Consider the following 144,179-nt stretch of genomic DNA (forward strand, 5'->3'; position numbering starts at 1 on the left):
TAAAGCAGACAGTTATCTATGGGACTGATAATAGGATGTAGATGGACTCAACATTCCCTTTAAATTTTTTTAGCCTTTTTTGTTACCATTTCAAAAACCCTGAAAATTGTTCATAAAAGCCAATTAAAAGCTAGCCTGTTAGCTCAGCAGGAGGGACTCATACATCCCCACAGCACACGTCTCACTGAGGTATGTTTACATGGGAAAAAAAGGAGAAACAGTGTGTTACTTGACTTGAAAGAGACAAAGAATCTGGTCACTCCTCACAGCAACTAAAGGGGGGAAAAATCAATTATAATGTCTCTACATCTTAAAATATGGTTCATATATCTACATGGTGCATGATCATCACAGCTGAGCTGACTGAGAGAGCATGGGGGAAATGGGAGACTAAAAAAGTGATCACCGAAGGATTCATTAAATATTCTGCAAACTGAAAGCAATTTCAGTTAGAAATGAAGAAAGAAAAATGTTTTGATGTTAATTCATTCATGCTTCATCATCTGCCTTGCAGTCAGGGCCTCCCGCTTAGTAAATTACTTATCAGAAATGAGGTAGAATTCTTTGGGCTTGATTCTGATCTCATTTAACACTGAAGAAAATCAAGACTAACCTTCATGTAAAACTGATGTGAGATCAGAATCAGGCTCCTTATCTTTCAATTGTGTTTCTGTGACTTAGATTCACAGGACTGATGGATCTTGTGCTAAATCAAGGATCGGCATTCTTTGGCACATGGCTCATCAGGGAAATCCGCTGGCAGGCTGTAACAGTTTGTTTACCTGCAGCGTCCGCAGGTTCGGCCAATCGCAGCTCCCACTGACCACGGTTCACTGTTCCAGGCCAATGGGGGCTGCGGAAAGTGGTGTGGGCCAAGGGATGTGCTGGTCGCCACTTCCCGCAGCCCCCATTGGCCTGGAACAGTGAACTGTGGACAGTGGGAACTGCGATTGACCAAACCTGTGGACGCTGCAGGTAAACAAACTGTCACAGCCCACTAGTGGATTTCCCTGATGAGCTGCGTTCCAAAGATTGCCGTTCCCTGTGCTAAATTCTCCAGAAAATGTGGAGGTGCCACACTTCCTGTACACTCTTCATGCTGCTCTGGGATTTCCTATGACATACTGTACTTCCTAATGGGGCAAAAACAAACAAGTGCAGGGTAGAGAAGTTGAAGGCTGCTGCTACATAAAGTGGGAGAAATTTTGTTACATTATTCTGTACATATTTCCTGTTCATAATATAAAGTTTATCTTGAGACCAGTCTGCTCATCAGCAAGATACTACAGATATTTCACTCAGATACCCATCATTTAATTGACTAGAAAACAGCTAAGAATCAGACAGAAATGATGTGGTCTCCTGGCTAATTCCAAGTATACCCTCATTCTTAATTTAAATGGCAAAAGAAGCTAGGAGATGCAAAAGGAGTGTGGAACTATAACCCAGTGAATCTACTTTTCATTGATGAAGGTCAATCCACAATATGGAGAATAAAGAGGAAGGCCATGATCCTGCAAACATTTACGTGCAGGAATAATATTTACATATTTAGGCCTCAGTTCAGCAAAGCACTTAGCCACATGCTTAACCTGAAGCAGTTGAGTAGTCCTATTGACTTCAATTGAATTACTCACCTTAACGTTCAGCAAATGTTTAAATGCTTTGTTGAATCAGTGCCTTATATTCTAATCCATAAGTACAGGGACTCATAAAAATAAGCATTCAAATTACGCAAACTCTTTTTAACTTTCATAAAACAGTTTGGTTTGAGTCTGAAAGTTTGGCTTTGTTCTTGTTATATTCAAACCAGTTCACCCTTATGTAATAGGGTAGAAAGGATAAAGTCTGCCTTGACAAATCCTTCTTACTCCCCCTCTAGGCCTACAACAAATCTTAACTGTATTGGAACCATTGCAATTGCACTATTGCACAGGTAATCTGCCCCAAAATAGCTTGGCTACCCTAACTTTACAGCTTCTAATATTGTTTAGCCCTTGGTCTAAAGAAAACAGTAATACTTAATATGGAGAAAAAAGGAACACTAGCAACACCTGTTGGCCAGTTTAGGCAGTCTGAAACTAACAGGAGTTATTTTAGAATCTGCCTGACATCATGCTAATTTAAAAATGCACTTCATTTCAAGCATGCTGTTAAATTAGTAGAAGTCAGGTACCAAAGCTCAGCACATAATGTCTGGCTGCCAGAACTTATCAGTTTGAATGTGATAATATTCATTTAAAGAAATCAATACAAATATGCTCCTTTTCTATGTTGCTTACCTCCACCCAGAAAAATAAATAAATAAAAGGGCTTTTATGAACTCTAGGGGAAAAAATCTGGAAAAAAAATTGGAAGAAAGACTTTTAAGCCATAGTGATTAAGAAAGATAAAATTTGGACAACAAAGCCGTACTTCTGGAGAACCACCATGCTTCTTGATTTAAGAAACTTGCGGCTCAAACCTTCTGCAATTGGATGTTTTTCCACTGACTTCAATGGAATTACATCCATTTACGTGGTCTAAACTTGGTTCTTTCTGTTCAGTCTCTGGGTAAAGGGACTTGATTAGTCAAAATGATCCATACAGGCTCCTCAGTAAAAACCTCTTGTTTGTAGGAACTAGCAATGGACTTAGGCCACAACATCCAGACAAAAATATAGGGAAAGATTCAGCTCTCCTTGGCAGGCAGATAGAGTTGTGAGCAAGAGGGGCTTGGGCTGTAACACATGCCACTATAGCTATTCTGGTTTGTGCTGTTGGCCACACACAGCACCAATGATACTGCCGTACTGTTTTGGACCTCACAGCTACCTTTGCTACCCCCATGTGGAATAAAGCTACCTTTGCTACCCCCCATGAAGATTACAAAATGTGAGCCATAGAACAGAACTTTTCCTAAATTAAGATGTGTTTGTGTAACCCTCTTTGTTCTTTGTTTTTCTTATTTGTTCATGTTCAGCCAAAAACTTTAATGCTGTAATTACAGCTACTGTTTCTACTTTCTCTGAGTTGATTTGGAAATATTCACAGACAAGGTGGCAGTATAGAGGCTTGAGTGACTGAAAATGAGCAGGTGGCTATTTCAGTCACTAAATCAGTGGTCCCCAAACTTTTTATGTTGTACTCTGCTTTCCTGTAATATGATCTATATGAGGCCTACCTCGCCCCCGAGAGCAGGGCTGGGGCTGAGGCCAAGTCCGGAGCTGAGGCTGTGGGGCTACAGCCAAGCCAGGAGCCAAGCCATGACTTGGAGTCAGTGGGACTGGAAGCCAGGAGGTGGAGCCACAGCTGCAACCAGGGTAATAACTGGGCTGCAGTAAGGGGCTTAGACTGGGGCCAGGCTGTGCACGAGGCAGGGAGCCAAAGCTGGGGCCTGGTCTGGGGGCAGGGCTGGAGCTGGAGCAGAGCTGGGGACAGAACAGGTCTGGGTGGTGCTCACTCCCCCTTCCCCTGTGGGGGTTGGCCCAGGCTAGGGAGTACGACCCACAGTTTGGGGACCACTGAACAAGAAGGAGTTCAAGAAGTTGTTTACCGTGAAGCTGATGTGGAAGGCTTCATTAAGGATAGACATTCTTGCATGCACACTCATACATCCTTAGTTGGAAGCTGGAAGCTCCTGACCAGTCAGTGATAAGTTCTCTCAGGGTTATAAAATGGTTAGCCTTTTTGAGCGCCAGTCCGATCCAGCCCTGCAGGGAGAAGATAGAGCTCCCAGGGGTAACCCTCACTATTTCTACGGGTTGGATCTCGGTACAGTTTCCTGTAATTTTACAGAAGTCAGTGGATTGATACTGGGAAAATGCCATAAAGGAGGAATCATAGACCAGAGGCCAAATGTCTTTGCAAGTTGTATTCATTGAACCAAAGACACCATCTGAGCTTAACAGCTACAGTAAATATCAGTTTTTCTTATTTGAGATTGTGTGTGCACTCAAACTGTGGCTATTGAAACAATTGGTTATGTGGTACAATTAAATTTTTATCTAGCTATCAATATAATACCCAGGGTGAGCCTACATGAAAGCAGAAGATCTCCAACTGTCAGAAGTCCCAATTCCTGTACTTATTTTGAGAGATTTAAATATATAGATTTTAAGGTTTAGGCCCAGTGCTATATTCATTTTAAAGGAAAATAACAAATCTCTATTTAATGATGTTAGTCTAGCTGGGGTGCACTGTAACTGCTGTGCTGCAATGGTTTATCTTTAGAGTGTTATTCAGTAAAAAGAAACTTGAAACTGCTAATTGTGTGTGTGACTGTGACTGTCTTATGGGGAAAAAAAGGATACTGGATTCCTAAGAAGAAAAGAAAGTGAATCCTATTATAATTTTCACTTTTAATATTTAGAAGGTTCCTATAGAAAATCAACTGTAGTCTTTTGCAGGGATATGAATTCATGGTCTGCTCAAATACTTTGTGTGATAGAGAAATTCTGTAGCATGGAATTGGTAAGTAAATGGATCTACCTCCCCGTTATGTAGGTTACATTTGGATTTGGGATTTTAGGGTTATGAAGTTTAGATCTGATTGATCTTCAACAAGTTCAACGGTGTTCAGATACAGGGATTTGGGATGAGTCATCTGAATAAAATAAGATCCAATCTGGGCCTTTTACAAAAATCCCAGACTTAAAATAAAATAAAAAAACAAACAAAAAAATGGAAAGGACTTCGTTTGCTGTCTCCAGTCAGGGCAGGAAGGGTAAGTACTGGATTTCACTCCAGAAATTTTGATATCTTGAGACTTCCAATAATATTTCCAGATCAAATGGGTTTGGATAAGCTTCAGGCAAGGAATCTAGATAAACAAACTGCTACAAGTGAAATGTGGATGGCCCCTAATTTTGTCCAAATTTTTATGGTCCGAATGAGTTCATTTAACTTTGAAAAATATCTCCACTGTTGTGAGCTTCAGCACTTCTTCATTACCACTGATACAAAATGCAAACAATCATGAAAAAGGCCATTTTTGTGATACTTACAACCCAATGGAAAGTGCTAGAAACTGAATAAGACTCTGTTTTTGCAACATTTCTAGTTTTGAAGACCCAAGAGAGACAAGATCTTCATCTGGTGTAAATCAATGTAGTTTGAAACTATACTGAGATACACAGGCAGACAGGGACGCTGGAACAATTTCTATAGTGGGGGTACTGAGAGTCATTGAACCAAACTGTAAACCCTGTACATGATGGAAACCACTTCAAACCAAGGGGGTGCAGCCACATGCCCAACACCTATTATTCCAGCACCTATACCAGCAGAGTATTCAACCCAAGAAGTCCGGATAAAGATCCCCAAATTTAGGATGCTTATTTGAACCTTACTTCTGAAACATTTGAAATTTGCCTATCACAACTTATTAGCGTGTGCTCCAGTCCAAACATTGTTTGGCTAGTTTGTGGTATTGGAATAAGCTGCAACAAATGTTTTAAAGTGCTAGCTAGCACATGCTAATATGTGAGAAAAGGGGACTCTGAGGGAAGCAGGGTAAAGTGAAGAACTGAAAGATTAATCCATGCACAGAGTGGGTAGCTCTTAAGAGTGACAGTCTTGATGAGTCATTCCCCTGTTGCTTGTGAGTTAAAAAAGGGATGCCATATTGTGTATAATATTAAAATTAATTGCTGAAGAACAGATTGTTTTTGCCTTTTATTTAGCAAGCCAGATGTGTTAAGTAAACATTGGTTAGGAACGTACTTGAAACCATTTCACTATTATAGGATATTGAATACTCAGAAAATTCATTTTTAACACATTTATGCTTCTTTTCGCTTACAGTTCAGGGCATTTTGTTGTCTATACAGACTGTGATGGGATATGCAAATTGGAGTTTAAGACAGCCATAGAAAGCAAAAACCAAAGTTATATTTGTAATCATACCGGCATTTTAACTTACCATTTAATTAATAGATTTTCTTTGGATTTTTGTCTTGTCAATACAAATTTGCCTCTCTGCATAGGGTCAGTATAAAATCTATATAGCACTCAAAATAGGACTTAAGTCAGACTTAACTTGTGCAACAACCGTGTATTAGCTTTCTGCGCTGGAGTGAATTTTACCCCAGTGCACATGTCTAAAAGTAAGTAGTAAAGAGCATACTCAAACTGAAATTTTGGGCCGATCAAATACAACCATAGCCATTTAAAACTATTGGCCAAGCCTTTACATCCATAAACGCAGTGTCCTTCTAAGGTCACTTAACTTAAAACCCCAAAGCATCACTGCAGGTAAAGCAGAGATATTAAGGCCCCTTTGCTGCTGTCAAGGTGACTTAACAGTAACTTGTTTAATGTGTCCGCTTAGCATTTCTCTGTTAGACCCTGGGACTGAAAATTTGGGAGCATTGTTTCTAGGAAGTATTATTTTCCATTTTTGGAATGTTCTTTCGGCTCCTGGCTCTCCCCCTCTGTGGATTATGGGAAGATCAGTATCCTGGCTTTGAGAAAGAAGAGCAATCTATTTAAATAATAAGCACTGGAAAATTAATTTATGATTCAAAATAAAACCTGTAATCTGAGCTGGGAAGCCAAAAGCTGAATAGATGTGTCCTTAGGAGGAAATGTCACTATGGAAACTGGAGGAGTCTTTGCTGGTTGTTATGAGTGGAGAGAGAGAACTTATAATAATAACTTTTTTTTAAAAAAGCATCACTAACAAATTAAAATAAAAACCTTTACATCTCAATAGAAGCAATATTTATAATCCCTTGAGATTATGCCTTTGTTTTAAATTTCATCCTTCATGATGTATTCACCTCTATAAACTTCCCTGACTTGTAGAAGCATTCCAACTTCAATTCATTACTTCATCATAACACAACTTATTTCAAGGTACATTAGGCTTCTCCAGACAGGATAAACAGGACTGTAATATGCTATGTTTGTTTAAAAAATAATAATAATAAAAACCCCTTTTTTTCATTCAGCAGCCAGTGAGCCGAATTCTTAAAACTGCTAGTCAGTTTCAGAATTATTAACTGGGCTTTATGCTGGAGTCTGCCTTGAGCGGACTGAGGGGGCAGAACCCAAATGGTTCATGTTGAGTAATAGTAAACAATTAGATAAGAGGAGAAGTGGAGCAATTCTGCTTGGCAGATTTTAGTCACTGCTGGTAACTGGCAGCAATGCATGGCAGGGCTTTCAAAAGGTAAAAATTATAACAAAGGAGAAGATCATCTTCCCTTCTGTCTTTTCTCCAGATTGAATTGTACATATATGTAAATATGAATTTGCTTTCCTCCTCATTCCTCTCTCAATCAACTCTTCCAGTAATACCTTTGCATAAGGCATGGTTACCATGGGGACCAAGACATCTAATTATCAAAGACCAGATTCCATCCCCTTTACACTCTGCATCCTGTGACACAAGAGTACCCCTTCCCACAATTAGATCCACTGAAACTCTGGCCTCAAGTGTTTAAGTGTGGGGAAGATATCCCGTAAGTTGAACCCTAGAATCATGTGAAGAAATATGGCCTCTTTTTAGGGATACTAGCTATTAAATATTATGGGATAAATTCTGCCAGTGGGGAGGCAGGGCAAAGCTGCAGGCACTCTGAGCCAAATATTCAAATGTAGATACCTGTGTTGCACCTGAAAGATGCACATACATATTTATTGAACATGCAAGTACTACATCTTCTGTTCATTACAATGCTTCACTGTATTACTTTCTAGATACAGTAAATCAAAAAAGATTTCTTAGGAGAAAATCACATTCATAGTCAAATGACCTTGATAGTGTGAATGTGAAACATTTTTTTTTATTTGACTGTCCCTTTTAGATCTTTGTTAGCCAATCAGGATGCTCTTTCTGACTACTTATCCAAATAAACAAGTAGAAAAGACATATTTAGATTTGTAAAGGAACTCTCATGAGTTTCACTTTAAGTGTTAATTAAATATTTATGAAAAACAAAACTTCTTTTAAAAATAGGTTTAATTAGTTTTGCACCCCTCTGTGAATTATCATTTGATAAAACATCAAGATCTCACTGTACCAAAAATATTTTTTGTGATGCTCTCAAAGCTCCATTAACTGAAATGCTAAATAAAAGATGTAGTTTTACCCTTCAGGGGAAAAGCAACATCAGATAGCTGCATTCTGGTAGCTCACAGAAATAGGAGGTAAAATGTTCAGTAATTTTCTTTTGAAACAGTTTGCTACCAAGTTGTCATGTGAATGATGCAGAATGCATATATGAATCTCTATATGCAGTGCCTTCTGTACCTGCAAAACACACATCCAATCTTCTTTGATTTAAAAACAAAGCACACGTATACAAATCCTCTGGATGCTCATACCTTTTAAAAATGTAATTGAACACTTATGTGTATTGCTCTCAGCTTTCTGCACTGAAAAAGAAATTCCTTTCAACTCTTTAAGCTATGCACTCTATTTCCAAAGACATGGAGTCTTCACTGGGATTTATCTTCAAAAACTATCACAATTTATTTTTTCTCCCTCTTTCTTCTCTAGCCCTATGCAAGGTACTGAAGATCCTTCTTTCAGCTTCCTCAACAGACAGAAAGAGGTTTCTCACTCTCTCTGGCTCAGTCTTTTCCTCCCTCCACTGAGATAAACTCCAGCAGCAGCCAGCTGGGGGGATTAAAATGGGAAGAAAATAACTTTAGGTCAGTTATTTAGCTGGTATCTTTTCTCTTAGATTATCAGCAAGAGATGTGAATACATGTTTTTGGGTAAGACACTGTTCAGCTAACTGTCTGCTTTTCGTTATAAAGTGACTGTAAACATTTTAATAACTTCTAACATCTGGCAACCACGTTTCAAAAAATTGCTGGAAATAGGATTAAAAATATTGTCTTTTTTTTGTTTAGTTTCAAGTTATGTTAAATAACAAATGGATTGTTCATATCTTTTCTCCTGTATACTGCAGCATGATTATACAATAAATTCCTGTGCAATTAGGTCCTGATCCTGCATCATGGAAGCCAATAGGAATTTTGCCATTAATGTTAGTAGGAGAAGGCCCTTAAATCTGTTTGGACTACATGATTTACTTTGATATTGCCATAATCTAACTGGCAGAGGCATAGGCCTGGAATCCAGGAGTAGCTCTCACCCTGACTCCCTCTATGATATTGAGCAAATTACTTATAATACCCTCTTCTGGGTGAAAGTTTTGTCACTGACTTCAGTGGAGCCAGGATTTCACCCTCTGTGTCTGTTTACCAATCTGAAAATGGATATAATGATACTTCCTTGCCTGCAGTACCTCACAGGAGCATCGCGAAGATTCAGGCACTTATTCTGCAAAGATTTATGCATGTGTTTATGCACAATGGGTGAAACCCTGGCCTCACTGGACAAAATGAGGATTTTGTCATTGACTTCAGATTTAACACTGTGAGTTTTCCCACTGAAATCAATAGTATTACTTACATCATATAAAACAAATTACATGGCTAAAATTCTCAAGGATTATAACCTAATTAGTTAATAGTGCTTTGCAGATTGATTTTGGGGCAGGTAGTTTTAGTTGCTAAGGACTAGAGCTTTATCAAATCATGTTGCAAATTTTCCGGGCTATTTTACCACACTGTGACGTAAGATGTACTAGCAAATTTCTGGTTTCAGACTAGCAGCCGTGTTAGTCTGTATCCGCAAAAAGAACAGGAGTACTTGTGGCACCTTAGAGACTAACAAATTTATTTCAGCATGAGTTTTCGTGAGCTACAGCTCACTTCTTCGGATGCATAGAATAGAACACACAGACAGGAGATATTTATACATACAGAGAACATGAAAAGGTGGAAGTATGCATACCAACAGGAAGAGTCTAATCAATTGAGATGAGCTATCATCAGCAGGAGAAAAAAAACTTTTGAAGTGATAATTAAGATGACCCATAGAAGGTGTGAGGAGAACTTAACATAGGGAAATAAATTCAATTACTGTAATGACCCAACCATTCCCAGTCTCTGTTTAGGCCTGAGTTAATTGTGTCTAATTTGCATATTAATTCAAGTTCAGCAGTCTCTCTTTGGAGTCTGTTTTTGAAGTTTTTTTGTTGCAAAATTGCCACCTTCAAGTCTGTCACTGAGGGCTTGTCTACATCAGAAAGTTGCAGCGCTGGTGAGGGAGTTACAGCGCTGCAACTTAGGAGGTGTACACATCTGCAGGGCACCACCAGCGCTGCAACTCCCTGTTTGCAGCGCTGGCTGTACTCTCGTTTTGTCTCGGGTGTAGAGGATCCAGCGCTGGTGATCCAGCGCTGGTAATCAAGTATAGACACTTACCAGCGCTTTTCTTGACCTCCGTGGAATAAGCAGGTATCCCAGCATACCTGAGGAAGCCTCTGGTAATCAAACTGGTCTCCTTCCCCAGCTTGCTCTCGTGTTCCCCGAACCCCGAGCAAGCAGGTCTCCTTCCCTGAGGTTTGCTGGGTGGTTCGGGGAACGCAAGAGCAAACCGCGGCGAAGCTGGTCTCCTTTCTCAGTTTGCTCTCTCGTTCCCCGAAGCCCCAAGCAAGCAGGTCTCCTTCCCTGCGGTTTGCAGGGTGGTTCAGGGAACGCGAGAGCAAACCGGGAAAGGAGACCAGCTTTGCCGCGGTTTGCTCTCGCGTTCCCCGAACCACCCTGCAAACCGCAGGGAAGGAGACCTGCTTGCTCGGGGGTTCGGGGAACGAGAGAGCAAACCGGGAAAGGAGACCAGCTTCGCCGCGGTTTGCTCTCGCGTTCCCCGAACAAGCAGGTCTCCTTCCCTGCGGTTTGCAGGGTGGTTCGGGGAACGCGAGAGCAAACCGCGGCGAAGCTGGTCTCCTTCCCCGGTTTGCTCTCGCGTTCCCCGAACCCCCCTTGAAGCCGCCCAACAGCGCTGCAGTGTGGCCACATCTAACACCACTTGCAGCGCTGGTTGCTGTAAGTGTGGCCACTCTGCAGCGCTGGCCCTATACAGCTGTACTAATACAGCTGTAACAACCAGCGCTGCAAAATTTTAGATGTAGACATGGCCTGAGTGGTTAGAGAGGTTGAAGTGTTCTCCCACTGGTTTTTGAATGTTATGATTCCTGATGTCAGATTTGTGTCCATTTATTCTTTTGCGAAGAGACTGTCCAGTTTGGCCAATGTACATGGCAGAGGGGCATTGCTGGCACATGATGGCATATATCACCTTGGTAGATGTGCAGGTGAAGGAACCCCTGATGGTGTGGCTGATGTGATTAGGTCCTATGATGGTGTCACTTGAATAAATATGTGGACAGAGCTGGCATTGGGCTTTGTTGCAAGGATAGGTTCCTGGGTTAGTGTTTATGTTGTATGGTGTGCGGCTGCTGGTGAGTATTTGCTTCAGGCTGGGAGGCTTTCTATAAGCGAGGACTGGCATGTCTCCCAAGATCTGTGAGAGTGAGGGATCATCTTTCAGGATAGGTTGTAGATCTTTGATGATGCACTGGAGAGGTTTTAGTTGGGGGCTGTAGGTGACGGCTAGTGGCGTTCTGTTATTTTCTTTGTTGGGCCTGTCCTGTAGTAGGTGACTTCTGGGTACTCTTCTGGCTCTGTCAATCTGTTTTTTCACTTCAGCAGGTGGGTATTGTAGTTTTAAGAATGCTTGATAGAGATCTTGTAGGTGTTTAACTCTGTCTGAGGGATTGGAGCAAATACGGTTGTATCTTAGAGCTTGGCTGTAGACAATGGATCATGTGGTGTGTCCTGGATGGAAGCTGGAGGCATGTAAGTAAGTATAGGATCATTCACCTGTACATCTACCAACGTGATATATGCCATCATGTGCCAGCAATGCCCCTCTACCATGTACATTGGCCAAACCGGACAGTCTCTTCACAAAAGAATAAATGGACACAAATCTGACATCAGGAATCATAATATTCAAAAACCAGTGGGAGAACACTTCAACCTCTCTAACCACTCAGTGACAGACTTGAAGGTGGCAATTTTGCAACAAAAAAACTTCAAAAACAGACTCCAAGGAGAGACTGCTGAACTTGAATTAATATGCAAATTAGACACAATTAACTCAGGCCTAAACAGAGACTGGGAATGGTTGGGTCATTACAGTAATTGAATCTATTTCCCTATGTTAAGTTCTCCTCACACCTTCTATGGGTCATCTTAATTATCACTTCAAAAGTTTTTTTTCTCCTGCTGATGATAGCTCATCTCAATTGATTAGACTCTTCCTGTTGGTATGCATACTTCCACCTTTTCATGTTCTCTGTATGTATAAATATCTCCTGTCTGTGTGTTCCATTCTATGCATCCGAAGAAGTGAGCTGTAGCTCACGAAAGCTCATGCTGAAATAAATTTGTTAGTCTCTAAAGTGCCCCAAGTACTCCTGTTCTTTTAGCAAATTTCTATCCTCTCTCATTCAGCTGGAATCTGCAAAGGAGTTGCAGTTACACCAAAGCCAAAAATCACTGCCAAGAGAAAGAAGAAAAATTAGACAGAAGTCTAAAAGAGGTAAAACTCAAATTTTGTATTTCAGATTTGAGCTTTGTCTTAAACTAATGTTTATATATAACATGTACTAACACCCATGTTTTTTTTAATGTGAAGTGAGTAACTAGAGCCACTCATAAACTTTCATTATCCATTTCAGTAGTAGAATTAATTAATCTGCTTAATTTGTGGGTGTTTTTAGCTCATTTAGAGATGTGGAATTTCTAGGGCAGATAATAAAGATTTCCTATAAGAAAATATTAATATGAATCTGACCTTGATATTTAGAATGAGTGTCTTGTGTGTTATATTGAGATATGCTGAAGTAACCCTGCCTGGCTGATGTTCTTTGGGGCCTTTATGATGACAAGATGTGAGATTCTGCTTGTTTACATTGGTGTAAGTCTCATACCAAAATCAAATACAATCTAATTGGTGGTGTGCTAATGGCTTGTATTTGGCTTCTATCAATGGCAAGGCCCAGACCCACTTACTTCAGCATAACTACATTGCTCAGGAATGTGCAAAATTCATGCCTCTGAGCAGTGTAGTTATATTAACCTTAATCTCCTCTCCCCCGCACCTCCCAATGTAGACGGCGCTATGATAGCAGAAGAGCTTCTCCCACTGAAATAGTTACTGCTTCTCGAAGAGATTGAGTTATTAAGCCAATAGGAGAGCACCTTCCCGTTGGCTTACAGCGTCTTCACCAGAAGTGCTGCAGCAGCATAGCTGCAAGGGTGCTACTGGACTGATGAAAGTTTGTAGTATAGATCCGCCCTAAGACACATAGAAATGAGCTGAGAGAGACATAAAAATGACCTGCTTTCATGCTGCTTCATTATCAACCACAACATAGACCACAAGGAAGCCTGATGACCAGCTGCAGAGATGATTAGCACAACCTGAACAAGATGACTTTCAGGAGGGAGGTGTAGATGGAAGGCAAGCTGAGGTTTTGTGTGTCATTGTCAGTTTATCTTGTACAGTGTTAGACCACACAGAAAAGTGGATTAAGGAACTCTGCCATCAACAAACACTCCGGATATCCACATCCTGTCAGCAATTTCTCCTCTCAGCTGAGCTTAAAATAAAGGTATTGATGGGAAATCAATAGAACTGAATTGTCATATGCAGTAGCTGGGTAATGGCAGCATTTAAGGGTTAAGCTATTTGTTATAGCCCACAGCTTCTTGCAAAGCACAGAGTAGCTTTCTGAAAATAGATTCTGATTCTCTTTTGAGTCTGGCAATTAGTCTGTTCATTTGCTGCTGATCCTCAAATAAGGAAGGATAAAGGCTACCTATTACAGTTAACGTCATTGTAAGTTTGATCATCCACAGGATCCTCTGCTCATTTCTATGTACATGAAGAAGAGCTCTGTGTAGCCCCAAAGCTTCTCTCTCTTACCAACAGAAGTTGGTCCAAATTACCTCACCCACCTTGTCTCTCTATTTGCCTTAGGCATTTCTAGAGTATTGTCTGTTTAGGAAAATATAAACAGACTCAGTGATCGCATGTATATGTGGGAAAAGAACAGGAGTACTTGTGGCCCCTTAGAGACTAACAAATTTATTTGAGTATAAGTTTTCGTGAGCTATAACCCACTTAATCGGATGCATATAATGAAACCTATAGTAAAAAGATATATATAGATACAGAGAACATGAAAAGGTGGAAGTTACCGTACCAACTCTAAGAGGTTAATTAATTAAGATGAGCTATTATCAGCAGGAGAAAAAAAAATTGTTGTGATAATCAAGAAGGCCTATTCCAGACATTTGACAAGAAGGTGTGAGGATACTTAACATGGAGAAATAGATTCAATTTGTGTAATGACCCAGTCACTCCCAGTCTCTATTCAAGCGCAAGTTAATGGCATCTAGTTTGCAAATTAATTCTAGTTCAGCAGTTTTTTAGTAGAACACTTCAACCTCTCTGGTCACTCAGTAACAGACTTAAAGGTGGCAATTTTGCAACAGAAAAGCTTCAAAACCAGACTCCAATGAGAAACTGCTGAACTCACACCTTCTTGTCAACTGTCTGGAATGGGCCATCTTGATTATCACAACAAAAGTTTTTTTTCTCCTGCTGATAATAGCTCATCGTAATTAATTAGCCTCTTAGAGTTGGTAATTAATAGGGAGAGAGCACTTTTACTGAGTGAACAGTGATGTCCACCCCATATTTTTCTCCCCATATTGGCTCTTTGTTCAGAACAAAGTTTGCTTGTATTTCCTTTCTTATCCTAGTCTAAAATAATGTCACCCACATCCCTGTACTACCCAGGGTGTTTCTCTCTGGATTATTATGTTTCTTGAACCAATTTATCGTGATCTTTCCCAGAGACATAAACTTAAAGGGATCAAAGTTGAATAGTTCCATCTTTTCTGTAGTCTAATATTTATTAACTATAAATTATTGATATGGCTCCCAAATTGTCACACTCCTCTTTGTCATCACGCGGAACCCTTACCAAACAACCATCTTTTTCCTTCTCATTTTTGGCAGCAGTAGGTGAAAGAGAGGATGATATGGTTGCTTATCCAGTTTCAGACTTTAGAACCAGGCTTACGTCTGGACTGTTCACACTTTTAAGCAGGATTGAACTCTATTACATCAGTGCAGTTTGCAATGAAATGGGCTTTCATTCACAGCCTTCATCTTGGTTATAGTCCTTCTCTTCTAGATCACATATTGCACTTTCCTTGGTTCTACACCAGATTCCCAGCTGACATTGCCCAATTAGCCCAGCTCCCCCTCAGAGACAGGTGTCCAGCTTTTGACTGGAAAATCTGGTCAAAAGTTGACCTCTTCAGTGTCCCTTTGGTACCACATTCAGCCTCCGTCAGTGGGACAGCTGCTGCTGGAGGAACTGGTTGCCGTCTCTGGCAGAGATGTATGTACCAGTGCCACCCAAGAGAGGGATCCTGACAGAGTGCAGTATTTGAGGAGTGGGGCCAATGGCCAGGCTCACCACTTGTGACGGCCCTTTCCGCCTTTTCAGCCTCCTGGGGTCCTCGCTCTCTCTGGCTGTTTGCTCTGAGTACCAACACCCTCTCACTGCCCTGCCGTGTCCTAATTGGGCAGGATGGCAGACTCTGCATCAGATCCTCCCAGCCTAGCTCTGCAGGTGACAGATGGGTCCTGGGGTGGGAGGAGCAAGTGATGGGGGGATGGAGGGGGCTGTAGTGTCCGGTTTTGAAAAATTAGGAAGTTAGCAACCCTAGACACAAGTAGGCTCATAGGAGGAAGGCTGCATACAAAATATAGTAACAGAACTTAACGGTTAAAATTACTTTGGTCTTTCCATGAGTTCAGTGCTTAAACCATCTACCTCCTCTTGAAAAGGGATAATGAATGTATTTGGTCTCCATTTTATTTAACTTCTATCTAATTTTAAAGAAGTTGAATGAGCAACAGCAATTACAGGAGTCATGTGGTAAGCAGCTGAACACAATAGAAGCTTTTCATCTTGCAGCTCCTTTGTCCCACTAGAGTCACTTTTTTGAACCAACTCGCTTGCCCTAAAAATTACTCCCTCACCAATTACTGATCTGATGCTGAGTCAAGCAAGTTATCAGCAGTGCTGAGTCATATCTTGTTAGAATCACAATCACAAATAAAGACTTTGATTCAAAAAGCCATTTGCTCATGATTCACAGGGCTCCCCACTTCTTTGGAAAACTGCCACATACCTGCTTGTGAGTCAAGTCTTTTCATATTCACTTTTAAATCCTCTCCTGCTAAAATAAGAGGCAGCTTCACTAAGTATCATTCAACTGTTTTCTGAGCTCAGATCTTCACATGTGCAGTGATTCATTAATACCTTTTACTTTGCTGTTGATTATACTTTGAGTAACAGATCTGCTCAGTAATCTCCTGTGAGTTGATAAAATTCCACCCCCCAACCTCTGCAAAGTACTTCGATTTTCCTTAAATAATTTTACAGGTGTGAATTCTGAACTCCAGAAAAAAAATGTATTTCTTTTATATATATTCACACATGCTACATATCTCTTGGTATTGTACAAACCTGGCTTTTGCAGACACATTCAATAAATCACCTTCTGCTGTAGAAAACTTGGCTAGTTTCTATTCTGGTTTGAATGCAAGTTAAGTCACATTCTAAATTTCTTTTGGCAGTAATGTCCTTAACCAAATTATGTTTAGCAATTTTTAAACTTGTTATTGTTCTTTCTAATACAATAATCATAAAAAGTGAACACTGATTAAAATAGTAACGCCCTAACTCACTGCACACATGAGTAAGTAGGTAGCTTAGGGTGACATGCCATTAAATCCAAGCAGCACCTATGTACCCTGAGTTTGAGTCCTTCTCTTGGCAGCATTCTGAGAATATGTGCTGTGCACGTTTGTTGTACTATGCCTTCAATCTGCATAGGAGCTAAAGACCATCACAAATCTCACCATCCTCCACTCCAAGTGAAGAATACATTTCTCTGACCTTGTGGTCTCTGTTGTAAACACATAGCAACATGATCATTTAAAACAAAACACTACACTGCACATGCACTCCCGTTGGGGGAGGATGAGTGAAAGAAGGCTACATATGCTGGTCATGTTGCTTATTGCACTACTGGAAGGCATGCAGATACTCTAGCAATGAGGGTGGTATAAGAAGAACGCAAATAGAAACAGATGTGTGCACTCACACACAAACACGCTTACTTTTGTAAGGAGGCCTGAGTGATCTAAATGTAACCTGTGCAGCATGATATTGTTTTGCTTTATGTTCTGCTTTAATTTGCACTTTAGCTTTGTTGCATGGAACATATAAGTCAGTAAACATAAAAGTCAGCTTTGTATACGTGACGAGGTTGATTTGTTCTGGTTTTTCTTTTGTTCTGACAACCTAAGCAAAATCTTTCTGTAACTAACACCTTAGTTACTAGCATTTAGGTTATATCTGAAAGTTAAAGTGATGCCATTGTGTTTAGTAGAGTGGGACTTCTAAAGCATGACAGTCTTAAAACTGCTCCTCTTTAAAAAGATTAATACTGTCAGGTACAGTGCTTTGTTGAGTATTATTGTGTAACTCATATATTGCACATCTGTGGCTTTTCTTATTAGACATGGACTACAAATTATTGTATGAACAAGCTGCCCTTAGCTATAGATAAAATAGAGAATAATTTTATTCCTTTCATTTTTATTCTTACATCTTTGTCAGCTTATGCACCTGTTTTGTGTTTTCTTTATCGAATGACCATAGTGCAATACTTGTTGCTTAGCATAATTTTTAAGTATTTTTTCATACAGTAACTCCTAATTGTAACCCCATGGAGGTAACAAAGAACAGTAAACAAAGGCCTTCAGTGTTAAGCTGCACATATACAAAAAGTGCAAGCAAGAATTTTCAATTCACATGAAGGACCAATTGCAGGGCATGTAGGCAATGGAACTGCCTAATCCATCACACAGTAAGGATTTTTCCAGCACACAGAATTGGGTTATAAAAAGGAAGAACAACATATCCTCTATTCTCCCTCATCTTGACATCTGGACATAAGATAGTTTACAAGCCATTGAACTGGGGGAAGGAATGGTTCTAACTGGCAGGCTTTCAAGTTACTGTGAATTGCCTACAGCACCTGGTTGGGAGAGAAAGTTGCTTGCTTCAGATTTTACTTATCTTGGTAAAGTGTAGAAATTAGATAGTGATTTTATCATTTTATTTCTTTTTGTAATCAATTTGACCTTTTATGCCTGCATAACGTATACTCACTTAAAAGTAATTTTTCTATAGTTAATATTAAAACTTGCTTTAATATTGTATATTAAACTGATAAGCTTTGACTGAAGTGTTTGGGGAATCTCTACTTGGCTAACACAGGCTGGTGCATGTCTGTTAGACTTTGATGGAATGCCTTAATGAGCTTACACTCATCAAGGAAGAAAGGAGAGTAGCAAACTACAGACCCTGGACTTCAGAAAAGCAGAATTTCACTCCCTTAGGGAACTGATGGGCAGGATCCCCTGGGACGCTAATATGAGGGGGAAAGGAGTCCAGGAAAGCTGGCTGGATTTTAAAGAAGCCTTATTGAGGGCAGGAACAAACCATCCCAATGTGCAGAAAGAATAACAAATATGGCAGGCGACCAGCTTGGCTTAACAGTGAAATCTTCGATGAGCTTAAACACAAAAAGGAAATTTACAAGAAGTGAAAACTTGGTCAGATGACTAGGGATGAGTATAAAAATATTGCTCCAGTATGCAGGGGTGTAATCAGGAAAGCCAAAAACACAACTGGAGTTGCAGCTAGCAAGGGATGTGAAGGGTAACAAGAAGGGTTTCTACAGGTATGTTAGCAACAAGAAGATGATCAGGGAAAGTGTGGTACTCTTACTGAATGGGGGAGGCAACCTAGTGACAGATGATGTGGAAAAAGCTGAAGTACAAAATGCCTTTTTTCTCTGTCTTCACAGACAAGGTCAGCTCCCACATTGCTGTCCAGGGCAATACAATATGGGGAGGAGGTGAGCAGCCCTCAGTGGTGAAAGAACAAGTTAAGGACTATTTAGAAAACCTGGAAATGCACAAGTCCATGAATCCAGATCTAATGCATCTGAGGATGCTGAGGGAATTGGCTGATGTGATTGCAGAGCCATTGGCCATTATCTTTGAAAACTCGTGGCAATTGGGGAAAGTCCCAGACGATTGGAAAAAGGCAAATAAAGTGCCCATCTTTAAAAAACAGAAGGAGAGCCTGGGGAACTACAGACCAGTCAGCCTCACCTCAGTCCCTGGAAAAATCATGGAGCAGATCCCCAAGGAAACCACTTTGAAGCACTTGGAGGAAAGGAAGGTGATCAGGAACAGTCAACATCGAATCACTAAGGGCAAGTCGTGCCTGACCAACCTGATTGCCTTCTATGATGAGATAACTGGCTCTGTGAATATGGGGAAAGCAGTGGATGTAATATATGTTGACTTTAGCAAAACTTTTGATACCATCTTCCACAGCATTCTTGCCAGCAAGTTAAAAAAGTATGAATTGGATGAATGGATTATAAGGTGGATAGAAAGCTGGCTAGATTGCTGGGCTCAACAAGTAGTGATAAATGGCTCAATGTCTAGTTGGCAGCCGGTATCAAGCGGACGGCCCCAGGGGTTGGTCCTGGGGCCGGTGTTATTAAAGATCTGGATGATGGGATAGATTGCACCCTCAGCAAGTTTGCAGATGACACTAAGCTGTGGGGAGAGGTAGATATGCTAGAGGGTAGGCATATGGTCCAGAGTGACCTAGACAAATTGGAGGATTGGGCTAAAAGAAATCTGTTGAGATTCAACAAGGATAAGTACGGAGTCCTGCACTTAGGATGGAAGAATTTCATGCACTTCTACAGGCTGGGAACCAACTGGTTAAACAGCAGTTCTGCAGAAAAGGATCTGGGGATTACACTGGATGAGAAGCTGGATATGAGTTAACAGTGTGCCCTTGTTGCCAAAAAGGCTAATGGCATATTGGGCTGCATTAGTAGGAGCATTGACTGGAGATCAAGGGAAGTGATTATTCTCCTCTATTCGGCACTCGTGAGGCCTCATCTGGAATATTGCATCCAGTTTTGGACCCCCCATTACAGAAAGGATGTGGACAAATTGGACAGAATCCAGCGGAGAGCAATGAAAATTATCAGGGGGTTGGAACTGCTTCAGGAGAAGAGGCTGAGGGAACTGGGCTTGTTTAGCCTATAGAATAGAAGAGTGAAGGGGGAATTTGATAACAGCCTTCAAATACTTGAAGGGGGTTCCAAAGAGGATGAAGCTAGGCTGTTCTCAGTGGTAGCAGATGACAGAACAAGACACAATTGTCTCAAATTGCAGTGGGGGAGGTCTAGGTTGGATATTAAGAAACATTATTTCAGTAGGACAGTGGTGAAGCACTGGAATGGGTTACCTAGGGAGGTGGTGGAATCTCCATCCTTAGAGGTTTTTAAGGCCTGGCTTGACAAAGCCCTGGCTGGGATGATTTAGTTGGTGTATGTCCTGATTTGAGCGGGGGGTTGGACTAGATTCATAGATTGTAGGGCTGGAAGGGACCTCAAGAGGTCATTGAGTCCAATCCCCTGCCCTCATGGCAGGACCAAATACTATCTAGACCATCCCTGATAGCCATTTATCTAACCTACTCTTAAATATCTCCAGAGATGGAGATTCCGCAACCTCCCTTCACATTTTATTCCAGTATTTAACCACCCTGCCAGTTAGGAACATTTTCCTAATGTCCAACCTAAACCTCCCTTGCTGCAGTTTAAGCCCATTGCTTCTTGTTCTATCACTAGAGGCTAAAGTGAACAAGTTTTCTCCCTCCTCTTTATGACACCCTTTAAATACCTGAAAACTGCTATCATGTCCCCTCTCAGTCTTCTCTTTTCCAAACTAAACAAACCCAATTCTTTCAGCCTTCCTTCACAGGTCATGTTCTCTAGATCTTTAACCATTCATGTTGCTCTTCTCTGGACCCTCTTTAATTTCTCCAAATCTTCCTTGAAATGTGGTGCCCAGAACTGGACATAGTATTCCAGTTGAGGCCTAACCAGAGCAGAGTAGAGCAGAAGAATGATTTCTTGTGTCTTGCTTGTTAATGCGTCCCAGAATCATGTTTGCTTTTTTTGCAACAGCATCACACTGTTGACTCATATTTAGCTTGTGGTCCACTATAACACCTACATCCCTTTCTGCCATACTCCTTCCTAGATAGTCTCTTCCCATTCTGTATGTGTGAAATTGATTCTTCCTTCCTAAGTGGAGCACTTTGCATTTGTCTTTATTAAACTTCATCCTGTTTACCTCAGACAATTTCCCCAATTTATCAAGATAATTTTGAATTATGACCTTATATCCTCCAAAGCAGTTGCAATCCCTCCCAGTTTGATATAATCTGCAAACTTAATAAGCATACTTTCTATGCCAATATTTAAGTCGTTGATGAAGATATTGAACAGAGCCAGTCCCAAAATAGACCCCTGCAGAACAGTACTTGTTATACCTTTCCAGCAAGATTGGGAACTATTAATAACTACTCTGAGTACGGTTATCCAGCCAGTTATGTACCCATTTTATAGTAGTCCCATCTAAATTGTATTTGCCTAGTTTATTGATAAGAATATAATGCAAGACCATATCAAATGCCTTACTAAACTCTAGGTATACCACATCCACCATTTCTCCCTTATCCACAAGACTCATTATACTATCAAAGAAAGCTGTCAGATTGGTTTGACATGATTTGTTCTTTACAAATCCATGCTGGCTATTCCCAGTCATCTTACCACCTTCGAAGTGTTTGCAGATGATTTCCTTAATTACTTGCTCCATTATCTTCCCTGGCACAGAAGTTAAACTAACTGGTTTATTGTTTCCTGGGTTATTTTTATTTGTCTTTTTATAGATGGGCACTATTTTTGCCCTTTTCCAGTCTTCTGGAATCTCTCCTGTCTCCCATGATTTTCCAAAGATAATAGCTAGAGGCTCAGATACCTCCTCTATTAGCTTCTTGAGTATTCAAGGATGCATTTCATCAGGCCCTGGTGACTTGCAGGCATCTAACTTTTCTAAGTGATTTTTAACTTGTTCTTTTTTTTTATTTTATCTTCCAAACCTACCCACATCCCATTAGCATTCACTGTGTTAGGCATTCCTTCAGACTTCTCAGTGAAGACTGAAACAAAGAAGTTATTGAGTAAAGAACAAATCGTGTCAAACTAATCTGATAGCATTCTTTGATAGGATAACGAGCCTTGTGGATAAGGGAGAAGCGGTGGATGTGATATACCTAGACTTTAGTAAGGCATTTGATATGGTCTCGCATGATATTCTTATAGATAAACTAGGAAAGTACAATTTAGATGGGGCTACTATAAGGTGGGTGCATAACTGGCTGGATAACCGTACTCAGAGAGCAGTTATTAATGGCTCCCAATCCTGCTGGAAAGGTATAACAAGTGGGGTTCCGCAGGGGTCTGTTTTGGGACCGGCTCTGTTCAATATCTTCATCAACGATTTAGATGTTGGCATAGAAAGTACGCTTATTAAGTTTGCGGACGATACCAAACTGGGAGAGATTGCAACTGCTTTGGAGGACAGGGTCAAAATTCAAAATGATCTGAACAAATTGGAGAAATGTTCTGAGGTAAACAGGATGAAGTTAAATAAAGATAAATGCAAAGTGCTCCACTCAGGAAGGAACAATCAGTTTCACACATACAGAATGGGAAGAGACTGTCTAGGAAGGAGTATGGCAGAAAGAGATCTAGGGGTCATAGTGAACCACAAGCTTAATATGAGTGAACAGTGTGATACTGTTGCAAAAAAAGCAAACATGATTCTGGGATGCATTAACAGGTGTGTTGTAAACAAGACACGAGAAGTCATTCTTCCGCTTTACTCTGAGCTGGTTAGGCCTCAACTGGAATATTGTGTCCAGTTCTCGGCACCGCATTTCAAGAAAGATGTGGAGAAATTGGAGAGGGTCCAGAGAAGAGCAACAAGAATGATTAAAGGTCTTGAGAACATGACCTATGAAGGAAGGCTGAAGGAATTGGGTTTGTTTAGTTTGGAAAAGAGAAGACTGAGAGGGGACATGATAGCAGTTTTCAGGTATTTAAAGGGTGTCATAAAGAGGAGGGAGAAAACTTGTTCACCTTAGCCTCTAGTGATAGAACAAGAAGCAATGGGCTTAAACTGCAGCAAGGGAGGTTTAGGTTGGACATTAGGAAAATGTTCCTAACTGGCAGGGTGGTTAAATACTGGAATAAAATGTGAAGGGAGGTTGTGGAATCTCCATCTCTGGAGATATTTAAGAGTAGGTTAGATAAATGTCTTATTAGGTATGGTCTAGACAGTATTTGGTCCTGCAATGAGGGCAGGGGACTGGACTCGATGACCTCTCGAGGTCCCTTCCAGTCCTAGAGTCTATGAGTCTATCTCTGCCATTTCCAAGTTTCCTGTTACTGTTTCTCCCTGAGCAATGGGCCTACACTGTCCTTGGTCTTCCTCTTGCTTCTAATGTATTGATAAAAAGGTCTTCTTGTTTCCCTTTATTCCTGTAGCTAGTCTGAGCTCATTTTGTGCTTTTGTCTTTCTAATCTTGCCCCTGTGTTCCTGTGTTGTTTATATTTATCCTTTGTAATTTGTCCTAGTTTCCATTTCTTATATGATTCCTTTTTATTTTTTAGATCATGCAAGATCTCGAAGTTAAGCCAAGCGGGTCTTTTGGCACATTTTCAATCTTTCCTACCTAGCGAAATAGCTTGCTTTTGGGCCCTTAATAGTGTCCCTTTGAAATACTTCCAACTCTCCTCAGTTGTTTTCCCCTCAGTCTTGATTCCCATGGGACCTTACCTATCAGCTCTGAGGTCTCTTCCAACCATAATCTTCTATGATTCTTGAGCAATATAATATGTACTTTTCTAGGGTGCAAAGCTGGGACTGAGGGATATGCAGTTGTTGCCCTCTATTAGTTCATAAGTGGCTGGGAGAGCATTCATGTAACTTTGCTGGGTGTTGCTTCATATGCTAATATCTGTCTGAGCAGGGCCTGGAGAGACTGCTTTTCATTAGCAGATCAGTGTAAGAGACACCCTGGTATGGAGAATTAAGAGGATAGCACTGTTTAAATGTCCAGCTTCTGCCCTGGGTGATGTCACCATCTCTCACCTCTCAGGAGCAGGTGGGGGAAGGGGCTTTAACCACCGAGCAATGAGATATTCTAATGTGGGGCTCCCCCAGTCTCTCCATATATTGAAAGTCAAGTATTGAGTATACACATCTGTATAATTTCATATAAGAAGCATGACAACGTACCACATAAGCTAAAATAAAAAAGAAATGCAAGTTGAAACAACATTGTATTTTTGTCAGAAATGTGCAGAGGGTGGAAGGAAAAGGACATTCTTAACTTAAACTGTAACTAAATAAATTATCTTTAGGCCTAGATATCCCATGGCTAACAGCTCAAAGGATACTCAGTGATCATGCAGTATGCACAGAAATAGGTATGAAACACTAGTTTTACAGCAGTCGGTATGAATCTAATGAAATGTTTTGATTTGTTTTTCACTATGTCAGTAGCCTTTTGGAGTATTTTATACGTTTTAGCAGATTTACAATTTGAACAGTTTTCAACCAGGTTTTGTTTGATTCATTTTGTAATCAAGTACTGATTAAGCTGTAATAATATTTACAGCATGTGAAACATAGCTGTTGAGTGTTATGATGGCCCCTGCTGCTTAGATGTTCCTGAAAGAAAGTTTAATAAGACATATAGCCTATCCTGAGACTCATTCACTGCACTGGCTTTGAATCAATTATATCCCTGTGGAAATAAACACGGCATTGTAATAGAAAGTTTTCTGCTCTGTGCAACAGGTTTGTTCCTTCTAAATTCCTTGCAATCAAAGAACAAAGTCTTATTGGCTATCCTGAGATCCTTTAAAATTAACTAGAAATCAGTATTCACTTTGGAAGAAATCCAGGCATGAGAAGTTATATGAAAATCAGGGGAATAGAAAACCACCACTAAGATATTTTGCAGAAATTTATTATTGAATGTTCATGTAATTACTTCTAAATTCTAGAAGGAGAGAATGGGGAAAATCCCCTGAACAAACTAGGTATTAATAAAAAAGATCCCGTATACCACATTATACTTGAAAATAAAATATTTCTAGTACAGGAATAATTAAAATATATTTCTTTCACTAGGGATTAGAATCTGGAAACAATAGATAATGCAGTATCTTTGTTGTTTTCATTTTATTTTCTGCTCTACATACAGAAAAATGAATAAATGGGAGACAAAATCTGAGACCCAAAGGGTTACAAATAACAGCACTTGAAGCAGAATTATTTGAACTCCATTACAATTTCACAAAAAGTGAAAAGTACTCAAGGGATGTAATTTACATATCAGTCCCAACTAACATTACTTTTATGTAATATAACAAAGTAACATGAAACTTAGAGAAAATGTGAAAATGTACAGAGCTGAGAATAATAAATCATGAAGCCATTAATTTTTATATACACAGATAAATACAAACATATGCACAAACATACCCCATCTCTGTTTGGTTGCTAAACATAGCAAAATGAAATGAAGTGAGCAAAAATAAGTTACTGTCCTAATAGTTAATAATATGTTACAACTTATTGCCCTCATAGCTGATTAGGAGTTGCTGGCCACTGTTGATTGACACAGTGTCACATCACACTTTCAATCTAAAACAATGACTTAAGCATGTTCATAACTTTACACATGGGAACAGTCCACTGAAGTAAATTCGATTGCTTCCATTCTGAAAGTTATGGATGTGCTTAATTCTTGGCAGAATCAATGTGTCTAAACAAGCCTCAGCACAGTGTAAGCAATGCTCCTGAGTGACTAATGCAAAAGACATAGTACTGGAGACATTGGTCAAGATCCTTACTGCAGAATGAGGAATGCTCTGTTCGGTTTTGGAGTGGTAGAGGTTAGAAAAGTGTCTTTTTGTCTATGTTTATGCTCTCCTGATTATGGGACTTTCATGGCACTGCTCAGTCCAAACATAAATATGAGCAACTTGAGAGCTATTCACAGCTTGGCATGGCTGTTCCAGTAGTTTGGGATCAATAGAGATGTAAGAGATCACTAGCCTCTCCTTCTTTCCCCCTAGCTAAACCCTTCTCACTGGTGACATAAGAACTATGATGGCAGCTCTGTGCCACCCCATAATTCCTCTGCTCTGGAGGGATCCTCCACTGGCCATCTAGACTTGCTTTATGGTTGCTATGCACTATGACAGCAGCACAAAGTTACTCCATTGCATGAGAGAACAGAAGTCATTAAAACATGTCCCAGCACAATCCTACACTCCTCATTCAAGTAAAACTCCCAATTTCAGTGACAGATTCATCCAAGCAAGGAATGTTGGATTGGCCCATCTTTATAGCATTTTTTCACCTTTCTGCTGCTTTTTAGACTGCACAGTAGGAGCCCAAAATGTTGAAGGAAAGCCTAAATATTGGGAAAATAAAAGAAATTAAACACTCCTGGGGCACCAAGCAGTGTGGCCAATCTTGCCCTAAATTCTAAAGTTTTTTTTTTTAAAATAACAGTAAAGAATGTGCTTTTTTGAAGAGCTCTCCTTTCTCTTTTGCACCCAAGCAAAACATTAAACTTGGAATTATTTCAGTCATAAAATTGGCCTACATTATTTTTTATGCGTCAGGCCTACTAAATTCTAAAGCCAAACACTGGTAGAAATCTTCCAAACTGTAAAACTAGATATATGAAAAATAGGAAAGAATTATGTGGAGTGGAGAAATAGAAACATTTGGTTGAAATACTAAGTATAGCACTTTAATAGATTGTGGCTGAAAGGAGAAAAATGAGCAAAAGCACTATAAATTTCCACCTGCCCAGTTCATGTGAAAGAGAGTTTAGTTCATTCATCTCACTTGATTGATAGCATCAATAAGCCTTTAAAAAAAATTCTTTGTCATCAGTCATAAACTGATAGAATTTTAATTCAGGAATAAAGAACTGGAATAATAGGGTAATACTGAATGCAACATTAGGAGCTGCATATGGAACTATATTTGCATATGAGTGAAAGTATTTTTGCACAGATTTCATGTCAAGATTCAAAAGAATATTCAGCCCTCTAGTGAGCTCCCACGAATAATTTCTTCAAACTTTGTGGTACAAGTATATATCTAGGGTGCTCACTCCTTACTGTAAGATTGATCCCAGAGGGTAAAACTTGAGCCTCCTTGACATATCCATCACAGACCATTCCTCCCTTCCCACAACTGAAAGCCTTTTTTCCTCTAGGTTTATTTCCTGTATTAACTGATGCCTAAATAATACAATATTCAAATATAACATGCAATTCACAATTTACCTCAAAGAAAGGTATAAATAGATTAATAATGCCCCTTATTCCATACATTGTTTTTAATGATACTGCTTTGTGCTTTTTTAGTCTATATATATGTACACACACACCCCCACCTATTTTTGTTATGTTCATTGTTCTGGATTTTAAAATGTATTTTAACAATGCAACACTCTTGTGAGTGCTTGGTGGGAGAAAGAGAGGTATCTTAATGGACATATACAGCTATCTCAAAAATAAATAGTGAATCTCATATTACATTTCATTGGTTATTGTATTATTTAACTATGGGAAGAGTCTGTATAAATGCTCATGTACAAAATAAGGACTCAGAGGAAGTGGATGGGAGGCATACCATTGGTTTCAGTGGGATCAGGACAGGAACTACAAAGTGTCATTGTATTGTACAAAGCACTTTAATCGCTTTTTAAAATAGGATATGTGGAGAGAGTAGAAAGTGAAAGGTAGTGGTGGTAGTGGGGGAAAACAAGACTATCGTCCTTTTTTTCCTCTTGGAGATTTTTTATTTGTTATTATTTCAAGATCATTTGGAGGGTGCAAATGGAGAATAAGTGGGGTTACAATGGACCAAAGACAAATTATGAGAATAAAAAATAATTGAAAAATGGGCCATTGAAAAAAGAACATTTGCCATAGGCATTCTTAAAAGTAATAGGCAGCAAATGACTGATCCAAACCCCATTGAAGTCAATGGAAAGATTCTAAAACATCAACCAAAGATCAGTTAAAGAGGTAGGGCTGTAGTTGCTGATAGTCTTGCATCTTCTGCTCTGTCAGTATTGCTGGAGAACTGTCCAGTAAAGCTAAGTGCTGAATTCGAGATAGTTTGTAAGTTACAATACCTCCCCCGTGTGTTCACTTTCCTTGCTCCACTACTATAAAATCACTTGCCATTGCTGGTATGCATCATCACTTACCAGCAACTAATGTGTGGAACTTTGTCAACACAGACTCATCAGCTACATCCAACTTTATGTTCCATATTTGCATCAAATAAATATGAGCTGTGACAGGCTCGCTCTAGTATTGGCAAGTCTACAGCAGGTCATATGCCAGTTTATTTATTTAGATTGGGAAACTGAGAATGGAATCCATTAGAGACATATTCCACAGCATAATTAGGAAACAAGATTTTTTCCTTGCAATCCTCCTATCTTCTCCTTAATTTAAAATCCTTTATTGACTTCAGTGCTCTCTAAATGTGTGACCTCTTTAATCCCTAACAAGGGGGGAGATCCAAATATGATATCAAATGAGATATTTAACTGGATACAATAGCAGCTAATAGATGTGGGGCAGACTGAAGGGGTATCATGGTCAACAAATACCGTCTGCTGCTACTATAACTAAGGGCTGTTGATTGTGGTGTTAGAAAATGCATTCAGCTAGGACAGAGCTAAATTCTCAGGCTGCCCTGTAACTCCACTCATTTCTCTTTTCCCTTGAAGTGGTAACTGTACCACCCTTCTCAGCACCAACAGCCAGTCTTCTCACTTGCTCCCTCCCACCCCGTCTCCCCACTAGCTCTGACATCTCATGTAGTTTGTAGCTGCTTTTGGAGCAGCAAGTTCTCTAGCAGCCCATAGGAGGGGGGATTTAAGGTGGTTTTAAGCCATTTTTGTGCCTTCCCAGTCATGGACTGTTTTAAAGGTTGCAAAGGTTTCCAGTGTAACTTAAAAATTGTGAGGTCTATTTAAGTTATTGGGGACTTCCTAGCTGTCCTATAGGCCACAACACTTCCCAGAATATCTGCAGAATGATGGACTGCAGTCCTCGACCCTATCCCTGTGACTCTCCTTCCTTTCCCAAATGTTCCTGACACCAGGACTCATAAATGGGTTCTCCGAGTATATCTATCTGTCTGCCTTAGTGCCTGTGTTGGGGAATCCTTCCCTGGCCAAACATGTAACTATTTGGTCCCTTTCACCCCATTCTGGCCCTTTCATGTGGCATAAATGGGTCAAACCAGAGATGAAGATCTCACACTGTGTGTATATGTAACAGGAGAATTTAAGAAAAACTACTAAATATTTAACTGAAGAGAAGTCTGCAGATGGAGATAGTCTGCCTGTGAAGTTGTATTCGTGTAGCTGTGTTGGTCCCAGAGAGACAAGGTGGGTGAGGTAATATATTTTATTAAACCAATTTCTGTTGGTGAGAGAGACAAGTTTCAAGCTACACAGCATTCCTGTTTCAGCTTTGAGAAAGGTACTCAGCATGTGACAGCTAAATACAAGCTTGAATGGATTGTTTATCATAAATTGTTCACATATTCTAAGAGACCATTCAAGGTGAACTGGCTCATTAATACCTCTGCAGTCTTAGGACAAAAAAGGGAATCTCATGTTCTTTTTAGTGGTTTTTCTGATGGATAAGTTAAGTTCTTTTTGTATTTGTTGTATGATTTCTGAATAAGACCAACCTGGTTGTGGGAAAAAATTACTCTTTCACAATCTGATTATTACTTTAATTTAATATTTGGGGAGATGTGAGGCTGCACGTTTGTTAAAATGGACATGGTATTTTCCTTTATTACTGAAATATTGTAACCTCTGATGCACTGAATCCTAGTTAGCATGTTAGTCTTTATTTACAACACAGCAGAACTATGTATAAAAAGTAGAAATTTGGCATACATTTATGAATCTTTATTGTGAGCAGTGGGATTGCAGACAAGAATCCATACAGCCACGAAGGCTTTCATAATTCCCTATCTATCTAGCTACATACTGTAAGTGTGTTGCAGGAGACACGAATGATATATTTAGATCTAGATCTACAACTAGATATAGATATAGATATATCATTCATGTGTCTCCTGCAACACACCTACAGTAACACAATAATGTTGAAATTCATGTATCCAAGTATCTCCTACAAAACCTGTAAATACATAATAATCAACTCTCTCTCTTTGAACATTATGGGATACATTAGAGGGAAATCTGGGAATTTGACCTCAAATCCCTTGATAAGTCTGTGGATCCGCAAATACATAGTTGCTTCTTCACAATACACAGTAACCATTTCTCATAATATTGTACCTATTGTTCACAGCATACAAACAGAAGTTAGAATATTTTATATTTTTATCTTTCTGGAAGTATGCAGTGCATTACTGCTTGACTTATTAAAATCCCAAACTCTATTAGAAAAAGAACAAAAGCAGATAGAGAAAGTAGCTCTCTAAGGTGGAGATGCACAATTTACTCTTTTGCTTTAGGCTATCTCCTTGCATACTAATTGCTTAATACCCAGATATCCTGCTCTTGAGCCCGTTAGCCTGCAAACATTCTCAGGAAAACCACTCAGATTTTAAAATGATACTTTATAATTTTAACAGTTTTCAATACACAACAGAAATAATATGAAGGACACTGGGGTGTCTACTCACAGTATGCCACACTTTTGCTGATAGTGCCTGATGGTGTGTGGATGCATCAGCCCAGTGCTGATGCACTCTGTTGAACTATGCTGACGGAACTTTTATTGGTGCAACTGTGTGTAGACCAGCCCTAAATGACAGAGATAGTAAAAACTTAATTAAATTATCAGATGTTAAAAGCTCAATCCCACTTGATTGATAGATTTCATTATGGTAAGAAGCAGGATTGAAAACACAAGACTGTTATATAAAAAATTGCCAGGAGAATAACATTCCCTAGCAGTTTTATTTAATTTACATTGCAAGAAAGTTTTCAGTAGGGTAGAATGACCCTATCTGTTCTTTCCCCTGAATAGATTGTGCCTTGAGACATTCTTTATTAAATGTTTAATCATCTTGAATTGAATAGCAAACCAAATATCTTGCTAACTTGGATTTTCTGAACCCAAAAATATGGTAACTAGTCTTTGTTTTCCAGGAGGTTTCAGGACATAAATCAATAAAGACATAGCTTAGACACATATCTAAGATAGCAGTAGTCTAGAGCACCAAAGATATAGTTATCCAAAGTTTGACATGGTGTCAAGTGGTTAGCAGCAGGTATCTGGTGGCCAGCCTTCCTCCTAGCTGCTGCAGAATGGGATGTCAGCATTCTAGCTTGTTGAAAACCTTTCTGTACTTCTCCAAATTGCATACTCTAGCTAATCTCTTTATAGGTTGCTCAAAACAAAGCACATAACTCATAATAACCCCTATTGGGCTAACAATTTCCTTAGCATCATCCATATAACTAATAATTCTACTTATCAGCAAATCAACTCCACCTTCCAAAAAACTCATGATCATAGACACCCAGGTCCAAGATCAACTATCCACACTCCCTCCCATTCTCATAAAACTGTTACTTTATCTATCCCTATTAGCAACACTGCACCTGTGCAACTGTTTTGTTTGCTCAGGCAAAGGCCAAATTATTCCTGATTACATAAGTGTTCTCAATTCCGTTTAATGGTGGCTGAGTACACAAAATGACTGTGGTTATGTCAAGTTCTCTCGCAACAATCTCGTAAATAATGAATGGGAAAAATTGTACATATCCTTCTGATAATATTCATTTGGGCTACTTCACAAAAGATTGTGACTTAATAATAAGATAAAAATGAGTAAGGCTTTTTTTTTATTAACTTTGGGAGAACTATTGCAAAACAGCAGGGAAGTATCAAAGATTAACTCCAGATAAATGATGAAATATGTGCAATGTATCTGATTTAATGAAAAGAAATGAAACATTACAGAAATGGATATTCTAAAGGGAGATTGGAAGATAGTCTAAGCCCCACATTTGGTTTTGTAAAGAAGGATTTAATATTAATATAAATGTTTCAATAAATTTTAAATGTGAATAAAATCAGTCTGTACAGATTTAAAGCTTTCTCTGATATGTTCACAACCCAAGCAATATAGCGCTGTGCTAAAACATGGGTTCTCAAACGAGGGGCCTTGAGCAGCTCCATGTGAGTTGCAACCACATTTCCTTTCCTTATGGCTGGATGTAAAACATTATGGAAAATGGAAACCAGAGTGCAAGGGCATCGCAACCTGAAAACGAAACTGAACAGAAATAAAAGTGAAAATAACTAGTGTAAATTCAGTATCAGGTTGTGTAACCCTTACACTGGCGAGTTCTTACTCAATGGAACTATGAGTGTAAGAGATCATCAACGTGAGTAATGGTTGCACAGTCTAGTGTCAGTGTCCAAGATGAGCCGAGCACAAACAGCAAACAATTAGTCAAATCCTGAGGTCCTTAGTTTTCACAGGGCTCTTTCCCAGACAACTATTAACTTCATTTAGAGAGATGATAGCCTAAACTAGAATCTGACAGTTCCACTGTTTTTTAAGCAAAACTCCTGATTGACTTTAAGGAGGAGTTCTGCTTAAAGGCTAGTGGCATGATACGGCCCTGAACAGAAGCTTTGCATAAAAGCTCAAGCAATAAAAATGGTGAAAAACAGATTATATGTTTAAATTACAGGTAATTTAAATATAGGTGGCATTAGTAATTCAGGCTAAAAATCTCTCTCTCTCTCTCTATATATATATATATGAGAGAGAGAGAGAGAGAGAGAGAGAGAAAGAGAGAGAGCAAATTATGGATGTGCCTGAGCAGCACCAAAGGTATCTGGGGCCATTTGGGGACCAGTTTAGCTTGCAGCACAATTTAGAACAGACTTAGAGCTACTTTCAACTACACTTCACCGCAATAGCCCCCAGAGGCTCTTATGACCGCTGAGAATGTCTGTTGCACTGAAATACTTCAACCACAAGCCACTCCATTAGAAATAAACCTATGCTGGGGACCAGTATAGAGCCATTCTGCCAGTTCCACACTTCCTAGGCAATCCACTTACTTTAGGGGTATTACCTGGGAGCCACATTAGCACATAAAGGAAAGTAACAGACCCATGAATCTAACCCATTAGTTTTACATTGATTTTTTTTCTTTAAATTTTATTTTGTTGAATCAAACTGATTCTTATTTGGGCAAAAAGAGCTGATTTTTACCATGTGGATGGAGATTATTTTTTGCTGACCTGGGGTAATTGGATCGTGGTGCTGGTGAGGAGACTGTACATCCAGAAACTGAAAGAGTTGAATATGACTTGATTGTCTCTCTCTGTGATTTGTTACAATCATAGCAATAATCAGCAGGGAGAAAGATGGGGTGACCTAATAGGTCTTTTCCATCTTTAAGTCCTGTGATTCTCCTATTTCATAATAAAATACATTAAAAATAGATTTGCATGACAGATTGGAAAAGCTCCAAGCAAGCCATTTCAGTCTCTCAGGAACATAATAAATAAGTAATTTAAATGTTGCTTACAAACATATTTACTGATCTCTCTGCATTTATTCTTTCATGGGAGATTACAAAATGTATATTTACCAAAGAACTATCCATAAATGAATGTAAGATCTGATTTTGGCTTACTGAAGACAGAAAGCTCAAAGCTAAGACTGAGACTCTGTCCTTAGAGCAACTTGCTCTTGTCAAGTCAGATCCATTGAGATAACTTTTTGCGAAGTGGCATGTAGAGATTTAGCCTCAGAATTTTGATTAACTTGAATGGGATATCCTATGACTACAGTCCCATGGACTGGTTTAAAATGTACCTTTTATGTGTTTGTATCTTTTACCTATCTAGTCAAGCAAAATTCACCCCCAGTACTACCTAACAAAGCAGGTAGTACTTGGGAATGCTCCTGACTCAGGATGGTTGAATCTCTGTTTTTATCTTAATCTCAGAAAACTCAGAGCCTCTTTTCAGGTAGTCTTGGTTATGTTCATCGAAAAAGTGGCCATCCAACACACATACAAAAAACAAAACAATGGGATAAAAGGACAGTAGAGCTCTACAAAGTCTACCAATAGAAGGACAACAACCTGACATCATTTGCCTGATGAATCTTGAATGATTATTAATTGGTTCACAGTTGGTTTTTGTGTGGTATTCTGATGGGGGTAAAATGTGCACATCTGTGCATTCACTTACCTTTCTTCCAGAGCAGGCTGAATGCTCTCTGTCAAAAAATTCAATGGAATATCCTGTGTTTTTTTGTTGAATAATTTATTTGATTAATTATGATAACCTAATCAACCTGCTTAACTCAGGCTATAGTATTTTGTCCAGTAGTTCCTGCAGTGGAGACAATTGCTCTTCCCTTCTTCACATATGAATGCTATCAAGCCCAATAACTTGTGACTGAACTACAGCATATCTTTTAGAAAGGTACCCTGTCTCTTCAAAGACTCCAAGTCAAGATGAATTAATCACTTCCCATGTAACTCTCTATCACATATTGATTACTCTTTACTATTAAAAAGTTGTGCCTTACTTCCAATTTGAATATTCCAAACTTTATCTTCTATTTGTTAGATTTTCTTATGTCTTTATTTCTGGATCAAGGGGCCTCTTGACCAGAACTACTTTCAATCAATTTGTATGAAAGAGAGAGAGAAAAAGTCTTAGAATAACAGTAAGCTTAATTAGCTCAATCACTGCTAGTAATATGGGAGTAGAAACAGACAAGGTCAGCTCCCAGACTACTGCACTGGGCAACACAGTATGGGGAGGAGGTGAGCAGCCCTCAGTGGTAAAAGAACAAGATAAGGACTATTTAGAAAAGCTGGACATCACAAGTCCATGGGGCCAGATGCAATGCATCTGAGGGTGCTGAGGGAGTTGGCTGATGTGATTGCAGAGCCATTGGCCATTACCTTTGAAAATTCATGGTGATCGGGGAGGCCCCAGACAACTGGAAAAAAGCAAATATATTGCCCATCTTTTAACAAGGGAAGAAGGGGAATCTGGGGAACTACCAGTCAGCCTCACCTCAATCCCTAGAAAAATCATGAAGCAGGTCCTCAAGGAAACCATTTTGAAGCACTTGGAGAGAGGAAGGTGATCAGGAACAGTCAACATTTATTCACCAAGGGCAAATCATGCCTGACCAACCTGATTGCTTTCTATGATGCGATAACTGGCTCTGTGGATATGAGAAAAGCCATGGACATGATATATCTTGACTTTTGATACAGTCTCCCACAGTATTCTTGCCAGCAATTTAAAAAACATATGAATTGGATGAACGGACTATAAGGTGGATAGAAAGCTGTGATGTGTTATCCAGGTGACCGCTTGTGGAGTCCTGTAATAAATTGCATCTATCTTGTATTCTTTGACCACTCCACCGGGACTCTATCTACTAATCCTTCTCCCTGGAAACAACTTCTAACAATCCAAATATCTGAGCTTCAAAGAGCTGCCATTTTGTTCCCCAAACAGCCTGCCATAATAATATTTCCCATCAAATAATAATTCCCCCCCTATAATTTCATTGATTGGAATTCAGAGAACAGCAATATTTAATCCTGAACCAGTGTCAGGATTTAGATCTCATATGTGATTTGTCAGGAATAAGAAGCTTTATACCATGTCAAAGGAAAGATTCCTAATTTAACAGTGGGATGCACAGTACTGAGCACTGGAATGTTCTAATAACAGTTTTAAAAGCTGAAATATTTGTGACGTGGGCTCAGTTGTTTTTCTATAAAATCTGTGGCAAATATAGGATTAATGAAGGTGTGATGTGATATAAAGCTCTTATTAGCATGCACAACCTCATCACTCTTGAACTGAGCTGGTAAAAAAACAGATTGTGATTTTTTGCAATATTCTTTCATGAAAATGTACTCCTTTATTTTCAGTCAAATTCAAAATTTTGATGAAAAAAATTTAAGCAAAATTTCAAAAAAATGGTGACTGGCTTGAGTAATGTATTAATCTTAAACCCTATGCTGGTGAAAGCTTTATACCATACCAAACCCTTATATATTGTCTACCTGTCTGTCTCTCTCTTCATATATAGACACAGGGAGTCTGTCTACCAGTTAGCACCAAAAGAGAAAAACTCTCAGTAAATCCAATGCTTTTTATTAAAAACACCAATTCTCTGTCTTGGACTCTATGTTATTTAGCAAATATACTGGGTAAGTAAAAGAATCTTGGGAATAGTAAAGGAAAAACTACGATGCTCAATTTAACAGCATGAATAAAAAATTACTCTCAACCATTGTTACATTTTCATTTCAAAGATTTTAATGGCAGTGTCTCTTCCTCAGTGTGACCCTGGTTATTGTTGAACAAAGGATGTTCAAAAAAAAACAGAAAAAAAAAAAACAAGTATGAGAGCTTCAGTTAAAGCCATCAAAGAAACAATGTCTTCTCACACAAATTAAAAATGAAAAGAATTCTTCATACAAACCTGTCTCGGAAGACAAAATCAAGATTTTGAAAGAGCTTACAGGCATAATATATAACAGGCCTACTTAATTTGGAGACCTGCTGATGCCCAGAAAAACATTCTATTTAGTGAGATTTCTACAGATATATGCCTGTATTTTCTGTATCCCTCCTCTCTTTGTTTATTGAATTTAATATTCTTCATTCTCATTTTTAGAGATATTTTAATAAAAACATTGAGTTTGTTGTAAGGTATATATCTTTTGCTATTGCTTATTTCTTATACATTCACACAATTATTTCCAAAGCAACCAATTATGAAGTTACAAATACACCATAAAGTGTAGAATTCTGCCTATGGATATGCAAGATACTCTTCCATGAATGTAAATGGGGTTATTCATATGTATTCACAAACAGAGCCTACAGTTCCAAAAGACAGTTAAGCAACAGCAAATGGTGAACTCTTAGATATTCTGCACCAGATTCTATTCTTATTTATAGTACCCTACCAAATTCATGGCCAGGAGAAACACACCATGGATCATGAAATCTGGTCTCCCACTGTGAAATCTGGTCTTTTGTGTCCTTTTACCCTATACTATACAGATTTCATGCGGGAGAGCAGTGTTTCTCAAATTGGGAGTCCTGATTCAAAAGGGAGTTGCAGAGGAGGTCACAAGGTTATTTGGGAGGTCACAGTATTGCCCCCCCTTCCATCTGTGCTTACTTTAGAGCTGAGCAGCTGAAGAGCAATGGTTGTTGGCCAAGCACCCAGCTCTGTAGGCAGCGCAGAAGTAAGGGTGACAATAGCATACTATGCCACTTTTACTTCTGCGCTGCTTCCTTCAGAGCTGGGTGGCCGTAGAGTGGCAGCTACTGACTGAGGGCCCAGCTCTGCAGGCAGCAACACAGAAGTAAAAGTGGCAATACCATACCATGCCATCCTTACTTCTGCACTGCTGCTGACAGCGGTTCTGCTTTCAGATCTGGAATCCCAGCCAGCAGGTGCCGCTCTCCACCTGCTCAGCTCTGAAGGCAGCCCTGATGCGAGCAGCAGCGCAGAAGTAAGGGTAACAGTACTGCAACCCCCCCTCCCCCACATAAACTCGCAACTTTCCCAGAATTCCTTTTTTGGGTCAGGCCCCTACAATTACAACACTAAAATTTCAGATTTAAATAGCTGAAAAAATGAAATTAATGATTTTTTAAATCCTATGACCATGAAATGGACCAAAATGTACTGTGAATTTGGTAGGGCCCTACTCATTTACAACAATGTAAAAATGAAGTTACACCACTAAAGTAAATAGTTACTCTGGATTTGCACTGGATGAGAATTGCATCTGACCCTCTCTTTTCATACATATCCCTAGCAAAAAAATAATGTGGGAGAAAAATATAAAATATTTGATATATAAGCTGAATTGTTTCCAAGGAGAATGTTCTGCATGAAATGTAAGTGGGTTTTTTACAGGATAGTTTGAGATAGCGAAAGAATGGAGACAGAAGGTTGAGAAGACCTCTGGGCACAGAAGGTAATGATGCACAAGGGAGTTCCAGAAGTAAGTAAATCTATACTGCTTAAGAGAAATACATTTTTATATTTTATTTGGAGGCTTTTGATGGTCTCATGAAAGGGCGATGCATGCCTGAGACTTGAGGACTAAGTATTGAGTAGCCCTAGGATTCAACTACGTAGAGGAAAAGCATTTGGATTTTGTTAGAAAAATCACTGAACAGTCAGAACTGCCAATGGCAGGGCATCTTTGCAGCAAGAAGGATAAATGCCTCTGGTTCTAACCAGGCACTGGCTGCTCCTGAGTAAATCTTGTGGCCAAGAAATGATTTCTTTAGCTCACAGAGAGAAAAAAGCATGGGTCTTTCAGAAAATAGTTAATTGTTCTGTCATTCTATGGAATTGTTAGTGGTCCAATCATTATATCAGCTAACATTTCATTTCCATTCCCTGATACTTGAGGATGCTGTCAGTTTTCTCCTGTTTCCTGTGATTTAATTTTCACATTTCATTCTCCTTACCAAATGCAAAATGCCACAGGAATCTACTGTGTAGTCGAGAAAATCTTTGGTTACAAAAGAGTGAGAAAGGGAAAAAGAGAGAGGATCCCCAGATAGCTCAGGCAATAAAAATATAATGTATCTCTTTAAAGATGGGGTTTCATTCTGGATTCTAATAAAGCCAACAAATTCAGCATTTTTTTTCTTTCTTTTTTAGTTTAATAAAGGGTTACAGCAGTGTGGTTTCAAATAATATCAGAGGATCTAATTATTTTTGTTATGAATCCTGAAATACTGCTAAGCTGTACTTTATTACATTCCATTTCAAATCACATTAATTATTATCTCCTAAATAAAAGGAAGGAACGAAGAATTATGAAGCCTGTACAGACTGAGTGTATCTATTTGAATTCATTCCCTAAACCTTGAGCTGCTAATTTGATTATGAATTGAAACATTTGTCGAGACTACTAATTCCACTGCAATCTTCATTTCAAATACCCTGACTGATGGCTCTACTTCTCAGATAACCTTTGCAGAGTGCATTAGATTCCTGTGGGATTTTTTGTTTCTTTTCTTTTAACGAAAGAAAAAAAGTACTTTCTGTCCTCAGGTCTGCAGTTAACAGGACAGTAGATGAGAATGCTGAAATCACAACCATGACTGTTTTTTCTGATAGAGTTTCTGGAACCTTTTTGTTGAATGTAGGGGCTGGGCAACACAATTACGTGCAGAAAGGGAACAAAATTATTAGCTGGATCATTTGTACATGCTTCTGAGTACCTGACCTTAAAATTAATTATTATGCTTGTCTCCCTGTAGGGATTTTCCAGTTTGACTAGACAACTGTGAATTTGAAGGAATGATTCTCCACCATGCCCCCATCTCTTTCTGCCCCCCCCCCCCCCATTTTTTCTCTGTCATGGTTGATCAATATTCTATTCCCCACCTGTAGAGGACTTTTTGTGGGGTTTTGTTTTGTTTTATTTTTTCCTTTAAACTGACTGCCAAGTGGAGGGAAAAAATGATGGGCTGGAAATACTCAAATGTTATACGCTGAGCTATAATATGCACTTATCCTGGTTACACAAAACTTAGGGTATACTTGCAAAGTTTGGGTTAATAACAAGCAGTATAAATGTTGGAAGGTACTGATAATAAAAAGATTAGAGGCCCATTCTCAAATGCAGGAGCCTTACTGGTAGATTATGTAGATGCTCAAATTAACATACATATATCCTCAAACATGGCGGAACATCCTCGCTGTGGGATCTGGACAGACTGTTAGGTACCTACAAAGGTGCTTTGACAAAGGACAGACAAATTGGCAACTGTTGCCCATTCAATGATGCTAGACTTCAGGGCAAGTAAAGGCATTTACAGGCAAATTCTGGACTCTGCCTGTTGTGGAACTGGTACATTTCAGATGTGTAGTTAATTGTTCTATAATCTTACAGTGGTTAGAATCAATTAAGTGGGTGCTGTGCCCCAAAGCCTGGTTTACTAGGGAATCTTTCAGTAGGAATGCAAGATGAGGAATTGGGAGATATTGCTGGATTAATTGTGAGGCAGGTTAATAGATCCTTACTTATGCACAGAGTCATATTTCATATAAAAACAATACTATAATACTGTATAGTATTATAATAATGACCCAAAAGACTGCATTAACACAAGGGCAAACTATAGGACCAATTATTGAGTTTCTTACTTAGCTTTTACATGTCTGTTAATCGGAATTTGTCTGTGTAAGAACCTCATGAGTTGATCTGTAGTATTTGAGTCCATTAGTATGGAATACTGTAGTACTGTATTTTAAAGAAAAACATAAAGGGGGGGATAGTATTTTGGTTAAGGTTTTGGATTTTGGCTCTGGGACAGGGACACTGGAGTTTGATTCTTTGTTCTAAAACAGGCTTCTTATGTCAGGAACATTGAATAAATCATTTAGGGCTTGATTTTTAAAAAAGTGCTCAATAGTAGGGCAGGGCAGGCAACAGTTTTCCAACCATAGAAAAAATTGAGCTATCAAAAAAAATTGTACCCTAAATCAAGATGAAAAGTCAAAATCTCAAAAAATATTTTAAAATCAAAAATCTAAAATATAAACATAAAAGAATTATTTTGAGTCAAATAAAACATTTTTATTGATAATTTCAAAATGATTCCTTTTGATTTTGATTTTTCTTTTTTAACATTTTTAGTCTAAATTTACTAAAACTTCAAAATGAAAACTCATTTTATGACAGCAAATGAAACTTTCTGCCTTAAAAATGTATAAATGGGGTGCTTTGACAACTTTGGAACTTTTTTTTTAACTGAGTTAGGTTTGTGGAAACTAACTTCATAAATATATAGATAGAGAGGGATACCTATATCATAGAACTGGAAGGGACCCTGAAAGGTCATTAAGTCCAACCAAGTACTGATTTTTGCCTCAGATCCCTGGGTGGCCCTTCCAAGGATTAAACTTACAACCCTAGGTTTAGCAGGCCAATGCTCAAACCACTGAGCTCTCCCTTACTTTCTTTCATAAATAGTTTTGGGCTTCAATAATCAGTAATTTTTTGGCAAAAAACCAGTTCATTTAAAAATTCTGAACGAGTTCTACTCAGCACCCCAAGTTGGAATCAGATTTTCAAAAGCACAGCTTCCACTCCAACAGAGTAAGCTTTTTAGAAAATCTAGCAACTTTATTTGGTACCTAAATAGGATAGTAGTGAAGCAGAGTGGCCTCCCTCTGAGCCAGAGGAGGAGGGACCATGCTCCACCCCATGGGGAGTGGAGCCAAGTTGGGCCCACAGAAGTACAGTGCAACAGGAAGTGTAAGAGGCGGGCCCTCAAGCTCAGCCCGGAGCTAGGGAAGGAGTTGGAGGTCTCTGCCTTGCTGGTAGACCAAGCTGTGCCAGCCCTGGAGGAGGACTCCAAGGAGCTGTCAGAACTCCATCTTACAATTAACCCAAAGAGCTGCTGGGACTGCCAGCTGCAGAGTACCCTGAGGAGATAGAGGGCCCTTGGACTGTGGAGCCCTGTCCCTAGACTGTGGTAGGAAGTAGCCCAGGGAAATTAGACTTTAGTCCAATTTTGCTTCCGGAGCATAAGTCAGCATGTTTCAGTGGGTTTTCTGCTGACTCAGTTGTGGACCCATCTGCCACTGTTGGGACCATGGCCTGGGACCTGATGGAGGAGGATGAGCCTAGGTCCCCCTATCTCTTGCTGCCACTGCCATCCCTGGGTTGTGGTCTACCCACCTTAAGCTGAATGGCCTGTTTGTCTGCTATTTGCCCAGGTAGGGAGCTAAGCTAAAGATGGCCTATTACTTTGCCCTGCCCATATCACCAGACTGTATTTGCTGTCAGCTGTAGCCAGCTGGCCCTGAGCTAAAGACTGCTCCTTGCTTTGCCCCTTTGAGGGAGTCAGAGCACCTGACTGTATGTCTAGTCAGTTCTAGCCAAGAGGCTGGGTTAAAGATAGATTGTTGCTAGGCCCCACTTAAAGGGCTAGTGCTGTAGACTGGTGATTTGCTAATTCCTCTACTAATTGATTTTTGACTGCTGTGCCATAGTGAGGTAGCGTTACCCCCTTCCAAGCCCAAGAGGGAGTGATGATTGCCAACTGACTACAAGAAATTTAGCTTTTCTGAAAATCTGTATTTGTGCTCAGTTTCTCAATCTGTAAAATGGAGATATTCAGTGTGCAATAGTGATGTGAGGATAAAATCATTAATGTATGTGAATGCAGAGGTACTAAGGTGAAGGGAACCATAGAAATAGAAATAAGGTGCCTTACAGTTTGAGCATCCCAGTGTGGAATTTTAACATGCTGTTGGGTGTCTTGAGCAAATAGTTATGACCAAACCATTTATAGATTGATATTTGCATCTTCTCTATGAAGCAGGCTCATAGATCATATTATAGTATATCTGAAGTCACAAAAATGTACTCTGATCCTTGTGTGTCTGCAGGTCACATCTGCTTGCTTTTCTTACCACAGAAAAGTTTTCACTTCTGTTTACACTGCAGAGCCAAGGGTCTGAGTGAGCTGGACTCAGTCAACAGTTCAGTTTCATTTGCAAAATCTTTCTTTGAGGCAGAAAGAAAAAAAGCCAGCTGAATTTTCAAATCCCTGGATGAGCTACAAAGACTGAATGTTGAGGGGGAAAGGTGATCTTTTACCTTATAAACTGAGTATATTTGGTACTGGGTCCTATTGCTGCTCCCATTGGAATCAATGACAAAACTTGCTTTCACTTTCATAGCAGAAATATCAGGCCCATGCAAATCAGAAAGAGAAATTAAATATGGAACTATGCAATGGCATTTACAGATTTTTTGTTTGTTTTGTTTGTTGTGGTCAAAAGCCAGGCATAGTAATATTCAATTCTTAAAGTGGTCCAAGCTGGAAATGTATCCATAAATGGAGTTTCCCAAATCCAAAACAAATTTCAGAGTGCAACATTAAGAGCAAAGTTCTTGTCTTGCCTATGAAACTCCCTTGTTGAAAAAGAAAATGCAGAAAGGAAACTGATTTAGACCTTGTCTGACTATGAGAGCAGATGCCCTCCTAATATTTGCCAAATTTGCAGTATAGGGAAGCTTCCAGGCATTATATGCACCTTACAGATCAGAACAGTCAAATCAGTGTTGTGTCAATGAAATGCACTTAAAAAGAGCTAAAAAATCATAATTACCTTTTAATTCAGTTTCTCCTAACCTTCAAAGATGCTTGTTTCTTCAGTAACCATCCAAGTCTTTATTTTGGACTCTCTTACCAACCTTAATATCATGACTCACAGGTCTGAAATTTGGGTCTGCAGCATTTACAAGAGCAGCCCCACTCCAACCCTCTATCTGACAGCTTACTAGCCAACAGTTGCTCACCTGAAACCCATGAAGCCCAGCCCCAGTTTGAGGCTCCATCCCTGCAGTCCTATTGGCAGGGTATCAGAGCAGCTGACTGACCCACTGACCATACTTAAGCCAGCAGCAGGAACAGTAAGTTGTCTGAACAACTGGACTCTACCCTTGTGCTGCCTGCTCCTGTCTCCTGGCATCTGATTTGTGGTTCTGATCTCCTTACTCTGTCCCTGTGGTATCCTGACCTGGCCCGACTTGTGACCTCCTGGTATCCTGACTCAACTGACTCCTGTTTTGTGACGGGGTTCTAGCTTTGAGTACTAGGTCTGGCTGCCCATGACCTGGCCATGACACTCAGCTTCAGGCATAGCTTTATATCAGACATTGTTTCTCTCTTCTGAAACTCTTTAATTGAATTTCTCTTACAGAACAAAACTTGACAATGAGTGGATCAGACTGTTCTTCCTAAAAATACATGAATTCTCTTCAGTCTGTTCAGTCTGGTGGACCTACAGACCCTTTTCAGTTCTTCATAAACAGAATTCTTAGTGTTCTCCCTCACAAACATATACACACAGAGACCAATGTGCTTCCATTCTATTGTTTTTCTTGTTCATTGGCTCTCTGTACTCCAGCAAAGTTGGGTAGTCTTCCTCAGAGAAAGAAGCAAGTACCCTTTAATAATAAGGCATGCTGGGAACCTTCTCTCTGGTGTAAAGGCCATCTCTTGTGGATGCCTACTCTTCTATAGGCTGTGCTAGAGGGATGGATTTTGGGAAATGACTGTCAGGGTAGGTTATTAGACTATGCTTTTGATCTTGGTTTTGTGTTTTAGTTTTGTTTCCATTTTTTTTTATTAATACATGCAAATTGTTTTTAAATTGCACAACATGGTACTGTGTTTTTCAGGTTGGAGATCAAGGGATACATGTCATACCTCCTCTTAGAAACAGTCAAAAAATGTTTTCTGTTGATTAATAAACTAGTGGCACAATCTAGTGGCCATGTGTTATCTAACTTCCTGGGTCACAGTCAGTCCTTACTTACAATGGTGCAATTGGTGCAACATATGGCTCCATGAAATTTATAAAAGGTATCAAATTAAAATACTTTACCTCATGGAACACACACACAAGATTAAGTGACGCTAAAATATTCACAGCTTAAGTATATTTTCCTTACATCTTGCACTATATGAAAAGCCCTTTTTGAGATTTTCTATATATTGTCTCTCTTCCTAGTATTCATTTTGTTTTCACCTTGTTTGGTATTCTGAGCAATGGAAAATATTGGTTTTGTTTACTTACTGTTGGTGCTGATCACAATGGCAAATTTGTTTTGCATGAGTTTAATATGCATGAAGAAGAATACTAGATGTACTGCCATTTCCTCTTGCATTAACTGATTTGATATCTGCCTGTTTTTTTTTTAACAAAACCTGAATTTATTTTTGGATAGAAAATTATTCTGTAGAGACTAGCCAATCAGTAATTCTATGTTTGAATAATAGATGCTAATATAGAAACTCAGATCATTTTCTCGATTTTCTCCTATTTTGCCAACACAAGCTTGTTCACCTAGAATATCTCTCTCAACTGGAAACTGTGTCCTGATATTCAGTAAAACTATTTAAAATAATCTGTTTTCCTACTCACACTCCCACAGCTGTTAGAGATGCAATGGGAGAACAAGTTCTTGGTAACGAAAAGTGAGAGCATAATGAAATAATGCCCCGTGCCCTAAAGAAGTTGTTTGAATCACTGCTAAGTTGTCCCATTTTTACACTGAAGAACTTCATTAAGCTCAGATGAGTTACCCTGGCATAAAACTGGCATGAGACAGAACTGAATCAGGGCCTTTGAATTAAATGATGAGCAGGTTTGACCCTGCTTCCAAGGAGCATAGGCATGAGAAGGTGCTAGTAGAACAGATACTGTATCAGAAAGCCAAAGCTCATACAGGGACTTCAGTTTCTTGAGTGGAATCTTCCGATGATAATATTGATCAAAAATGTTTGGAACATGGGATGACACTCCTTTATTTGATGTATACATCAAACTAATAGGGTAAAATTAGAAATGGGTGCAACCTGAGAATTTCAGGTCTATATGGGAATGACCCCAACTTTCAGATGCAGGATTTTGTTTTCGATCTGTCTCTGTCTCAAAGAAAAATGATATTAAATATCAATTTGGAGACTCAAACACCAGTTCAAGCATAAAGGCACCTTGCTTGCAGCAAGAAGTAACCATTTAGTAGGTGAATGAGGAAAATGAGCATGGTGATTTGACAGTGGTAGTAGTGGATCTCTGGAATAAAACATTTTTTCCCTCTGAAGAGAGAAGGATTTTTCTGCTGCCATTTTGGCACTGGTTGTAGGAGGGAAGAAAATGTCACATCTGTAGGGGCTGGCAGAATTTCCTCTTAACCCAGTTATTCTTTTTTGTTGTGTTGCTACTGCTCCTGCTGTAATTGCATTTGCATCGCATCAGTGCCCTTACTACTGCTTACTTTTGTATCCTCAGCAAGTCACCTCAATTCTATTTCCTTCGGTTAACTCAACTCTAAAAAGGTATACTACCACCTCAACAGTGCATGATGGGGCTTAATTAAGACAGAAATTAGTGAAATAAAGCTTATTGATACTGACAGATACTGTTCTCAGCTAGTTGGCATGTCAGGTACTGAAGTGAAAACACACTTGATCTTAGTCAAAATTAATGTTGGAATGGACTTTTAGATCCTCCAATGAAAAGTCTTATAGGAATGTAAAATATAAGTGAATTCAACAGAGAGGGTAGCAATATCTGTCCCTGCTTTTCTGTCCTGTTTCTTTGTCTTATAAGTAAATTCTCGCAGTAAATGTTTTCGTCTTTCCTGTTTTTCTCTCCTTGTTTTATTTCCCCATCCTCTGTCACCATTATCACCATTACAGTAGTATTTACACTCCCAAACATGTCCTGATTTAAATGTTCTGAATCTTGTCACATTCATCTACCATATTAGGTTCATCAATTTGATTGTGCAAATTGTTTGTAAGGCACTGGGCCACCGACTGAGTGAGACTGACTCCAACAGTTAAGGCATTATTCTAGGATTTGGGAGACCCTAGTTCAAGTCTGTGTTCCAATAACTACAAATTATTTATACACAGTTTCAATGGGGAAGATTGAAACAGCCTTACCCTAGAATACCCCATGTCGTTAGGGTATTCTGCTGAGAGGCTGAAGAATTGAGTTCAAATCCAGAAGAGAGGAAACTTGACTCCAGATCTCCCCGAACCTAGGTGACTGCTCTAACCAGGAGCGTAAATGTTATAAGAGGGGCGCTACCTCTTCCTCAGGCTTTGCTTTTTATGTTTGGTTGGTTTTTTTGCTGGGCCCAGTCTTACAGGCAACTTCTGAGAACACCTTCCCTCTGGTCCCATCCAGCGAGATAGGCAGTGTGAGGATGTTTGACGATCCTGGTGGAGCTTAGGCCGGAGAGAGTTTTTGCACATGAGGCCTTAGCTAGTTGCATGCATACTGAGTGGTTAGGTTTAGGAAACTTAACTGATGGAAACATAGGTGCCTAAGGAACTTAGGCATGGCCAGGTTTGGGTGGCAGCTGAGCAGGGGTTTTGAGGACCTAAATTTTGGACTTACATGTCCAAATCCTTTTGTGGATCTATCCCTATGAAGTGTTGCCACTTTGAACTCCTGGTAGATAGCACACGGGTCACTTGCTGGAGGATTCTCTGCAACTTGAGGTCTTCAAACCACAATTTGAGGACTTCAATAACTCAGACATAGGTTAAGGGTTTGTTACAGGAGTGGGTGGGTGAGATTCTGTGGCCTACATTGTGCACGAGGTCAGACTAGATGATCATAATGGTCCCTCTGACCTTAAAGTCTGAGTGCTTGCATCACCAAGCTGGAGAGTGACAGCCACAAAGCACGTTGGATGGGTGCCAGGAGACTTGAATAAAAGCATTATGCAGCTGCAGCTACCAACAGCATAAGGGGGGCCTCCTGAATTCCTTCCTGTGAAAAATCAGTACTATGATGTATTGCAATGGCTTGTGTCCAGTAATGACAACTTGATTGTGATTTAACTATGCATGTTATTTAGAAAATAAAATTAATAAAATAACTTTGTGTATGGAAGAAAAAAAATGCCACTTACCCCTATCATGATCTGTAAACTCCACTGGAAGTATCTTCATAAAAGCTCTTTATTTACTTCTAAAATCTAAATGAATCCTAATTAGACTTTTTTAATTAGAAAGTTTCTGAATATGTTTGTAACACTGAAGCTTAGGGTTCTCCTAGATTGAGCATTCACACGTTTTGATGTGGTTTTCACAATAACTGTAAAACAAGTACACTCAATTAAATTATCCAGGGAAGAAGGCAATAAAGACTCTTTTTAACAGGAGGCATGCAATGTGTCATTACAGAGGTGGTGATGTACCTTTGAAACTTCCTTAAAAAACTAAATGAAATGCCTCCTTGAAGTCACTCCACAATCAGAGGGAATGCAGAGAATACATTAGCCAGAGTATCTCCATGACAGCGCCTGTATTTAAAATGGATGGACAGCTTCCGAATACCCATTGTTTGCTGTGGCCACAGATAGGATTCGGCTAATGAAACAGCTAATTAGATTTTTGTAATCCTGTCCTCATTGTGTTTGAGAGATGACATTTTGCCTGAATTTCTCCTGTGGCTCCCTTCACTCTAGGACGGAATATTTTCCCCTGGCCAGTTTGGCTCTTGTCACTTTGCTGGAATAGCACTTCCCTCTGTTGGTGAAATGAAATCACTGCCTTGCTCAAATGCAACTATGTCACTCAACATTCAAATAGAAAAGAATAGGAAAATGATGATCCGATTAGTCAAACAGGCCCATGTTCAAAACCCATTTCTGAAATCAAATAGAATTGGATTGAGTTCATAATGGAATAATTATTTAGATATTATAACATACTATATTACATATTCATTGACTTGCTGAATGTGGATGGATTTGCAAGGATCACCCAACTCCCCTTTTTCCATGTACATGAAGTGTAGGACCCAGTTCAAAGGGAAACTAAATAAAGGAGAGATTAGAGCAAGAGCAGGTGGGGGTGAGTGTTACATTTGCAGAGCTAAATTCTTTAACACATAAGCAGGAGCAACTCCCTCTGATGTCTCACTGACTTCTGAAGCCATTGGGAGTAGAGATGTCTTAGATTAGGGTTGGATTTTGTCCATGAGCCTTATGAAAGGCATGTTTTTTGAAAACTTCCTTGCAAAATATTATTGGCTGTGATTGACAACCAATGGGAGGTGGGCACCTAACTCCCTTAGGCCACCTTGCAAATCTGATCCATTAGACATAAGATAGGATTGATCAGTAATGTGCTAATTGTGAATGTTACATATTTTGGCCCTATAAGCGCTATGCATGGGTGAATCCTCTCTGACTTCAGTGAGGCTCTGTGTGACTGCAGGATATCAGTGCTGAATCAGGACCTTACTGTGGAAATTGCCCATTCTTTTTTATAACAAGCATTATGTTACAATAATAAAGGTCAGAAAATCAGGGCTCTGACTGCCAAGATGTAGTGTGTGTATGAACTTTTATCAAGAAGTCTCATGAATTAAGACAGTTACATATCCTGGAAGAACACTCCCTGCCCCAATCAATTGACATATTGTAGTAAAAACTGGAACAAAAAATATTTATATGGAGTCATTTACATGGCTCAGAGGTTAAATATACATTTCTCTAGTGGCCCACAGGACTGACTAGGAGTATACAATTATTTGCTAGAGGATTTTTTTATGCTGGAATATTGTTAACAGAATGGTCCTCTTGAGTTTAGCTACATAAATAAGCTATTCTGTACCAGGCTAGTACTTTTAATCAAAGGATCCCAAAAGTCTTTATGAACACAGATGAATTAAGCATTGCAACATATATCTGACATAGGAACTAGCATCCCCATTGCAAAGATTAATGAACTACAGCCGAGGAAATTACTAAATTAAAATTATTTGTTCAAGGTCACGCAGCAAATCAGTGGTAGAAATAGAACTAGAACCTAGGTCTCCTAACTTCTAGTCCTGTCCTTTATCTATTACAGATTTTTTTCCCCTGTATCTTTTAGTGGACTAGGTCTCTCTGGAGTTAAAACTGTGTTAAAACGTAGGCTGTCACTTCACATTTCAGGTTTTTATTTCCTAGTTCTGCTTGTAAGGTAGGGGTCTCTGTAGAGTAGCCTGCAAGTTGGGCCTAGCTGCAGTCAGTTTGCATGGTGCCAGTATGGGTAAGGTAGGTGAGTTGTGCCTCTCTCTTTTAGGGACCAGCTTGCTGTGTCTCTGTTTTTGGATTCTTATGTGTTATCATTCAGAATTCTAAGTAATAAACTAGTATGCAACCTTCCAGCAAAAGTATTTTATGTTTTTGTTTAACTTAATGACCAGAGTTACCATTCTGACTTTCTGATTCTTTCTATGGTCTCAAGAAGTGGGGTTGTTACCATATGTATCTTTGCCTCTGCAGCTTGGGGGATATAGAACATGCTCCCTTGTGATTTAAGGCTAACCATAAAATGAGTCTCACTTTAAAAGAAGTTCTTTCTTTCCTATTACAGAGGAGACTTGGGAACTGCATCTCTAAGGGTTTAATGCTGATTCTAATTGTTATAAATGAAATTTTGCAATTGGCAGAAAAATGGGAACAGATCCGTGTAAATCTGCATGAAATTTCATTTCTGCTCCTCATTGAAATTTCATTTTCATCATTTTTTTTCTGACCAACACTAGTTATTTTAATCACTTAAAACAACCTGAACCATCCGTTTTGATCTCTCAGTTATTAGCATCTACAGTTTTGATCACTTAGACATTTAATTTCCTGAATGCACCTGCAAGTCAGTGACTGATATGGGATTTAAAGCACAGGTGCGTATAATGGTTGCTAAAACCCTGTGCTCACTCTTTCTCTTAAAATTTGTGATTGCAAAATGAAGACTAGTGTCTGAAAGTTAAAAAGTGCGTTTTCTTTTTAATTTTGTAAATTACCTATGCTATTTTTGAACAAAGGTTTTTATCTATACATTACCTATCATTATTGTTAATTATAGTGCAGTTTAAGGACCCAGTTACTATTAGTGATAAATTTGGAAGCTGTTTTGGAAAGCATTTGGAGACAGTTCTGTTTGTATATTTTGAGACAATTCTCTTCTGTTTTTGTCTGAATTTTGATGTTGTGAAAGGTATTAGATTGAAGGTCTTGGACACTAAAGTTGTTTCTAAGAACAGCAGAAGCAGTGCAAACTTCCACATAATACTTTGCTGATGTGCATCAGCCCTGATTTGAAGAAACCATTTTGAGGGGTTTATGGTTCCAGCTGAGGCTACTAATAAGGATGCCAGTTAGTGCCAATTATATGGTGTTTTTTTAAGGTAGATGTATTTCCAATAGGAAATGGAATGGGAACCACCTACTAATTTCACATAAATCCTTGAAGAGCTTTCATATAATAATGACTTTTGGTCACTATTGACAAAAATGGGCTTGTACTAGTAACCTAAAGATAAAAATCTGTGTAATGTAACAATCTCTGTCATCCAGTTCCTCTATTTATTCATTATTATGGATAATTGCATGAAAACAGGAACTTTGTTCATCTGTTCCTGCTGCTCATTCTCCACCAGAAATCATAATCCTCTATTTGTGGACAGCACAATTAGCTGCTTTAGAAATAATAATTACTTGAGGTAGGGATTAGAATAAACAACAAAAACAGATAAATTCCTAAAGCCATGCAGGTTCTGTTTGTTTGAAAATATAGGATTTATTGGTACAATTGTTTTTAAACAAAGTTTGACAAAGTTTTAATTTTCTATAAATCATAATTGGGTTTGTGAAGGATACTGAGGATGCTCTGTCATACTGTATGTGACATGGTTATTGAGATATTCACTGTATGATTATTGGTTTAGTTTAGTAGTAAGCTGCTGGGGGGGAAAAAACAAGCGGGAGACAAGACAATGACATCCCCCCCAACAAACACTTGTTGGGATGGTACAAGACAATGGGAGGGCAAATGGCTGGAGGAAGTTGGCTCGACCCTCTCCCTGCAGAGCTCACCAAACTGGTTTTGGATTAGCAGGATCAATAAGCCCAGGAAGAGAGAACAAAGTCTCTAGGAGGGACTGGGTCATTGAGGAACTATTTGGGGGCAGCAGCCTGACACCCACCAGGGTGTCTGAAGAAGCTATGCCTTCTTAAACTCTCCTCATAGGGTGGAAGGGCTTAGTAGAGAGACATGCAGTAGACCTTTTGTTGAGTTTAAAATCCTTGTTCTCTTATGTTTATACTTTATTCCTACTGTTAAGACTACAATACTTTTGTTTGAGAAGGCTGTTCAGTCACTTTATCTACTGCTTGTCAGGAGCTCCAGAAGTCCTGAACCCAGTCAGATCTGCTGGGTAAGCCTGGCTAATAGAGTAATGTAGCCTAGGACCTGGGCTAAGAATGGGAGAATCATAGGATTCTAGCTCCCCAAGACAGGTAAAGAATAGGCTCTGAGACCTGAGGTGATGCACACAGAGATGAGAGAAGTGGTCAGAGGTGTTGTGATGGGATCCCTGGGGTGCAGCCTGGGACTGTGGAACTGTTGTGCCCCCTTAACTGTCTCTGGCCTGGGCTCTCTCTCACAATGCCTTGCTAGTGACCAGCAGCAAGCCCCTCCAGGCGCTGTGATCACTCAGCACAACCGCATGTGGAGCCCCACACCCAGCTAGATTGCATGAATGCTCCTAGAGCCACTCATGAATCACACAGAGACAGGCACCAAAGCCAAATCCCCCGTCAGCTCCCAGCACAGTTTCCCCAGGGATATATCATCTTGTACTGCTCAAGATGGCAGTGCAAATTTATTAATTGGCTAACCACTTCAACAATGGAAAGTGGACATACATCAGCCTTTGAAAACCTGAGCAGATTTGCCCCACTTGTCATACAAGCTCACTGGTAAAGATAAACAAATAAACATTTTTGACTATAAAAGGTAGATTTTTAAGTGATATTAAGTGATAGGCAAAAAGTCAGAGTTAGTTACCAAAATAAAATAAAATATAAGCACACAGTCTAAACTCTCAACCCTATTAGACTGGGCAACATCTAGATTAAGCAGCTTTTCTCTCCCCACTGAATATTGCAGTCCTTAATATAGGTTTGTTCCTTAAACCGAGGCCAATCTCTTCTGTTGAAGTCTTGTCTTCGCCTCAGTGTCTTAGTTGCTTGCAGTGAAGGTGGGGGCAGGAGAACAGCCCAGTATATGTCCACTCTTGTCTGGTTTATATCCTCAGTCCATGTGCTTGGGGAGCACAAGTCCAGGTATGTCTGGGAGCATTAGTCTTTCCAAGCAAGGTTGAGCAATTCCCCTGGTGTTGCCTCATGCAAGTAAGTCATTGCATTGTAGTTCCCTTGCTGGACAACGGCTGTTGATGGCTTGTTTGACACCCCCGTTCCCCTATGCGTTGGTTACTTTCCTTGTTGTTGCCTCTGGGGAGCTAATATCTGGCTGATTTCCCCAACTTACAGCATGTTTTAATGACCACCATATAACACAATTATCATAACTTCATATGCATTAATGATACACATACACTTCTACCCCGATATAACACGGCCGGATATAACAGGGGTTCACATACAACACGATAAAGTTCTGACACGCTGCTCTGAGCAGCATGTTCAGGGTGCCAGGCTGAGCCGGGGCTGAGGGGTTAGATAAGGGGCAGAGGGTCTCAGAGATGGTCAGGGGCTCACCCCGCACCCAGATCTAGGAGGCAGGAGCTGGGGGGGGGGCAATTTTGGGGCGCAGCAGTCCCAGAGTGGCCCAGGAGATTAGCGGGAGGCCGGGAGCAGCCAGCTCTGCTTCCTTTGTCCTGGCCCCAGCCGTGCTGCTCAGGACAGGGGGTTTGGGGGAAGGGATCCCCCACACACTCACCGGCAGTGGCAGAAATGGAGCAGCCCAGTCCCACCCCACTCCACTCCGCCAGCTCCCAGCCGTGGTGTTCTGCTTCCCGCTGCAGGTGAGTGCGGGACCTTTCCCCAACCCCCCAGTGACACGGCTGGGGCTGGGGCTGGGCTGGGGCAAGGAAAGCGGAGGGGGCTGGGACCGCATTGCTCTGCTTCCCGCCGCAGTTGAGTGGGGCGGGGCATCCTTTCCCCAACCTCCCAGCTCTCACCGGCAGCAGGAAGCAGAGCAGCCCAGCTGCAGCCCTCTCTACTCTGTCAGCTCCCAGCTGCGGCGCTCCATTTCCTGCCGCTGGTGAGTGCGGGAGGCGTCCTTTCCCCAACCCCCCTGCACTCACCTCCAGCGGCATGAAGCGGAGCAGCCCAGCCCCAGCCCACTCTACTCTGCCAGTTCCCAACCCCCCCCCCCGCAGCCCCCTAGTGACACGGCTGGGGCTGGGGCTGGGGCAAGGAAAGCAGAGTGGGCTGGGGTTCCACTTCACGCCGGAGGTGAGTATGGGAGGCGTCCTTTCCCTGCACTCACCACCGCTGCCGGTGAGTGCCTGTGAGGGAGCGAGGGATGTGGATAGGGGTCGGAGCATTCAGGGGAGGGGAGCAAGGGGGTTGTGTATGGGGTGGGGTCCTGGGGGTGGTTAGGGACAGGGGTCTCTGGAGGGGGCAGTCAGGGAACAAGGGGGCCAAAGCAAGTTGATATAATGCAGTCTCACCTATAACATGGTGAGATTTTTTGTCTCCCAAGGACCGCATTATATCGGAGTAGAGCTGCATGTGGATAGAAAAATGTCTTTCAGCAGATCATAACCTTTCCCCTGATACCTTGCAAGGCGTGCTTTATATGTAAGATCACAATTATATGAAAATGAGGAATATGGGGGTTACAGTATGCTCCCCCAAGGTATAGACTATCACAAGTGTATCTATCCCGATAACCATAACAGGATCTTTAAGATTCATTGGAGTTTGTTTCCTTTGTGAAATTTAGAACCTTAATATTGAGTATAGATTGATACTGGCTTGATAAGTCACAAATTGTCTAAGAGCATTATTAATGCTAACATTAACCCTTTATTTTACTGATAAGCACTATGAATATGGAAATTCTTATGTGGTTTTGTTGATTTGTGCCTCCAGTACATGCCATTTTTATCTCACTATCATGAACTCAAAAACTACTTAAATACTCAAAGGACGGGTATTCTAATATTCACATTTAACCAGTGCTAAAATAACTCTCAACAGATGGAGATATTGGGCCAGATCCTCAGCTAATTTAAACTGATATAGCTCCATTACAGTCAATGTAGCTATGTCAATTCACTGCAGCTAAGGATCTGGCTTCTTGCATGCTAGTGAACAGCAGCTACTGTTGGATGATCTCTTAAATATTAGAGAACTAAAACTATTTCCCTTTTCAAGACTAGTAATGGGCTGTAGTCTTGTAATTTACAATTCATAACCTTTGATGTCAGTGGGACTCATCACTGGTTCAGTCTGCTTGTGCATTTTAAATTGCAGAATTGGAAACATGATCGGAAAAGTTTTGATTAAAAAATAGAACTTTCATAATCAATGTATTTGTTGCCCTGCATATCTTTTGAATCATATCCAATCACTTTGCTGCCATGAAGAATGTTTTATTCCCCACACATTGTTGGAGGAGTGAGCTGGATTCTAGTTTGACTCCTGCATATCATAAAAGTAGTCAGCTATATTACAAGATTCCTTATCAATGGTAGTCATTTAAGGTGCAGGAAAAACAGAGCTTGTTTTGAGTGTCAAATTGAATTTGCTGGTGACATAAAAAAAGAAGGGATCTAACCTGAAAGCTGAGCAGATTTGATCTGGAGTCATTACAAAATAATCAACATTGAGCCTCATAGTGTCCTTTGTACAGTCTTCTTCAAAGACCATAAAGGTGAAAACAATAACAAAACACTTCAATTTAAGGATATCATTCAATTTAATTTAATCTACACTCTATTTAATCTGAATATATATATATCCAGGAGGAAAAATAGGGAGAACAGAAAAGGGAGTAGACTGAGGAAAATAAAATATTATTATTATTACTATTTATTTTATTTATTAGCTATTTGTGTTTCAATAGCCTCAATCAGAATCTGTGTCCATTGTGCTGGTCGCTGTACAATATACAAAAGGTGACATGGTCCCTGCCCTGAGTCGTTTAGAATCTCATTAAAGACAAGATACAAGTGAATATAACCATAAGTAGGAATAGGAGAGTGATGATGAGGGGTACCAGTGATAAAATCACATGGTTACACAGACTTTCATTATGTACTACTTGATGATTCTGAATCATTTATATTTTATTTGTATTAAATATTCCCTCTCAACCAACAATGCCTGTGCTCTCTGAACATTTGCTCCCATACTGCCTCTAGCACTGGCATCAAAATGTATCTGTGCTTGCAGCCTGTCATGTTTATATTTAAAATAGAAAACTGGTCTTAACATTAACTAAAGTGGAGCTCCCACGCCACTATAATTGTTTCATATTTATATAGTTTCATGCATTTGGTTATTGGTTTGCTTTTCCCCCTTTTTACATGGACATTCTTTAACTATTCCTCCACTGATCAGCACTGGATCAGAGAGTGCACTCTGAGTCATGACACTACTGCCGAAGACTGTGAACTTGTTTCCAGGGTATGGCTATACCTAAGCTCCTACTCAGTTACTACTCTTTCCCAGCCCTCCCCCGTCTGTCAGTCTCGCAAACCAAACAATGCAGAACCTCAGTCATTTTAGGTTCACCTGAGATTAAAAAGGCACTACTAGGTTGCTGCTGGGAAGAGCAGAGCTAGAGTGGCCACATGGTTCTGAAAACCCAGAGACAGAGGGCAGTTTGGACTTGGCCTAGTGCTGCTGCTACTGCTACTTCTGTGTGCCTTTTCCCCTGAAGATTCTAGAACCTTCTTAAAGAGAAATTCTGTGGAAGGTTCCACCCCACACTGTTCTCCTGGGAAGAGTCAGGTCATGCTGGAGCATGTGCCCTCAATGCTCTCATTTTACAGAAAGGTAGGGGTAGTAAATCTCAGCTAAGCCCCTCCACTGTCAGTTAAATTTAAGGGTATTTAAATGAATATTAAAATGCTTTCATTGTCTGAAAAGTTAGTGAAAAATTAATCTACATACAGAATGCCTGAAACATGTTTGAAATACTCTATTTTTGCTTTTATCACTAACAACAAAAACAGCGCCCCACAAGCCCGGCACCCCAGGCAGTCACCTGGGTCACCTGTCCCTAAATCCAACCCTGACCAAAACCATCAGAAACCCAACCATCCAGAGTTCCTCAAAATGGTTCGTCTGAGTTCAAAGGGTTTGGAGGAGAATGCCTTGCCTCAGTCACCATTCTCATTGATAGACTGTGATTCAACAGAGTAGGTTTAATACTGTTCTTTTCACATACTCTGCTGGAAATATTGCAGGCGATGAAATGGCCCTGTTTCTCTGTACTGAATTCTGACCAAAATGGAAACCTACCATCTGTAAATAAACAGCATGCCGTTTAAACCTCTATTACTGATGCAATTTAGGGTGAGGAAAGAAAGACCTTTATCTTGTGAAATATTAGCGGAGTTCTACCAGATCTTATTTCAGATAAATCCTGGTTACTTCTTGCAAGGTGCCTTCAGTTATTAAGATACTTTCTGGAAACATTGTCTTTTATCCCATTGACGAATTCATCTGTGAAACAGCTCTGATGATGACAGCATATGTACTAAGCATCTTCAAAGACTGACGGACAGTTGAGTCATTGACTCTCTCTTTTTTGCAATCCACTTTTTGCTACTTCTGGCATGGTTGTTTTCCTTAAATTGTCTATTTTGCTTTGCATCCAAGCAGAAGTTGTTGTAGTTAAGTATGATTCTTGACAAGACAAGCCCTTTGTAAAATGTCTTGTGAAACATTGCCTTGCTAATATTTCAACTGAGCAAAGTAACTTGCTTGAAAATGATCATTTACTGATGCTATGAAATTGGACAGTACACACAAAAGCTTGATTTAGGCTTGGGGCTGCTGGTGAATAGCAGATGTGGCTGCTTGTACAGGAACTAAGAGCCCCCAGTTCAATTCAAATGAAACAGAAGTCAATGGGAGAGCCCATGGAAACAACTGTTTTACCACACAGCAGACAGAACATTTTGTTGCTTCATCTACAATGAAAATGAAGATTGTAAGTGACAGGTGGAAAACAGTATTCAAAATAACATTTGGAGCTGGGGAAAAAGCTTTCCTTCTTCAAAAATGCTATGAAAGGAAACCTCACAGTTTCCCATTAATATATGTTCATAGAATCTTCCTCACAAATGGAAGTGCTTTGAAAATCTCTTATGTCCTCTTAAAGATGTGATAAGAGTCTATAAAGAAAGGGAGGTAGTCAAAGGTCTGCAGTAAGGCAGTGGCATAGTCCTGTCAGAATCTTTCTGAACAATCTTGGACAAATCACAAAATCTTTCTGTCTCTTATCTGTAAAGTAGGTATGAAAATACTGACCAGGGATATTGTAAAGAGTTCTATTGTTTCTAAAGAGCTGGGACAAAAATTGCTATATAAGTGTAATTAGTAATAATTTAATAAAAATAGTTAAGGTGCTCAGACATATGGACAACACTGTATGATGCACAAGTATGAAAATACCAATTACTTACACATAGTCATTGAGGGAACAGTGCCCTCTGCTGACTCAGAACAGAAATATTACTGAAAATCTGGATTTACTAGATACAGAGACAGATTCTCAGCTTCTGCAAACTGGCATATGTTTACAGACATTTATTTGCATCATCTGAATATCTAGCCCTGTCACATTCATAAGTATGGGCATGTCTACACTTACCGGGGATCGAAACTGCGGTGATCAATGCACCAAGGATCAGTTTAGCAGGTCCACTGAAGACCCACTAAATCGATTGTAGCTCACTCTCCCGTCGACTCCAGTACTCCACCAGAACAAGAAGCATAAGGTAAGTCAATGGAAGCATAACGAATTTAGCAGCATTAAACCGATTTAACCCTGCACCTGTCCATACAACGAGGCCCTTTATATCGATATAAAGGGCTCTTTAAACCAGTTTCTGTACTCCTCCCCGACAAGAGGAGTAGCGCTGATATCAGTATTGCCATGTCAGATTAGGGTTAGTGTGGCTGCAAATTGATGGTATTGGCCTCCGGGCGGTATCCCACAGTGCACCATTGTGACCGCTCTGGAAAGCAATCTGAACTCGGATGCACTGACCAGGTAGACAGGAAAAGCCCCGCGAACTTTTGAATTTCATTTCCTGTTTACCCAGCATGGAGCTCTGATCAGCACGGGTGGCGATGCAGTCCCAAATCCAAAAAGAGCTCCAGCATGGACAGTACGGGAGATACTGGATCTGATCACTGTACAGAGAGACAAATCTGTTCTATCAGAGCTCCATTACAGAAGACGAAATGACAAAGCATTTGAAAAAATCTCCAGGCTTTGATAGACAGAGGCCACAGCAGGGACTCAGCACAGTGCTGCATGACAAGCGTAACGGAAAGCCAAAGAATCAAATGGGCGCTCATGGAGGGAGGGGGAACTGAGGACTCCAGCTATCTCACAGTCTCCGAAAAGCATTTTCATTCTTGGCTGAGCTCCCAATGCCTGAAGGGTCAAAAACATTGTCCGGGATGGTTCAGAGTATATCTCATCAATTTACCCCCCCTTCCCTGCCCCCCCGTGAAAGAAAAGGGACAAAAATCATTTCTTGCCATTTTTCAATGTCACCGTATGTCTACTGTAAGCTGCTGGTAGACGCGGTGCTGTGATAATGAACAGCAGCATCCCCTCCCCTTCCTTTCCTGATGGCAGATGGTACAAAATGGTGGAAAACTGTCATCAGCCCGTGAGTGCTCCTGGCTGGCCTCGGTGAGGTCGGCCGGGGGTGCCTGGGTAAAAATGGCAATGACTCCCTGTCATTCCTGGCAGACAGTACAAAATGTTGGGTAACCGTCCTCATCATAGCAGCTGGAGCCTGAGCTCCATCAGCCTCCTACCCCCCTTTTGTGTCTAAAGAAAAGATTCTGTACTCCCTGGACTATCATAGCAGCGGGTGGCTGCGATCCTCTCCCCTGCACCCTTTAATGTCCTGCCTGGACTATCATAGCAGTGGAGGCTGCCTCCCCCTCATTTTATCTCGCTAAAAAGTCAGTGTTTCTTATTCCTGCATTCTTTATTACTTCATCACACAAATGGGGGGACACTGCCATGGTAGCCCAGGAGGGTTGGGGGAGGAGGGAAGCAACGGGTGGGTTTGTTGCAGGGGCACCCCCTAGAATGGCATGCAGCTCATCATTTCTGCGGGATCTCTGGGGCTCTGACCCAGAGCGGCACTCATAGACTCCAGGGTCAGAAGGAACCAATGTGATCATCTAGTCCGACCCCCTGCACAAAGCAGGCCACAGAACCCTACCCATCCACTTCTATAACAAACCCCTAACCTACATCCGAGTTATTGAAGTCTTCAAATTATGGTTTGAAGACCTCAAGCTGCAGAGAATCCACCAGCAAGTGACCCATGCCCCACGCTGCAGAGGAAGGCGATAAACCTCCAGGGCCTCTGCCAATCTGCCCCGGAGGAAAATTCCTTCCCGACTCCAAATATGGCAATCAGCTAAACCCTGAGCATGTGGGCAAGACTCACCAGCTCTGCTCTCTGGCTTTCTAGTAGACTTGCCCCATATTCTAGGCAGGACTGACTCTATTTTTAGACAAAACCTAAAGAAGGCAATGACCCGGGGAGTCATTCCCATTTTTGTCCATGCGCCCCTGGCCGACCTCAGCGAGGCCAGCCAGGAGCACCCATGACAGCAGCAGATGGTACAAAATGATTGATATCCGTCATCTCATTGCCAATTTACAATGGCAGACGGTGCAACAGGGATGGTAAACATCTCTGCTACCTTGCAAAGGCAAATGAATGCTGCTGTGTAGCGCTGCAGTACCGCCTCTGTCAGTGGCATCCAGAACACGTACGGTGACAGTGACAAAAGGCAAAACAGGCTCCATGGTTGCCATGCTATGACGTCTGCCAGGGGAATCCAAGGAAAAAGGGCGCAAAATGATTGTCTGCCATTGCTTTCATGGAGGAAGGATTGAGTGATGACATTTACCCAGAATCACTCGCGACACTGTTTTTGCACCATCATGCATTGAGATCTCAACCCAGAATTCCAATGGGCGGGGGATACTGCAGGAACTATGGGATAGCTACCCACAGTGCAACGCTCCAGAAATCGATGCTAGCCTCGGTACATGAATGCACACCACTGAATTAATGTGCTTAGCGTGGCCACGTGCACTCGACTTTATACAATCTGTTTTACAAAACCGGTTTATGTAAAATGGAAATAATCCCATAGTGTAGACATACCCTCCCATCAACCCTGTGCTGTGTAGACACCACAGTTGACCTAAGCTTCTTTGACTCCAGCTACATTATTCGAGTACCTGGAGTTGCATAACTTAGGCTGACTTACCCTATAGTATAGACTAGTCGTATGTTAAGGAATGGTGGGGTCAGAATAGGAAAGTGAAGCTTTCCAAAGACTCCAGGATAATCAAGTGGATGCAGTGGGACAGAGGAGATAGGTTAGTCTTGAATTTCACCAAAAGGGAACAACATAAATGTATCTCTTAGTATAAGGAAGACCAAAGGAAGTCAACAGGAGATGCGTACACATATCTGTTTCGTCCTAAAAATTGAGTGAAGACACAGTGATGATTCAGGGTTGAGTAGAAGCATTACTAAAAACCTGGATATGAAATGTACAAAAACAGAACCTCAGCTGGTGTCAAATGGAGAATTTCCACTGGTGTGTATTTATGCCAATCAAGGATATTTACCTTGGTAGACCTGTGGCATGACAACTCTCACAGGATCTAGTGGCCTCTGATTTCAATGTCCCTTTTTAGTCTGGCTACTGCACAGAAATGTTTTGATGGTACTGGTTAATGATCTCCTGACAGTGGATGAAAATCAGATAACCATGATGATATTACTAGCTCAGTCAGTGGTCTTAAATAACATTATCTCAGTGTCAAACATAGCAGGGGTGGACGGGGCTGTCCTGGGGTGGTTCTCATCTTACTTTTCTGAGGTGTCTCAGAGGGTGATATTGGGCAATTGCCCCTCTTCCCTGACAGTGACGTCCTGTGGGATTTCACAGGTTACATCTTGCCATCTCTCTTGTATATGCGGCCATTGGGAGGGCTAGTGTGGAGGGATGTGTTGCATTGTCTATAACTTACTTCATAGCTCCATTATCTCTGCCCTTGCTGGAGCTGTACATTACATTATTCAGTGTTTGAGAGAGTTAAGACTCATACTAGCTGGATAAGACTGAGATGATATATGCTGGTTGGGGGAAGGAATCAGAAGAAATGACAAAGGCTATTCCTGCTCTTTTTTCTTCTTCTTTGTTGTTGTTGATTGGGATTGTAATATGGGAATCTGAAACTCGGTTGAAGTCAGTTCAGGGGGCTAGAGGCCAGGAGGTGGGTGCAGGGCTGGAGCAGGTCAGGAACAGGGCTGGAGTAAGATCAGAATAGCACCTGGACAAAGGTGAAATGGGCTGGAACAAGACTTGGGTGAGTCTAGGAGGGACAGGCTTGCAGTCTGTGACACTGAGTGGAGCTGTTGCACAAACTAACTTGTGGTGCTAGTGAGAATGAAATACTTAACATGGGCCCTGCCCAGGGATAGGTGGCTGCAGCATGTCTGACAGATGCATGACTGCAGGCTGTGCTGGAGGGATGAGTCATTGTGCCTTTTGAATTGCCATAGAATCTTAAGCCCCACCTCCCAGCCTAAGGGGAGGAACCAATAAACCCAGGCAGCAAAAGAAGTTGGGATGGGCAACAAATGATAAAACACAGATGGGAGTGAGGTTATAGGGTCAAATGTAGGGAGCCAGAAGGAGACACTGAGCATAGAAACCCAGGCAATGCCCCCTGCACCTCAAAGCTGTCTAGGGAGCCAGTGGATACAGCCCAGAGGAAATCTGCCTGGATGAGTGATCGAAGGGAGGAGAAGAAATAGGCCCCATAGGCACAGAGGCCTCCTTCCCATCCAGCATCCTCCTGGTGTGGTAGATGGCCTCCTTGACCAGTTCCAGGATGAGGCTGATAAGTAGATCTCGCTACATCATGAGGCCATAGAAGTGGTATGCGTAAATCAGGAGGTGCAGGAGAAGTACAGCCAGAACCTGAGAAGAAGGTTCTGGAGGAGCCAGAAAAGGGGCTGCAGCCTGATGCACTCAAGATAGATATGCACCTATGGTCTCCCTCATACCGCTGAAGGTGCAAGTGTCAGGAATGGGAGTGAATTGTGCCAGGTACATGCCCAGGCTCCTGGCTGCATGAAGGGACTGTGGGACTAAAGTGGAATACAGATTGGCCCACTGGGGCTTCTCACCTTCCACAGATGGTAGGAGGTCCCACCACTTGGTGTCAGGGTGGGACACGAGGGTGAGGAAATGTAGGGTATGGAGCACTAGCATCTACAGCTGTTTCCTAGGTATGGTTCAGAAATGGACTGACTGCAGTTAATGCAGCTGGCTTTGGTGTTGTGGAGGGGCGGCCAGGGTCCCATGGGACTGGGGTCCAATGGCGACGTCTGGAGGGCCAAGGATGGGGCATGAGTCATTGTAACTGAGTGAGCAGCCCTGCACTTGTTGTGGGTTTGCCTTGCACTGTGGACAGCTGGAGAATTATGCTACTTTGTTTCAGATGCAGAGTTTGCACCCATCATCAATGCCTTTGTCATCTCAGATGAACTGTGCATGGGCTACATTTTAAATATACTTGGAAACTGCAGCTAGCACAAAATTCAGTGGCCAGCTTGGTAAGCAGTGTCTCTTACAGTGAGAATATTAAGCCTGTGCTGATAATTTGTACTGATTCCCTTTTTGTTTCCAGATTGATTTTTAAGATGTTTTGACCTCTGAAGCCTTAAATGGCTTGAGTCCTGCCTAGAGACCACCTCTCTACTCATGAAATATGGCTGCAGTTGCAGCAATGAAGGTACCTGACCTGAGTCTCCATCAGTGTAAGAAAGAGGGGGCCACCTGTAGGGCAATCTCCATTACGACCCCTTTAGTACTCATTTTCTCTAATGTTCTATAACAGCCTGAGTTTATGAGCCTCTAGGGCATGCTGCAAGGCCTATCTTTTCTTCCCTGCTTGTGATTGTGGGTATGTGTGATTTATTTCTATTATATTTGTTTTGTTGCTGGGTTATGTTATCTGATCTGGGACAATTGATGGGTCCATTTATTTAGTTAATGTATTTAAAAAATGAGGATTCTGTATTATAGTTTTTTAAAACATCCAAACAAATAAATAAATGAATAAATGTTTTTGTTACATAATTACACAGTAGAAATTACATAATTATGTGCTACCTGTCAAAATCAAGAGAAGCAAAAAAAAAACTACTGCAAGCAACTCTTTATAATCTCAGCAAATTGCATATTCTTGAAATATTTTTTTTTCATAATGGAAATACTCTCCAGTGGCTCTGCCTGTCACTGTCTATAAAAAGCAGAATTAAGATTTTCTTAAGACAGATTCTTTAAGGACATGTGTGACAACTCTTTAACAGCTTTAGATCTAGGGATATTAGTGTGCACTGACATTAGCATGAACTCCACAGTTATGGCTTTTGTTTTGTATATTTGTTATACAAATCTGTGAAAATTAATGGACTTTTTCCACCCTGTGGTTCTCAATTAGACCACAGAATTTGTATTCATAATAAATGAATAAATAATAATCTATCTTCCTTTTTACTGTTAATTGACAGGAAGCAATTTATGCCAATTTACCATTCTAGACTAGTTTCACTTCCAGCATATGGTTTACTATTTAGCATTTATTAAGAGTATGAGTTAACAGAATGCTTATAAGATAGATGCTAGATGTAATTCTGAGTGCCATTATAACTTGAATCTTAATGATTTGCTTACAACAATGGAAGCTTCTTAAAATGTTTAGTTACATATCATCCAGGCAAACATTTGCTACATCCCCCCCCCTAAATAAACTAAAAATGGAAGGCAGGTGAGCTTTCTGGGAAGCTGTAGTGTTTATAGAAGACAAGTCAGAGTGTTAAAGTGAATAATGAAGCTGGATTTTAAAAGTGAGTCCTTTCATGACAATTTGGTTTTGCAAGCTAAGATGACAATGATAATAAAACAGTCTCAAGACATTAGCTGATATGTGTGTGTGTCTGTCTGTCTCAGAAACAAGGAATTTTATTAGAATGAGAAACAGTATCATCCCCCCAAAATCAATTTGCCTTTAAACTTGACAGCATTGTTTTGATTTGTCACTGCATGAGGCACTGTGCTGGTCTTACTCCATTCACTGGTTTTGGGGTTTTCCTTTGTCTAAGAGGGGCATCTTTGTTCTGTAGAATTTTTTTAAAAAACCATTTACTCTTTTTCTAGATTATCTGTCTGCCGCTCCTTTTTATGTACCCCAGTCTAATGCTGTTCTTTATTCTTTGTTCTTATTGGAGAGATCCTTTGACTATGTCTGTCTGGTCATTCTACAAGATTCCATTAATTCCACAATACATGTTAGTTCTGATGATGGGCCAACAAATTGACATTTAGCCTTGCTGCCTGCATTTCTGAGGCCTTGGTGACCATCTATTTACCCTTGCATTGTCAGACTTTGAAGAATACCCCTCTCGTTGTGTCGAAGTCATGGTCAGGATATGAGACTGCTGCTCAGTTACTTATCAAGAATGTCCTATGAGCGTAGATAATATGGTTATCAAAACAACATGCATATTTCCCTGTTTTGAGGGAGTTCCCCCCCAGTTCCTGGTAAAATACTGTGCAGGTACTCTTAGATGTTTCTATAGTTATTTACTTGATAGTTAGGATGCAAATGTAAGGGGATTTTTATTAGTCCTGTAACCCAGATATTTAAGTATCATCCAGTGCTAAAATTGGATACTGGCATCACTGCTATCAGAATTGCACTTCATTAGTAGCTAGTGTTATAATAATGTAACAATAGCATCAGATATAGTTTGGGGATACTTTAATGCAATGGTGACCTAGAAGCTCTGAAGAAGTGCTGATGTGCCATTTAAATGGCTTAATGTGACCCTGTTTTCTTTTCCGTTTTCTGTAGCTTTCAAATACACATTTAATGTTGTGCCACTTTATATATTCTAGAGCAAGTAACACCAGATTGGCAATATAGACTTGTACTGAAGAGGCATCAAAGTATGTTGTGAGAAGTTCAGACTTTTGGGAAGTTCAGACTAATTTGTAAAGAGCTTATTCCAGATTTGTTTTTTGTTTGTCTTTTCTAAAAAATAGGGATGATATCTGGTCCCACTGAAGTCAGTAGCAAAACTTCCACAGTAGTCAAAAAAGACAGGATTTTTCCCTAGATATCAAATAGATTTTGATGGGACTACTTACATGAATAAAGGAATGCTTGAGTACAGATAAGCAGGATCAATCCCATAGATGCTAAGCCTGTCTTCATATAAAAGGATATTTATTCTTTGCATATGTACACAGGCCCTCTCAAAGGTCCAGAGAAGCCCAGGCCACTTCCAGCTTTTGAGGCCCCTAACTATAATAAAAATTAAAAAAATGTTGACACATGAAAACAAAATAAGGCACCAAAAAAGAGTGAAACATAATTTGAATTTTTTTTATTTAACAAATGCTTTTCTAGCCCTTTTTCTGTGCAAATGTACAATTTATTGAGGAAAAATCTAGCTTTTGTGCAATGTCGCAATTGGTATTAAGCATGGCAAGCCCACGCAAATGCTCTTGTCCCATAGTTGAATGGTGATAGTTCTTTACCTGCTTCAACACATTGAAGGTGTGTTCATCTGAAGCCACTGATGCAGGCAAACTGACAAAAATATGCAATGCAATTGTGATATTACGGAACACTCCAGAGAGTCCAAGTTAGAGTATTTCTTGATGCTATTCCTTTGGCTTGCAATCCAATTTAAAGTCGTGGAATATATTCGTTTGAGGAAGATGACATTGTCATTGAAATCTTTTGAGATTTCTTTGTTGTACTGTTGCTGAAATTGTTCAGTTGCAGAAAGTAGATCTTCATTACTCAGTCAGTTGAACTGCCAAAGAAACCCAAAAAGGGTACAAATTAGTCGCAGTGACTCAAATCAATGTGTAAGACCTGATTGAATAGTCAATGATGATAAGGAAGACATTGACCCTATAATGCTACTCAGCATTGGATTCAGTAGGTAAGTTGCAATTGGTTGAGAACACAGATGAAATTCCAATATTCTGTACTACCAATTTGGACTCGGTCAGGATTGCATCACATTGTTCATGAATCTGTTGAATGTCATTGATAATACTTTCAATGTTATCACTCTCAACATCAAGTGTAGCATTGCATCTTTCAATTACCAGATTAGTTTTGTGGCTCATTGTAAATAGCTTCATCCACAAAGACGACATCAGAATGCATTCAAATTTGGACATGTGCTTCTGAATAGACTGAAGTTCAGTTTGAGCCTGTGCAGTGAGATTGAAACATTCAAGCTCATTTAAAGCCTTTCTCACTGAATTCAAATGCTGCGTAACTGGTTGAACACCATCAATCTGTGCAGACCATCTAGTTTTGTACATCACATGCAGTGAAACAGGAAGATATTGCTTTAGAATTTCCCATCTTTGTGAACTGCTCCTGAAGAGATTGTACATTTGCTGAACAGTTCCAAAGTAAGCAATTGCCTCCTTGCATGATTCAGCACAGTCAACACCTACAAAGTTTAGTGTGTAGTTTTCATAGCTGGAGAAAATACAGTTTGAATTATGCTCAAGCAGAACTGTTAGTACATCTTTGTACTTCCCAGCCATATTAGATCCTTTGTCATAGGCTTGACCAATGCAGATTTGAAAATCAACTTAAAACCTTCTAGAATTGCTAGTATTCGAGCAGCAATTTCTTTTCCAGTTTTTCTTATGAAATTATCAAATAAAATAAACCTGTCTTCAATTGAAAATTTTGAGCTGTCTACAATTTTAACATATTGAATAACCATAGTAGTCTGTTCCTTGTGAGAACAATCTGGAGAAGCATCAACAATGATTGAAAAATACTTGGCATTTCAAATCTCATCAATAATTGTTTGTATGAATGACCCACATAGCTCAATAAACTTGTTTTGTATGCGTGTGGAGAGATAATGGACTTGCATGTGCTTTTGACTCTCTTGCGATTCTTGAATACATCTAACATGCTCGGATAAAAGTGGGTCATGTTTTCTGAGGAGCTCAACTATGCCTAGAAAGTTTCCATTTGCATGATCACCAATATGTTGAGTGGAACCAAAGAGAGCCCATCCCTGCTCAGAAAGAAAAAGGATGCCATTCAGGATGCACTCAAGAAGTTTTTTTTCCCAGTTATTAGTTTCTGTAGAGAGTTCAGTCAAGAGTAAATTCTCCACTGAACTTTCAGCTGATGGTGCCCTACTGGCTGATTTCCATGCAACATAGTTTTCTTTGTCTGATATTGAACTCTCATGTGATGGTATTTGGTCTTTCAAGTTCTTCCAACCTCTATTGCTCCATCCTGATTGATCAGAGAGAACTGATTTGTAGCACTTTTGTTCAAAATGAAGCAGATTGTTTTTCCATACTCCAGCATAACCAGTCTCTTGTGCAGGTCTCACCATTTGGAAGAGTTTTTGTCAGCAGATGAGTTGGGAAAGCATGATTATCAGCATCTCGTGGAATGTTACTTGGAATTTCAAAACAACTAATTTGAAGAAAAGATTGCATTTGGGCAGCATTTGCTCTTGTAAATAATTTCAGTGTCAGTTACAGTCAAACCTGTAGTACTCGCATATTGCTCTTGTTGCATAAAATCTACATCTTCCTGTTGCTGTTAAGTTTCTTGATCGTACACAGGATCCTCTATTGCATCTGTTACTGTTGGCATATCTTCTTCAGTACTGTCTTCATGTTCAGGTAATGGCATTGAAATATCATGTGTTGCAGTTGAAGAGTTTTTTATTGTTTGTTGGATAAGGTTTTTTTTCCAGTGGTTTGAGAAATGAAATTATTGGCTTTGACCTCTTAGCTGCAGCTGCTTCATTCAGTTGTTTTTGCCATCTCTTGCTTGCACCACTTTCAAATCTCCTCTTCATAGTGATCTCTCTGGTCAATATGTAGCCTATCCACACTTGGAATATTCTGCTGTAAATAAGTAGCTTACCTACACTTGAAATCTCCTACTGTAGATGTACTCAAATGCTGAATGGCATACAAATGTTGAAAAGACTTAAAATGAAGAAATACTAATTAAGAACTAATTAAAAATGAAATAGTCAGACATAATAAGGTTATTATCCTTATCACTGAATGAAAACTCAAGCCCACAAGGTATAACAGGCTGAGCTGAAGACAAAGGGATGACATATAGTAAACACAGACACAGATACAGACAGAGGGATAATGTCCAGAAATTTCAAACGTGTGTCCTCACGAAACTCACTGTACAAGATTGTCCTCACAAATTTTCACCTTGAATCTGGGCCTATAGACTACAAAAGCCTATGATGATGACCAGGCTAGGGCTCAACCAACCAACCAGTCACCTCTTTTAGCTACCATATGATGACAATAATGAGGAATTCTCACACATAATCATTCATTAGTCAACTAGATGTAAAACTGTAAAGACACTAAAAGGTAACAATTTTCTACCTCTCAGCACACACTTATCCAGCACCAGCCACTAGTTGTGGTTTGTTTATATACTCAGCTGATATGAGAGGACACATTCATCACAGTCTAATCTTGTGCCATCAGAACTGATATATTTTTATTAATATTATGAACATTTTAAACTCTTTAATATGACAATCCATATCAGCTAACAAAACAATTATGTCTTTTACCAAATCACATCTCTTATTTGCTTAAATTTGCAGCTCTAAACTGAGAGTACGTGTCACGTTTTGGTCTGATAGGGATGCACATAAAAACAAGTTGTGAAACTTATCAAATGCTAAAAAATTAACAAGTATCTAAATTTGAGGCCCCCTTGAGCCTGAGGCCCAGGCCAAATGTCGTGTGTCTCTTTCCTCCCCCACCCCCCCAGATTGCCCCTGTAGGTACAATAAAGTCAACTTCCCAACTGATCATTTGCTACTGATATTTTACCTGTTTTAGTGGGCATTTCTCACTGATTAAGAGCAGCAAACTGCTGTCCATTCCCCTCTTCTATTACAGATGGTGATTTGGTCAAACCACAGCATGCTATTCAGAGGAGAAAAATGCCCTGAAATGGGTCTGTGAGTGTTTAGCAAACATCATTGCAATTCTGAAAATGCTTTTACTGTCTGCTTTACATCAGCTTCTACCAAGAATACCTATAGAGTGGGCTTAATACATTGAAGTATAATCTTAAACCTCAACACAATGAGAAAAACACTGCAGCATAACACCAAATGAAGCACGATTGGATTCTTTTTAGGCTATTATGATGCACTTTTCTATCTGATGTACATCTCCTGGGTTTAATTTCATTCCTTAGGCTAAAAAAAAATCTTTAGACTTTGTTCTTAAACTGCTCTAGGTACTCTCTTGCCGCCTTCTCTCGACAAACGGAGATATAAATGACCAGAATCGTTAACTAAAATTTACTAGGGGGTAAAACAGTTACTACATTTAGCTATATGTCTGAAAGAAAAACGCGTTTACTAAACACATCCTGTATTCAGAGCTTTTTATTGTGATGGAGTTTTAATAGAAAGGCATCATAGTGAATGGGGAGCTTAGAGATTTATATATCAAAAGAGAAAAATCTACACAAATGCTGAGTTTAATACATTTTGTGATATTAAGCATTATGTAACTCAAATGTGTTAATGAAAGGTACAGATCCTGTCCCCCATTCCTTCCACATTGCACTACTCCGACAGTACAAAGGGGATGGGAAGCTGACCTAACAGGACATAGGGGATTCCCATTGTGCTGGGGAAACCCCAGGTGACACAAAACTGGCATAACTAGCAGTTCAACATCAACCTCTGCTCCCCTGAATATAACAGGTATGAGAGGACTTGTCTGGAGTGTGCTCTACTCCAGTAGTCTCAAACTGGTGAGACATTCCCTTTGGGGCTGTTGCTTTTGGCCAATTTTAGAGCAGCCCTGAGATCCTTTTTGCATGTGCCAGGGGCTAAGATATTCTATGAACAGTTGAAGTCTCATAGAATATCAGAGTTGGAAGGGACTTCATCTAGTCCAACCCCCTGCTCAAAGCAGGGCTAATCCCCAGGCAAATTTTTACCCAAGTTCCCTAAATAGCTCCCTCAAGGATTGAGCTCACAACCCTGGGTTTAGCAGGCCAATGCTCAAACCACTGAGCTATCCCTCCCCCCAGTTCTCAGAGCAGGATACAGAGATGGCACCCTATATAAACCCACTACACAAACCTATACCTCTCTCTTTTTTGAGACATGGCAGTTCAGACACAATACAGAATTCAATCTTTACAGTTCACCCTACTGAAGGGAGACACTAATGTGCCCACAACTGAAATGAAAGTACTTGGAATGAGCCATTTCTTTAATCAAATATACAACACTATGCAACAATTTAGTATAGTAAGTAAAGAAAAATACTGTATCCTAATGACACTGTAGGCGAATTTTGGGTAAGCAGAATGTGTTACTCCAAATTTCAACGTGGCTAGGACACTGGGATTTACACTCTGACTTTAGGGAGTAGTGCCTTGGGATCTCAGATTTACATATCCTCCTCTAAAAAAAATGAAAAATGTCTTCTGCCAGTGTGATTTGTTGTTGTCCATGATTGGTTCTTTGAGCTTCCTAGCATCTCAAAGAGCCTAAAACTATCTTTGAGAGAATGTCAATATTAGAATTGTGCACTATTCAAATATTAAATACTCATCACATTTTCAGATTCTTCCGAGATAGAGAAGTAGTCACTTTATTCTTTGCCCTGAGAGTAAAGGCAATGCCTCTTTTGTTTATTGAGGAGACAAGCAAATATTTCAGAGCTACTGGTATAATGAAGCTTGTTAATGAGATATATATATCCTACTGTAAGAAGTTTTTTTTAAAAGCTATTGCTATAAAACTTAAATTGGAAGGAAAATTGAAGCGTATCTTACCCTGCCCCCTGTCAAATATTTTTTTTAAAAGCAATCAAATTCTGTTTTGTAAATTACGGCAAATATTTTGTTTGCACTTCTCATCTTGACTATCCTAGTCATTACTGTGTGATTACCAGATACATCAGAAAGACTCACTGTCATATATAATGATGCAAAATAACCAGAGAATGTAATGAAAGAAATACAGCTATTAAATGCATAGTTTATATTCACTGAGATTTATTAGGTCTTACTAAAATAAAAGTATATTAACTAGAATTATCAATCTAATCATCATACCAGGAAAAAAGTGCATATCTATCACTATTTATGAAAACATCAGACTGTTTCAAATGCATTTATGATGTAAAATATACCATGAGTATTGTTAAATAATAATATCTACTATAATATACCAGTATTACATGTGCTCAGAGGATTGTATAATGAGGACTCTTAAGTACCTAGATAGATTAGGTACATAATAGAATCTATTCCCAAGTTGTTGGGTTGGATGCTAGGTATCTCCATGAGGCCACAATAAGGAAGAATCTTGCCCCTCAGGCTGCAGAGCTGCTCTGCTACTGTTAACCCAGCATCTCTTTTCAACTCTTGTTGGAGATGAAATGCTTTAACTTAGGCACAGATACCCACTGCCTGTAGAGGGAAACATACCATAGGAGAATGGCAGGCAGAATCAGAGAGTGATAGATTTCATTTGAAATAGTGAAAATTTTTTTTGCCCCTGTTGGAGAGGTCCCTGGGATAGAGTCCTGAAGATCCCCTGATATTTTTTCCCTATGTTACACATCCACGCAATTAAGAAACCTTACTATTGTTCAGAGTCTGAGGAGAACTGGACAAGACTTTGGTTAGTGCCTTTGGGGTTGTAATTCTCACATTCTAGAATCTAGATGTTACTATTATACCTAGCTAATAGAACTTTTCCTTAACCGGGGCATAGGTTCTTTCTGGCAGATCCACAGTGCTTTTCTCATCCTTTAAAGACGACAAGAGCAACCCACTCAACCTCTGGTGGTCTGGTGCAGCAAGATACCATGACCATAAATCTTACAATTATGTCACCGTCAATGCTGTGTGATAGAAATGTCACCAAAGCTTTGCTTGGAACTGCTCAAACTTAAAAAATCATTGCTACAATATTAATCATCATTGGAGAAAAAAGTAAGGATCAACAAAGTCAGTAGGGGCCAGAAAGAGCCTTATACTAGTCGTGAGTCTGACACAGCAACCACAGATTTATGATTTTGTCACATTGTCATCGTGTTGTACTGGTGCTATGTCAGTTTGTGAACTGTTAGTCACAATGCTTCCTAGTCAGCTCTGAGCACACCTTCGTCTTTCCAGACATGCACATAGCCTCCTTGAAAAGTTATCTTGAACTACGATACACAGAGGGAACAGTGCGGCTGACAAAGTCCCTTAATATCTTGATACAGAAGTTTTGTTATCTCGGTACAATACAAGCATCTAGTATGTGAGAATTACACCCAAATGCTGAGAGAGAGTCCCAAGGAACCATTAAAACCATTATTTCTGTGTTTATTACAATCATACATCCCTATCCTTAAACAATTCCACAGACTCTCTCCAGTTCAGTTCACTTTTTTTTCTTAGCTGGAAATTCCCCATCAACTCTTGGGCCTTGTCTTTTTCTAGTCCTTTAACTACTTCTTCAGCTCATCTAGCACAGGCCTCCTCCCTGTATTTTCATACAATGGTGCAAAAGCCTCAGCTGCATTTTTCCTGCCATCTGGAACAGTCTTTCTATTTCAGTTTGTGGACCTGGTTCTGATCTCACCGGCATTAACAGAAAGCAATAGGCTTTCCACCAAAGTCAGTGGAGTTACACCGAGTAAGACTGGTGTGAGAATAGAATCTAGCTCTGTATCATCAGTTCTTTTCATATGAAAACATATTTTCCCCATGCTTATGCCTCTTACTTTTTCTTCTTCTGCTATGTTCTGAACCAAATGTGATTTAATGAGGGACAGCAGTTTCATAACTATGCAGAGAATGACAGTAGTCAAACCTGGAGTTCATAGATATGTGAACTGCCATGACTAAATTCAAATCCAAGAGGAGAGGATACAGTCTCCTTACCAGCCATAGATGGAAGGCACTATTCTTCTTATACTAAAATAGATGTAAGAACACAAGAATGGCCATATTGGGTCAGACCAAAGGTCCATCAAGCCCAATATCCTGTCCTCTGACAGTGGCCAATGGCAGGTGCCCCAAAGGGAATGAACAGACAGATTATCAAGTGATCCATGCCTTGTTACCCAATCCCAGCTTCTGGCAAACAGAAGCTAGGGACACCAGTCCTGCCCCTCCTGGCTAATAGCCATTGATGGACCTATCTTCCATGAATCTATCTAGATCCCTTTTGAACCCTGTTATAGTATTGGCCTTCACAACACCCTCTGGCAAGGAGTTCCAGAGGTTGACACTGTGTTGCATGAAAAAAGACTTTCTTGTGTTTGTTTTAAACCTGCTACCCATTAATTTCAGTTGGTGGCCTCTTGTTCTTGTATTATGAGAATAGGTAAATAACACTTCCTTATTTACTTTCTCTATACCACTCATGATTCTATCATATCCCCCCTTAGTCACCTCTTTTCCAAGCTGAAAAGTCCCAGTTTTATTAATCTATGCAAAATAACAAAGTTTCCGAGAACCCTGGAGAGGTGGAAACAGAATCCTCTGAGGTAATAATATGCACATCTAAATTAATGTATTTAGCACTTAGGTCTTTTGGTGCTGGATGCTCCATGAATACCATTACAGCTTGCATGCAGCAAACCTTGAAAGAGCTTTGAATTGATAAGTGAGGTTCAAATTCTGAGGTTGTTATTCATTTCTCACTCAGCCAAACACCCATTTATTTCAGTGAGAGTTTTGCCTAAGCAAGGACATCTTTGGTTCAGAAGATGGGATATAATCAAAATATTTAAACCGGTTTCCATTGAAATGGTGATTTTAAACTTTAAATATTCAATAGTTGCGTATGCTAGTGTGATGTTCATTTTCCAGGAAATAGCTTATTCTACATGGCTAAGGACATGAAGAAATGGGTGTTGTGGGATGTATATACAGACTTTTATTTCCAGTGAAAATTGGAGATGATCTGTCAGTCTAGATAAACTGTCTTTCATAGATTGCATCCTCTGCACGGGTCATGCAAACTGTTGATAGCCATCATTTTCTCTAGTAAGTCTATTTCATGCATTTCCAAGGTTTCTCTAATACCCTTTTTCATTTTTCAGTTGAAATAATGCTCATATAGTTGTTCTGTGGGTAGAACTGTGTAAATGTGAACTTGTGAGGAAATTTGCTCTGACACTTCAAACCGTAAGCAATTCTATTCTGTTTATCCTGATGTATAAACTGATGTGCCTTGTGTTGTTTCACTTAGTCTTCTTGCTCTTGCCAGCAACCAATTTTAAAAGGCATCAGTCTGCAGAATCAAGGATGGAAATGTCACCCTTGAAAAACAAATTTGGGTAATATGGTCAATATATGAATTCCCTTTCTTTTAAAGAATAGTTTGATGAAACTATGAATTGCCAACGGTTTGTGCTGTGGTTTAGCAATTACCTATTTTAATTCTAATTGCTATATCCTCCGTACAAAGAGGCAGCAGCCAGGAGTAATCTAAAGTTCTGAAGCACTCATAAAATAATCCATAATAATACTTAGTATTTATGTTTGGTTATTGGTATTTCTGTGGGTCTTATTGCTCTAGCATCTTAGCACCTATGAATATAGGTCCAGTTTTTTAAAGATATTTAGGCATGGTGGTGTTCAGCATTGCAATGACTAAATAATTTAGTAGCCAAAATCTCATTTTGAAAAGTGATTTAGGCATTTCAAAGCCTAGCTTCCATTGACTGTCTGGGATTTTGGCTCTTGAGTGCCAAAATTCCTTTTGAAAGTGAGATTTAGGCTCCTAAATTAGTGAGGAGTTGCAACATTGAGGATCACCATGCCTAAATACCTGTAATAATCTGGGCCTCAGCACTTTACACCTTCAAAGAACTTTATAAATATATTCAAATTTGTATAGACTCCTGCTCCTTCACTTGTAGGCCTGCGGGGGCCCAAAGCAACACAGGCAGAAGAATCAATTGATCAGGGAGAAAGAACAGTGTAAAAGATGTTCCCCCACCATACTCTGTTATTATCCCAGACAGTGAAAGTCCCTGACCATACCCAGTTAATTACACTGCATGGCCTATGTTCAGGCCCTAGTTTCTTAGACTTTGCAAGGGGGACCCTACCCTCTGCAGACCTTCTTATGTCTCTTCCACTGGGAGATCAAAAGGAAAATAAATGTTCTGACATACCTGAGACTAACTTCTTCCCATAGCCAACTAAAAGGGGAAAAGTCTTCAGGGCTTCTTACTTCTACATAGCAGTTTTCTAGGCATTCTTCTGGGTAGATAGCTGAATTGGTCTTATTCTGTTGGGCTTACTCTGGGAGTTCACTTCACTCCCCGTTGGGTTGGGGATGAGATACTCCGGGGTGGGAGATCCTGTAGCTTCAGGAGTCACTCCAGCCATTTTCTGCTCAGGATGATCTCTCCCCCAAGCTGACTGCACAGTCCTTTCCAAAGGTTCATCTCTGCCATGCATGATTAACAGATCCAGAGCGGCAAGCCTAAGCCTGCACACACAGCCTGCCAGACACCTTACTTCTCAATTTGGAATCTATATACCCCATTACATATCTTCCTCCTCAAAAGTGACACAGGGATGTCACCACCTCTGGTGGGCATTCTTTCCTTGTCCATTGTAGTGTCTGCACTCTGAGAAAAGAAATCAGCATTAGTATGAACATTGCCTGCCCAGTGAAGCACCTGGAATCAGTATGGTTGTAGGACTAGAGACCAACACACAACTCTTGCATTTGTGTCCTTCATGTGTAACTATTGGAGGGGTGCATGGTCCATAACCTGCAAGAAGGAGTTCTCTAACAGATAATCATGAGACGCACTTCACTGCCAGTGCTTCCTTTTCCATTACTGGGTAGGCCTTTTCCCATGGAAATAACTATAGACTCAAATACACTATGGGATGTTCCTCTCCATCAGAGATCTAGGAGAGCACTGCTCCAGTCTCACATCTGACTTCAGCATATGGGAGCCTCGTCTGTGCCTTCTGGGGGTCAGCTCTCCAACTCCACTGGCACTCACCTGTAGGTCTATGCATCCTCTGCTCACGCTCTCTCTCTCTGCAGGTTAGCGATAGGCGTAGTCCAGCTTCCAAACACTTCCCTGGAATATTCAGCCCCTGTACCACTCTACACTCACAGTACTCACTGATTTGCTTCTGTCAAAGGAACAGCACACCCCAACTTACCAGTTGCATCTCAGAGCACCATACACACATAGCACTTAGATATGTTTATAGTGACAATGAGTAAAAGTTTATTTAACAAAGCATAGAGAGTCCAGTGGCAGCAAGAAGTACTGAAAACAAAGCGTTACATATAAAATAACATCCAGAGGTTAGATTTAATTAACAAGATACTATCATGTCTAATAAAGTATTGATTACCAGGGCTTGCTAGTTAGGCAGGCTCTGAATCCTTTTGCATGAGATAAATCATACTGTTAGTTTGTCTCCTAGGTGCAGGATCCAGAGTCTACCTCTGCATTCCCAGATATACCTTCACAATCCTTTGTCTTTAATCGTAAACAGGATCCCACTCCTGCTATTTATTTTTTCCTGTGCATTTTCCCTGTATATTTCACAATTTCTCAACTCAGTGTTCAAACAGGCCTTCAATGTGAGATATGCAATGCCCAGTACACACATCACCAAACAGAACATAATTTTCAGTATTGCTGGATAACATCATAAATATTATCCCTACATAATTTTGCAATGATTATGAAGACCACAGGGTGACTGACTCTCTCAGTAGAGACTTTACGTGCTACCCTTTGGTGAACTGAAGATGCATCTATCTGACCCAGTAAAACTCTGTGCACCTCTTGCACCTTCTATCAGTTAGCACCAAGAGGTTTCAGAGTCACAACTCTCATACTCTAAGCTGTTTTTTTTAAATGAGCTTCTCCACAGAAGGGGCAGCCTAGCATACTTTCCTTCATTATAGTAACTTTCTAAATTTTAATTTTTTAACCACTTTTTAGTGAACTTCCTGGCATACTCCTCTCCCAACAGACCCTTCTTTAGAGTCTTGTCCTAGGATATGGTTTGATTGTTGACCGAAATAGAGGCTAAGATTAAAGCGGCCCAGATTTTTCGGTCTTAGGTTCATCCCCTACCTGTATCTATCACCAAGGGGTTGTATTTTTACAGAAGACTTCTTTGAAATAAAGGTACAACAGAGTTTATTAAAGGGAAGTAATGGCAAGGACTCCCAAAATAACTAATTTGACAACAAGCAGATAACAAAACAAGGCAGGCTGTAATAATAGGGAACTGGACAGACAAACACGCAATGATTACAATATCATCTTCAGCAGCTTGAAGTACTGATGTCCTTTTTCTCCTTAGGTTGGTACGGCACGCCAGGACCACTGGATCCCCTGGATGGAAGCAGGATCTTAAGGCAGGGCTGGATGAGCTTCTCTCAGGTAAGTTGTTAAACTCCCCCTCCCTCTACCTGCATCGTCGTGCCTACTTAAAGTAGCCCATGTGGGGCAAATGGCCTACCCTTAATTGTCAGTTCTGCACTTTGTCACTCAGGCAGGCAGTCCTGATCTGATCTGAACACTGCCTTATATAGACTTTTGGTTACTAGGCAGATTAGATGATTGACAGCCACTGTCTTTCCCGCCTAAACATGGAAAAGGCTCCAAACTGGAGTGGGGAGGGAACAGGAAGGCTCACAAACATGGACGCCTAGTTGTCCCTTAGAGGATCTGAGATGGCCTTAGGATTTTTACCTCTACATGATGATTCATGGTGTACATTGTCCCAGTGATACTGCTACTGACATACATAACATAGGTTGCAAATTCTTGAGTTCTTATTATCTCTGCAGTATATCATTTCCTCATGTTAACTGAATGGGAGAGGAGGAAGAAGGAGACAGGCTGATCAATAATGCTCATTAGTATGGCTGTTCCCCTCAAGACTTAACACCACCACGTCCTATTCTTTAGGAGCTTCTCTGATGGCCAACTACCCAGTGACACTCGAGGCTGCTAAAATAATCCTCCAGTTTGGGTTTGTTTGATGAGTCAGAAGAGCCTGCAGAGTCTTTGAGAAGGATTCTCAGGGTTTCCAATACGTTTTCTCTTTAGTAGATTTTCTTTCTTTCATTTTGGTTTCAGACAAAAGTTGGAACTTTATATCTACCTCACTAGCTCCCATAGCAGAGGGCTGGGCAGATAACATTTCACCAAATGACAAAGAAATGCATACAAAAAATAAAAAACATGAATTAGGAAAGGGATAGTTAAGGAAGCTTATGCGGGGTTCAAATATGGTAGCTTTGGTGTCAGGACTGGGATGTAGGCAGTTTGACCTAGTGGTTAGAACCAGAGCCCAGCATAGTGGTGGGAGTCAGAGCCCCGGAGTTAGGAGACAGAACCATGGCCAAAACTGGAGTCAGGCACCAGGAATCAAGCCAAGACTTAGACCCCAAGTCAGCAGTCATAGCCAGAGTGGGAAGCCAGGTAAGGGAGTAGAGCTGGGAAAGACTGGAGCAGCATTGGCACAGGATTGGAGCAGGACAGAAACAAGCAGGAATGAGGCCTTGTTCCTGTCCTGCTCCTTCCCCGGCACAAATCTTATTTGCTGTGTGTCCAAACAGCATTTCTGTAAAAACAAAACAAAGGCCCAGATCTTCAGGTGGTTTAAATGGATGTAGCTCTGTTTACTTCTGTTCAGCTACACTAATGTACACCAGCTGAGGAACTGGTCCAAAGTATTTAGATGGTTGTTTCTTGTCTTAGTGTTTGGTAGTTGTGATTTTACAATGAGTATGTCTTAAAGTGTGGTGGAGTCATACAACCAGAGCTCAGTTAGAACATTCAAGAACACAACTATATCTTTTTTATCCTTCTTTGGTATCTTGTGGTTAGCTGTAGATCTGTAGGAGATTTAAACCTATTGTGCCTAATATTCAAAACAGCAACCCAAATGTATTCCCCACATTCCTATTTTACATTCCCTGCACATACTGCATTGGTTTTGTGAAGCCACTGTAGCTAGTTAAGAACACGGCATGAAATAAAGCAATCCCTGCTCAGGCAAAGAATATTTTATAGACCTAATGCTGAGCAATATATGCACTGCTGTGCTATATAACACACAGAAAATAAGTACATCTATAAACATATATACAAATATTTCAGTTTGGTCTCAGAATTCAAACACCAACACTGGTATTAGACATGTAAGAGCATTCTGGGTACTGACATGTAAATGTGCACAACACCAGTCCCAGTTTGCTCTGGAATTCCCAAGTTCAGTCTCGAAACAATAAAGAATCCTTGGAATGGATGTAGTTCACCTAGGCGAGCTATTCAGCCTTTCAGTCCTGTTATGGATCACCAGTATCATAAAGCATCCTGACCTGTGAAGATGGATATTTAGTGCAATCCACATTCAATACAACTCAGAAGGTGATAAATTGAAATCTTTTTCAAATGTTCACCTGTAAACACTTACTTGACTGTGTCTTACATGTAATATTCAGCTTCAGTGGATTATTCATCTGGTAGAACCTCACTTGGGCACTTCTGGAACATTCATATGCATGCAATCCACTAGTGTGCACTACAGATCTCCCTTTATGCTTGATCTTGAGCCCTTGAGTCTATTCCAACTCTCAGCTAGAGAGTCTGGCTCTATAGCTCAAGCTGCAGAGCTTTAGGCTCTAGAGGGTCACAATTCAAATCCCTGGCCAAGATGGCAGCCATCAAAGTGATAGATTCTAAGGCCAGAAGGGGCCACTTTTATCATCTAGTCTGACACTCTTCCACAGCATATATAGAATTTCCTCAGAATAATTCTTGTTTGAATTAATGTATATGTTTTAGAAAAAATGTCCAGTCTTGATTTAAATGTTGCCAATTATGTAGAATACACCACAGCTCTTGGTAAATTTCCCCTACATTGGCGGGGGCACTTTCTGAAATTTTAACTGCTGTGGGCCTCAAATTCAGGACAAGCTTCTTTTGATCAGTGGAAGTATGTAACCCACTCATGAGCGTGCAGTATAGTCCCTCCTTATTCCAATTCACAGAGGTCTGTTACAGCCCTATCTAGAGAGTCTTGGCTCTACTCATTTGACAGTTGCCATCTTGGTCAGCACCAGGGACTGACCTAGGGATCCCCAGAGCTAAATGCATATGCTGCTACAGCGTGAGCCAAAGCCCCATAGCTGAAGTCAGTAACAGTCCTATGCTCTGTGAAGGACATGTAATACACACTCACAAATGAGTGCATGTATCCAGTCTTTACAGAGTGATGTTAGTCCTGGTGATTGCCCAGAAGTCTTCAACTTAAACACAGGATAGATACAATATAGGTAGCAGCAGTGAAAGGTATCCTACACTGCCCCACACTACAAATGTACAATTCCACACTAGAAGAAATGCCTCTAGGAGTAAGAGGAACTGTCAACAAAGCTGCCAGTTTAAATGGTGGTTCCACTGATAATGGCAATGGTCCATGTCTACTAAGAGCTAAGCTGACCAAAAGCTTATTTCTCATATTTTTATTTTTAGATTTTTTTTTTTAAACTGACCCACAATTTACATGCTCTCTGGTCTAAGTTGATGCAAATAAACTCTGAACATATTGTCCTCCAGGCTACATTTTTATTCTTGCAGACTTGGATAACCCCACCTGGGGAGCTTCAGGCAAGTTTTGTAAAATATCCTCCATTGCCAATAGATATTACAAATTGCCAGTCATTTTCTAAGAGGCATAGTTCAAGCAGGTTTCTTCCACTGGCAGCCTTTTATATCCTTTTGTTTGATGGTTATTTTATGCTCTGTTTCAGTGTGTTGATGGTACTGTCAACTTTCTGCTTTCCACAACACTATGTGATTAATTCAAGAGACAGATCTATGACTACAGTAGTAGAATCACATGATACTCTATGCGTGAGGAAAAAATCAGAAAAACCAAAAAGAGCACCAGGATCTACGTAACTTTTCTTCTTGCCTATTGTATTCTTTTTTCTCTTGACAGAATGTATCATGTTTTCTAATGTTATAATCATAGATCCATATCTTCTATGTAATTATATAACCAATGCATTTCCAGACCATGGTCCAGAAACATTAACAACAAACAACAATAATAGCAATGGCAATTAAAGCTTTCTTTTTAGCCACAAAGTAGACATGGGAAGAATCAAAGAAACCATATATCTCACTACTCATCTGAATGAATCTCACCTAGATCATGACGCCATTTGCACAGAGCCTCGTCCTGGTTGATACCATTTCAGCATCCCTGGTAATTGTCATATTGTTGAAGTTGTACACATAGAAAAGTGTTCCCTGAGGTAGTTGGGACAAAGATAATTAGAGGCTTTATATGGACTTCTGCCTTCTAGGAGATTGACTTGCAGCATGAGCTGAAATGAGAGGAAGAAAGGAACAAAATCTAAAATCCACTTTAGAATGACTGACATGTAAAAACAGTGAAGTAAAAAGTTGCAGGTATGCATTGTTTAAATTGCCACAAAGGGCTTTAAAAAGCAATGTATTCAGTGGAATGAGAAACTAACTGTATCAAACTACTTTTAGTGATTGTTACAATGGTAGTAGCTCCAGAAATGTCATTATCAAGTATCATGAGAAATATAACCAAAACAAACATTTTTACCCTACATGCAGCTGAGTTGGGTGGGCGGTGCCTTGGACTTAGCAAAAAGAGCAGTTTTGTAGTAAATTGGACTCACTGCAGCAGCCCTAGATTTATATAAAATATCTGATTACTGTTATGACTAATGATTAAACTGAAAAAGAAATTGTCAGAGCAGAAAAGTGGCACCAACATGGATGGGAAAGCTGTGAACTGAATACACTGGAGGGAGAGAAGGTCTCTGACACTCAATGGATTGGAACTATGAAAGCTAATAATGCAGTGAAGTGGTTTCTCCTTTTCCCTTTTTTTTGGAACTACCTGTTCACCCAGCTTGAATCATCATCTCACATCTTGATTACTGCAGCATCCTTCTATCTGGCTATGACAAATGCAATCCTGCTCCACTGATATCCATTCAGAATGCGCCTGCAAATGCTATTTCATTGTCCTCCTTAAAACCCCTTCTTAAAACTCTTGTCTGCCATGATGCATATAAAAAAAAACATTGACAAGAGTTAGGCTGCTGGTGTGCTCTGACCACTCCCTATCATGATGACCAATATTGTCTCCTTATTTCCTTTTACCACTGTCGCCCCCCTCAAGTGTCTGCATCCATCTCATCTCTTGTCTTATTCTTGAATCATAATATGTGGGGCAGGTACTGTCTTTTTGTTCTGTTTGTACAGTGCCTAGCACAGTGGAGCCCTGGTCATGACTAAGACTCCTAGGTGCTATGCTAATACAAATAATAAGAAGAATGGAGTTTAAGAAGAAATTTAATTATATTTGTAAGAAGGGTTAAACATATGTAGTACATTGAAGGTGATCTGAAAATGAAACTGAATGATGAGGAAGAGTAGAACCCAGTGAAAATATTTATGAGAAAAAGATAACTAGGATTAGACGGGAATGTGAAGTGATTTACACAGGACCCACTGTATTTGTATATTTACAGTGTAACATCTTCAGGGAGAGGAACTTCATTCTATGCTCTGGGTGGTTGTTTTGTAGTTTACCAGCTATAAAGTTTCCTGGACATCAACAATGCTATATTAGTTGATGATGAAGGTGGGACATATACATGAGAGAGAAGTGAGGCAATTCTTAATTGCCAGCCCTGACTTAGAGAAGGAAATGTTACCTCTCTGCATGCCACATGCATGAAGTCAAATACGCTATACTGGTGGAGTAGTTTTTACCTAATTCTATATTGCTGGGAAATTTTTACACTGGAATATCCTGGCTATTGCAAGACCTGTCTTTACTGATGACAAGGATTTCCACCTAAATGACTATTTATACACTTTATTATTATTATTTTATTGTATTATTTTAAACTGCTGTGGGGAGGGTAATGGTCCCTGTAAGAGAGAGTAGGTTATTTTTTTTTTGTTTGGTTTTGGTTATTCTATAAATAAATAAGCAGAAAATCTTAACCTTTTCCTATCAATTTTGCTAGAGAAAAAAGTGATATCCTAACGCAATTTGAAAAGGTTGGGGTATAAAAGGTCCTCAACATAAGCGTATATTAAAAAAGTACAATCTTTATTTTTATAAGATGCATAGAAAGATACTGAAGAGATGAACAGATTTATTCTCTAAACTAGAGTCTAAAGGAGTCTTTTCAGTCCAGAATCTTATTTTTCATCTGATGATTCAGATATTCTATTCTGTTTTATACGTTTAGTATTTCACCACTGAAGTCAATGAACTGAACATCCCATATTTTTAATACATATTTCAGGGAGAAGGTAAAACACATTAGTCTCTTCCGTCCTGGACATGCACATATATCTGTTATCATTAGTGGGTATATATGAATGCTGGTCATGAATGCTAATGCTCATCTTTTAGAAGAAAAAAGTAGTGAATACAATCAGTCTCTCTTAGGTATTTATATGGCCCCATTACTATAGTATCTGAGCATATCACAATCTTTAATGTATTTATCTTCAAAACACTGCTGTTACGCTGTGAGGGAACTATGGTCCAGGTAGACTAGGGTCTAGATCCACATCTGAGGTGGCAAAATGCTACTTCAGGCACCCAACAGGTGCACACCATTGAAATCCTCAAACACCTGCTCAGTTGCTGCCTAACCCTGAAGACACCTAAATGTCCTAGTCATCTAAGTTTCTGCTTGTAAAGTTGTCTAAGTTTCCTAAGTTTCCATATATGGGCATGTGTAAAACCACCAAAGTCCAGTCACCGCTGAGTTGCTTGGTGTCCTAGCTTGCACATAAGCCCCAGGGAGATTCTCAAACTAGGTATTCCACACCCACACCTACGTTGCCGGGGGGGGGGGGGGGCAGGGCGGCAATCCAGTGTAGGTGTTCTCAGAGCATGCCTATTGGATCAGCCTTTCACAAAGGCAGCCAGGAGCAACCAGAATGGGAATTTTTAGAGTTGAGTGGGGTGGTCAGGCATGTATCTCTTGGAATACCCAATAGCCCAGTGGTTAGGGCACTCACCCAGAATATTGGAGAGCCAAGTTCAAATCCCTGCTCCAAATCAAACAGAGCAGGGATTTAAACCAGGGGCTTCCACATCCCACTTGAGTGTCCTAACAACTGAGATGTTGGCTATAATGGAATTGGAGAGTCTCTCACTTTCTCACTCCCTGCCATGCCTGATCTGGCTTAAGCACCTAACTCCAGGAGTGAGTTCATGGCTGTGAATCCCAAGCAGAGATAGGCCTTTTGCTCTGACTGGGAGTTACGTGCCTAGTAACCTTTGAGAGGCAAAGTCTATGTCACATGCCTCTCCTTGGCATTTCCTACTGGCTAGCTTAGAGAGCTCCACAGGAAGACTGTGACAGTGAAGGGAACTGAACCCAGATCTCTTGAGTGCCAGACAAATACCCTAACCACTGCACCTCTTCCTTAACATTCTTGTGAAAAATGCCACATTGCTATCTCTAGGTGATAAAGTCCTCCTGTGTTTACTAACAGGTACATGGCAGCAGTGAAAGCTTCTTCCCAGTCCACATTCACATTCATCCTGACCAAAGGGGCACTTTTAGCAATGAAAGGGCAATTTACTGTCTGTCTAATCTTGGGGTGGCTTCAATTTTCAGTCTGTAGATTTGAACCACCAGCTTAGAGTTGAATGGTTTAATACTTTATGGTGGATCCTCTCACCTACACTGTCCCCAAATTATATAATTTAAATGGAAGGGATTGCTTTAACACAAACAATATAACATTGCTGAAGGTCTGACTATCTTTGAAATGTTGGATTTGGGGGTGTCTGTAGAACCTTGCACTATAATTTTACAATGAGGATTTCAGTGCCTGTCTTCTTGGGTGGGCACCAAACATGCCTTTAAAACAGGTTGAGGTTGTTTACACTCCTCAGAGTTGAACAGCCATTAATTTATTTTGCATCTACAAATAGAAATTGCCTACCGTGATCTAGACCTGTGCTTACATTCCCAGATAAAAGACATCTTTGAAATTCTATAGATTTTTTTTTAAAAATCTCTGTGCATGCTTCAATTTCATTAAAACCTTAACTAATACGAAAGTGCAGAACTTGCTAGGACAAGCCACTTCTGTTTTCTTGGAAATGCCATCCATGACAATACATTTTACAGTGAATTCTAATAAGGTGAGCTATTTTATTGGCTATTTGAGAAAAACTCTGGAGGCAGTTCAGCCGCAAGTACTGTATCAGATCCATCTCTGTCCCATTTCAAAGTCTATAAGCACTGCATTTGAAGCTCAGCTGGCAGACTTTTGTGCAACTAGCTCCTGGGACTCAGAAAGAAAAGCATTTAGAAGTATGTCCGAATGAACTGTTAAATTTTCAATTTCAACCTGTAGAATGGACTCCCAAGTGCCAGAGGGCTTTGACAGATTTAAAGTTGGCTCTTTCTGAATGCTTGTGGTTCTCGCTTACTCAGATTTTAGGTAGCTTTTCATCTCCTCTGCTGATGCCTCAGTGGATGGCCTCAGGGTGTGACACAGTCTGTCAGCAGGAAAGAGGAATGAATTCAACCAATATTTTGTGGAAAATCTCTCAGTAAGTTCTCCTTGCACTAGCTGGGGCATTATTTGCCAGTTTGGGACTCTTAAATAAACTATGACAAAGTTAATCACTGGTACATTTATTTTGGTAACTAATTAAGAGGGCACTTTCATTTAATCTGAATTTCCTTCATGAGTGTATTGAAACTGCTTGGACTACCAAGAGCTGGATAATTTTATTAACATTAACAATATTTTGTAGCTGTACTTGCTAAGATATCAGGAAGAGTAATCACACCTCATGCTTCAGATCTAAGGAATTTAAAATAAATTCTGCCAGGCATAAAATGTGTGTTTCATTGGGGGCAGGTTTCACTGCAGGAGTCAGAACACTATACAACGTGGTCCAATCTAATGTGACAAATAGTTTGTTTTGAAGGTCTTTATTTGGTCTGAATATCCATCATGTGTGAAATTAGGGTTCCTACTTGAACTTCCAGTATTCAAGCATAATTCCATACACAAGTTTCATGTGTGTCTCATATCAGACTGCCAAAAAGTTAAGATATTTTCTTCTTGGAGTGTAAATACAGCGTGTAAAATGACTTTGGAAAGGCCATCATGGAACTCTGTCATTTTTTTCTTTTGGGAACTTCCAGGTCAAATTGATATTCAGTTTATAAGTTTTAAAGAGGATTTTCCTAATGGCCAGTTGTGCCAACTTTTTCTGTGATCTAAATATTGAGCTACATTCTTTCTGCTTCACATTTGTATCACTCTTCCCAGTGATAAAGATTCTATTGTCAGAACGTAGCTGATCATTTTGGGAAGGCACATGTGGCAGAATGTGTAGTGTAATCTGCAGACCCTTTCAGCACTGCTTGATTCAAGCCATCATTTAGGGAGACCCTATGTGGTGCCAGTAGGCAGCACAGGCTATGCACAGTTAATTTAGAGGGAACACCAGTATCTGTCTCTGTCCAGCAGCCTTAAGTAAGAATCCTCTTTGTATTTATTACTGCTGAGTACTGGTTCTTTTTTTACGTGAGACCACTATAGAATAGAATCCCTCTCACTCTCCCATAGCTGTATTGGTTCTGCAAGAGTTACAGGAGTTAATGAGGTATTGTCCATAAAATAATCCTGATTTAAAAATACCAAGGGAACAGATATATACAGTAAATGCTGATTCTAACAGTCACTTTTATGTTCAGAGCCATACTATAATATGTGTCATTTACCTTTGGAAAAAATACAATCCATAATGTTATTTCTCTGCAATTTCTGCATCCTAAGACACTTTTGCATTGTTATGATTAAGAGAATGTTCCTAAAGATCCCTGCAAACACAAGAACTGTATGCTGGTAACTTCTATATGCTTTATTTACAGGAAACAAGGAGAAACGGGAAACCCAAATGCATCTTTTTTCTACTGAAAAAAATGTCACTCTAGACAATGAGCAGCCAGAATCTAGAGCAGACAGACAACCAGTTAGAGGAGGATCCTATCCAATGGCTGAAGTCATTGGGCTTGATTTACTACCATGGATGTCCAATTTTTACTCTCAGTACCCATGTAGGCAGTGGCAGCCCTGGAGGAATTCACTGACCTCCCATAATGTTTCTGCCATAGCTACCTTTTTAAAACATTGATGGGGCCAAGGTTGCATGGGAGATGCACCAAATCAGCATATCTGCTAAATGCCCTGGCCCTGCCTCTGCCCCTTTCCAGCTGTCCCCACCCATTTTCTGGATGGTGAAAGCAGCTGATTTATGCCAATGGAAAAGAATCAGACCCATTGGACCAGATTCATTGTGGTTGTGGCTCCACTGAAGTTAAAACAAGGATGAATTGGTTCATTATGTACCAGAATTACAATGGTGAATTGAAGGGATTTCAGAAAGGAGCTACAAAAGTGGCTGTGGGACCAAAGGGACTGATTTATGAAGAAAGATAAAAAGAGTTAAATGTTCATAGCGTGACTAAGTAGTGGGCTATTAGGATGTGATAACACTCTACAAAAATCTGAAGGCTATAAACTCGAAAAAGTCAGAGGAATTTTTGTATTAATATAAAGAAGAACAAATAGGAAAAATAAGATGAAATTAAGACAGGGAAATTTCAGTTGACAGTAAGATCTATTAGTGTAATCTCTTAAGAGAAGTGGTATATGTACCATTGTTTGGTACATTTATAGCTAGACTGGACAAAATGCTAATAGATGTACAATGGGGACACTCTTCTATTGGCAAAGAAATAGATTACATAACCTAGTATACTCTTTCTATTTCTAGATTCTGTGATTCTATTTTCACTTGAATACACTGGTTGCAGGCTCTGATTATTTCTATATTTGTTCACCCATTTTTAAACTCTACCATCTATGAGTAGTATTAGTGGAAGCTGCACTGACAAAGAATTTCTCTCTTGTTGAGTAATATTTTTAGATCTTGAATGATCAAATGGAGAGTGAGCTTTTCCAAAGCTTCTCCAAATAGCAGCTGGGCCAGTTTCAGTGCTGCCTTCCAAAGTGGTCATTGTAGCTAAAACACAAAGGAAGCCATTAGTGTGAGCATTAACTATGCAATGTACTATCTGGATTGCTGGGGCTCTCATTCATGGCTAGTTAGATGCATAACTACCCCATGATTTCTCCTCAGTAACTGCCTCTCTGCTAACATTCAGAAATCAAGGCACATTTAAAGTATATTTCCTCAGCAAATATATTATGGATTGGAAGACCATAATATGTCCAGACACAAGGGCCGGCTCCAGGCCCCAGCGCGCCAAGCGTGTGCTTGGGACGGCATGCCATGGGGGGCGCTCTGCCAGTTGCCGGGAGGGCGGCAGATGGCTCCAGTAGACCTCCCGCAGGCTTGCCTGCGGAGGGTCCACTGGTCCCGCTGCTCCGGTGGAGCATCTGCAGGCATGCCTGCGGGAGGTCCAGCAGAGCCACGGGACCAGCGGACCCTCCGCAGGCATGCCTGCAGGAGGTCCACCGGAGCTGTGGGATCGGCAAGCAGCAGAGCGCCCCCTGTGGCGTGCCGCCATGCTTGGGGCGGCGAAATGGCTAGAGCCGGCCCTGCCAGACACACATTTTTTTTACGTAAGTGTTGATGATTCGAAGGTGGTACTCTGTTACTACTGTCCTAACGTGCTGTTAGAGGGTTTGTTCTTTGAGAACCCACTTAGTTTAATGCCTTCCTGTGTTCATGTAACTTTGTGTGAACAAACATCTGCATACACATTCTGGAGCCCTGTCATTTGCATGCAGAGATGATAGAATTTGCCTATTAAAAATGTCTTTGAATAAATGAGCATTGTATTTGTAAATTTGATTGCCTTTTCACATTAGCAGAAGCCTAAGTAAGAAAACTTGGCCCTAAAGATACCATGGTACTTTTTACAAAGTATAGAGATTTTAATCTGAATTTCCTTACTACATTCCAATATGAAGATTTGGTACTATCTACATAAAATTTCCTTTGCATCCTCGGTTGCATACAGTATTCTTCACCTTAACCTGATATGTGGCACATCTGTGCATTGTTAAAACAGTTGCTACATGCCACCTCAAAGGTGACGCTATTTCACTACTAGGTTAAGTGTTTCTTTTTTATTTATAAAGTCACATCCTTTCAGGTGCTGAGCTCCTGCGAGCCACCTGAAATTCCTTCTGAAATCAATGGGAATTGCAAAATGTTCATCATTCTCTCAGCCTTCTGACCCATTTCATATGACATCAGTCACTAAGCAGTCAGCAGATTCATTTGATCATTGACCTAGAGCCATTCAATCTCTTGTCTTACTTTAATTTTTAAACACTCTGCCAGTTTTTCTTCACTGTATAGCAGCAGAGGGAAGAAACTGGCTAGATCCCCATCTGCTAACTGCAGAGTTTGACCTCCTGACTTTCCTGCCCTCATTCTTTCTTTCTCAGTTGCTGCAATATTCAGCCACTTTTTATACAATAGCCAGCTGGGAGCTGCATAACCACAGAAAACCCTTGCAGACCATGGCTGCTACTGAATAAATGACATGTATTTTCAAAATGAGAATTATACACCAAGATACATATTTAACACCTCCTAGTGAATCAGTATGGGCTTGCTGTTTAATAATACACAGACCTGTGTCTGGCTGTCTTTAGCAAAACCATGTAGTAGCAAAGATGTGTATATGGAGCATGCTCCAAGAAGAGCGCTTATAGCTCTAAACCACTGGGATACATAAGACACAGAGGCAGCTCAGTAGCCATTTAAGTCCATCCGCACTTCAGGATGACACTAAAGCACCTGCTTAACTTAGAAACCAATAGAACTTAAACACATGCTGAAAACTAAGCATATGCTTAGGTGCCATCTTGAACAAAGATGGACTTAAGTATGCATCTAAGTGCTTTCCTGAATCAGAGCCAGCACAAATCAAGGCAAAGCAGAGAGAATCCTTAAATAATCTATCCCAGGTTATGTGTGAGACCTTGAAAATTAAATGTAGACTTTGAAGAGTTTTCTGAGTTTTTATATAGCTAGCCACTCAGAGAGAGTGTGTTGAAGAAAGCTCATAGCTTCTTTAATTAACACTGAGTTCTAGTATATTCATTCTTAGTTACACAAAACACAATGGAGTCACCACCAATCTCCAATAAATAATGAAATAAATAAATGGAATAAAATACACCAAGTGTTTGGCACGTACATACAGTATAAAGCTGGGAATTTCTGACTTGTTGCTGCAGTCTCCCATTCATTGTCATCACTTTGCCTGACTTTGTTGGCTTAGATTTCTCTGTATTTTCAAATAACAATTTATTGGCTTTTGTCAGTATCTCTAACAAACTGAGCATTATTTGTATGCAAGATTTTTCCTATTTGTTTTTAGTGGCAATAAATGTTGAGCATATGTGATGTGTTTGATTAAATCTGGATGAGATTTCAGCTGTTGCATAATCAAGTTCTTTAGGCATATAATAATGCTCTTATAAATACAATAATAAAATAATTCCGTTGGCCCATTTACTCTCCAATACTTCTGTAGCATCTCAACATTCACCAGTGCTTAACTGAAAGAGAAGCCAGTATCTTCTAAAGCAAATTACAATTTCTAAGCACCGCATATGCTACTTCTCTCTTTGCTCTACCTGAAATAGGGCATTGTGTACCATACCATGGTAACTCTTTCCCTACTACGCTCTTGTTGATTTTCCCAGAGGTGGAAAGATGTATTTTAGGCTAAGAAATTTTCATTTACAAGAAAACCTAAAACTCATTGAAATGGAGAGGAAGGGATGAGGTCCAAAAAGAGAATTTCCTTTGCCTGTTCTAAGTACTTGTTTGGAAGCTTACAAGAGGTTTTTTTGTTTGTTTGTTTTGTTTTGTTTTTAATGTTATGCTATTTATTGAAAAACTAAAAATTGAAAACTACTGAAATCTTAAAATAACCACAGGTTTTTAAAGCCATTTTTTCTGTTTGTTTTTGAAAGCTGAAAAGATTTTGGCTATCAGGTTATGGTTTTTCATTGAAAGACAGGAAGTGTTCCATAGAGGAAAAACAATGAAAATGTGATGTTTTCTTTAAGAAAAAATAAATCATGGAAAATACTCAACATTTTCCAGTCAGCTTGAGGTATGTTTAGCTATCTCCCAGGGACACAGCAAGATTTAGTTAATGATTCTATGTAAAACTGTTTGTAAGCTTTGGATGAAAGGGAATATATAAGTGAAATATATTTATTATTATTACTAATAACAATGACTTCTTCAATTGATTTCAAGAGAGACACTTGACAAGTCCCCAAGGCAGTTTTGCCCAGTCCTGGCTCTAGATAGCTTTTTTTCAACCATCAATTATAGGTAAGGAAATGGGCTATTATTGCACAAAAGAAGTATCTCTATGAGGCTTTCCAGAATGTTGTAAATCAGTGCACTAACAAACAGACCCCTTTACTCTAAGGCCTGGTCTACACTATGAGCTTATTTCGAATTTAGCAGCGTTAAACCGAATAAACGCTGCACCCGTCCACACAACGAAGACCTTTATTTCTATATAAAGGGCTCTTAATATCGATATCTGTACTCCTCCTCAATGAAGGGAGTTGTGCTGAAATTGATATTGACATTTTGGATTAGGGTTAGTATGACCGCAATTCGACTGTATTGGCCTCCGGGAGCTATCCCACAGTGCACCATTGTGACTGCTCTTGACAGCAATCTAAACTCAGATGCACTGGCCAGGTAGACAGGAAAAGTCCCATGAACTTTTGAATTTCATCTCCAGTTTGCCCAGCATGGAGCACACAGATGACCATGCAGTCCCAGAATCAAAAAAGAGCTCCAGCATGGAAAGTACGGGAGATACTGAATCTGATCTCTGTATGGGGAGATTAATCTGTTCTATCAGAACTCCTTTCCAATAGATAAAATGCCAAAACATTTTTAAAAAATCTCCAAGGCTATGATGGACAGAGGCCACAAGAGGGACTCAACACAGTGCTGCATGAAACTTAAGGAGCTGAGACAAGCGTACCAGAAAGCCAAAGAATGAAATAGACGCTCATGGAGGGAGGGGCGACTGATGACTGTAGCTATCCCACAGTTCCCGCACACTCTGAAAACAATTTGAATTCTTGGCTGAGCTCCCAAAGTCTGAAGAGTCAAAAACATTGTTGCGGGTGGTTCAGGGTATATGTCGTCAGCCCACCCCCACCCCCTCTATGAAAGCAAAGGGAAAAAAATGTTTCTCTCCTTTTTTCAATGTCACCGTATGTCTACTGGATGCTGCTGGCAGATGCGGTGCTGCAGCGCTACACAGCAGCATCCCCTTCCCTTCCCTTGCCTTGCGAACGGTAGACAGTACAGTAGGACTGATAGCCATCATCGTCGTCCCGTGAGTGCTCCTGGCTTGCCTCGGTGAGGTCGGCCGGGGGCGCCTGGGCAAAAATGGGAATGACTCCCAGTCATTCTCTTCTTTAAGCTTTGTCTCCTGGAGATTCACTCCTGCCTGGAATATCATAGCAGCTGGAGGCTGACCACCCCTCCCCCATTTGATCTCTGCTTGCAGAGGCAATAAAGTCAGTGTTGTTTCTTATTCTTGCATTCTTTATTACTTCATCACACAAATGGGGGGGATAACTGCCATGGCAGCCTGGGAGGGGTGGGGCAGGAGGGAAGCAACGGGTGGCATTGTTGCAGGGGCACCCCCTAGAATGGCATGCAGCTCATCATTTCTGCGGGATGTCTGGGGCTCTGACCCGGAGCGGCCGTTTGCCTCTCTGGTTCTTTAGTAGGCTTGCCTGATATTCTAGGCAGGACTGACTCTCCCTTTAGACAAAACTTAAAGAAGAGAATGACCTGAGGAGTCATTCCCATTTTTGTCCATGTGCCCCTAGCCAAGCTCACCGAGGCCAGCCAGGAGCACCCATGACAGCAGCAGACGGTACAGTATGACTGATAACTGTCATTGTCAACTTGCAAAGCAGCAGACAGTACAGTAGAGCTGGTAACCGTCTTTGCTAACTTGCAAAAGACAAGGGGATGCTGCTGTGTAGCTCTGCAGTACCAGTAGACATCCAGTAAACATGCAGTGACAGTGAAAAAAGGCTGAACGGGCTCCATGGTTGCCATGATATGGCGTCTGCCTGGGCAATCCAGGAAAAAGAGTGAGAAATGATTATCTGCCATTGCTTTCACAGAGGGAGGATTGACTGACGACATTTACCCAGAATCACCCATGACACTGTTTTTGCCCCATCATGCATTCGTATCTCAACCCACAATTCCAATGGATGGGGGAGACTGCTGGAACTATTGAATAGCTATGGGATAGCTACCCACAGTGCAACGCTCCGGAAATCAACACTAGCCTTGGTACATGGACGCACACCACTGAATTAATGTGCTTAGTGTGGCCACATGCACTCGACTTTATACAATCTGTTTCCAAAAATCGATTTCTGTAAAATCGGAATAATCCTGTAGGTGTGGACATACCCTAAAATCTGCCCCTTGATTTCGTGCAGTGAGTCACATTGGAAAAAATGTTTCCCTCCTAATCCCAATTCCTGATTTTCTGGTATTTCCAACAAATACACACTCCCTACCTTGAGTCATCTGTGGGTTAAACTTTAAGTGGTTAGAAAAGAAGAGAATAAAAAAAAAAAAAGGACCAACATATTACTGACTTCAGTGAAGCTTTCTCTGCTTAGGTCTGCAGCTTAAATTTGACTCTCCTGCTTGGCTGCATCATAGGGGATGAAGAAATAGAATAGCATTCATAAGCTAATAGCTCCCAAGGTTACTGATGTGGGGGAATAGACAGGCTTTTAAGATGCCTTCTATAGTTCATACTTGATGCGCAAAGTAAAGGTATTTGACAGCTGGAAAAATCTAAGTGATATCTGCACAACCTATTTAAATTAGATTATCAGTTGGGTTTGCTTGTATGGGAAAAAGTCATTAATATTATCTTTGCAGAAATAGCTCTCTAATGTTTTCACTGTTCTTGCATTTGGAGGCAGAAAAATATAATATATGTGTACAAATGAAGGAAATTTCTCTCTTACTTTACTAAAATCTGGCAGAACCAGTGATAAGAGAACCACTGTAGCCAAAATAAAAATGGACCTAACCTGTCAATCAAATCAAGAACCAAATTCAAAGCTAACTTTAAGGTGTTTGAATAACTTGCTTCCCCACAACATCTTTCATTTTGGTGTCTCTACACACTTCCTGCTTCTGCCTGGAAGCTGATGTACCAAAATCACACAAGAAAAGGGATTAACATGGTATGTCTAAACTGACAAGAAGCTAGAAATAACTAAAGTCCCATGAAAAAACCCTGAAGCTGTGTTTTACAAGCTGAAGATTAGAGTTAGGCCAAATTCGCATGTTGGATAAGATGTTTTTTGCTAGTTACTCTTTGACTCTATAATCAGTGCAGCGCAGCATAATACCTCCCCAGAGCAGTGGAGGGTGGCTGGGAGGGAAGATGTGACTCCAGAAGTCACAGTCCTCTTGAACTATTCCAGGGGTTGCTTGGATTGTAGGTGCCCTAAAGTGAACATTTTCTCATAATTGAACAAAGAATTGGGAGACAGAGAATCTGGAATTCCATTCCCATCACTATCACTGAGTACCTTATCACTTAATTTAATTAAGTGTATCTATATACAACCATAGGAATACTCCAAGTTAATTTCCAAATAACTTGCCCAAGGAGAAGTTTCTTCCTAATACCCCCAGGTAGAGGTTGGCTTATACCCTGAACCATGAAGGATTATATCACTGCCATTTTTAAAGTAATTTAAAGTGATATTCTAATTTAAAGTGGTATTCTTGTTATGCAATCTAAATATTCAGTTTTTGTATGAATCCTGCTGAGATCTTCACTGTAATTATATTTTGTTTCAAGGAGTTCCACAGGTTACTTGAATATTGTGTAAAATAGTATTTCCTTGTCAGCCATTTTAAATTATCTTCCTTTCAGTTTTTCTGAATGTATCCTTGTTCATGTGTTATGACCATTAAAATTTCCTGATTTACTTCCTGTATCTCAATCTGTATTTTGTATGTGTTTATCTTTTCGCCTCATACTTCTTTCATAACATTATTTATAAGTGCCTCATATGAGACAGGTAAATAAAGTTATCCTCATTTTACAGTTAAGAAAATTGAGACAGAGAGGTTAATGCCACCATTTTCAGTGTTGGTCCCAATCCTGCTAACATACACATGTGCAACTTCACACACATGAACACACCATTGAAGTCAATGAGGCTAATCATACAGGTAAAGATGCACACATGCATGTGTGATTGCTAGAGAGCCATATCCTACTTATATGAGGATAAAACTCATTCGCTCCGTTTCCTTTTGACAACACATCGACATATGTTAAAATCTAGCTGCGAGTCACTCTCCTTCATAGGCTTGTCACTAGCTCAGGCCTAATTATGGCATCTGTTGCAAACAGCGCGGCAGCATAGGGCTTCAGTTGTTATTGTGGCAAGCTGGACTCAGTGATCAACTCTGCCCTTCATATCATCACTCATGTAACCCAGACCACTCTGGTCTCTGGCCTTCCTGTTCTGGCTGGCATTGCTCCCCTGACAATGACATGTGAGAAGAGGTCCCTGGCCACATTACTGTGCACAACCAACTCTTAAAACAGTTTAATTCACAATTTCATCTCAAACCCACATCAGAAATGCCAGTTTAAGTCAAGATGCCACTTTTCTGAAATAGTTGAGCCTCTCACATGGCACATCAGATGTGACCTTTCTACGGTGCTGGGTGACTATATTTTGATTAATAGTATATTTATTAACAAGCAGTCCAGATCTGCATTTCCCAGGCTCTCCAGATCAGCTGTCACATGTCCCTCAGAAGAACCATATGAACCATTAAACAGGATACGTTGTGATCATGGATGGTTTAACTCACACCTTTTCCTTTACAGTTTATTAAGCTCCCATTTTCCCTGTGGAGCTCAAGAACAAACAGCATGCCATCTGGTTATGGACTGCCCTCTTTATCTTCTTGATGGTGGATGGATGCACTTTGTATCTTTGGATGATGATGCATTGATAGAATGGCTACATCTAATTCATTGTTTGTGCCATCAGAAGCCATGCGCTGGAAGAAGAAAAGTGTTTGCAATATTGGAGTCTAAATTAGTCATCTAGATCCATATTTAAGAACCTAAATGGGGTTTATTTTCACAAGCATTGAACACCTGCACTAACTTCACTCAGATAGGGGGATGCTCAGCAACTCTGAAAATTAGACTTCAGTTATTTCCATCTGAGTGCGCAGTTTCCAGTATCCATGTTTGAAAATGTTGGCCAAAGTGACTTTTCCAGTGAAGTTTCCTCTGTGACCCTGGATAATAAGCTAGACTTCCTGACTCTCAGTGCTGTGTCTCAGAGAATGTCTGTTCTTTGAGCTGGGGTGTAATTCCCAACTTGAAGAGACTAGCTCTAATTGAGCAAGTGTGCTAAAAATGAAGTGTAACTGTTGCAGCACAAGCAGCAGGATTGGGTACCTGCCCTGTGTACACACTCATCTAAGACTATAGGCAAATAATCTGGGGACCTTCTTGCCTCTTGCACCACCATGACGACTATTTTTTAGCATGGTAACTCAGTAAGACCTATCGTGGGTATGACTCCTCAAGCTTGGAATCACAATCCCAGCCCAAAGCACAGACATACCCTCCACCACTATTCTTCTGGCCCTTTGGGAAACTGAAGGAGTTAAATGAGCCTCATGCTTCATAAATATAAAGTCATCTCTTGTCTGTTTCTTTGGGATTCCCAATTTATGCTGCAAAATGCAGCTTTTGCACAAATTAGACAGGTTTGTAATTCATCATGCCCCTGTTATTTCCATCTCCACACTTATTAATCTTTCATGTTTATGCTATTGAGCCATACATATATACATAAAAGCTTGAATAAGTTGTAAAGGTAGAATCTGTCAATCTCAGCAGTAATAAATCTGTTATTTTAATAGCTGAATTCTCTACTTACTACATACTGTTAAGCTGTCATATATCAGCCCTTGTATTAGGCATTTATGCTTGTATTTTGTGTTCTATCTTTCATCAGCACTTAGGAGTTGTGGACTGACAGGTTAGCCCTATTTGGAAGTTTTTAACCAGGTATATTAGAATTAAGTTATTAATTTTGTGTGTGTTTACAACAGATCAGAAATGTTCCAATATAACAGTTTTCTATTGGAAATACCAATTCAATGAAACTGAAATGTTTCACGGGAACATATCAGTTTTGTCAAAATATTAAGTAGGAAATTATTGAAATATTTGTTTTTTTGATTACGTTGACATGTTTTATTTCAACTTTATCTTTTTTACTATGATATAGTGTAGTATATACAATAAAATCAAAATAATAGAGTAGAAATAAAATATTTCAGAATATTTAGTTTTGTGAAAAATTCTGAGATTACAACATTTGTCCTGAATCAGGATGAAACCAGCTTTCTAAATCTTGGCAATTCCCAATGGAGAGAGATTTCATTTATTTCCAACCAGGTCTGTGTGTGTATGTGGGTACATGGCTTTAGGGATTTCTATTCCTATATAATTAGATGGGCCAGGGGGCACTGTTCGCCCCATTGTAGATATCAGAGAACAATCCTGCACTCCTTTCTTAGGGCTAGATTCAGCCCTTTTATCACTCCATTGGATAAAATATAATGAAGTCTGTAGAGGTACACCAAGGATAAATTTGGTCCATAAGCTTTGTAACTGTTCCTCTAGAATGAAGTCCCTGGGTACTTTAAGTCTCCAGAGTCTGAACAGAGTCCAATGACTGCTTGGGCTCTCTAGGCACACATAATCCTTGCTCTAGCACCCCCATAGGAGAGTTGCCTGCCCCTGGGACGAGTGCTAAACCCCACACTCCCTAACAGCTTATGCATACCCCTACCCAGAACTCCATCTCAGTAGGTGCTCTGTAGCCCATAACATGGAGACAGACTTTGCACAGAATTCTAAAGCACTCTTTACTTAGTAGCACAAGACATACACAGATCTATACAAAAATAATAAACCCTGCACAAATTTCCATGCCTCTATTTCCTCACAACTCCGCAGCATTCTTTAGGCTCAGATCAGAATCCTCTGGAGGCATCCAGGCTCCTTCTTCTGCAGTATATGGATTGTCTTCTCAACCATGGAGCTTCTTTCTCTCTCCAGGTCAGCCTGTTTTGACTTTGGTTAACCCCCAAGCTATGAAAGCATGTTTGTCTGTTCCTCTCCCCTGTCCAAAGCTTCCTGTGTAGGTGTGAAAATCTTCCCCTACAAGTCCTTTTTAACCTTCTGCTTTGTCACTCTGTCTCTTTGTCCTGGTTGAGAATTTTCCACTCTCTCCCCTTCGCAAGCCCCCTCCAGAGATATATATTGAAACTAGTTTGCCTAGGCCTGAGCTAACCCATTGTCCCAAAGTGCTTCCACCAGAATAGGCAGTCATTGAATTCTAACAATCCACCATTGTACCTGATCTGGGAAGGATGTGGCACAGCCTTTATCAGCAAAGGTGGAATGTACCTACACATGGAGGTATTCAAAAATACAACAATTTCACAAGAACAACTCTATACCATCAGCCAGAATTCTTAAATTGCACAGATTCCATAAATCATCACACACCCAAACCTCTGTGTGTGTGTGAAATCTCCACAAAGTAAACAGTAATAGGTTTCTACAGACTTCACTCTATTTCATTGAGAAGATCCTTCCATATTACAATAGAAAACTCTCTCTTATAGTGAGTGTACAAAGCCTACTTATATTACAGTAGACAGATTCTGTTATACTGATGTATATTCCATTACTTTAGAGTGTCAGAAAAAAGGAATGAGAATCAGATCTTACATTGTGATGCGAAGCAGAACATTTGTCTTACACTGACAGCAGGCATCTTTAAGATTTATATTACATGGGAAATATGAAGATCTTGATATCAATCATCCTGATGAGTTTGCCCCATATCATTTCATACTATAGCAATCATCTAAATTACTTCCGATAAAACTGAAATAGATAATCCATACAACCCATATCTACACACACATGCACACACACACACATCTGGGATTGCTGGACAAGTTCTTCTAATTGGCCATCAGTAACCAACATAGTTTCTCAGATCTAAATACCCATATATGGAGTCTTTCTACTATGTCAAAAAAAAGGTTCTAGTGTAAAATTATTATGCTAGCAACTGGTGATGGATGAACCTTTAAAGGATCAGTTTGGATAGAATAATCATGTACAATTTTGTTCTTGCTTATCTCAACTTCTTTCTTCTGAAAATCAAGCTGAGAGATCTTTTAGATCTTCCCAGTATCTCGTTTTGGTAGGGTCAGAAACACAGCAGCCCTAAGGATATTTGGTGTTTCTACATTTTTGTTAGTTAACACCAAGAAATGGAGAAACATGTTGAAAAAGAAGGGGGAAATCCTAGCCCTATTGAAATCTATGGTAAAATTGACTTCAGTGGAGCCAGGATTCCACCTGAAATATCTAACTTTCAAATCGCAAAGTAGTTCCATGATTGGTACAAGTTTTGGGTGAAGATTTGCATAGCAATTATTTAATCATAACTCATTTGCCAATGTTAAGGAATTATTGTCTACTTGCCAACATTAGATGTTACTTAACCCACTAATATGAAATCTCATCTTCAACTGACAATTTATCTGGCCCTTCATAGAATAGAGCAGTGATTTTCAATCTGTGATCAGTGGACCTCTGAGGGTCTGCAGACTATGTCTAAGATTTCCAAAGGGATCCACACCTCCATTTGAATTTTTTTAGACATCCACAAATGAAAAAAAGATTGAAAACGACTAGAATAGAGTATAGAGCCATATTGTGTCATTGTGCCACATACAAACCCATTGATATTAGAGTTAGGGCCAAATCAAAATCCCAGATCTAAACTCCCTGAACTTTGGGGAAAATAAGATATTAATCCAAACTTTGCAGCTGAGATGTTTCACATGTCTACTGGGAATAATGCAAGTGAATTGGGAGTTCCACAGAGAGGCAATACAGAGATGAAACTCAGTGGTTCCACTTCAGAGGGGTTTGTGCAAAACATTCTTAGTTGTACTCTGTCTAAGTTCATCTGTCCTAATTTTTTTCTTCAGTTCTTATTGATTGGGAGTTATTTCTATCTCCTATAGAGAGAGCTAGCCTCAGAATTCAGATATATGGTACTCTCTACTTTTTCAGTGCATAAACCCATAAATTCCATCTGTGAGATTGTGTCATCATTTCGTTTTATTTTTAAATAAAACTTAATATAGCACTGTGTAATCAGATCATGTCATTCTAGGTGGTTTTCCCCATTGTTAGGGGTTTATTTCATGATATTTTGCATTAAAAAAGAAAACTGATGGTTTGGATTATAGCCCTCAGATTAATTTCCTATTGTTGCAGTCTTAGTGTAATTAGAGTCAATTCTTATTGTTTCAGAATAATCTCTTCTCTTTTTGATTTAGGTCTATTACTAGGTTTAATCCTCAGAATGATAACTTTAGTTCATGCGCTTTAAGTTCAGTTACATCCGTGCAGGATCGATTAAAACCATTGTAGATGCATCTCCCCATGTTATTGGTTCATTACACATTTCACTCCACATCCGTCCTCATGAGCTCAGTGCACATCATCTTTAATTCACTTCTGACACTGCAGCATTGTTTTATATTGTCTTTGACTCCAATTCAATCACTGGGTTCATTTTCCATCATCTCTAAATCTATTCATATAATTGGATACTACACCCATATCTGTATAATCAGCCATCATCATTTTAGTTTATTTCCTTTTATCTTGGATTCAGTTATCAACACTGTTTTTGTTCTCTTCATTTTCCACACATCTTATCTTGGTTTTGAGTCAATTTCCATAGGTCTGGATCAAACTGATATTGTTTCAGAATGTAGATTTAGCGCCTCTCTTCTTACACTCAATTTTCATACTTATCCACTGACTGCATATTATTCAGTGTTCACATTTTCCTGTCTTAGTGCAAATACCTACCAGATTGTGTTGTTTTATTTGGCATTCAACTTGCCACCATTTAAATTTAGCCTACATCACTGTGGGTAAATCTCCTTGTTTTATAGAATTATTTTGTAGTAGTCACAATTTAATTCTCCTTCTTGTAGGCTCAGCTCTCATCACTTTAAATTTAATTACCACCATTATAAATCAGCTTAAATGCATTTAGCTTCAGTTATATCTTTAAGGTTAATTTTACATTGTTCCATATTCATTTTCTGTCCTAGTACATTTACTTAAATTTCACATCAGTTAATCTTCAGTTATTCTTATTTTAGTTTCAATCTTGCTGTCCTATTGTATCATTTCATATGGTTTAAGGTGTGATTAGTTATGATTGTAGAATCAATTTACATCTTTTCCATTACAGAGATGTAAGATGAGTAACTGTCCAACTTTTCAGTTTACACTCTCTAGCTGCAGCTTTAGCTCACATCAGTTAGATTTATAGTTCCACAAATATTTTCAGCATCTTTTCTTCTGGGTAACTTTGGAGATAAAAAATGGTGAACTTAATTCTGCTAAATTTTCACTGTGAAATTGACATTTATGTTCCAAACTGTGAAATTTTCCTTCCCTTTTTCATGTGGCCAGTTTCATTCCTGATATAATTCCATTCACATCAGTGGATTTACACCAGGGATGGATATGGCCCACAATATATTTTTTACAGGATAGGTATGGGTTTTTTTTCCAAAGTGCAAAATCTGTTATATATACTGTAAAATCTCCAGGGCAGAGATTTACTATGTTCTGCCTCAGTGCAGGGGCCTGGACTTCATGGTCTCTTGAGGTCCCCTTCAGCCCTACTTTTCTATGATTGGCTAGAACCTCGTGCGATGGAGTACTGATTGTGACTGGAGTTTTTGGACACTGATGAAAGACTGTAACTAATGACAATAAGTTAAATCTACTATTTTAGCTTCAAATCCTTTAATTTAATGGCTCAGTTAAATGCAATATTAGGTTCAATGTCTAGTTTCAGTTGTGGTTAATATAGCCTCACTTCTTAAAGTAATGATGATAACTCTGACTAGAGGAGTATGAAACATTTGTAATGCAAAGTGAAACAACTCAAAAACTGAATTTCTCACAATTTGTTACAAATTAAAAATGGACCAATTATGTTTGAAACTTTGTCACTTTTTAGTTGTTGTTGCATCTGAAAGAATATCAGTCAACCCTATGCTGAAAGGTGACTTTAAAATTCAAAGTTTGAAATGCAAATTTTGAATTTTCATAGGTTTATGCTATCCCACAAAGAAAATCTAGTTCATTGACTTTTGCAATAAAGTAATATTATGAATATGTTCATGTTAAATTTTTCAGAAAATCTTCACCACAGATGAGCCCTTAGGTATTTAATACCAAGAGGCTTTATGCATCTGTTTTATGTTTAGGTCACTTTGGCAAGTTCTATTAGACACGTGTAAGTGGATATATACAAGTAAAAGAGATAAAGATGTGAATGGATTGTAGGGCACATAGAGTCATAGGATATGTATACACTGCAGTTAAACACCCGTGGCAGGCTGGTGTCAGTTGACTCAGGCTTGCTGGGCTTGGGGGGCTACAGGCCTGTTTAACTGAGGTGTAAATGTTCAGGCGTGAGTTGGAGCCCAGACTCTGAGGGCCCTAATAAATAAAGTTTAGACCACATATAATGTGTTTTTAAAATGCAGAATGAAAATAATCACATCAAGTATTTTAAAAATCTAGAAAGAAACATGAGACGAAAAACAGTTATGTTTTGTGTATGTGTGGGGTTTTTGTTGTTGTCTGACTGGCTTTTGGGAGTTTTGTTTGTTTGTTTGTTTGTTTTACTTTTCTAAGCCAGCTTTATAAGCAGGAACTTAGAAGGAAATAATTTCATTATCAATGATGCTTGAGCTTATCCTTTATAAAATTTTCTCTGCTACCTGTCTTTGATATTTATGAGATACCAAATCCAGTTAGGAAAGTAATTTGAAGTAGTGCTTCGGTCTTAATGCAAGGAAGTAGTAAAACCTGTAATGGCATCTTCGGTAGTAGATCAACATGACCTTCCATAATAAAAGCTAAAAAGATGTGAGGCATTTGTGCAATGCTAAAGTTAAATTATTTTATATATTACAATATTTTATATTTAGATATTTTTATGTAGTGATATATCTGGAGCAGATATAATACTTTCCTCTCTTCATTCAGCTAACTCAGGTCCTTTTTAAAAGACCACATTACAGAGTACAGTGAAGTGTGAATGACAGGGTGGGAAGTGGTATTAAGGAGAGGAACTGCCAGTCCAGTTGCATGTAGAAGCACTTCAAGCTGCATTAGAATAGCTGGAGATCACTGGGATATAGAAAAGTCTCAGCTGAGCTAGTGGGAGACAGCAGTGTAAACGCTTCCTCAGTTATTGTCCACGGAATCAGTGTATCTCTTACTGATGAAGAACATCTGAGGGCCAAACAGAGCCAAAGCCAATGAGAAGGCTCCTTAGAGCCAGAGGATTGACCAGTGACACAGCCTGACACAAAGCTACACCATGATTGGTGTGGAGAAGAATCCCTGGTATCCTTTGAGGGAAACTCCCAGCAAACCCAGCCCAGCCATTTATCAGCCTACAACCCTTGTGAATCTGTGTGAAAGGCCAGGGAAGTAAATTTTCCCAATATTTCCTGAGGACTTTTCACCTCTTTTTCCCAAATTTTGCTTTCAGTTTTAAATCTGAACAAGCCTCTATGAAAAAAAGTAATACTCATTATTTGTACAGTAGCACCTAGGAGACCTGTCATGGCCCAGGACCCCATTGTGCTAGGCTCGATACGAACACAGAACAAAAGGATGCCTCCCCTCTTACAACATTTTTTCACCGACCCTCACCTCAAATCAATCAGCCTGGGTACACTGAAAACTTTGCAAAACTTGGTATTTCAGGTTTAATTACAAATGTTCCATCCAGTTCTGTACATAGCACCATATACAGAAAAGCTCCTCACACAAGTGCTCTTGTGCTTGTTTTCCCATAGGATGACTCTACCCAGCTTCCTTTCTCATCTTAACCAAGCTTTCATATGAATACATTTATTTTTGATTATAATTTGATGAGGAAAATGTCAGCAAAATTAAATCAAATCAAGGTGGCAGTCCTTTGGGGAAATAGATATACATAATACAGTTGTTATTATTATGGTTTTCCAAAAGAGCATAAAATGTCACAAAAAGCTAATGCTTACCCTTTTGGAATATCTCACCTATCATGTTCTGTTTGTTCAGTTACTCCTCTGTGGCATTTAGAGCTATGATATTTATAAATATGCATGCTTTATTTGAGGATGGGCTACAGATATTCTGTTTAGATATAAACTATCAGCATCTCCTATCACTATATACTATCATACTTGGTTAGCAGTGGTAGTAGAATATTAGTAAAATGAAAGAATGCATTGGCTCCTCCACCCTTCTGCTGGTCTTCCTGCCGTCTTGTTATTCTCCTAGGTGACATTTATAAAAGAAAATGCAGCACTATTAACATTTCTGAAAGATCCTTAACTATCAGCATATCAGAGGTCAGTTGCTCCATCTCTTTCCCTTAATTAGTTTGTCTTTTAACTTCCTAATGTTCCAATCATTGTGTGTATGTATATGTGTGTGTGTGTGTGTGAGCGTGCGTGTGTCTCTGTGTGTGTGTGCACGCACGTGCGCACACTGTAAAACCTAATAAGCAGGATCATGGGTTACAGGATACATATTGCTTTACTGAGAGCAAAAGATAACAGCTTAGAATCATAGCAGATTTGTCAGTGACAGAGAGCAAATGTCATCTTAAACCATGCTCCAAACTAGAGCAATGCAAAATATCTTAACTGAACCTCAAAGTAAATGTAAGTGAGACTTGGATTTGTGGTTCTGTTAAAGCAGTTTCAAACTTTGGTCTAGATTCAGGAAAGTTCAGTAACCTTGGACACAGGATGTTTGCACAGCTGCCCGACTTGTGAATCTCTCTCTTTTTCCTCTCATTCCCAAAGACTCATAGACTCATAGACTCTAGGACTGGAAGGGACCTCGAGAGGTCATCGAGTCCAGTCCCCTGCCCTCATGGCAGGACCAAATACTGTCTAGACCATCCCTAATAGACATTTATCTAACCTACTCTTAAATATCTCCAGAGATGGAGATTCCACAACTTCCCTAGGCAACCTTTCCACCTATTCAATGAGCCTCATGCCAATTTTCTTACCTCAGTTTTCATCAGGGAATGCTAGTGGCCCTGTCATCATCCAGTGCATATTGTTAATAGCTATGCACTGGGTAGTCATTTCCTCATCCTCAGGTGAGTGCTTCCCTTCCTCATGATCCCCAACATATTCTTCAGAGATTGCCCAATATATGCTGCTGCCTTCTCATCTTCTAATAGTTCTTCAGAGGAGAGATGTTTCCTCTTCTTCAGATAATGCAGTGGGAATGAGGAAGCAATCCTTCTGTTACCAAGAAGGCTCCATTTAGATGAGGCTGAGAGAAACCCCATAATTCCTAGTATCAGAGGGGTAGCCGTGTTAGTCTGGATCTGTAAAAGCAGCAAAGAATCCTGTGGCACCTTATAGACTAACAGACATTTTGGAGCATGAGCTTTCGTGGGTGAATACCCACTTCCTCAGATGCATGTAGTGGAAATTTCCAGGGGCAGATATATATATGCTAACAAGCAAGCTAGAGATAACACGGTCAGTTCAATCAGGGAGGATGAGGTCCTGTTCTAGCAGTTGAGGTGTGAAAACCAAGAGAGGAGAAACTGGTTCTGTATTTGGCAAGCCATTCACAGTCTTTGTTCAATCCTGAGCTGATGGTGTCAAATTTGCAGATGAACTGAAGCTCAGCAGTTTCTCTTTGAAGTCTGGTCCTGAAGTTTTTTTGCTGCAGGATGGCCACCTTAAGGTCTGCTGTAGTGTGGCCAGGGTGGTTGAAGTGCTGTCCTACAGGTTTTTGTATATTGTCATTCCTAATGTCTGATTTGTGTCCATTTATCCTTTTCCATAGAGACTGTCCAGTTTGGCCGATGTACATAGCAGAGAGGCATTGCTGGCATATGATGGTGTATATTACATTGATGGATGTGCAGGTGAATGAACCAGTGATGGTGTGGCTGATCTGGTTAGGTCCTGTGATGGTGTCGCGGGTGTAGATATGTGGGCAGAGTTGGCATCGAGGTTTGTTGCATGGATTGATTCCTGAGCTAGAGATATTATGGTGCGGTGTGCAGTTACTGGTGAGAATATGTTTCAGGTTGGCAGGTTGTCTGTGGGCAAGGACTGGCCTGCCACCCAAGGCCTGTGAAAGTGTGGGATCATTGTCCAGGATGGGTTGTAGATTCTTGATGATGCATTGGCGGGGTTTTAGCTGGGGGCTGTATCTGATGGCCAGTGGAGTTCTGTTGGTTTCTTTCTTGGGTTTGTCTTGCAGTAGAAGGCTTCTGGGTACACGTCTGGCTCTGTTGATCTGTTTCCTTATTTCCTCGTGCGGGTATTGTAGTTTTGAGAATGGTTGGTGGAGTTTTTGTAAGTGTTGGTCTCTGTCTGAGGGGTTAGAGCAGATGCGGTTGTACCTCAGTGCTTGGCTGTAGACAATGGATCGTGTGATGTGTCTGGGATGGAAGCTGGAGGCATGAAGGGAGGCATAGCGGTTGGTAGGTTTTCGATATAGTGTGGTGTTAATGTGACCATCACTTATTTGCACCGTGGTGTCAAGAAAGTGGACCTCCCGTGTAGGGTCCAGGCTGAGGTTGATGGTGGGGTGGAAGCTGTTGAAATCGTGGTGGAATTTTTCCAGAGTCTCCTTCCCATGGGTCCAGATGATGAAGATGTCATCAATGTAGCGTAGGTAGAGAAGGGGCGTGAGTGGACGAGAGCTGAGGAAGTGTTGTTCCAGGTTGGCCATAAAGATATTGGCATATTGTGGGGCCATGCGGGTGCCCATAGCAGTGCCACTGATCTGGAGATATATATTGTCATCAAATTTGAAATAGTTGTGTGTAAGTATAAAGGCACAGAGCTCAGCAGCCAGTTGTGCTGTGGCATCATCAGGGATAGTGTTCCTGACATCTTGTATTCCATCTGTGTGTGGGATGTTTGTGTAGAGAGCCTCTACATCCATGGTGGCTAGGATGGTGTTTTCTGGGAGGTGACCAATGCATTGTAGTTTCCTCAGGAAATCAGTGGTGTCACGGAGATAGCTGGGAGTGCTGGTGGCATACGGTCTGAGTAGAGAGTCCATATATCCAGACAGTCCTTCAGTGAGAGTGCCAATGCCCGAGATGATGGGGCGTCCAGGATTTCCGGGTTTGTGGATCTTGGGCAGTTGATAGAATAACCCTGGTCGGGGCTCTAGGGGTATGTTGATTTCTTCTGGTGTTAGTGTAGGGAGTGTCCTGAGTAGATGCTGTAGTTTCTTAGTGTATTCCTCAGTGGGATCTGAGGGAAGTGGCCTGTAGAATTTGGTATTGGAGAGTTGTCTGGCAGCCTCCTTTTGGTAGTCAGACCTGTTCATGATGACAACGGCACCTCCTTTATCAGCCTCTTTGATGATAATGTCAGGGTGGTTTCTGAGGCTGTGGATGGCATTGCGTTCTGCACGACTTAGGTTGTGAGGCAAGCGATGTTGTTGTTCCACGATTTCTGCCTGTGCACACCGGCGGAAGCATTCAATGTATAGGTCCAGACTGTCATTTCGACCCTCAGGAGGAGTCCATGGGGAGTTCTTCTTCTTGTGCTGTTGGTGGGAGGGCACCTGTGTATCAGTGCACTGTTCAGTGTTGTCCTGGAAGTATTCTTTGAATCGGAGATGGCGAAAGTAGGCTTCCAGATCGCCACAGAACTGTATCATGTTGGTGGAAGTGGCAGGGCAGAAAGACTAGAACAAGGCCTCATCCTCCCTGATTGAACTGACCTCGTTATCTCTAGCTTGCTTGCTAGCATATATATACCTGCCCCTGGAAATTTCCACTACATGCATCTGAGGAAGTGGGTATTCACCCACGAAAGCTCATGCTCCAAAATGTCTGTTAGTCTATAAGGTGCCACAGGATTCTTTGCTGCTTTTACATAATTCGTAGTGTGATCTTTAGGGAAGTCCTGGGACTGATAAATAATTAATGTGCCTCTGAGTAGTCCCTGTGAATTCTAGCCAATAGGAACACAGCAGATTAATATTTACATTATTGTAGTATCCAGAGATCCCAATCACAATCAGGACCTTAATCTAAGAACTATTTTATTACAGAATTACAATACTGGGAAAAGCATACATACAATACCTGTTGTGCAGATGGAGGACTGGCATTCTCTACTCACTTGTTATTATTAGGGTTGCCCATGCAGTGGCTCTCCTAAGGCCTTTAAACTGGGAGAGTCCTGGTCCAAGGTCTCATATAGTGGCAGAGAAGACCCAGGTCCAAGGAGGAAAGACGTAGAGCATGAGGAGACCTCTAGGATCCACCTGAAGAAATCTGAAATATGAATAGAGTTTACTGAAGGAAAGGGGTAAAGAATGGGGTAAACGGGTAAAGAATGGTTTCTATGACGGGATGGGGTGCGTGAAGAGTATTGAGGTTGAGTTTAAAAGACTAACGTCTCAAAGTGAATCTGCAGGGGCTGGTTCACTTCTGACTAGGGTTGTGAGAATAGGTAATTTCTTAGTTCACTGGCGGTACAGAAAAAAAAATTAAAAAATCATTTTGGTTGGCCCAAAATGAAACTTTTGGGAAATTTTTTGCAAACTGAAAAGTTGAAAAAGAAATATTTTTTAGTCAAACAAAACATTTACTTCTTTTTCTCCAGTGGTAGTTAGCTGCCTAAAAACCTTTAAGGATCTGGGCCATAATGTTTTTTTTTAATTCAATAAACTCTAGTGGCTTGTTCATATAAGAAATAATTAAAATAGAACAGCATTTTTCTCTCTCAGACGTGAAATTTTATGCTCTGTACAAATTGAAAGAGAACCTTAAAATAGTAATAGGCCCAATTATATTTGAAATATGACAGATAATTGTGTAATTTTTCAATAATGAAATAATTAGTAATATTTTGCATATGTATACAGTAATTGCGTTCATTGGGGGATCTAAAAATGTTTTACAAACAGTAATTAACTACGCCTCCAAACACTCCTTTGAGGTAATCATTATTATATGACTTCTATTCATGGGGAAACTGAGGTACATATTGGTGCAGTGATTTTCTGAATATCACACAGTGAGTCAGGAATGGAAGCTGTCGTGTTTTTTTCAAAGAATACTGAGTTTAACAGGTTCTTTCAGTAGAATGACTATTTAAGATTGAGAGAACAAAATAAAGCAAAGATCAAGTACAGTGAGTCTCTCTTCTGTGAAAGACTACAGTAAACTGAACACAAAAAATGGCCTTCTTTCTCTCAGAATAATAGGCACCTTAGAGATTTAAAGATGCCGGATACCAAAAATAAAGACAGCTAAATAACCACAAAATCCAAGTCCTGTATTACACTTCCTTGCACTAGTCACTACGGGAACAATACATAAAATAATTTCTTGTGATCATTATTATACTCTCTCCACACAAACAGGTGGCATATTTTAAATAGGTAAAAAAAGCTTCTGGTTTATATAATTTATTTCTTGCTCTCATTGCCTGAGCATGTCTGAATACTGAAGTTTATATTTCTGTATGTCAGATTGCTAGTAAAGATATAGAACATGCACTTCTTTCTTGGAACTCCAGAGTACTTCTTACTGTTAGCTTCATAGCTGTGTTCTAATATTCAAAGAGTTATAGAATTAAATGTTTCTAATAATAAAAAAAATAATTTTGAATCTGTCCCTTGGCTAATAACACTGCTCTACAGCCAAAATGCTTCTGAAATAAATGTAGTCCAACTTTACTAGCTCTGGGTCACTGAGAAAGAAAATGATGCTTAAAATTGTTGATTGCTCTAGTTTTCAAGATATGCTATTGGGTCAGTGTATATGACCCTTGACTTGGGAATGGCGGAGGATAAGTGAGTTATAAAGAGAAGGGATCTCAATTTAAACCAGAAATGACTAAAATACATCTTTGACTGGATCTATGAATAAATCTATGACTGGGTTTGGACAGTACTTGCTTTTGAGGCAAAACAATGAATGATGCAATCTGAAGCTGGTATTGCGTCATACATGATATGAATTGCATCATGTTATTCCTAGACGTCATGGATGATGCAATCATAACAAAGCTTCCATCACTCTGCTGAACAAATTGCCCTATATCAGCTCTAGAAATCATACAGTGTTGTGCTCTCTTATTTGTCAGTGTTTGATTTTGCAAAGGGACACATTTCTGTTTAGCCAAAGTGAGCAGAGATGCCTCGTACTTGTGTGAACAGTGCAGATAACTTCTGCTATGTTTGTGGTGAAGTGACTTTTGCATCACAAAAGCTCAGTATAACCAGTATGGTTAAGAAAGCCTCTCACCTTTATTTTGGCTGCAAAATTGGAGATGAGGACAAGAGGTGGGCCCCACACATATGCTGCAACACTTGTGCAACAAATCTTTGCCAGTGGTTGAACAGGAAAAGGAAATCTATGCCTTTTGCAGTGCCAATGATTTGGAGAGAGCCAACAGATCATACCAGCAACTGTTACTTCTGCATGGTGCCTCCAGTTGGAAAGGTGTGTCAAAGAAGAAAAAGTGGACTGTGCATTATCCAAACATTCCATCAGCTACATGCCCAGTACCCCACAGAGAAGGACTGCCGGTTCCTGATGCACCAGAATCATTCTCACTTGAGTCAGATGAGGAAGAGGAAGAGGATGAAACTTCTGGTCCTGAACCATCATTGTCACGGGACCCACATTTTCTCCCATCCTCCTCCTCTGAATCACACCTCATAACACAAGGTGAACTGAATGACCTTGTCAGGGATTTGGAACTACCCAAGAGTAAGGCAGAGCTGTTGGGCTCCAGACTACAGCAGTGGAATCTCCTGGCAGGCTATCAGGGCAAATGGAGCCCATCAATGCTTGCAGACTATTGCTGGACAGTGACAAGAGATGCTCCATTTAATGAATACAAGAGACAAGCCAAGAAGCACCAAGTAGACACTGAATAGGACTAAACTATGTACATAATAGTTTTTTGCCTTTTGTTTCATAATAAATTTTATTTATATAACTCTTTTGCTGATTTTTAAAGTGTTATATAAACAGGACAGGTGAATATTATCATGTAAAGCAACCATAAACACATGAAAAGACCTAGGTTTACAAATTATGATTAAAACTCTACTATCTACACAATATACCTAGACATAAAATGTAAAAACTTAAATATCTTAGAAACAGTAGTCAATCAGTTGTTTTGTCATATTTGAATTCAGCACATCAAAATACATAATAAATATCACATTTTATCTCTGAAGCAGACGACTTCTCAAAAATTGTAGACCAGTGTAGTTGAACATACTGGCAAATAAAGTCTTTTTAAGAAAATATGTAGCTGAGAGAAGAAATGTATCCTACTGTGGGCAGCTTTGCATAGAACTGTCTTTGGGATACACAGGACTTAGTTTCACCACAGTAGTTATGTGTTTTCACTTCCAGAATAGAATGTGAACTGCATTGCTTCTGGTGCACCCTGTGCTGGAATGTAAGAGGAAGATGTTGCAGCTACTAGTGCAGGAGGCATAAAGTGAGGAAGTTGAGGGTATGTCTTCACTACCGGCCGTATCAGCAGGTAGCAATCGATTTCTCGGGTATCGATATGTCCCGTCTCATCTAGACACGATATATCAATCCCCGAACAAGCTCCTGTCGACTCCAGAACTCCACCAATGCGAACAGCAGTAGCGGAGTCGACAGGGGGAGCCGCGGACGTCGATCTCACGCCGTGAGGATGGTAAGTAACTCGATCTAAGGTACTTTGACTTCAGCTACGCTATTCACGTAGCTGAAGCTGCGTATCTTAGATTGATTTCTCCCCCTACTGTAGACCAGCCTTGAAAGGCAGTACCAAAATGAAAATTTGGATAACAGATGATGTTTGAATGTGTCAAGGGATCTGTGACAAAAAGAACATATAAAATAAGATGAGTTCTAACAAAAACATCTGAAAAGAAGAAGAAAAAAAGTGAGGCAGCAAAAAACAACAAAACAAAACAAAAAAGAACACTAGAGTAAATAATCCCCTACACTATGTCATTAACACCAAACTAGATCCCTCAAGGATACTAGGAATAATAGGAAAGCAATTAATTTGAGCTTTATTCTCATTAAAGTCCCTTAATTACATTTTTAGATGAAATGTATTTATGTGAGGGTAATGTACTTTTATTTTAGGTATTGTGTCCTCCAGGTTCTTTTCCTCTGGAACTATTTGTTCCCTTTGGGGGAAAGTGATACTAACCATCTCTAATGTTAGCAAAAGGCAAATATAAACTCACCTGGAAATGAACAAAGATTCCAAAGTCTTGAGGTGCTGCACATTTCAAAAGGGCTTGAGGCAAAGATACTTTTTCTGAAGTGCTGAATTTTATTTGCTCTATTAAATTTGCAAAAAAGAAAACATGAAGGAAATATACAGGCAAAGAGGAGAGGGGAAGGTTGCAGAATTTAACTCAGTGATACTAATTTGAAAGATCATACAATAGCACTCTGCATTTCAAAACAAAAACAAGAAAAAGTCATTGAACTTTCTTAAATAGATTCAGCTGAATGAGACATTAAGTCCTGTAAAAGGAGTTTTGGTGAAAATGGGCAGGAATTACTGAGAGGACAGTTCAACCTTGGTTTGATGCTAATAAGTGGCTCAGCTTCAAAATGTCAAATTTATTTTTCATTTACTTTTGTTAAGAATTTTCAGTTTTATGTGCTTGGAATGAAGACTCAGACAAGAGGTACTCCAGCCTTGTAACTGTATATATCTAAACCTCCCTAGTTAAATCCAAATAAAAGGATTGGAATTAAAAACAGTGCAGCTTTTATTTTACATCTCAATATTTCAAACATCCATGTTTTCTTTAGCAATGTTGTTGCTGGATCACTACAACAGAGTAAGGCGGTGAAAGAATGAATTGCAATATATACAACTATTACAAGCAAAAGGTTTCTTATCACCTAATGGAATGTAACTAAATATATTGGGTCTGATTCTCCTCTCACTAACAACCATTCAACACCAATGTAACTCAGATAACTTCAGTGAATTTACTTATGATTTACCTTGGAGTAAATGAAATTAGAATCAAGCCCATATGTTGTAACAACACAAACGGTAACATAGTGGCCCAACTATCAGAGCTAATTACCACATTTCACAGCAGGTGTCAGAATGTGTTTTAGTCCAGGTGCTCAAATCTGGTGTCCTACATATAATATGTAGACTGTGAACCAAATACTTTTATCTCTTATACTGTTTTTACACAACTGTATAACTTCATTTGACTTCAGTTAATTCATCCTGATTTGTACCAGAATGAAATCAGAAACAAATGCTATGTAATATTATACCAAAATCTTGATAAAGATTGTGATAATACCACCAATCATTCCATGTGGTTAACTGACTTAGGGGAAATTATTGCAGATGTAGGCTTTTGTTACCAGGGCTGTAGCAACAAAGAACGTGGCCCCCTCCGAACATATGTCCAGGGCCCCTTACAATGCAGAAACTGGAATGCGGTATTTATTTTATACAATATACAGGGTTCATATTATGTGTACATAGGCCTACAGTGTACATGTATTCCGTATTTACGCAAAGCGCTTCTTTCGAGCCTTGTTCTCTGCAAATTGGTTAATCAATGCATCATAGTCCAGAGATCTGGCAATCTTGTTTTCGACTGAGATAACTGCAAGCGCAGAAAGCCTGTCATCTGTCATGGTTGAGCGCAGGATATTCTTGATCAGTTTCATTCTGCTGAAGCTCCTTTCAGCACCAGTGACAGTAACTGGTGTGGTCAGAAGAATTCTGATGCAAATTCAAAGATTCGGATATATCTCCTGAAGGCTGTTCTTGTATATGTACATTAAAAAATTGTTTGCCGTGACAAGTCCTCTCTCTTTCTCGATGACATAAATAAAACGATTCAATTCCATTATGAGTTCGTTGGCATCAAGGTCTCCTATTTTTCTGTCAAAATTTTTGCTGTGATTCTCCAGTTCATTTTCTCTGTGACACTGCTTCAGGCTGTTAGCATTGTACAGAAATCCAAACAACTTATACCACTCCACGAGTTGGTCAAATTGTGACAAAACAGAAGATATGGCCTGATCAGTGAGAACAAGAAAGAACAGCGATTTGAATTTTTCTTCGGCAGAAAGACTACTCGAATCATCAGCACATTCGTAATCAAACATTCTCTTCTTACATCGCACCCTGATTTCTGGAAACACCTGCTCAATACCCATATGCTCTGCTATTTCATATGCATTTGTGACCACAGAGTTATATCCTGTATTTTGATAGTCTTCTAAAAACTTCATTGTAGCACCGACTTCTGCCTGCAGTACGTCAATTGACACATTTGGTGACTGAATTAATTTGCTGGTTTTATTGACGTGAAATAGTGTATCGTACCACGTGTACACAGTCAGAACAAAAGGCCACGTAGTAACATGGTCTAAAAGCACACCGGCTTCTGTTGCTGTATTGCCATCTTTCTTTTCGAGTGCATATTCTCGCAAAGATGACAAAGCATTGCACAATTCTTCAAGGTGATAACGCAATGGCTTCACAGCATCAATTCTCGACTCCCAATGAGTGTCTGATAACCCTTTAACAGATATTGGCATATGTTCTTGAAGTATATCCCAACGTGAAGGTGAAGAAGAAAAGATAACATATATTCTGTTAATCAGACCGAAAAAGTCAACGTCATATTTCGATGACTTTGCCGCATCTGAGATCACAAGATTCCAAGTGTGAGCTCCACATGGTACACACAAGGCACGGTCTTTTATTTCTAGCATGCAGGCTTGAACTCCTTTATTCTTTCCTCTAATATTTGTGCCGTTATCATAAGCTTAGCCTCTCATGTCAGCAATGTCTATTCCTAAGTTGTTTGCCTTTTCAAGAAACGCTTCCAATAAGCCCTCGCCAGTTGTATCATGAACATTAAGAAAACCAACAAACACTTCATGAATATTGACACCATCTTCACCGTTGCATTCAACAAAGCGTAACACCACAGACATCTGTTCTTCATGTGACACGTCGGGAGTACAGTCCAAAATAACTGAATAATATTTTGCTTTTTTAAGCTGCGCTATGTTGGCCTTTTGAATGTTACTGGCAACAAGTTGAATCAGCTCGTTTTAGATCTGTGGACTGAGGTACTGAACATATGTCTCTGCCTTCTTAATCCTCTGTAAAAGTTCGCTGAGGACAGTATCATACTTTCCAAGCAATTCAAACAGTCCCCAAAAGCTACCATTCGAAGGATCGCCGAGCTTTTCATTACTTCCTCGAAATGCCAAGTTTCTTTCGAACAAGAAAATAACGACATCAACCATGCGTTTGACAACATTTCTCCAGAAATCTCTTTCTTTCAGAAAAGCCTGCAATTCGAGTTGGTCAATAGATGTACGGTTTACTATGCCTGACTGAAGGTCAAACCATTTCACCATACAGTCTTGATGACCTTTGCCTGTTTCATGCTGCTGAAGTCTTTTTGACAGTGCTTTCCAAGCAGATGTTCCACGACGTAACGGTATGTCGCCAGTGCCAAATAATTTACAACAAAAACAAAAAATGGCATCTTTCTGAACTGAGTACATTAACCGTGAATGTCTTATTTTCTCGCCATTTGCCATGGTTCGATAGAAATGTGTACTTGTGAACCTCCATCTTTCCTTGTTAAATGGAAATTCATAACTTTCATTGTGCTACAGTGGGCCACGTGCAACAATGTCACACACTTGCCTGTCCAATATTATAGACGGCCAATCTCCTGGATCATCAGTCAGTCGTTCAGATTCAGATTCTTCTTTCCTGGCAGCAGCTGGAATAGCTGTCACAGTTTCTTTGGTAGAACAACTGGCTTCACCTTCGACCTCACTTGAAGCACTTCTGGATACTTCTGGATACGATTCATCACTGCTAGCGCTGTCTGTTTCATGTGCCTGTACCTGTACATTGGATTGCAGCGCAAAATACGTTGACAACTTTGGAATTTTCTCAAGTTCCTTCTCGGCATCTTTTGCTGCCTTTCATTTACTAGCTCTGCTCTTATACATTCTCTTAGACATCACAAAGCATGCTTCTGCGTTGGAGACGATAAAAAACTAAACAACTAAATTAATAACATTTATCCGCCGACCACCATTATGAACGCAAATACACATTCTTTGAATGGGTCCAACTAAAAATCGAAACTGACCGACAGACAACTGATGTAGCCAATAGCATTATGATGTATCATAATGACTTCACGGTTTTGTCAGTAAAACCGACATGGATTGTGCAATAGCATCAATAAATGTCACTTACCTAGTTATACCTTACATTTTTTTTGCCACTTTTAGGGGCCCCATTCCTTGCGGGGCCCCTTCTGGTCAGAGGGTACAGAGGGCGCTCGCTACACCTCTGTTTGTTACTTAGGGTACGTCCAGACTACCCCGCCGTATCGGCGGGTTAAAATCGATTGCTCGGGGATCGATATATCACGTCTAATCTAGACGCGATATATCGATCCCCGAGCGCGCTTATATCGATTCTGGAACTCCATCAACCCCAACGGAGTTCCAGAATCAACACGGAGAGCTGCGGACATCGATCCCGCACCATCTGGACGGGTGAGTAATTCGATCTTAGATATTCGACTTCAGCTATGTTATTCACGTAGCTGAAATTGCGTATCTAAGATCGATTTCCCCCTCCCCCAAGTCTGGATGAGCCCTCAGACTGTATTTTAGACCTGCGAAGGGCATAATAATTCTGAAGTGTCCAGGTCACTAGCATATCTTATCAGACATGCCATCTCTTAGGCATAAATAATTGCTATCCTTTCCAATCAGTTCTCTTACTGGCCTTTGTATTCTTTGCATTCTAACACGTTCAGCAGTGGAACTGTAAGTGTTTCAACCCAGAGATTTCACTTTAGGTTGTGTGTTTGTGTGTGCATATTTATCCATTCAGTTTGCAATATTCTATAAAGTGCTTTATGGTCCATTCAGAAAGAGGTTATACAAAAATGAGAGATACAAATGTCCAGCAGAGACACATAAGTCTTGCCTTTCCAGCAACCAATGCTCAAAATATATAGCACCACATCAAAAAAGGCCATTCGGCTATTCTTTTTAGTGTAAATATTTTTTCCAGTAGCATTTGAATGACAGAGAGAACAAGTAAAAAAGTCCATAGAGTAACAAAATACAGAATAAAAGCATCTATAAGAATAATGAAATACTCTCTTTTGTGTGGATCAGAAGATCTCCTGCATAGCACCATTTGTCTTTGCATCAAGTTAGCTAGAATTTGTGGACAAATCATTGTGTCTTTCACAAATTAAACTAATGTTTCAGATTGAAAGGCTTTGGTTTATTGCAGTATCATACAATGTAGAAATACATAGACTAGAAAAAATAGACAGGTGGTTTAATAATTTAATCTATAAACAGCAGAACAGCATAAGGATAGTCGGTGACATTGACAGAATATTGTGGAAGGTGGTGGAGATGTGATATAACAGTATTAATTAGGAGCAAACGTATGAAGATGAAAGTCTGGGGTAAAAGGAGAAGGGAGGGCATGAATTAGAGATCTGCGATTTATTATAGAGATAGGCTAGAGCTGCACAGTTGAGATCCAGATTTGTGTCTAAATACCCCTGTAATGTTGTGTTGTTCCTATCTAGGGTTTTGTTTCAGCTCATTATGGAAATATTGAACAGGCAACAATCATATTTAGATCCAGAGCCAAACTACCCCTAAAGCTCAAAGTGGTCTGATCTGTCCCCAGCTCTAGAAGGGACATTATATTGTACTGTAGCATCTTTGGGCCTGATTTTCCTCTCACTTCCAATGACATAAATCAGCAGCAGGTCCAATGAATTCACAAGAGTTACACCATTGTAAAACTGTTTATGGGAGATCAGAATCAGACCCAATAACTCTACATCAGTATCACCATGAAAGGACATTGATCCAACTTGCAGGTGTTGGCCAAAAGTTCTTTCAGCACTGCCAGAACCACAGTAGGCAACTCAGGCAATGAAGATCCTTCTTGAACAGCTTCTATCTCCACAGAAAAAGAATTTGTAAGTAATATTTTTCATGAACAAAACACAGTGAAAACACCACACAGTAAAAAACATTCAATGTTGCCACTCAGTGTAGACAGAGAGGGATATCAAGTATTCACTATGTGTTACAAATCATTGACTGAAAATATTTCTAACAAGCAAGCCATAGACGCCCAAAAAGCAAGCCTTTGGATGCCTCTCTTGCTGACAATATCTGAAGTTGGGATGCTATGTGAAAGGGCTTGTTGAGGGGAATGGGGCAGCTGTTGATGGGAAGCAAGGGAATACTAACTGGAAGGAAGGAAGGATGGACGGACTGACTCTGGTTTCCCAGCTGTTTGAACAAAATCAAACCTGTGATTTTCAAACTCTTGTGAACAGGTGCTGAAGTTTGCAAAAACATCAGATCTCAAATCCTAGGTTCATTGGGATTGCATATGAAGGTCAGTACAAACATTTCTCAACTATGGTTTAGACACAGAACAAAACTTCTTTTTTCTGCATAATTTTGTTTTGAATTTTTGAGTTCATCTAAGAGTAAAACTCAAAATGAAACTGTGACGTTATTGATATAAACTGGTACCATATAGAATATGGTTTGCAACCAAATCTTATGTAAGAGGGTCATATAAGGTGTCCAAGACCAGGTTATGGGTTGCTGGTTATGATTATGCTGTCTGTATGTCTGTATCATTTTGTAGTTGAAGTTATGAGTATTGGTTGTATACTGTCTGTATTTCAAATTGGTGCTGTAGTTCTGGGAAAAATCCCAGACGAGTTGGTGTTAGCTCTGCCTAGCCTGCTTGATGGCCTATTAAGGACCATCAGCTACACAACTGACCCATTGGCAGGAGGCAGATACGCCTTGTAACTCAGCAGGGTGTGCAGGAACTTGCTCATGTGACTGCAGACTCCATTTTGCTGTAATTTTCCACAGTAAGAACAAAGAAGTCTTCTTACACCTGGAAGAGCCTCTATAAAGCTGATGCCTCATCTCCATCTTGTCTTCAGTCCTGCTTCTTACCTCTGGAGGGACTTTGCTACAAGCTGAAGCTCTTCACAAGGGATTGATGACCCATCCCAGCTGGGGATGTTCTCCAGAGACTTGATTTAAACCTGCAGTTTACTCCATCACTGCTACAAGCCTGAACTAAGAACGTTGCCATTACTATATGTAATTGATTCCATTTAACAAATTCTAGCTCTCATCTCTACCTTTTTCCCTTTATAAATAAACCTTCAGATTTTAGATTCTAAAGGATTGGCAACAGCGTGATTTGTGGGTAAGATCTGATGTGTATATTGACCTGGGTCTGGGGCTTGATTCTTTAGGATCGAGAGAACCTTTTTCTTTCATTGGGGTGTTGGTTTTCATAACCATTCTTCCCCAGGACGAGTGGGACTGGTGGTGATACTGGGAGACTGGAGTGTCTAAGGAAATTGCATGTGTGACTTGCGGTTAGCCAGTGGGGTGAAACCGAAGTCATTTTTGTCTGGCTGGTTTGGTTTGCCTTAGAGGTGGAAAAAACCCAGCCTTGGGCTGTAACTGCCCTGTTTGAGCAATTGGTCCTGAATTGACACTCTCAGTTGGGTCTCGCCAGAACTGCATTGTTACAGAAACATATTAGGCACCCACCCAAACCAGAAGTAGGAGGAAAGCCTCATAGGATATGCCCCTGCATTGAAATTTCTGTACTAAAGAGCAGTACGCAGTACAGAATACACTGCCTGGCATCCTGAAATCCTTTTTCAAATTATTCTGAATGTGGATGTGTAAGAGACAGAGGCTACTTGAGGGAATGACTAAACACTTTGTACAACAACCATGATTATCTTATGTCTTTTTATAATGGATTCTTAATTGAATTAAGTAAGTTAGAGTTAAACTTTTTAGATACATTTTTCACTGGTTGTATTGAATGAAGATAACTACTGTAGTTTTGCTCATTTATAAGGATATAGTTTCAAAGACCTAATGGTTACATTGCAATTTAGATACTGCCTTGGAGTCCTCCTAACTTAGCAGAGAGTGACTTTGCCTGTGACTTGAGTCCACAGCTCATAAATAAAGCATGAAGGATGTGTGATGGTTAGTAAAGCTGTCAGTCAGTTGGGAAACTCAGTGTTTCTTTTAAAAAATATGTTTCTTTTCCAAAAGTGCTACATTGAGAGTCCTGGAGACTCCAGTCCTCATTTTATTCAGAGAACAGCTACGGTATTGGTTGCAGCAATGTACAGTTTTCTCACACTGTCTTACCACTGTGCCTCCATCCTAACATGTCTGAATAACCTCATGGGGAAGGGGGTTGGAAGCAAGAAAGAACCCAGTTTATGACTCCATTTAATTTTTGGTGTCTTTGTTTGAACTGCCAAAAAGGTGTCAGTTAATGCCAATTAAGGGGTTTGTATTAGGGTTGTGAATGCTTGTTCATAGGAAATTAATTAATTGTATTAATTAATTAATTTATTAGGATTTAAAACTACACAAAGATGCTTATCTCAGGCTTTAGGCACCCTAATAGCTTTCCTAATTTTACAATACAATGACATCCCGACACCACTTAACTAATAATTCCAAAAGGAACTCAACCAGCTAGATATCTACAGAAACTCATTCTACTCCTTCATCGTTGTACAAAGTACACTCTCATCCTGTTCAAAACCCCAATTAAACAGGTGTCTCTCGGAGCATGCCCAGACGGTCACCAAATTCAGGCTATTTCAGACTGACGGGAGGCGAGGAAGGTAAAACTTCTAGAATCCCAGCACATGGCTACACATCAATTAAACACTCAAAGCTTGCCTGGGACAGCTGACTTGGGCTTGCAGAGTTCGGACTGCTGGGTTGTAAAATTGTGGTACAGCCATTCAGGCTTGGGCTGGAACTCAGGTTTTGGACAATTCCCCCCTCAGGGTCTCAGATTTTAATGTCTACACTGCAATTTTATAGCCTCACAGCCCAGAACCCCAAGACAGCTGGCCCAGGCCAGCTGCAGGTGTGTAACTCACAGAGAACATCCTGCCAGCTGCTAACCCTCTTTAGGATGTGGGGACCCCCCAGTTCAGGTGCCTCTGCTGACTGCAACTATGGCTGTAAGGCATAGGAAGAGATGCCATCCCTCAGGTAGGCCAATCCCAAGCCATGTAAGGTTTTATAGGTCATATAACCAACTCGAACTCCTCACAGAGATCAATAAGCAGCTAGTGCAGATTCCAAAGCATTAGCGCCATATGATCCCTGGAGAGGCCTGCTCAATAAGCATTCTACACCAGCTTCCATCTCTGAATAGTTTTAAAGTATAGAGCATGTAAAGCACATTTTGATAGTCTAATGCTGAGGTAACAAAAGCATGGATAACAGTGACAAGGTTTGCATCCAAAAGGGAAAGGAGAACTACTTATGATCACTTCCACACAGGACCTAAGAGTCAATGACCTAACAGGTGAAGACTATATCCCATCATGAATCTCTTAATTAGTCCCTCACATGTATTCTCAAAGTGATTTTCCAGTCTGTGTTCTATAGACTTATATATGACTTCTGCAGATGAGCAACTCTTTCTCCTGTAGGGTTTTCAACTGTTGTCCATCACTGTAGTAACTGACCACCTGCAAAAATTATCCACCATTATTTGTTGATATTTTAAAATGAACTTACTTCAACTGTGTCCATACCATTTGTGTTCACTTTCATCAGCGTAATAGCAAATAAGCTGGCTGGAGTTTTCCTGAAGCAGCATGTCATAAGCCAGTAGTGAAGAATAGTTGTAGAAAGTGAATTTTGAATTTGGGGCTGTGAGTATTCACATGGGGAGCTGATTCTGGGGACTATATTATATTCACCCAATCGGGTAACACAAACTTATATATATGTCCAATCAAAAGAGCTTGGCATGTTGAATGTCAAGTATTTAGAATGAATTGCTTGGAACAAATTACAAATAAGGGATTATCCATAGAAAATATTTGGCAAATAATTTTGAATTGTTAATAAATTTGAAATAATCACAATCTCTGCATGAACAACTAATAATAACAGAAAAGAAGCTAAATGCCTTGAAGAAATAATTTATTATGAATTATTTGCTCCAGTCTAATGACTGTTGCAGTTTTTGCTAGCCATCTCATTAGGTTGCCTCAGCTACTAAAGCCAGTAGGAGCTCACCGAAGACCCCCAGGAGGTCATTATCTGTCTACAGTCTGACTCTAAATACTGGATAATTTTGGTGCAAGCTTTTAAACTGGTGCTGTGTTTTGGTGAATTGGAATAGAGTCTTCATGAAGCTCAAGTGGGATGGCTACTGAGACCGCTTGCAGTCTAAAACTTTTATCATTACTGTCACTGAGGCATTTATCCCTTTCCTTTGAGGACATCAGCAAACCGTGTTCCAGTTATCTGACCAATAGAGTCTCGTTAGTAATCAATTGGTTATGAACTCACCTAAAGCAGGGCATTTACCTATCAAGGTTAGTTTCAGTGTCTCAGAATAAAAAGTAGTTCTGTCCTTTGTCACTTTGTCCTATTTTTGATCCTGTACTTTCTTTTCTAAGTATAAGAGATCCATTTGGCATAAGCCCATGGACAAAGCCATCATGTTTTCATTACAATTAATGAGTATTTTTCCCTGACTGTGCTACAGGGTGATAGGCAGTCAGTGTGATAGTGAGTATTTACTATTATTTTCATTGAGTACATTTTAAAAATGTAGATTTTTGCCAGATGACACAAGATTTTTGATGACAGTCAAGAAATTGGGCCAGGAATGGGTTAGTATTCTGAGTATAGGATTAGGGTTCTGGATACCCTGAATTCTATTCCCAGCACTGCCACAGACTGTGTACCCTTGGAAAATTAATTTCACCTCTCTGTCCAAGGAGGGACATTTGAGAAATGGGAATCTGGCCATGGAGCTGCTATTTCCAGCCAACCTTTGGTACGTAATGGTCTATTGCCAACCATACAATTTAAAGCAGTCTTGAATCTGCTCTGATTTCCACCTTGAGACCAAACCAGACCCAGGATTGGGGAAGCTCTAGCTTTTGTAAATGAAAGGGAAATATAACACTCCATATACAGTGATCACACCTAAAAAAAACTTTCTTCCATTGGGAATATTCTACTCCTTTGAGAGATATCCCTATATCTGAAGTGAATCATACTTGTGAAAATAGTAATCTCTTTCTGACCTTTAGGACTTATCAACTGCACAGTTTATACATAATCTCAGATCAGTTTATTTTGGTGGCACCATCTTTCACTGAGATTACTCTAAAATGATTTTCTCTATATAAAGATGTTTTATCTTATGTCAGTTGTGAGTACCTTTTATGCACCAAAGACTCCCATGAAGTCCTTCCAACTAAAATGTCATTTAGCATTTTAGAAGTTCAAATGCAGGGGTTTGCTTAAAATACAAATATTCTCTTCCTCATATTTAGAGAATCATCAAAAATTTGCCAGGAAGCCTAGGAGTGGGATTCTCTTCAGCTTTCCATGGGTTTTATTGCAGTTTGCATTCTTTTATTTCAGATGGGTTGATTTTTCCTGTTCATTCCTCCTCCAACCCCCAACCCTTCAAGTAATGGAGGAAAAGAGGGAGCATTTTAACAATAGATATTACTGAGAAAAATGGCAACAATAAAGTAATTTCCCAGCTGTGTCTGTGCGCTGTAGAAAGTGAGATTGACTATGGGAAAGCAAATACTTGGATCTTTTTTGTTTGTTTGTTAGCTCTTTTCTTTTAAACATAGTGGTAAATAAAATAAAGGTATGTCTAATGCTGTTTAGACATGATAGAGACTTTAGTGCAAGAATCATGCATGAAAAAAAGAAAGAGTTGACATGGGTTCATTCATGGTTTTAAATTTTCACTTTATTCGTTCTTTTTTTCCCCTTAGCTGGCACTTCAATTTAATTCTGAGTCCTTAAATCCACTTTAAAGCCTCAAAAGAATTTTGCATGGTTTGAGGATCACAGAGGCTTGTGAGGAATCAATTTGCAGCAGGGGCTAAAGAGCAGGTATTCAGAAGTGGAGGCAGTGAAATGATGGACTTTGAGACATGGTCCACCAGAAAATGTTTGATGACAAGCATCAAGTGATGAGATAGGATGTGATGATGAAAAAACCCACATACTTGAAGAGAAGGGATTGAAGGTACAGTAGCAAAGGATGCTGAAATTCAACAGAGAAGAAGGTATGGCATTGTTTTCAAAAGATACTGCATCTCCAAGTGGCAAGCCATTTTCTAATAAACACGGGTGGGTGAACCTTACAGAAATTAGATCACTTTGGATATGAAGCTAAAAGTTTGATTGTTTATCCAACTCTTACCTGACCTACCCAGCATTCCTGGGCCTGCAAAATTGGTTAGAAAGTATGTTGGATAAATCATGTTGCAAGAAACAAAGATCAGAAAGTGTACTTTCAGTCAAAAATGGTTTTTATTTTAGATTAAGGGAAACAACATGTAAGAACAAAAGTAAAATAGTCTGTGTGTTTTCTTTGGAAAGGTTTGCACTTCCCTGAATACAAAATGGCTACCTGCCTCTATAAACCACAGAGTCCTTAGAGATCTAAGTGTGCAGTACACAGAAACAAACTCAGATCACTTTTCTGTCTCTTAAATTCCATAAGCACTAATAGCAGAGAGTGTAATGAAGAGGGAAATTTGACTGAGCTCCAGTGAGACCTTGGACCAAAAAAAAAAGTTCTGAGTAGGAATATCAGGCCAGTGTTTCGTTGCTTTCTGAATGAGAAGTTGACTAAATGAAGTATCTCCTAGGACTAGGCCTCAGGATCCCAATGGGGTATGATTGCTTTTACTCAGATGTGGACTTTCACTAGAGGCTGGGTTAGAAACTGTTAGGTTGATCTTTTATGTTACCTGTTAAACTAATTGGTCATAGGCTATTTGCACCTTTTACTTTATGGAAGCCCAATTAAAGCAATCCTCTGTTATCTCTTTGGAGTTTATGAGTTATAATGGGGACCCACTGTTGGCTAGAGCCTGTACAGCCTAGTCTTTGGAGCACCTACAACTCTTGCCTCTGGATTTTTGGTGTCCTGAGCACACTACCAGGTGCCTGGAGGGGCCTGGTGTACCACATCACTCACAGCAACACTTGCAGTGGGGTCTGTTACTTTATGTACATTGAGTATACATTTATATACTTAAACAATGTTAGTATATTGTTAGCTTAGTATTGAGCTCTGGTTCCAGCATTGTGCTGTTATTTTATTAGTGTTTTGCAAGGGCATTTTATAAGCTTTGCTGCATAAGTTCTGCAGAGAATTAATGATTTTTTCCTCTGAACTGGACCTTTGCACTGGAAGGAATTAGACATTGTTTACAATGTTGCTAAAAATAATTTTAAGTCCATTCCTTTAAATGATTGTAGTTAGCAATGTTTATCTCATAAAACAAAAATTTAATATCTTCTGATAATTAGTTCACCCATAAGTACATGCATTTCCTTAACCTAATGTGCATGGAATGCTATATGATATGCTCTAATATAAACAAGCAAGTCTTAATACAAGCTGCATTTTTTAATGCTAACCAAATTGCTTGTAACTTTGACTTTCAAAACCCCAGGCAAGTTTACAGCAAAAATCCCCACAGATAAAAGCTGTTACCTTTGTTTTCTCCTTTTATCATGCTTCATAATACTTAAAGTCTTAAAAATGTCTTTAGGGTACTTATGTAAATAGATTAAGAAAATACATACACACAGTTACTTTGATTCTCCATGGGTTGATCTCCAGAATCTCATATATCAAAACACTTGAGGTTTCTCTGAAAAGTGTGATGAACATGTGTTCCCACGATGCGGGGGTGGAGAAGAAGGATTTGATTGTTGTTGTTCTTGACTCACTCAACTTCTATCTATCTGTTCCGGGTTAGTTGTTTATCAGAAATCTAGTCGTACAAATGAGTAACAAAAGATCCAACCACCATTTCCAGAAAATTAGGGTTAATAAGCCTGATTCATCTCTCATTTAGCTTAGTAAATCTGGAGTAAATCTATCAAACTAAATGCCAGTGCAATATTTACATAAGTGAGAGACAAATCAGGCGCAGTATTGATAAAATGAGGTAATAAATTATCTCTAAATATCATGTTCATGTACAAAAATACCTGCTCTATCTATTCTTTTGTGATGTAAGGTAGTGTATAAGTATTTTATTGTTATTTTATTCTATTTTTTGGCCAAGTGTTCTATTTATTTTAACATGGTTCATAATGCTCATTCGTGTTCGGGCCTTTCATTTTCAGTTCAGATTCCTCAGTGTGTTCTTACGCCTTTCCTGTTCCCCTGTGTCAGGAGGTGTGCAGCACAGGGTACGTCTTCACTACCAGCTGTATCGGTGGGTAGCAATCGATTTCTCGGGCATCGATATATCGCGTCTCATCTAGACGCGATATATCGATCCTCGAACAAGCTCCTGTCAACTCCGGAACTCCACCAATGCGAATGGCGGTAGCAGAGTCGACAGGGGGAGCCGCAGACATTGATCCCACGCCGTGAGGACGGTAGGTAACTCGATCTAAGATACTTCGACTTCAGCTACGCTATTCAAGTAGCTGAAGTTGCGTATCTTAGATTGATTTTCCCCCTAGTGCAGACCAGCCCACAGTATGCTGACTGCAAGAGGGATATACTGCTGGTTATTTATTATGTCTTCTGATGGGTTTCTGATGCTATTACAAACTGCTGAAGCTTTGTGCTCTCCACTTATGATATCATCAAAAACCCTTGACTGATTTAGGACCTGGTAATACATCTGTCCCCAATTAAATCCCATTATCCAAAATGCACTGACAGTAAAAAAGGCCTTCTCCACAATAAACAGTGTCAACCTAATTTCTGCAAGTGTTATTTAACCATGATTGTGTTTTTCTAGTGTTAATGTAGAACAAATTGCTAGTGATCTATGGTGACATGCAGCAAGTAATGCAGGTAGATTAACAGCACAGCATAAGCGAAAGATTGTACATATGAAGTAATAAAGCTTTTCATTTTTATGTGCATGAGACAAGCTAATGTCATGCCCCACCATGAAGATTTTTATAAATACAATAACTTCAAAAGCAGCAGGAGACAGAATGAAAAGAGAAGGAAGAAGGGTAAGTGATAGGTGATGTGATGTCAGAATTGTGAGGAGAGAATACAAGAACCATTGTTGTAATTATTATTTTCAGAGTTCATGTGTAATGGGATGTTTTAGATTTTTCTGCTTTTCTGTTACCTGTTAAGAAAGACTATTTGATGGAATTGTCATCTATTATATTAGTGTGGTTGGATCTATCCAGTCCTGTATGTGAGGTGGGGTGTAATGGGGTGTCCACCCCACAAAAGGTAGAGCAGGTTAAATTAGGTCAGTTAACTAGGTAGGCTGCACCTGGGCAAAATTTTAGGCTTGACGGACAAGCACTAATTGATGATGAAGCCCAGCTGGGCAGGGACAGGCTGAGCTTGGATAAAGCCAGCAAGCTAAGACTAGAAGAAGAAGCAGTCCCTCTCTGGAAGAAGGGAGATGTGTTTGAGGCTACAGAATTTGCCAAGGAACCAAACAAAGGAGTAGTCTATAGTTACACTCTGAGGGAGTTGAGCTAGTAAGTCTGAGGTGTAGAGGATAGAGCAAGGAAGTAGGAAAGAGTTGAGGTAAATAATGACAGGTGTTGGGAGCAAGCAGACTGGAGATGCTAAACATAGGGTCTCTGGACTGGAACCCAGAGTAATGAGTGGGCCTGGGTTTCCCTACCAGTCACTGTGAAGTGTCATAGGACCTGGCCTTGGAGCAGAAGACTGTCTGGAATGGTGTGTGGACAGTTAACCCAGAGGGACTCCGATACCCTGGAAGTTAAGGATTATATAATGACCTGGCCAGAGAGCTGGGTCATGAAGAGGGAGCATTGCATATTCTGGAGAGCAAGGATGGTGTGAGCAAGTTGTCAGAAGGAGGGGAGTGCCAGACCTGAGTGGAGCTAATCATCAGATCCAGCTGCAAGGGGGTTTCCCATGGTGAGTGAACCCCTTGACATGGAGTGATAAACCAATAAGCTCTTTGACTTAGCCAGCAGCAGTTTGTGGTTAATATTTACCAAATTTATTTCCCCACATATATGGTGACTTTGGGTCTAGCCCTCACAAGAGACATTGCAAGGAGGGTTAATAACAGCCAGTAGGGACACATAAGTAATGAATCAATGGGCAGTGACAAACAGTTACAGTACAGGTCAGGTTCAGTAGCCCAAGGCACAGCCTGGCCAATAAACCAGTTTAATGGGTGCACATCACTTGTAACTGACCTTGCAATAGAATAATAGTAAATGTGTTCTGAAGCTAAAATTTACTATTGACATGCTAGGCCAAATTCTCCTTTCAGTCACATGGTATAAAACCAGAATAACTTCACTGAAGCCTGTGATAGAATAAACAAACCACACGCTGGAGTTAGGAAACAGCTTTGTGCCCAGATAGTCCTGCCTTGCCACGCACACAAAGCCTACACAAGCTGGCGGTGGAGTTTAAAAAGGGAAGCAGAGCCACTCAGGGGAGGTGAGCTGTGGAAAGGAGCAGACCTCTGCTCTGAGCTCTGGGGAAGCACATCTCAGGAGCTCTGGTTGCCTGAGGCCTGGTAACATAGAGTTAAGAGAGCCTGCAAAGGAGACACTGGTGATTGATTGTGAAAGTCAGAAACTTTATTTGTAGCTGGGAGGGTCTGAGCTGCAGAAGAAAAAACAGATCACACAAGATGTAACTGTAATTGAAACAACCTACTGTACCCCTGCCGTAGCACTGGTGGTAAGTGTTCCCCTTTACAAAGCTATTAAATAATAGTCCACAGAGGGTGGGTTACCTGCCACCCACACAATATAGTGACAACAAATAGAGTGGCAGTAAGGAAGATAATGGGACTTAAGGGACATAAAGGATGGGTCTTCCCACCACACTGGCCTTACAGCTGTTCTAGGTTAACTCAACAGTTATGTCAAAGAAGAAGAATTTTCCCCAACAATTACTTAGTATATGACTATGTATCTGGAAACTGCAGAGAACCCCAAAAGTCAGCATCTGAAGAGTAAAAAAATATTTCAGATGCCTTGACTATCCTGCCACTTAGTCTACTTCATGCCTTCTGTCTGCTCGTATCTCAGCCTTCTATTTGCAAATGAAAGGAAATCAGTGGGGTGTAAGGATGTCCTTGGCTCAAGCTGCTCTCATTTGCTCTGATCTGGTTAACAGACCAGGATGGATGTTGAGAGGGAGAAAAATAAGCAGGCTGGCAAATTTTAGTCTGCAACTGAGTCACATAACACTGCTGTACAATGGCCACAGACCATTCTGCAAGGTTTGACACAAAAATGTGCATAGTCAACAAAGGCGCTAAAATATATTTAATACTATTTGTAATTCAAATGACTGTAAAACTCCAGGAAGCCCCTGACTGTGGAGTACCTACTTGGGGAATCAGTTAGGGAAAGCTAGCTAGAGTAAGTATGACTCCTGAAGGAAGAGGAGAGCTTTTCATTTATATAGTACTTTTCACCTTGAAGTGATTTACAAACATTCTATTAAACTGCTTATTTCACTGATAGTGCATCAATTGTATGACAGGGAATAAAGTTCAAGAACACCGACACAGTATGCCTACATAACCAGCAGAAACCTGTGGCAGCGAGTCTCAGAGCCCAGGGCTATAGACTTGGGTTTGCAGGGCTCACTCTATGATGCTAAAAATAGACCTTCGGCTGCCTCCCTCTGCTTCAGAGCCCCAGAATGTCTATATCACTATTTTTAATTTAGTTGCACAAATTTGGCAAGCCCAAGTCTGTAGACCCAGGTTCTGAGACTAGCTTCTGCGGGTTTTTGCTTACTGTTTAAACGGGACTTACAGATCAGATTCTTATTTAGGCATCTAAAAATACAGAAACTCCTAGTGGGATTTTCAAAATACCTAGGCACCTGATTTCCATTTAAAAATCTGTCCCTCTGACTCCTGTTCTAGCAATTGTTGTTGTTGTTGTGCCTTGTACTGAATATAATACTGCTCTGATGTTACAGTCAGATCAGGGCCTCACTGTGGCAGGCACTCTACAAATGCACAGCAAGACAGTCTCAACCCCAAAGAATTTACAGTCTAAGTTAAGAGAAGACAGAAGAAATAGGTATTACAAGCAGATGCAGAGAGTAGGGGAGGGAGAGCAGTGGGTAATAGGGATAGGAATGTGTGGCTATGTAGATTAGTTACAGTATCTGCACAATTTCTAAGGTTTTTTTTAAAGATTTAAATAATCAATTGACATCGCTGGTAGCCAGTAATCCTGGGTAGCCACTTGTCTAAGGCCATGGCTACACTTACAGTTCTGCAGCGCTGGTAGTTACAGCTGTGTTCATACAGCTGTGTAGGGCCAGCGCTGTAGTGTGGCCACACTGGCAGCTACCAGCGCTGCAGTGTGGCCACATTTGCAGCACTTGCAGCGCTGTTGGGAGTGGTGCATTGTGGGCAGCTATCCCACAGAGCACCTCGTCCCATTTTGGCACTGTGGCTTGTGGGAAGGGGAAGGAAGTGTGCGGGTCTTTCCGCTTCCTGTTCCAACGCCCCGTGGTGCTTTGCTACACATTCCGAGCAGTTTGGCGGCATTGTGAGTCTGCAGCACGATTTCTGAGATTTCTGTTACAAATGGAGCCTGAGCTGCTGAGGACCTTGCTGATGAATGTTGCCAGCACATCACGCATGGCAGTGGAGCTATTCCTTCAGCTGCAAAGTGACAGTGAGGAGTCAGACGATGATATTGAAACGCCTGACACTCAAGACACTCAATTGCTTGTGGCAGTAACAGATGTGCTCAGCACCGTGGAACGGCGCCTTTGGGCTCGGGAAACCAGCACTGAGTGGTGGGATCACATCGTCCTGCAAGTCTGGCATGACGATCAGTGGCTGCAGAACTTTTGGATGAGAAAAGCCACTTTCGTGGGACTGTGTGCTGAGCTCGCCCCTACCCTGCGGCACAGGGACACGAGATTGAGAGCTGCCCTGCCAGTGGAGAAGCGTGTGGCTATTGCAATCTGGAAGCTGGCAACTCCAGACAGCTACCGATCGGTGGCGAACCAGTTTGGAGTGGGAAAGTCCACCATTGGAATGGTGCTGATGCAAGTTTGCACAGCCATTAATCGCACCCTGCTAAGAAGAACCGTGACTCTGGGGAACGTGCAGGACATTGTGGATGGCTTTGCACAAATGGGTTTCCCTAACTGTGGAGGGGCAATAGATGGAACGCATATTCCTATTCTGTCACCATGCCACCTGGCATCAGAGTATGTTAATCGCAATGGGTATTTCTCCGTGGTTCTGCAAGCGCTTGTGGATCACCGTGGGCGTTTCACTGACATTTACTCAGGATGGCCTGGAAAGGTGCATGATGCACGCATCTTTCGGAACAGTGCCCTGTTCAGGAAGCTGAGGGCCGGGACTTTTTTCCCAGACCGCAAGATCACAGTAGGGGACGTCGAAATGCCCACTGTGATCCTTGGAGACCCCGCTTACCCCTTAATGCCTTGGCTCATGAAACCGTATACAGGGAAGCTTGACAGGAGCAAAGACTGATTCAACTACAGGCTGAGCCGGAGCAGAATGACTGTGGAGTGTGCTTTTGGCCGTTTGAAAGCCCGCTGGAGGTATCTTTATGGGAAGTTAGATTTGGGGGAAAGCAGCATCTCCGCTGTTATATCCGCGTGCTGTACCCTCCATAATATTTGTGAAGGGAAGGGTGAAAGATTCAGTGAGGAATGGACCTCCGAGGTTCGATGCCTAGAGGCTGAATTTGCACAGCCAGAGAGCAGGGCTACTAGAGAGGCCCAGGAAAGGGCTTCAAGGATTAGGGATGGCTTAAGGGAGCAATTTGATGCTGAGAGCCAACAGTAATGTTTGGTGCCTTTGCTGTGCTCCTTTCTATCTTGGGGTACAGTATTTACCACTTTCTGCAATAATAAAAAGTATTGTAAAAGCCATAAAATCCTTTATTCAAAGTACAGTACATAAAAGGCCAGGGGGGTTAGGGTGGTGGACTGTACATTCAGAGGTTTGAATATGTCCTGTTTGGATTGCTGTTCAATGTCTGCTGCACTTCAGGATTACTATGCTGCAGAGTAATGGGGGTGGAGTGCACAGGGTAAGGATTGTAGTTATCAGGGCTGGTAGGTGATTGTACAGGTGTTGGGGGCAGCTGGGGGTAATAAGAAACTGGCTGCTGGAGAAAGGTGTTTTGTGCAAATACTGGGGAACAAGAAAGAGAGCTTTGGGAGGGTTGTGGGTTACCACGGTACAGATCTGCCTGCATGGCTACGAGAGACTAGAAAGAGTCAGTTTGGCGAGCCAGGAGGCTTACCAGGTGCTTTGAGGTTTTTTTGGTAGCCAATTCCTTTCTCCTGCTTTGTGTTAGCCTCCACTCATACATTTTCTCTCTCCATTCCTGCGTCTTCCTACTTTCTCTGTTGTAGTGATTCCTAACTGCTTTGATCAATTCTTCTTTTGATTTTCGTGGATTTTTTCTCAAGTTTTGCAACCGACGTGCGGCCGGTGATCCGGCTGCATTAGTCAAGGTCACTAAAAAAAACATAGATAGAAACATGTAATACACAGAGGCTACATTGTTTATTATCACACAGTGAAGGAGTTTGTAGACTTTTTGTAGCATCATTCCCACATACCTAACATAACACAGAGAGGCCAGGGAAGCGAAGGCATGGCTGAGCAATGGGGTGAGTGTTTCTGCCCCGACTTCACCTGGGAGGGGGAACTGACTGATGGCTCACTGGGGTTTATCTGCACTGGGTAGAGGAGGTAGCTGGTGGCCTGCACAAGGGACAGTAGGGAACATGAAGCTGGCAACCTGCTGGCAGGGGGGGAGACCGGAACGCACCGTGGTGCTGGCTACCTGCTGGCGGGGGGGAGACCGGAACGCACCGCGGTGCTGGCTACCTGCTGGCGGGGGGGAGACCGGAACGCACCGCGGTGCTGGCGACCTGCTGGCAGGTGGGGGGGGAGACCGGAACACACCGCGGTGCTGGCGACCTGCTGGTGGGGACAGCTGAGCCCAGGGCAGTGGAGTGTGCAGGATTACCAGAGAGGCTTAAAAGGTATGCTGGGATACCTCCTTATACCCCGGAGGTCAATAAAAGCGCTGGTGGGGTCCACACTTGCTGACCAGCACTGGATCACCAACGCTGGAATCTCTACATCCGAGACTTGACCTGATGTACAGCCAGCGCTGCAACCAGGGAGTTGCAGCGCTAGCCGTGCTTTGCAAGTTTGGCCACATCCTAAGTTGCAGCGCTGTAACCCCCTCACCAGCGCTGCAACTCTCTAGTGTAGCCATGGCCTAACTCTGCTAATGTCTCAATAGTGCTTCACATATTTGTTGCAATATATATGTTCCTACATGTGTCTGAAAGTTTCCTGCAGGTAACACATAGCTTCTTTTCCAATCTCCATACTTCTAGTGTTAACCTCTCTGTATCTCAGTTTACTTAAGTGATATGTAAAAGGTCACACATCAAGGCAGTAACAGAGCTAGACATGAAACCCAGGCATCCTGACTCCTACCATTCTCCTGCTTTTATGAATAGACTTCACTCCCTCCATAATCTCAGTTTCATTTTCAATTCAAGTGTCCTAGCAAAAATGTAAAAAATATTTGCGGGGAAAGGGGGGAAAAATAACCCCAGTACCGTAAGGCTTGCTGGTCTAGAATCTGATATATAGTGCTAATTGGCCAGATTGTTCCTTGTTGTCATACAAATCCTTTGCGTTCCTCATTCTCAGTTCTTGCTGTACTTTAAAGACATCAGATTATTTTGTGTGTCTGATGATGTTCCTTTTATAGTGCCAGATTTATGCCTCATATAACACGGTCTATTAGAGTATATACTATAGTTACTATAGAACTAGGGCACTACTGTTGAATACAGAAGTATTTGTATAAGGGTTAGGTACAGATAATTGCCTTCTAAATAAGAATCTCTAAAGAGACTACTGGTCCCAAACTCCTCAAGCTTTTAGGACTTGATGCAAAGTACAATTCAGTAAATTGAAAGACTTCCATTGACGTAAATGATTTTTGGATCAGTCCCATAATTTAGCAAAGAGCACTTTTGCGGCAAATGGCTTATATAGAATTGTCATCACAGTCCATTTAAAAAAAAAATCTCTGCAAGGGATCATTTTGTGCTGTGATTCCTCTTCATGCATGGCACCACGTGGTGAGAATTGAAGAGCTCAGTGGTGTGAGAGTTACTGATAAAGAGAGACACAACCACTGTCAACCAGGAAAGTACTGTCAAGCCAACTGAGAAAACAACTAAAATGTATTTCAGTATGGAGGGGCTGGTGCCTCATACACTCAATTGCTCATTGCTACTTTTTTGCACCATTACATTCACTGAAGAGCTTTTTGTTTGCTTGCTTTTCTAATACTTTTTATCTGATTTATATAGGAATCATAATGTGCACCCAGATAAAGTAGCACAAAAACCAAAGCAGAATTTAAGAAGAATTTCAAGACTTATTAATTTTATTCTACTTTATAGTAAATTTGTATCTGATAACATTATGGGCCATTATGACATGGAGCTGTAGTGTCATGCTACTCTTCCTTTAAAGCATTTTACAAACAATAATTGAACCTTGCAACATACAAATTATGTCCATATTAACACTGCAGTGGGCAATCAGAGAGAGGTTAAGATACTAACGGTGAGAAATCTCAAGCAAGATGCACTCTGCCTAAATGAATCTCTTCTAGGGCATCTTTAGACAGAAACACAAACCAGCAAACTGTCAGTTCAACTTACAACTCTCTCTATACATTTAGTCACATAATGTACCATGCCAGATTCACTGGTAAGTTTAACTGGCCAATTAGGGAAGATGTATCTCTCATTTGTGTCACTGGAGCTGTGTAGAACAGCTCCAAGTGTATAGATGAATCTGGCTCATGATATCTAAATAGTGTGAGAAGCTTGATTCCCTTCTACCTGCAGACAATTTGGGCTACGTTCATCCCCATGTAACTTCACTGAAATCAGTGGAGTTACAGTAGGCTGGGATGAATGAATTTGGTTCCTCATGTTCGTATAAACAATTGAACTCTTTCTCAATTAATCCATGACGATCAATGAATATAAACAGCAGGGATTTTATCATTACCCAGATTTTTGATTAAAGATAAAATAAATATGCAAAATATCATGTATATGAGCACAGTTTAGCTACATTAGTAATGGACAAACCTCAGAAGCTGTAGATGTTCAGTCTGGCTGAACACTCAGAAGATTTCTTGTTTAACCTTGTTTAACCTAACTTTCATTGCACTGGTCCAGCATTATTACCTTGATATCAGTGGTGTGATTTGATTTACACCAGCTAAAGATCCTGCTTACTGAATCTGTGAACTTCCTGCTAATCTTGCTCCCACTGAAATCAAAGGCAAAACTCCCACTGACTTCTAAGGGACCATATAAGAGTGTAAGTCTAATGGTACTTAGACTTCTAGATCCATTTCTGGAAATGGAACTTGAGCTACTAATTCACTTTGGTGTTTTGAAAATGTTACCCCTTGTGCTCTTTGCTATGTAGCTGCTTATACCACCGCTCTCTTCCTTGGCTCATAGTCCAATGATATTGTCACTAGGTTATTTTATTGAGGGCTTAATCCTGCTTTGGTTGAACAAGCTTCAATTTACAGAGTGATGCCAATTCCTTATGCTGTGTAAAGTCCCACTGACTTCAATGGGAGGTCTTGGGGCACTCTGAATGCAGGATCGAACTCCTTAAGGCCCAATTCTCCCTTCCCTTACTGCAGTATAAATCAGGAAAAACTCCACTGAAGTCAGTGGAGTTGAACCAATATAAAACTAGTGTGAATAAGTGGAGAAACTGTATTTTAAACTGTAAACTTCTCAAAGCAGGGACCTCGTCTTCATACTTTGTTTGTAAAGAACATCACCTCCAATAACACATTATACATAACTACTAATTATTATTTTTATTATTGTTGCTTACTTAGTTTAATAGATATATCCTCAGAAGAAGTGAATAGGTAATTAAATGTAAGAGACACAGACTATCTTTCAATGGATCTGTTTCTTCACAGGATAATCTATTTAAAATTCATCCAGGTATAACACCTATTAAAATTTGATTATCAGAACTTAACATGACAAACTACATGAGTATTGATGCTTTACTTTTATTACTATCCAAAACCCGTTTATGAAGTACTGTAAGGGGGTTTTAACTTGGTGTCCTGAAAACATTCTAAATTCACTCCACAGCACAGCACCAGTAGCCCTGACTGACAGTGTATATCATGCCATGCATAATCATCCTAGAGCTTGCAAAAGAAATATGTGGGGGAAATATATAAGTTCAGGACAGCAACTATGAGTTTAAATTAAACCATGCTGAGGACATGATAAAACTCTGAGTGACATTTGCAAATTTCTTATTCTATCAAATTTATTAATAACAAGAGGCCTGGTTCTAATCTCTCTCACTGAAGTAAATCAAATGTAATTCCATTCAAATCATGAGAGCTACAATGGCAGAATTGCTCCAAGATGAGACTCAGGCCTAATATTCTTTTCATATTGCTATAGACCACATTCAGTTTTTTTCAAATATGTCTATTCTGATTAATAGGAACCACTTTAAAATACTATCGCAATATATTTTAGCAGATGGAATTTTATAATGTGACATTTTAAAAGAGATGGACTAGATTTTTATTTTGTTTATTTTGGTGTAAATCCAGATGAGTTCCAATGAAGTCAATGGTAACTGGGTTATGTTAGGTTCATACCAATATAGCGGAAGTTGGCTCAATTCTCATGTTAAGCTGCCATTTAATACTGACTCCAATAGATATCCGTGTGTGTAATACATGTATATAAACAAGCAATAAACCTTCAGATATATACACATACAGCTGAAGGTTTATTGCTAGACTTTTTAGGGTTTTTTTTAACTGTTGAGCAGCCTTACACTCTGTTTATTGCCTGAATCACAGAGATTTGGGATGGGAACTAATGATATTCTGGTAAATCTGGAACTTTCAATTTTAACTAGGACTATTATGTGCTTTATTATAGGCCGAATGAAGTGATTTGTTGTTGTACATTATCCCTTTTTTCTTTTGGCAATTTACTTGAGTTGAGTGAGTAATTTGCAATGGATCATTTTTCTGATGGGTTTTGCTTCTTTTTTTTTTCCCATTTGAGAATCTTCCCTGAAGTTTGTAGAATTCTTAAATGTATTCATTGTTCAAAGTGATTTACAAATGCCTTCATCAAATTAATTTTCATCCTAGATTGCTTGTGAACAGTACCTTTGTGGAAACTCCTGAACTGTAATTCTCTCACTGCTGCGATGAAAGTCATCCAGTCGAGGAAAAGGAACAAAACCACGAAACTTAAGTAACTAAGCAAAATGACAGGAATTGTGGAGTATGATGTTGAAAATTGCATATAAAATTCAAAATTTGTTTTTGACTTAAAATTGCTTTCTTGAGTTTTTGCACTAGTCACGTTTTAGGACTCAAATGTTTGTGGAAGATGTTGAATAAAAAGATGTCAAAATCTTGCCCTTACTCATGATTAATAATACCTTATTCCATGACTGGTAATGTTGAAGTAGTACACTCACTCATGGAATAAGGTGCAAATTAGTAAGAATAATGGTGTCAGAAAGTGACCTAACATTTAAAGTTTGAAGAAATGTTCATGGAAATATTTCCATGTTATTAATTCAGTTCTTGAATATTGTGAAAGACATTGTATTTCCTCTCTTCCTTTCTTGTTATCTAGGGACTTGCAAAGGCACGCTGAATCCATACTGTTAAGAGAGCCTTTTTGAGAAGGCTTAGTAATAACATTTATATTCATTAGGAAAAAAATCATTTAGTTTATCAGGAGGAGAGTAATCACCTTACTATGCAGATTTTTGCAAAATGTTGTACAGTCACAGATTAATCTTGCCTATATTTAGCCCAGGTTTGATACATCCATCAGGCTTACATGGAGTGGAAAGAGGGTGGGGGTGAAGGGGAGTTATATAATTTTTAATTTGAAAAAGAGTAAATCCAACAACAGACCATTAAAGAACAGCAGCTATTTAATCAATGCAAAGGCTAAATCACAAAACCTAATTCTGGTGAATTCTGACTATATTTTAGCATTAGCTCTGATTGCTGTAGCACTTAATTTAAAAATCAGTGCTAGGCAACTTCAATGTACTTTTATAAGAAAATATCTAAACCAGAAATATCTTTCAAAGGTTTGGGGGGGGGGTGTTTGTTTTATGTTAATCCTCAACAGTCTCACTATACTTTTTAGGTCTACGGATAAAATTCTTCAGTGTCTTATGAACTCATCTTTGATTCTCCGAAGAGACGTAGGAGCCTAAAGATGAATTTGCAAAATGCCTATGCACCAGATTACAAAAGTGCCTGAAGATCCAGATAAGTGCTTAAAACACATGTGAGCATCTCATTTACTTCTGAGGGCAAAAGGAGGCTCTTCCCATCCCCCTTGCCACGTGTCCCTTTTATAAGACCCTGGCATAATAATAACTATAATACTGAACAACAACAACAAAAATATTGCAGAGATCCCAACCAAGATCAAGACATGAACGTTATAAGTTCTTCGGGCTAGGGGTTGCCTTTTTTATCTTCTGTTTGTGCAGGGCCTGTGTTAAGGCCTTGATTCTTCAGTGAAACTCTTTGTGCTTAACGTTAAGCATGTGCTTAGGTATCTGCAGGATTAGATCTAAACAGCTGTCATTATGTGTTAATAGTGCTGGTGACAGGGCCATGTAAACGGTGATTGTTATTAGCTATTCTATTTGTTTGTTTCTATTTATTAAAAGGGCCTCAAACATACATCAGAAACAGTACTCCCAACATAACATAGCACATCAGTGTCATTCCATACATCCAGGTGTTGTCCTGTCCTTGAGTATAGGCTAAAGTGTGGGAGAGTTCTTTTAAGCACCTCCATAATCTTTGAAAGTGTGGTCACCTCAGTATAAGGTCACCAAAATCTATTTAAACTTTTGCTTTAATTATACATAATATTTGTGCAAATAGGCTGAAGGAAAATCAAGCACTGAACTGGCCCCTTCTAAGTTCCCTGAACATAAACCAATTCTGTGACTTTTGCTGAATCTCCTTAAGGGATATCACTTTCTAAGGGAAGGGAGGGAAGCATATCTTTTTAAAATACTTGAAAGTCTCATTATATTAATTTAATTTCAAAGTAATTTTCAGATTTGTCATTGCCCATCTAACGTTTTCCAGAAGTGACTATGTATAATTGCAGAACAGAACTAAACATCTATGCATGCTGTTAGAGATAAAGAAGCACATTTCATTCAAAATGCTCACAAGGCCTGTTTGTACTTCTCTGTCAACAGTGACTGGCATCATTTGGCTTGTGTGAATTTCTAAGGCTGTGTCTACGCTAGCGAGCTTACAGTGGCATAGTTGTACCAATGCAGTTGTGCCATTGTAAGATCACTTGTGTAGCCTCCCTATGCTGACAGGAGAGAGCTCTCCTATCGACATAATAAAACTACCTGAACAAGCAGCAGTACCTACATCATCAGGAAAACAGTCCCACCAACATAGCACTGTGCCAACTGCCGCTTGTCTCGGCGAAACTTATGTCGCTCAGGGGTGTGAAAAACCACACAAACGCACCCTGAGTGACATCAGTTTTGCTGTTGTAAGTGGTAGTATAGACATGGCCTCACTTCTATTGATTTCAAGGATCTCTGAGGCTTTTAAGCCCAAAATAATTGTTGTCACTAATTTTAAATCGGGGCTTCTGGATAGCCTTTAAGAAGTCATATAACTGATAATATTTTTAAAATTGTTGTAGTTAGGCAGTAAGTTCACAGGTGAGGTGAAGGAACTTCCCTGTCAAAATGAATATTGCAGGTGATCATTTTGGTAAGAAGACTAAAATCTATACTATATGTTGGTGTAGAGTTTTTGTCACACACTGAATGGATGGGTCTGGTAGAATTTGTCTCAATGTGGTAGTAACTATCGGGCAGCAGTAGTGTTGAAATAAGCTAAAGGGATGGATACCTCAGGGAGTTAATAGAATAGAGGGCCCTTCATATCAACATTACTTCAAATTTGATCCAGGTCAATAGCACCAGAAGGGTCATTAATCTCATCTGACAGTTATTTGGTGAGCTACTTGAAATGATTCACTCATATGAGGTGATGGTCTCTTAGTTTATTTCTGAGTGTACATCAATAAATATAAAAGCATTTGTGCTCTTAGTCATTCAGGTCCTTGTGCCTGTTTCGAGGGGTTTGATTGTTGCCCATTGGTTCAAGTGAGAGCTGAGGCTACTGTCAGGATGAGTAAATCATAGAATTGTAGGCCTGGAAGGGACCTCGAGTGGTCATCTAATCCACACCCTTGCAATCATGACAGGACTAAGTATTATCTAGACCATCCCCTACAGTGTTTGTTTAACCTGCTCTTCCAAATCTCCAGTGATGCAGATTCCACAACCTCCCTAGGCAATTTATTCCAGTGCTTAACCACCCTGACAGGAAGGTTTTTTCTAATGTCCAACTTAAACTGCCCTTGCTGCAATTTAAGCCCATTGCTTCTTGTCTTGTCCTATCCTCAGAGGTTAAGGAGAACAATTTTTCTCCCTCCTCCTTGTAACAACCTTATCTGTACTTGAAAACTGTTGTCAGTTCCTTCCTCAGTCTTCTCTTCTCCAGACTAAAAAAACCCAGTTATTTCAAGGTCATGTTTTCTAAAATCATGTTTTCTTTAATCATTATTCTTGCTCCTCGCTGATCTTTCTCCACTTTGTCCATATGTTTCCTGAAATGTGATATCGAGAACTGGACACAATACTCCAGTTTATGCCTAATCATTATGGAGTAGAGCAGAAGAATTACTTCTCGTGTCTTGTTTACAACTCTCCTGTTAATACATCCCAGAATGATGTTTACTTTTCTTGCAACAATGTTACACTGTTGACTCATATTTAGCTTGTGATGTACTACGACCCCCCAGGCTCCCTCCTGCAGTACTCCTTCAAGCAGTTATTTCCCATTTTTTATGTGTGCAACTGATTGTGCCTTCCTAAGTGGAGTACTTTGTATTTGTCCTTACTGAATTTCATCTATTTACTTCATACTATTTGTCCAGTTTATCCAGATCATATTGAATTTTAATCCAATTCTCCAAAGCACTTGCAACCTCTATCATCCTCAAACTTTATAAGTGTACTCTCTAAAGTGTACATTATCTAAATTATTGATGATGACCTTGAACAGAACCTGAAGCATAACTGATCACTACGGAACCCCACTTGATGTGCTCTTCCAGCTTGTCTCTGAACCACTGATAACTACTCTCTAGGAATCATTTTCCAACCAATTATGCACCCACCTTATAGTAGCTCTGCCTAGGTTGCATTTCCCTAGTTTATTTATGAGAAGGTCATGGGAGACAGTATCAAAAGCCTTACTAAAGCCAAGATATGCCACACCTACTCCTCCCCCCATCCACAAGGCTTGTTTCCCTGTCAAAGAAATCTTTTAGAAAGCTATGATTTGACATGATTTGTTCTTGACAAATCCTTGCTGACTGTTACTTATCACCTTATTGTCTTCTAGGTGTTCACAGTTTGATTGCTTAATTTTTGCTCCATTATATTTCCAAGTTCTGAAGTTAAGCTGAGTAGTCTGCAGTTTCCGGATTGTCCTGATTTCCCTTTTTATAAATTGGCACTATATTTGCCCTTTCTCAGCCCTCTGGAATCTCTCCCATCTTCCATGACTTTTCAAAGATAATCGCTAACGGCTCAGATCTCTCCTCAGTCAGCTTCTTGAGTATTCTAGGATGCATTTCATCAGGCCCTGGTGACTTGAAGACATATAACATGTCTAAGTAATTTTTAACTTGTTCTTTCACTATTTTAGCCTCTGATGCTGCTTAATTTTCACTGGCATTAACTATGTTAGATGTCCAATCACAACTAACCTTTCTGATGAAAACTGAAACACAAAGTCATTTCGTACTTCTGCCATTTCCACATTTTCTTATTGCCTCCCCCACCCCCGAGTAATGGAACTACTCTATCGTTGTTCTTCCTCTTGCTTCTAATGTATTTGTAGAATGTTTTCCTGTTGCCCTTAATGTCTCTAGCTACTTTAATTTCATTTTGTGGCTTGGCCTTTCTAATTCTGTCCCTACATACTTGTGTTATTTGTTTATATTGAGTTTCAGATCATAGAAGATCTCCTGGTTATGTCGAGGTCATAGGCACCGACTCCGTGAGTGCTCCAGGGCTGGAGCACCTACGGGGAAAAATTGGTGAGTGCTCCTCGCCCCCCCTGCCCCAGCTCACCTCCACCTCTTCCCCTGAGCGTGCCGCGGCTCACTGCTCCCCTTGGCTCCCAGCGCTTGTTGCTGCGAAACAGCTGTTTCATGGTGGCTAGTGCTGGGAGGGAGGGGAAAGGAGAGGGAACGTGGTGCACTTGGGCAAGAGGTGGGGCCAGGGTGAGGATTTGGGGAAGGAGTCCAATAGAGGCAGGGAGGGGACAGAGTTGGGGCAGGGACTTTGGGGAAGGAGTTGGAATGGGGGCAAGGCAAGGGCAGGAGAGGACAGATCTGGGGTGGAGTCAGGGTGGGGCCAGGGTGGGAGGGCTGAGCACCTACTGGCTCTGGGAAAAGTTGGCGCCTATGTCCGGGGTGGTCTTTTGCCATACTTCCTATCTTTCCTATGCAGTGAGACAGTTGGCTCTTGTACCCTTAATAATGTCTCTTAGAAAAACTGCCAACTCTCTTAAACTATTTTTCCCCTTAGCCTTGCTTCCTATGGGATCTTA

The sequence above is a fragment of the Gopherus evgoodei genome, chromosome 4 (assembly GCF_007399415.2).
Source record: "Gopherus evgoodei ecotype Sinaloan lineage chromosome 4, rGopEvg1_v1.p, whole genome shotgun sequence".
Taxonomy (NCBI): domain Eukaryota; kingdom Metazoa; phylum Chordata; order Testudines; family Testudinidae; genus Gopherus; species Gopherus evgoodei.